Source organism: Lissotriton vulgaris, chromosome 5, assembly GCF_964263255.1.
Source record: "Lissotriton vulgaris chromosome 5, aLisVul1.2, whole genome shotgun sequence".
In the NCBI taxonomy this organism is placed as follows: Eukaryota; Metazoa; Chordata; class Amphibia; order Caudata; family Salamandridae; genus Lissotriton; species Lissotriton vulgaris.
In genome coordinates, this window is record NC_141693.1 from 542,390,216 (window position 1) to 542,534,394 (window position 144,179).

Genomic DNA, 144,179 nt, shown 5'->3' on the forward strand with positions numbered 1-144,179 from the left:
GAGGCATTTAATGTTCAATCAAAAACAGCTGATTTTTGACAAAAGAGATAACACCCCCCCATTACGTCATGCTTCAGAAATGTGGAAAATGGTCCGTTTTCAAATGTTTTATTTTTGAACGTCAGTTCACATTTGTAGGTGGATCATCAGTGTTAGAGCTAAAATTAGCATGTTTAAAGTGATTTTCATGCTTCCAGGAGCTCGGGAAGTGAATTAAATACTATTTGGAGGCATTTAATGTTCAATCAAAAACAGCTGATTTTTGACAAAAGAGATAACACCCCTCCATTACGTCATGCTTCAGAAATGTGGAAAATGGTCCGTTTTCAAATGTTTTATTTTTGAACGTCAGTTCACATTTGTAGGTGGATCATCAGTGTTGGAGCTAAAATTAGCATGTTTAAAGTGATTTTCATGCTTCCAGGGGCCCTAAACACAAGATTTATGGAATGGTTAAAAGTGCATGAAAATGGCCAATTTACTCACTCTGAGTTCTCAAAAAGGGTTTCTTCACCCCGGGAGTTAATTAAATACCATTTGGAGGCATTTAATGTTCGAGCAAAAACGGCTGATTTTCGACAAAAGAGATAACACCCCCCCATTACGTCATGCTTCAGAAATGTGGAAAATGGTCCGTTTTCAAATGTTTTATTTTTGAACGTCAGTTCACATTTGTAGGTGGATCATCAGTGTTAGAGCTAAAATTAGCATGTTTAAAGTGAATTTCATGCTTCCAGGGGCCCTAAACACAAGATTTATGAAATGGTTAAAAGTGCATGAAAATGGCCAATTTACTCACTCTGAGTTCTCAAAAAGGGTTTCTTCACCCCGGGAGTTAATTAAATACCATTTGGAGGCATTTAATGTTCGAGCAAAAACGGCTGATTTTCGACAAAAGAGATAACACCCCCCCATTACGTCATGCTTCAGAAATGTGGAAAATGGTCCGTTTTCAAATGTTTTATTTTTTAACGTCAGTTCACATTTGTAGGTGGATCATCAGTGTTAGAGCTAAAATTAGCATGTTTAAAGTGATTTTCATGCTTCCAGGGGCCCTAAACACAAGATTTATGGAATGGTTAAAAGTGCATGAAAATGGCCAATTTACTCACTCTGAGTTCTCAAAAAGGATTTCTTCACCCCGGGAAGTTAATTAAATACCATTTGGAGGCATTTAATGTTCGAGCAAAAACGGCTGATTTTCGACAAAAGAGATAACACCCCGCCATAACGTCATGCTTCAGAAATGTGGAAAATGGTCAGTTTTCAAATGTTTTATTTTTGAACGTCAGTTCACATTTGTAGGTGGATCATCAGTGTTAGAGCTATAATTAGCATGTTTAAAGTGATTTTCATGCTTCCAGGGGCTCGGGAAGTGAATTAAATACTATTTGGAGGCATTTAATGTTCAACCAAAAACAGCTGATTTTTGACAAAAGAGATAACACCCCCCATTCCATCATGCTTCAGAAATGTGGAAAATGGTCCGTTTTCAAATGTTTTATTTTTGAACGTCAGTTCACATTTGTAGGTGGATCATCAGTGTTAGAGCTAAAATTAGCATGTTTAAAGTGATTTTCATGCTTCCAGGGGCCCTAAACACAAGATTTATGGAATGGTTAAAAGTGCATGAAAATGGCCAATTTACTCACTCTGAGTTCTCAAAAAGGGTTTCTTCACCCCTGGAAGTTAATTAAATACCATTTGGAGGCATTTAATGTTCGAGCAAAAACAGCTGATTTTCGACAAAAGAGATAACACCCCCCCATTACGTCATGCTTCAGAATTTTTGAACGTCAGTTCACATTTGTAGGTGGATCATCAGTGTTAGAGCTAAAATTAGCATGTTTAAAGTGATTTTCATGCTTCCAGGGGCTCGGGAAGTGAATTAAATACTATTTGGAGGCATTTATTGTTCAATCAAAAACAGCTGATTTTTGACAAAAGAGATAACACCCCCCATTACGTCATGCTTCAGAAATGTGGAAAGTTGTCCGTTTTCAAATGTTTTATTTTTGAACGTCGGTTCACATTTGTAGGTGGATCATCAGTGTTAGAGCTAAAATTAGCATGTTTAAAGTGATTTTCATGCTTCCAGGGGCCCTAAACACAAGATTTATGGAATGGTTAAAAGTGCATGACAATGGCCAATTTACTCACTCTGAGTTCTCAAAAAGGGTTTCTTCACCCCGGGAAGTTAATTAAATACCATTTGGAGGCATTTAATGTTCGAGCAAAAACGGCTGATTTTCGACAAAAGAGATAACACCCCCCCATTATGTCATGCTTCAGAAATGTGGAAAAAGGTCCGTTTTCAAATGTTTTATTTTTGAACGTCAGTTCACATTTGTAGGTGGATCATCAGTGTTAGAGCTAAAATTAGCATGTTTAAAGTGATTTTCATGCTTCCAGGGGCTCGGGAAGTGAATTAAATACTATTTGGAGGCATTTAATGTTCAATCAAAAACAGCTGATTTTTGACAAAAGAGATAACACCCCCCCATTACGTCATGCTTCAGAAATGTGGAAAATGGTCCGTTTTCAAATGTTTTATTTTTGAACGTCAGTTCACATTTGTAGGTGGATCATCAGTGTTAGAGCTAAAATTAGCATGTTTAAAGTGATTTTCATGCTTCCAGGAGCCCTAAACACAAGATTTATGGAATGGTTAAAAGTGCATGAAAATGGCCAATTTACTCACTCTGAGTTCTCAATAAGGGTTTCTTCACCCCGGGAAGTTAATTAAATACCATTTGGAGGCATTTAATGTTCGAGCAAAAACGGCTGGCTTTCGACAAAAGAGATAACACCCCCCATTACGTCATGCTTCAGAAATGTGGAAAATGGTCCGTTTTCAAATGTTTTATTTTTGAACGTCAGTTCACATTTGTAGGTGGATCATCAGTGTTAGAGCTAAAATTAGCATGTTTAAAGTGATTTTAATGCGTCCAGGGGCTCGGGAAGTGAATTAAATACTATTTGGAGGCATTTAATGTTCAATCAAAAACAGCAGATTTTTGACAAAAGAGATAACACCCCCCCATTACGTCATGCTTCAGAAATGTGGAAAATGGTCTGTTTTCAAATGTTTTATTTTTTAACGTCAGTTCACATTTGTAGGTGGATCATCAGTGTTAGAGCTAAAATTAGCATGTTTAAAGTGATTTTCATGCTTCCAGGGGCCCTAAACACAAGATTTATGGAAGGGTTAAAAGTGCATGAAAATGGCCAATTTACTCACTCTGAGTTCTCAAAAAGGGTTTCTTCACCCCGGGAAGTTAATTAAATACCATTTGGAGGCATTTAATGTTCGAGCAAAAACGGCTGATTTTCGACAAGAGAGATAACACCCCCCCATTACGTCATGCTTCAGAAATGTGGAAAATGGTCCGTTTTCAAATGTTTTATTTTTGAACGTCAGTTCACATTTGTAGGTGGATCATCAGTGTTAGAGCTAAAATTAGCATGTTTAAAGTGATTTTCATGCTTCCAGGGGCTCGGGAAGTGAATTAAATACTATTTGGAGGCATTTAATGTTCAATCAAAAACAGCTGATTTTTGACAAAAGAGATAACACCCCCCCATTACGTCATGCTTCAGAAATGTGGAAAATGGTCCGTTTTCAAATGTTTTATTTTTGAACGTCAGTTCACATTTGTAGGTGGATCATCAGTGTTAGAGCTAAAATTAGCATGTTTAAAGTGATTTTCATGCTTCCAGGAGCTCGGGAAGTGAATTAAATACTATTTGGAGGCATTTAATGTTCAATCAAAAACAGCTGATTTTTGACAAAAGAGATAACACCCCTCCATTACGTCATGCTTCAGAAATGTGGAAAATGGTCCGTTTTCAAATGTTTTATTTTTGAACGTCAGTTCACATTTGTAGGTGGATCATCAGTGTTGGAGCTAAAATTAGCATGTTTAAAGTGATTTTCATGCTTCCAGGGGCCCTAAACACAAGATTTATGGAATGGTTAAAAGTGCATGAAAATGGCCAATTTACTCACTCTGAGTTCTCAAAAAGGGTTTCTTCACCCCGGGAGTTAATTAAATACCATTTGGAGGCATTTAATGTTCGAGCAAAAACGGCTGATTTTCGACAAAAGAGATAACACCCCCCCATTACGTCATGCTTCAGAAATGTGGAAAATGGTCCGTTTTCAAATGTTTTATTTTTGAACGTCAGTTCACATTTGTAGGTGGATCATCAGTGTTAGAGCTAAAATTAGCATGTTTAAAGTGATTTTCATGCTTCCAGAGGCCCTAAACACAAGTTTTATGGAATGGTTAAAAGTGCATGAAAATGGCCAATTTACTCACTCTGAGTTCTCAAAAAGCATTTCTTCACCCCGGGAAGTTAATTGAATACCATTTGGAGGCATTTAATGTTCGAGCAAAAACGGCTGATTTTCGACAAAAGAGATAACACCCCCCCATTACGTCATGCTTCAGAAATGTGGAAAATGGTCCGTTTTCAAATGTTTTATTTTTGAACGTCTGTTCACATTTGTAGGTGGATCATCAGTGTTAGAGCTAAAATTAGCATGTTTAAAGTGATTTTCATGCTTCCGGGGCTCGGGAAGTGAATTAAATACTATTTGGAGGCATTTAATGTTCAAGCAAAAACAGCTGATTTTTGACAAAAGAGATAACACCCCCCCATTACGTCATGCTTCAGAAATGTGGAAAATGGTCCGTTTTCAAATGTTTTATTTTTGAACGTCAGTTCACATTTGTAGGTGGATCATCAGTGTTAGAGCTAAAATTAGCATGTTTAAAGTGATTTTCATGCTTCCAGGGGCCCTAAACACAAGATTTATGGAATGGTTAAAAGTGCATGAAAATGGCCAATTTACTCACTCTGAGTTCTCAAAAAGGGTTTCTTCACCCCGGGAAGTTAATTAAATACCATTTGGAGGCATTTAATGTTCGAGCAAAAACGGCTGATTTTCGACAAAAGAGATAACACCCCCCCATTACGTCATGCTTCAGAAATGTGGAAAATGGTCCGTTTTCAAATGTTTTATTTTTGAACGTCAGTTCACATTTGTAGGTGGATCGTCAGTGTTAGAGCTAAAATTAGCATGTTTAAAGTGATTTTCATGCTTCCAGGGGCCCTAAACACAAGATTTATGGAATGGTTAAAAGTGCATGAAAATGGCCAATTTACTCACTCTGAGTTCTCAAAAAGTGTTTCTTCACCCCGGGAAGTTAATTAAATACCATTTGGAGGCATTTAATGTTTGAGCAAAAACGGCTGATTTTCGACAAAAGAGATAACACCCCCCCCATTACGTCATGCTTCAGAAATGTGAAAAATGGTCCGTTTTCAAATGTTTTATTTTTGAACGTCAGTTCACATTTGTAGGTGGATCATCAGTGTTAGAGCTAAAATTAGCATGTTTAAAGTGATTTTCATGCTTCCAGGAGCTCGGGAAGTGCATTAAATACTATTTGGAGGCATTTAATGTTCAAGCAAAAACAGCTGATTTTTGATAAAAGAGATAACACCCCCCCATTACGTCATGCTTCAGAAATGTGGAAAATGGTCCGTTTTCAAATGTTTTATTTTTGAACGTCAGTTCACATTTGTAGGTGGATTATCAGTGTTAGAGCTAAAATTAGCATGTTTAAAGTGATTTTCATGCTTCCAGGGGCCCTAAACACAAGATTTATGGAATGGTTAAAAGTGCATGAAAATGGCCAATTTACTCACTGTGAGTTCTCAAAAAGGGTTTCTTCACCCCGGGAAGTTAATTAAATACCATTTGGAGGCATTTAATGTTCGAGCAAAAACGGCTGATTTTCGACAAAAGAGATAACACCCCCCCATTACGTCATGCTTCAGAAATGTGGAAAATGGTCCGTTTTCAAATGTTTTATTTTTGAACGTCAGTTCACATTTGTAGGTGGATCATCAGTGTTAGAGCTAAAATTAGCATGTTTAAAGTGATTTTCATGCTTCCAGGGGCTCGGGAAGTGAATTAAATACTATTTGGAGGCATTTAATGTTCAATCAAAACAGCTGATTTTTGACAAAAGAGATAACACCCCCCCATTACGTCATGCTTCAGAAATTTGGAAAATGGTCCGTTTTCAAATGTTTTATTTTTGAACGTCAGTTCACATTTGTAGGTGGATCATCAGTGTTAGAGCTAAAATTAGCATGTTTAAAGTGATTTTCATGCTTCCAGGGGCCCTAAACACAAGATTTATGGAATGGTTAAAAGTGCATGAAAATGGCCAATTTACTCACTCTGAGTTCTCAAAAAGGGTTTCTTCACCCCTGGAAGTTAATTAAATACCATTTGGAGGCATTTAATGTTCGAGCAAAAACGGCTGATTTTCGACAAAAGAGATAACACCCCCCCATTACGTCATGCTTCAGAATTTTTGAACGTCAGTTCACATTTGTAGGTGGATCATCAGTGTTAGAGCTAAAATTAGCATGTTTAAAGTGATTTTCATGCTTCCAGGGGCTCGGGAAGTGAATTAAGTACTATTTGGAGGCATTTAATGTTCAATCAAAAACAGCTGATTTTTGACAAAAGAGATAACACCCCCCCATTACGTCATGCTTCAGAAATGTGGAAAATTGTCCGTTTTCAAATGTTTTATTTTTGAACGTCAGTTCACATTTGTAGGTGGATCATCAGTGTTAGAGCTAAAATTAGTATGTTTAAAGTGATTTTCATGCTTCCAGGGGCCCTAAACACGAGATTTATGGAATGGTTAAAAGTGCATGACAATGGCCAATTTACTCACTCTGAGTTCTCAAAAAGGGTTTCTTCACCCCGGGAAGTTAATTAAATACCATTTGGAGGCATTTAATGTTCGAGCAAAAACGGCTGATTTTCGACAAAAGAGATAACACCCCCCCATTACGTCATGCTTCAGAAATGTGAAAAATGGTCCGTTTTCAAATGTTTTATTTTTGAACGTCAGTTCACATTTGTAGGTGGATCATCAGTGTTAGAGCTAAAATTAGCATGTTTAAAGTGATTTTCATGCTTCCAGGGGCTCGGGAAGTGCATTAAATACTATTTGGAGGCATTTAATGTTCAAGCAAAAACAGCTGATTTTTGATAAAAGAGATAACACCCCCCCATTACGTCATGCTTCAGAAATGTGGAAAATGGTCCGTTTTCAAATGTTTTATTTTTGAACGTCAGTTCACATTTGTAGGTGGATTATCAGTGTTAGAGCTAAAATTAGCATGTTTAAAGTGATTTTCATGCTTCCAGGGGCCCTAAACACAAGATTTATGGAATGGTTAAAAGTGCATGAAAATGGCCAATTTACTCACTGTGAGTTCTCAAAAAGGGTTTCTTCACCCCGGGAAGTTAATTAAATACCATTTGGAGGCATTTAATGTTCGAGCAAAAACGGCTGATTTTCGACAAAAGAGATAACACCCCCCCATTACGTCATGCTTCAGAAATGTGGAAAATGGTCCGTTTTCAAATGTTTTATTTTTGAACGTCAGTTCACATTTGTAGGTGGATCATCAGTGTTAGAGCTAAAATTAGCATGTTTAAAGTGATTTTCATGCTTCCAGGGGCTCGGGAAGTGAATTAAATACTATTTGGAGGCATTTAATGTTCAATCAAAACAGCTGATTTTTGACAAAAGAGATAACACCCCCCCATTACGTCATGCTTCAGAAATGTGGAAAATGGTCCGTTTTCAAATGTTTTATTTTTGAACGTCAGTTCACATTTGTAGGTGGATCATCAGTGTTAGAGCTAAAATTAGCATGTTTAAAGTGATTTTCATGCTTCCAGGGGCCCTAAACACAAGATTTATGGAATGGTTAAAAGTGCATGAAAATGGCCAATTTACTCACTCTGAGTTCTCAAAAAGGGTTTCTTCACCCCTGGAAGTTAATTAAATACCATTTGGAGGCATTTAATGTTCGAGCAAAAACGGCTGATTTTCGACAAAAGAGATAACACCCCCCCATTACGTCATGCTTCAGAATTTTTGAACGTCAGTTCACATTTGTAGGTGGATCATCAGTGTTAGAGCTAAAATTAGCATGTTTAAAGTGATTTTCATGCTTCCAGGGGCTCAGGAAGTGAATTAAATACTATTTGGAGGCATTTAATGTTCAATCAAAAACAGCTGATTTTTGACAAAAGAGATAACACCCCCCCATTACGTCATGCTTCAGAAATGTGGAAAATTGTCCGTTTTCAAATGTTTTATTTTTGAACGTCAGTTCACATTTGTAGGTGGATCATCAGTGTTAGAGCTAAAATTAGCATGTTTAAAGTGATTTTCATGCTTCCAGGGGCCCTAAACACGAGATTTATGGAATGGTTAAAAGTGCATGACAATGGCCAATTTACTCACTCTGAGTTCTCAAAAAGGGTTTCTTCACCCCGGGAAGTTAATTAAATACCATTTGGAGGCATTTAATGTTCGAGCAAAAACGGCTGATTTTCGACAAAAGAGATAACACCCCCCCATTACGTCATGCTTCAGAAATGTGAAAAATGGTCCGTTTTCAAATGTTTTATTTTTGAACGTCAGTTCACATTTGTAGGTGGATCATCAGTGTTAGAGCTAAAATTAGCATGTTTAAAGTGATTTTCATGCTTCCAGGGGCTCGGGAAGTGCATTAAATACTATTTGGAGGCATTTAATGTTCAAGCAAAAACAGCTGATTTTTGATAAAAGAGATAACACCCCCCCATTACGTCATGCTTCAGAAATGTGGAAAATGGTCCGTTTTCAAATGTTTTATTTTTGAACGTCAGTTCACATTTGTAGGTGGATTATCAGTGTTAGAGCTAAAATTAGCATGTTTAAAGTGATTTTCATGCTTCCAGGGGCCCTAAACACAAGATTTATGGAATGGTTAAAAGTGCATGAAAATGGCCAATTTACTCACTGTGAGTTCTCAAAAAGGGTTTCTTCACCCCGGGAAGTTAATTAAATACCATTTGGAGGCATTTAATGTTCGAGCAAAAACGGCTGATTTTCGACAAAAGAGATAACACCCCCCCATTACGTCATGCTTCAGAAATGTGGAAAATGGTCCGTTTTCAAATGTTTTATTTTTGAACGTCAGTTCACATTTGTAGGTGGATCATCAGTGTTAGAGCTAAAATTAGCATGTTTAAAGTGATTTTCATGCTTCCAGGGGCTCGGGAAGTGAATTAAATACTATTTGGAGGCATTTAATGTTCAATCAAAACAGCTGATTTTTGACAAAAGAGATAACACCCCCCCATTACGTCATGCTTCAGAAATGTGGAAAATGGTCCGTTTTCAAATGTTTTATTTTTGAACGTCAGTTCACATTTGTAGGTGGATCATCAGTGTTAGAGCTAAAATTAGCATGTTTAAAGTGATTTTCATGCTTCCAGGGGCCCTAAACACAAGATTTATGGAATGGTTAAAAGTGCATGAAAATGGCCAATTTACTCACTCTGAGTTCTCAAAAAGGGTTTCTTCACCCCGGAAGTTAATGAAATACCATTTGGAGGCATTTAATGTTCGAGCAAAAACTGCTGATTTTCGACAAAAGAGATAACACCCCGCCATTACGTCATGCTTCAGAAATGTGGAAAATGGTCAGTTTTCAAATGTTTTATTTTTGAACGTCAGTTCACATTTGTAGGTAGATCATCAGTGTTAGAGCTAAAATTAGCATGTTTAAAGTGATTTTCATGCTTCCAGGGGCCCTAAACACAAGATTTATGGAATGGTTAAAAGTGCATGAAAATGGCCAATTTACTCACTCTGAGTTCTCAAAAAGGGTTTCTTCACCCCGGGAAGTTAATTAAATACCATTTGGAGGCATTTAATGTTCGAGCAAAAACGGCTGATTTTCGACAAAAGAGATAACACCCCCCCATTACGTCATGCTTCAGAAATGTGGAAAAAGGTCCGTTTTCAAATGTTTTATTTTTGAACGTCAGTTCACATTTGTAGGTGGATCATAAGTGTTAGAGCTAAAATTAGCATGTTTAAAGTGATTTTCATGCTTCCAGGGGCTCGGGAAGTGAATTAAATACTATTTGGAGGCATTTAATGTTCAAGCAAAAACAGCTGATTTTTGACAAAAGAGATAACACCCCCCCCCCATTACGTCATGCTTCAGAAATGTGGAAAATGGTCCGTTTTCAAATGTTTTATTTTTGAACGTCAGTTCACATTTGTAGGTGGATCATCAGTGTTAGAGCTAAAATTAGCATGTTTAAAGTGATTTTCATGCTTCCAGGGGCCCTAAACACAAGATTTATGGAATGGTTAAAAGTGCATGAAAATGGCCAATTTACTCACTCTGAGTTCTCAAAAAGGGTTTCTTTACCCCGGGAAGTTAATTAAATACCATTTGGAGGCATTTAATGTTCGAGCAAAAACGGCTGATTTTCGACAAAAGAGATAACACCCCCCCATTACGTCATGCTTCAGAAATGTGGAAAATGGTCCGTTTTCAAATGTTTTATTTTTGAACATCAGTTCACATTTGTAGGTGGATCATCAGTGTTAGAGCTAAAATTAGCATGTTTAAAGTGATTTTCATGCTTCCAGGGGCTCGGGAAGTGAATTAAATACTATTTGGAGGCATTTAATGTTCAACCAAAAACAGCTGATTTTTGACAAAAGAGATAACACCCCCCATTCCATCATGCTTCAGAAATTTGGAAAATGGTCCGTTTTCAAATGTTTTATTTTTGAACGTCAGTTCACATTTGTAGGTGGATCATCAGTGTTAGAGCTAAAATTAGCATGTTTAAAGTGATTTTCATGCTTCCAGGGGCCCTAAACACAAGATTTATGGAATGGTTAAAAGTGCATGAAAATGGCCAATTTACTCACTCTGAGTTCTCAAAAAGGGTTTCTTCACCCCTGGAAGTTAATTAAATACCATTTGGAGGCATTTAATGTTTGAGCAAAAACGGCTGATTTTCGACAAAAGAGATAACACCCCCCCATTACGTCATGCTTCAGAAATGTGGAAAATGGTCCGTTTTCAAATGTTTTATTTTTGAACGTCAGTTCACATTTGTAGGTGGATCATCAGTGTTAGAGCTAAAATTAGCATGTTTAAAGTGATTTTCATGCTTCCAGGGGCTCGGGAAGTGAATTAAATACTATTTGGAGGCATTTAATGTTCAAGCAAAAACAGCTGATTTTCACAAAAGAGATAACACCCCCCCATTACGTCATGCTTCAGAAATGTGGAAAATGGTCCGTTTTCAAATGTTTTATTTTTGAACGTCAGTTCACATTTGTAGGTGGATCATCAGTGTTAGAGCTAAAATTAGCATGTTTAAAGTGATTTTCATGCTTCCAGGGGCTCGGGAAGTGAATTAAATACTATTTGGAGGCATTTAATGTTCAATCAAAACAGCTGATTTTTGACAAAAGAGATAACACCCCCCCATTACGTCATGCTTCAGAAATGTGGAAAATGGTCCGTTTTCAAATGTTTTATTTTTGAACGTCAGTTCACATTTGTAGGTGGATCATCAGTGTTAGAGCTAAAATTAGCATGTTTAAAGTGATTTTCATGCTTCCAGGGGCCCTAAACACAAGATTTATGGAATGGTTAAAAGTGCATGAAAATGGCCAATTTACTCACTCTGAGTTCTCAAAAAGGGTTTCTTCACCCCGGAAGTTAATGAAATACCATTTGGAGGCATTTAATGTTCGAGCAAAAACTGCTGATTTTCGACAAAAGAGATAACACCCCGCCATTACGTCATGCTTCAGAAATGTGGAAAATGGTCAGTTTTCAAATGTTTTATTTTTGAACGTCAGTTCACATTTGTAGGTAGATCATCAGTGTTAGAGCTAAAATTAGCATGTTTAAAGTGATTTTCATGCTTCCAGGAGCCCTAAACACAAGATTTATGGAATGGTTAAAAGTGCATGAAAATGGCCAATTTACTCACTCTGAGTTCTCAAAAAGGGTTTCTTCACCCCGGGAAGTTAATTAAATACCATTTGGAGGCATTTAATGTTCGAGCAAAAACGGCTGATTTTCGACAAAAGAGATAACACCCCCCCATTACGTCATGCTTCAGAAATGTGGAAAAAGGTCCGTTTTCAAATGTTTTATTTTTGAACGTCAGTTCACATTTGTAGGTGGATCATCAGTGTTAGAGCTAAAATTAGCATGTTTAAAGTGATTTTCATGCTTCCAGGGGCTCGGGAAGTGAATTAAATACTATTTGGAGGCATTTAATGTTCAAGCAAAAACAGCTGATTTTTGACAAAAGAGATAACACCCCCCCCCATTACGTCATGCTTCAGAAATGTGGAAAATGGTCCGTTTTCAAATGTTTTATTTTTGAACGTCAGTTCACATTTGTAGGTGGATCATCAGTGTTAGAGCTAAAATTAGCATGTTTAAAGTGATTTTCATGCTTCCAGGGGCCCTAAACACAAGATTTATGGAATGGTTAAAAGTGCATGAAAATGGCCAATTTACTCACTCTGAGTTCTCAAAAAGGGTTTCTTTACCCCGGGAAGTTAATTAAATACCATTTGGAGGCATTTAATGTTCGAGCAAAAACGGCTGATTTTCGACAAAAGAGATAACACCCCCCCATTACGTCATGCTTCAGAAATGTGGAAAATGGTCCGTTTTCAAATGTTTTATTTTTGAACATCAGTTCACATTTGTAGGTGGATCATCAGTGTTAGAGCTAAAATTAGCATGTTTAAAGTGATTTTCATGCTTCCAGGGGCTCGGGAAGTGAATTAAATACTATTTGGAGGCATTTAATGTTCAACCGAAAACAGCTGATTTTTGACAAAAGAGATAACACCCCCCATTCCATCATGCTTCAGAAATTTGGAAAATGGTCCGTTTTCAAATGTTTTATTTTTGAACGTCAGTTCACATTTGTAGGTGGATCATCAGTGTTAGAGCTAAAATTAGCATGTTTAAAGTGATTTTCATGCTTCCAGGGGCCCTAAACACAAGATTTATGGAATGGTTAAAAGTGCATGAAAATGGCCAATTTACTCACTCTGAGTTCTCAAAAAGGGTTTCTTCACCCCTGGAAGTTAATTAAATACCATTTGGAGGCATTTAATGTTTGAGCAAAAACGGCTGATTTTCGACAAAAGAGATAACACCCCCCCATTACGTCATGCTTCAGAAATGTGGAAAATGGTCCGTTTTCAAATGTTTTATTTTTGAACGTCAGTTCACATTTGTAGGTGGATCATCAGTGTTAGAGCTAAAATTAGCATGTTTAAAGTGATTTTCATGCTTCCAGGGGCTCGGGAAGTGAATTAAATACTATTTGGAGGCATTTAATGTTCAAGCAAAAACAGCTGATTTTTGACAAAAGAGATAACACCCCCCCATTACGTCATGCTTCAGAAATGTGGAAAATGGTCCGTTTTCAAATGTTTTATTTTTGAACGTCAGTTCACATTTGTAGGTGGATCATCAGTGTTAGAGCTAAAATTAGCATGTTTAAAGTGATTTTCATGCTTCCAGGGGCCCTAAACACAAGATTTATGGAATGGTTAAAAGTGCACGAAAATGGCCAATTTACTCACTCTGAGTTCTCTAAAAGGGTTTCTTCACCCCGGAAGTTAATTAAATACCATTTGGAGGCATTTAATGTTCGAGCAAAAACGGCTGATTTTCGACAAAAGAGATAACACCCCCCCATTACGTCATGCTTCAGAAATGTGGAAAATGGTCCGTTTTCAAATGTTTTATTTTTGAACATCAGTTCACATTTGTAGGTGGATCATCAGTGTTAGAGCTAAAATTAGCATGTTTAAAGTGATTTTCATGCTTCCAGGGGCTCGGGAAGTGAATTAAATACTATTTGGAGGCATTTAATGTTCAACCAAAAACAGCTGATTTTTGACAAAAGAGATAACACCCCCCATTCCATCATGCTTCAGAAATTTGGAAAATGGTCCGTTTTCAAATGTTTTATTTTTGAACGTCAGTTCACATTTGTAGGTGGATCATCAGTGTTAGAGCTAAAATTAGCATGTTTAAAGTGATTTTCATGCTTCCAGGGGCCCTAAACACAAGATTTATGGAATGGTTAAAAGTGCATGAAAATGGCCAATTTACTCACTCTGAGTTCTCAAAAAGGGTTTCTTCACCCCTGGAAGTTAATTAAATACCATTTGGAGGCATTTAATGTTCGAGCAAAAACGGCTGATTTTCGACAAAAGAGATAACACCCCCCCATTACGTCATGCTTCAGAATTTTTGAACGTCAGTTCACATTTGTAGGTGGATCATCAGTGTTAGAGCTAAAATTAGCATGTTTAAAGTGATTTTCATGCTTCCAGGGGCTCGGGAAGTGAATTAAATACTATTTGGAGGCATTTAATGTTCAATCAAAAACAGCTGATTTTTGACAAAAGAGATAACACCCCGCCATTACGTCATGCTTCAGAAATGTGGAAAATGGTCAGTTTTCAAATGTTTTATTTTTGAACATCAGTTCACATTTGTAGGTGGATCATCAGTGTTAGAGCTAAAATTAGCATGTTTAAAGTGATTTTCATGCTTCCAGGGGCCCTAAACACAAGATTTATGGAATGGTTAAAAGTGCACGAAAATGGCCAATTTACTCACTCTGAGTTCTCTAAAAGGGTTTCTTCACCCCGGAAGTTAATTAAATACCATTTGGAGGCATTTAATGTTCGAGCAAAAACGGCTGATTTTCGACAAAAGAGATAACACCCCCCCATTACGTCATGCTTCAGAAATGTGGAAAATGGTCCGTTTTCAAATGTTTTATTTTTGAACATCAGTTCACATTTGTAGGTGGATCATCAGTGTTAGAGCTAAAATTAGCATGTTTAAAGTGATTTTCATGCTTCCAGGGGCTCGGGAAGTGAATTAAATACTATTTGGAGGCATTTAATGTTCAACCAAAAACAGCTGATTTTTGACAAAAGAGATAACACCCCCCATTCCATCATGCTTCAGAAATTTGGAAAATGGTCCGTTTTCAAATGTTTTATTTTTGAACGTCAGTTCACATTTGTAGGTGGATCATCAGTGTTAGAGCTAAAATTAGCATGTTTAAAGTGATTTTCATGCTTCCAGGGGCCCTAAACACAAGATTTATGGAATGGTTAAAAGTGCATGAAAATGGCCAATTTACTCACTCTGAGTTCTCAAAAAGGGTTTCTTCACCCCTGGAAGTTAATTAAATACCATTTGGAGGCATTTAATGTTCGAGCAAAAACGGCTGATTTTCGACAAAAGAGATAACACCCCCCCATTACGTCATGCTTCAGAATTTTTGAACGTCAGTTCACATTTGTAGGTGGATCATCAGTGTTAGAGCTAAAATTAGCATGTTTAAAGTGATTTTCATGCTTCCAGGGGCTCGGGAAGTGAATTAAATACTATTTGGAGGCATTTAATGTTCAATCAAAAACAGCTGATTTTTGACAAAAGAGATAACACCCCCCCATTACGTCATGCTTCAGAAATGTGGAAAATTGTCCGTTTTCAAATGTTTTATTTTTGAACGTCAGTTCACATTTGTAGGTGGATCATCAGTGTTAGAGCTAAAATTAGCATGTTTAAAGTGATTTTCATGCTTCCAGGGGCCCTAAACACAAGATTTATGGAATGGTTAAAAGTGCATGACAATGGCCAATTTACTCACTCTGAGTTCTCAAAAAGGGTTTCTTCACCCCGGGAAGTTAATTAAATACCATTTGGAGGCATTTAATGTTCGAGCAAAAACGGCTGATTTTCGACAAAAGAGATAACACCCCCCCATTATGTCATGCTTCAGAAATGTGGAAAAAGGTCCGTTTTCAAATGTTTTATTTTTGAACGTCAGTTCACATTTGTAGGTGGATCACATCAGTGTTAGAGCTAAAATTAGCATGTTTAAAGTAATTTTCATGCTTCCAGGGGCTCAGGAAGTGAATTAAATACTATTTGGAGGCATTTAATGTTCAAGCAAAAACAGCTGATTTTTGACAAAAGAGATAACACCCCCCCATTACGTCATGCTTCAGAAATGTGGAAAATGGTCCGTTTTCAAATGTTTTATTTTTGAACGTCAGTTCACATTTGTAGGTGGATCATCAGTGTTAGAGCTAAAATTAGCATGTTTAAAGTGATTTTCATGCTTCCAGGGGCCCTAAACACAAGATTTATGGAATGGTTAAAAGTGCATGAAAATGGCCAATTTACTCACTCTGAGTTCTCAAAAAGGGTTTCTTTACCCCGGGAAGTTAATTAAATACCATTTGGAGGCATTTAATGTTCGAGCAAAAACGGCTGATTTTCGACAAAAGAGATAACACCCCGCCATTACGTCATGCTTCAGAAATGTGGAAAATGGTCAGTTTTCAAATGTTTTATTTTTGAACGTCAGTTCACATTTGTAGGTGGATCATCAGTGTTAGAGCTATAATTAGCATGTTTAAAGTGATTTTCATGCTTCCAGGGGCTCGGGAAGTGAATTAAATACTATTTGGAGGCATTTAATGTTCAACCAAAAACAGCTGATTTTTGACAAAAGAGATAACACCCCCCATTACATCATGCTTCAGAAATGTGGAAAATGGTCCGTTTTCAAATGTTTTATTTTTGAACGTCAGTTCACATTTGTAGGTGGATCATCAGTGTTAGAGCTAAAATTAGCATGTTTAAAGTGATTTTCATGCTTCCAGGGGCCCTAAACACAAGATTTATGGAATGGTTAAAAGTGCATGAAAATGGCCAATTTACTCACTCTGAGTTCTCAAAAAGGATTTCTTCACCCCGGGAAGTTAAATAAATACCATTTGGAGGCATTTAATGTTCGAGCAAAAACGGCTGATTTTCGACAAAAGAGATAACACCCCCCATTACGTCATGCTTCAGAAATGTGGAAAATGGTCCGTTTTCAAATGTTTTATTTTTGAACGTCAGTTCACATTTGTAGGTAGATCATCAGTGTTAGAGCTAAAATTAGCATGTTTAAAGTGATTTTCATGCTTCCAGGGGCTCGCGAAGTGAATTAAATACTATTTGGAGGCATTTAATGTTCAATCAAAAACAGCTGATTTTTGACAAAAGAGATAACACCCCCCCATTACGTCATGCTTCAGAAATGTGGAAAATGGTCCGTTTTCAAATGTTTTATTTTTGAACGTCAGTTCACATTTGTAGGTGGATCATCAGTGTTAGAGCTAAAATTAGCATGTTTAAAGTGATTTTCATGCTTCCAGGGGCCCTAAACACAAGATTTATGGAATGGTTAAAAGTGCATGAAAATGGCCAATTTACTCACTCTGAGTTCTCAAAAAGTGTTTCTTCACCCCGGGAAAATAATTAAATACCATTTGGAGGCATTCAATGTTCGAGCAGAAATGGCTGATTTTCGACAAAAGAGATAACACCCCCCCCATTAAGTCATGCTTCAGAAATGTGGAAAATGGTCCGTTTTCAAATGTTTTATTTTGGAACGTCAGTTCACATTTGTAGGTGGATCATCAGTGTTGGAGCTAAAATTAGCATGTTTAAAGTGATTTTCATGCTTCCAGGGGCCCTAAACACAAGATTTATGGAATGGTTAAAAGTGCATGAAAATGGCCAATTTACTCACTCTGAGTTCTCAAAAAGGGTTTCTTCACCCCGGGAAGTTAATTAAATACCATTTGGAGGCATTTAATGTTCGAGCAAAAACGGCTGATTTTCGACAAAAGAGATAACACCCCCCATTACGTCATGCTTCAGAAATGTGGAAAATGGTCCGTTTTCAAATGTTTTATTTTTGAACGTCAGTTCACATTTGTAGGTGGATCATCAGTGTTAGAGCTAAAATTAGCATGTTTAAAGTGATTTTCATGCTTCCAGGGGCTCGGGAAGTGAATTAAATACTATTTGGAGGCATTTAATGTTCAATCAAAAACAGCTGATTTTTGACAAAAGAGATAACACCCCGCCATTACGTCATGCTTCAGAAATGTGGAAAATGGTCCGTTTTCAAATGTTTTATTTTTGAACGTCAGTTCACATTTGTAGGTGGATCATCAGTGTTAGAGCTAAAATTAGCATGTTTAAAGTGATTTTCATGCTTCCAGGGGCCCTAAACACAAGATTTATGGAGTGGTTAAAAGTGCATGAAAATGGCCAATTTACTCACTCTGAGTTGTCTAAAAGGGTTTCTTCACCCCGGAAGTTAATTAAATACCATTTGGAGGCATTTAATGTTCGAGCAAAAACGGCTGATTTTCGACAAAAGAGATAACACCCCGCCATTACGTCATGCTTCAGAAATGTGGAAAATGGTCAGTTTTCAAATGTTTTATTTTTGAACGTCAGTTCACATTTGTAGGTGGATCATCAGTGTTAGAGCAATAATTAGCATGTTTAAAGTGATTTTCATGCTTCCAGGGGCTCGGGAAGTGAATTAAATACTATTTGGAGGCATTTAATGTTCAACCAAAAACAGCTGATTTTTGACAAAAGAGATAACACCTCCCATTACGTCATGCTTCAGAAATGTGGAAAATGGTCCGTTTTCAAATGTTTTATTTTTGAACGTCAGTTCACATTTGTAGGTGGATCATCAGTGTTAGAGCTAAAATTAGCATGTTTAAAGTGATTTTCATGCTTCCAGGGGCCCTAAACACAAGATTTATGGAGTGGTTAAAAGTGCATGAAAATGGCCAATTTACTCACTCTGAGTTGTCTAAAAGGGTTTCTTCACCCCGGAAGTTAATTAAATACCATTTGGAGGCATTTAATGTTCGAGCAAAAACGGCTGATTTTCGACAAAAGAGATAACACCCCCCCATTACGTCATGCTTCAGAAATGTGGAAAATGGTCCGTTTTCAAATGTTTTATTTTTGAACATCAGTTCACATTTGTAGGTGGATCATCAGTGTTAGAGCTAAAACTAGCATGTTTAAAGTGATTTTCATGCTTCCAGGGGCTCGGGAAGTGAATTAAATACTATTTGGAGGCATTTAATGTTCAAGCAAAAATAGCTGATTTTTGACAAAAGAGATAACACCCCCCCATTACGTCATGCTTCAGAAATGTGGAAAATGGTCCGTTTTCAAATGTTTTATTTTTGAACGTCAGTTCACATTTGTAGGTGGATCATCAGTGTTAGAGCGAAAATTAGCATGTTTAAAGTGATTTTCATGCTTCCAGGGGCCCTAAACACAAGATTTATGGAATGGTTAAAAGTGCATGAAAATGGCCAATTTACTCACTCTGAGTTCTCAAAAAGGGTTTCTTCACCCCGGGAAGTTAATTAAATACCATTTGGAGGCATTTAATGTTCGAGCAAAAACGGCTGATTTTCGACAAAAGAGATAACACCCCCCCCCCATTACGTCATGAATCAGAAATGTGGAAAATGGTCCGTTTTCAAATGTTTTATTGTTGAACGTCAGTTCACATTTGTAGGTGGATCATCAGTGTTAGAGCTAAAATTAGCATGTTTAAAGTGATTTTCATGCTTCCAGGGGCTCGGGAAGTGAATTAAATACTATTTGGAGGCATTTAATGTTCAAGCAAAAACAGCTGATTTTTGACAAAAGAGATAACACCCCATTACGTCATGCTTCAGAAATGTGGAAAATGGTCCGTTTTCAAATGTTTTATTTTTGAACGTCAGTTCACATTTGTAGGTGGATCATCAGTGTTAGAGCTAAAATTTGCATGTTTAAAGTGATTTTCATGCTTCCAGGGGCCCTAAACACAAGATTTATGGAATGGTTAAAAGTGCATGAAAATGGCCAATTTACTCACTCTGAGTTCTCAAAAAGGGTTTCTTCACCCCGGGAAGTTAATTAAATACCATTTGGAGGCATTTAATGTTCGAGCAAAAACGGCTGATTTTCGACAAAAGAGATAACACCCCCCCAATACGTCATGCTTCAGAAATGTGGAAAATGGTCCGTTTTCAAATGTTTTATTTTTGAACGTCAGTTCACATTTGTAGGTGGATCATCAGTGTTAGAGCTAAAATTAGCATGTTTAAAGTGATTTTCATGCTTCCAGGGGCTCGGGAAGTGAATTAAATAATATTTGGAGGCATTTAATGTTCAAGCAAAAACAGCTGATTTTTGACAAAAGAGATAACACCCCCCCATTACGTCATGCTTCAGAAATGTGGAAAATGGTCCGTTTTCAAATGTTTTATTTTTGAACGTCAGTTCACATTTGTAGGTGGATCATCAGTGTTAGAGCTAAAATTAGCATGTTTAAAGTGATTTTCATGCTTCCAGGGGCCCTAAACACAAGATTTATGGAATGGTTAAAAGTGTATGAAAATGGCCAATTTACTCACTCTGAGTTCTCAAAAAGGGTTTCTTCACCCCGGGAAGTTAATTAAATACCATTTGGAGGCATTTAATGTTCGAGCAAAAACGGCTGATTTTCGACAAAAGAGATAACACCCCCCCCCATTACGTCATGCTTCAGAAATGTGGAAAATGGTCCATTTTCAAATGTTTTATTTTTGAACGTCAGTTCACATTTGTAGGTGGATCATCAGTGTTAGAGCTAAAATTAGCATGTTTAAAGTGATTTTCATGCTTCCAGGGGCTCGGGAAGTGAATTAAATACTATTTGGAGGCATTTAATGTTCAAGCAAATACAGCTGATTTTTGACAAAAGAGATAACACCCCATTACGTCATGCTTCAGAAATGTGGAAAATGGTCCGTTTTCAAATGTTTTATTTTTGAACGTCAGTTCACATTTGTAGGTGGATCATCAGTGTTAGAGCTAAAATTTGCATGTTTAAAGTGATTTTCATGCTTCCAGGGGCCCTAAACACAAGATTTATGGAATGGTTAAAAGTGCATGAAAATGGCCAATTTACTCACTCTGAGTTCTCAAAAAGGGTTTCTTCACCCCGGAAGTTAATTAAATACCATTTGGAGGCATTTAATGTTCGAGCAAAAACGGCTGATTTTCGACAAAAGAGATAACACCCCCCATTACGTCATGCTTCAGAAATGTGGAAAATGGTCCGTTTTCAAATGTTTTATTTTTGAATGTCATTTCACATTTGTAGGTGGATCATCAGTGTTAGAGCTAAAATTAGCATGTTTAAAGTGATTTTCATGCTTCCAGGGGCTCGGTAAGTGAATTAAATACTATTTGGAGGCATTTAATGTTCAATCAAAAACAGCTGATTTTTGACAAAAGAGATAACACCCCCCCATTACGTCATGCTTCAGAAATGTGGAAAATGGTCCGTATTCAAATGTCTTATTTTTGAACGTCAGTTCACATTTGTAGGTGGATCATCAGTGTTAGAGCTAAAATTAACATGTTTAAAGTGATTTTCATGCTTCCAGGGGCCCTAAACACAAGATTTATGGAATGGTTAAAAGTGCATGAAAATGGCCAATTTACTCACTCTGAGTTCTCAAAAAGGGTTTCTTCACCCCGGGAAGTTAATTAAATACTATTTGGAGGCATTTAATGTTCGAGCAAAAACGGCTGATTTTCGACAAAAGAGATAACACCCCCCCAATACGTCATGCTTTAGAAATGTGGAAAATGGTCCGTTTTCAAATGTTTTATTTTTGAACGTCAGTTCACATTTGTAGGTGGATCATCAGTGTTAGAGCTAAAATTAGCATGTTTAAAGTGATTTTCATGCTTCCAGGGGCTCGGGAAGTGAATTAAATACTATTTGGAGGCATTTAATGTTCAAGCAAAAACAGCTGATTTTTGACAAAAGAGATAACACCCCCCCATTACGTCATGCTTCAGAAATGTGGAAAATGGTCCGTTTTCAAATGTTTTATTTTTGAACGTCAGTTCACATTTGTAGGTGGATCATCAGTGTTAGAGCTAAAATTAGCATGTTTAAAGTGATTTTCATGCTTCCAGGGGCCCTAAACACAAGATTTATGGAATGGTTAAAAGTGCATGAAAATGGCCAATTTACTCACTCTGAGTTCTCAAAAAGGGTTTCTTCACCCCGGGAAGTTAATCAAATACCATTTGGAGGCATTTAATGTTCGAGCAAAAACGGCTGATTTTCGACAAAAGAGATAACACCCCCCCATTACGTCATGCTTCAGAAATGTGGAAAATGGTCCGTTTTCAAATGTTTTATTTTTGAACGTCAGTTCACATTTGTAGGTGGATCATCAGTGTTAGAGCTAAAATTAGCATGTTTAAAGTGATTTTCATGCTTCCAGGGGCTCGGGAAGTGAATTAAATACTATTTGGAGGCATTTAATGTTCAAGCAAAAACAGCTGATTTTTGACAAAAGAGATAACACCCCATTACGTCATGCTTCAGAAATGTGGAAAATGGTCCGTTTTCAAATGTTTTATTTTTGAACGTCAGTTCACATTTGTAGGTGGATCATCAGTGTTATAGCTAAAATGTGCATGTTTAAAGTGATTTTCATGCTTCCAGGGGCCCTAAACACAAGATTTATGGAATGGTTAAAAGTGCATGAAAATGGCCAATTTACTCACTCAGTTCTCAAAAAGGGTTTCTTCACCCCGGAAGTTAATTAAATACCATTTGGAGGCATTTAATGTTCGAGCAAAAACAGCTGATTTTCGACAAAAGAGATAACACCCCCCCATTACGTCATGCTTCAGAAATGTGGAAAATGGTCCGTTTTCAAATGTTTTATTTTTGAATGTCATTTCACATTTGTAGGTGGATCATCAGTGTTAGAGCTAAAATTAGCATGTTTAAAGTGATTTTCATGCTTCCAGGGGCTCGGGAAGTGAATTAAATACTATTTGGAGGCATTTAATGTTCAATCAAAAACAGCTGATTTTTGACAAAAGAGATAACACCCCCCCATTACGTCATGCTTCAGAAATGTGGAAAATGGTCCGTATTCAAATGTCTTATTTTTGAACGTCAGTTCACATTTGTAGGTGGATCATCAGTGTTAGAGCTAAAATTAACATGTTTAAAGTGATTTTCATGCTTCCAGGGGCCCTAAACACAAGATTTATGGAATGGTTAAAAGTGCATGAAAATGGCCAATTTACTCACTCTGAGTTCTCAAAAAGGGTTTCTTCACCCCGGGAAGTTAATTAAATACCATTTGGAGGCATTTAATGTTCGAGCAAAAACGGCTGATTTTCGACAAAAGAGATAACACCCCCCCCCATTACGTCATGAATCAGAAATGTGGAAAATGGTCCGTTTTCAAATGTTTTATTGTTGAACGTCAGTTCACATTTGTAGGTGGATCATCAGTGTTAGAGCTAAAATTAGCATGTTTAACGTGATTTTCATGCTTCCAGGGGCTCGGGAAGTGAATTAAATACTATTTGGAGGCATTTAATGTTCAAGCAAAAACAGCTGATTTTTGACAAAAGAGATACACCCCATTACGTCATGCTTCAGAAATGTGGAAAATGGTCCGTTTTCAAATGTTTTATTTTTGAACGTCAGTTCACATTTGTAGGTGGATCATCAGTGTTAGAGCTAAAATTTGCATGTTTAAAGTGATTTTCATGCTTCCAGGGGCCCTAAACACAAGATTTATGGAATGGTTAAAAGTGCATGAAAATGGCCAATTTACTCACTCTGAGTTCTCAAAAAGGGTTTCTTCACCCCGGGAAGTTAATTAAATACCATTTGGAGGCATTTAATGTTCGAGCAAAAACGGCTGATTTTCGACAAAAGAGATAACACCCCCCCAATACGTCATGCTTCAGAAATGTGGAAAATTGTCCGTTTTCAAATGTTTTATTTTTGAACGTCAGTTCACATTTGTAGGTGGATCATCAGTGTTAGAGCTAAAATTAGCATGTTTAAAGTGATTTTCATGCTTCCAGGGGCTCGGGAAGTGAATTAAATACTATTTGGAGGCATTTAATGTTCAAGCAAAAACAGCTGATTTTTGACAAAAGAGATAACACCCCCCCATTACGTCATGCTTCAGAAATGTGGAAAATGGTCCGTTTTCAAATGTTTTATTTTTGAACGTCAGTTCACATTTGTAGGTGGATCATCAGTGTTAGAGCTAAAATTAGCATGTTTAAAGTGATTTTCATGCTTCCAGGGGCCCTAAACACAAGATTTATGGAATGGTTAAAAGTGCATGAAAATGGCCAATTTACTCACTCTGAGTTCTCAAAAAGGGTTTCTTCACCCCGGGAAGTTAATTAAATACCATTTGGAGGCATTTAATGTTCGAGCAGAAACGGCTGATTTTCGACAAAAGAGATAACACCCCCCCCATTAAGTCATGCTTCAGAAATGTGGAAAATGGTCAGTTTTCAAATGTTTTATTTTGGAACGTCAGTTCACATTTGTAGGTGGATCATCAGTGTTAGAGCTAAAATTAGCATGTTTATAGTGATTTTCATGCTTCCAGGGGCTCGGGAAGTGAATTAAATACTATTTGGAGGCATTTAATGTTCAATCAAAAACAGCTGATTTTTGACATAAGAGATAACACCCCCCCAGTACGTCATGCTTAAGAAATGTGGAAAATGGTCCGTTTTCAAATGTTTTATTTTTGAACGTCAGTTCACATTTGTAGGTGGATCATCAGTGTTAGAGCTAAAATTAGCATGTTTAAAGTGATTTTCATGCTTCCAGGGGCTGGGGAAGTGAATTAAATAATATTTGGAGGCATTTAATGTTCAAGCAAAAACAGCTGATTTTTGACAAAAGAGATAACACCCCCCCATTACGTCATGCTTCAGAAATGTGGAAAATGGTCCGTTTTCAAATGTTTTATTTTTGAACGTCAGTTCACATTTGTAGGTGGATCATCAGTGTTAGAGCTAAAATTAGCATGTTTAAAGTGATTTTCATGCTTCCAGGGGCCCTAAACACAAGATTTATGGAATGGTTAAAAGTGTATGAAAATGGCCAATTTACTCACTCTGAGTTCTCAAAAAGGGTTTCTTCACCCCGGGAAGTTAATTAAATACCATTTGGAGGCATTTAATGTTCGAGCAAAAACGGCTGATTTTCGACAAAAGAGATAACACCCCCCCATTACGTCATGCTTCAGAAATGTGGAAAATGGTCCGTTTTCAAATGTTTTATTTTTGAACGTCAGTTCACATTTGTAGGTGGATCATCAGTGTTAGAGCTAAAATTAGCATGTTTAAAGTGATTTTCATGCTTCCAGGGGCTCGGGAAGTGAATTAAATACTATTTGGAGGCATTTAATGTTCAAGCAAAAACAGCTGATTTTTGACAAAAGAGATAACACCCCATTACGTCATGCTTCAGAAATGTGGAAAATGGTCCGTTTTCAAATGTTTTATTTTTGAACGTCAGTTCACATTTGTAGGTGGATCATCAGTGTTAGAGCTAAAATTTGCATGTTTAAAGTGATTTTCATGCTTCCAGGGGCCCTAAACACAAGATTTATGGAATGGTTAAAAGTGCATGAAAATGGCCAATTTACTCACTCTGAGTTCTCAAAAAGGGTTTCTTCACCCCGGAAGTTAATTAAATACCATTTGGAGGCATTTAATGTTCGAGCAAAAACGGCTGATTTTCGACAAAAGAGATAACACCCCCCCATTACGTCATGCTTCAGAAATGTGGAAAATGGTCCGTTTTCAAATGTTTTATTTTTGAATGTCATTTCACATTTGTAGGTGGATCATCAGTGTTAGAGCTAAAATTAGCATGTTTAAAGTGATTTTCATGCTTCCAGGGGCTCGGTAAGTGAATTAAATACTATTTGGAGGCATTTAATGTTCAATCAAATACAGCTGATTTTTGACAAAAGAGATAACACCCCCCCATTACGTCATGCTTCAGAAATGTGGAAAATGGTCCGTATTCAAATGTCTTATTTTTGAACGTCAGTTCACATTTGTAGGTGGATCATCAGTGTTAGAGCTAAAATTAACATGTTTAAAGTGATTTTCATGCTTCCAGGGGCCCTAAACACAAGATTTATGGAATGGTTAAAAGTGCATGAAAATGGCCAATTTACTCACTCTGAGTTCTCAAAAAGGGTTTCTTCACCCCGGGAAGTTAATTAAATACCATTTGGAGGCATTTAATGTTCGAGCAAAAACGGCTGATTTTCGACAAAAGAGATAACACCCCCCCAATACGTCATGCTTTAGAAATGTGGAAAATGGTCCGTTTTCAAATGTTTTATTTTTGAACGTCAGTTCACATTTGTAGGTGGATCATCAGTGTTAGAGCTAAAATTAGCATGTTTAAAGTGATTTTCATGCTTCCAGGGGCTCGGGAAGTGAATTAAATACTATTTGGAGGCATTTAATGTTCAAGCAAAAACAGCTGATTTTTGACAAAAGAGATAACACCCCCCCATTACGTCATGCTTCAGAAATGTGGAAAATGGTCCGTTTTCAAATGTTTTATTTTTGAACGTCAGTTCACATTTGTAGGTGGATCATCAGTGTTAGAGCTAAAATTAGCATGTTTAAAGTGATTTTCATGCTTCCAGGGGCCCTAAACACAAGATTTATGGAATGGTTAAAAGTGCATGAAAATGGCCAATTTACTCACTCTGAGTTCTCAAAAAGGGTTTCTTCACCCCGGGAAGTTAATTAAATACCATTTGGAGGCATTTAATGTTCGAGCAAAAACGGCTGATTTTCGACAAAAGAGATAACACCCCCCATTACGTCATGCTTCAGAAATGTGGAAAATGGTCCGTTTTCAAATGTTTTATTTTTGAACGTCAGTTCACATTTGTAGGTGGATCATCAGTGTTAGAGCTAAAATTAGCATGTTTAAAGTGATTTTCATGCTTCCAGGGGCTCGGGAAGTGAATTAAATACTATTTGGAGGCATTTAATGTTCAATCAAAAACAGCTGATTTTTGACAAAAGAGATAACACCCCGCCATTACGTCATGCTTCAGAAATGTGGAAAATGGTCCGTTTTCAAATGTTTTATTTTTGAACGTCAGTTCACATTTGTAGGTGGATCATCAGTGTTAGAGCTAAAATTAGCATGTTTAAAGTGATTTTCATGCTTCCAGGGGCCCTAAACACAAGATTTATGGAGTGGTTAAAAGTGCATGAAAATGGCCAATTTACTCACTCTGAGTTGTCTAAAAGGGTTTCTTCACCCCGGAAGTTAATTAAATACCATTTGGAGGCATTTAATGTTCGAGCAAAAACGGCTGATTTTCGACAAAAGAGATAACACCCCGCCATTACGTCATGCTTCAGAAATGTGGAAAATGGTCAGTTTTCAAATGTTTTATTTTTGAACGTCAGTTCACATTTGTAGGTGGATCATCAGTGTTAGAGCTATAATTAGCATGTTTAAAGTGATTTTCATGCTTCCAGGGGCTCGGGAAGTGAATTAAATACTATTTGGAGGCATTTAATGTTCAACCAAAAACAGCTGATTTTTGACAAAAGAGATAACACCTCCCATTACATCATGCTTCAGAAATGTGGAAAATGGTCCGTTTTCAAATGTTTTATTTTTGAACGTCAGTTCACATTTGTAGGTGGATCATCAGTGTTAGAGCTAAAATTAGCATGGTTAAAGTGATTTTCATGCTTCCAGGGCCCCTAAACACAAGATTTATGGAATGGTTAAAAGTGCATGAAAATGGCCAATTTACTCACTCTGAGTTCTCAAAAAGGGTTTCTTCACCCCTGGAAGTTAATTAAATACCATTTGGAGGCATTTAATGTTCGAGCAAAAACGGCTGATTTTCGACAAAAGAGATAACACCCCCCCATTACGTCATGCTTCAGAAATGTGGAAAATGGTCCGTTTTCAAATGTTTTATTTTTGAACGTCAGTTCACATTTGTAGGTGGATCATCAGTGTTAGAGCTAAAACTAGCATGTTTAAAGTGATTTTCATGCTTCCAGGGGCTCGGGAAGTGAATTAAATACTATTTGGAGGCATTTAATGTTCAAGCAAAAATAGCTGATTTTTGACAAAAGAGATAACACCCCCCCATTACGTCATGCTTCAGAAATGTGGAAAATGGTCCGTTTTCAAATGTTTTATTTTTGAACGTCAGTTCACATTTGTAGGTGGATCATCAGTGTTAGAGCGAAAATTAGCATGTTTAAAGTGATTTTCATGCTTCCAGGGGCCCTAAACACAAGATTTATGGAATGGTTAAAAGTGCATGAAAATGGCCAATTTACTCACTCTGAGTTCTCAAAAAGGGTTTCTTCACCCCGGGAAGTTAATTAAATACCATTTGGAGGCATTTAATGTTCGAGCAAAAACGGCTGATTTTCGACAAAAGAGATAACACCCCCCCCATTACGTCATGAATCAGAAATGTGGAAAATGGTCCGTTTTCAAATGTTTTATTGTTGAACGTCAGTTCACATTTGTAGGTGGATCATCAGTGTTAGAGCTAAAATTAGCATGTTTAAAGTGATTTTCATGCTTCCAGGGGCTCGGGAAGTGAATTAAATACTATTTGGAGGCATTTAATGTTCAAGCAAAAACAGCTGATTTTTGACAAAAGAGATAACACCCCATTACGTCATGCTTCAGAAATGTGGAAAATGGTCCGTTTTCAAATGTTTTATTTTTGAACGTCAGTTCACATTTGTAGGTGGATCATCAGTGTTAGAGCTAAAATTTGCATGTTTAAAGTGATTTTCATGCTTCCAGGGGCCCTAAACACAAGATTTATGGAATGGTTAAAAGTGCATGAAAATGGCCAATTTACTCACTCTGAGTTCTCAAAAAGGGTTTCTTCACCCCGGGAAGTTAATTAAATACCATTTGGAGGCATTTAATGTTCGAGCAAAAACGGCTGATTTTCGACAAAAGAGATAACACCCCCCCAATACGTCATGCTTCAGAAATGTGGAAAATGGTCCGTTTTCAAATGTTTTATTTTTGAACGTCAGTTCACATTTGTAGGTGGATCATCAGTGTTAGAGCTAAAATTAGCATGTTTAAAGTGATTTTCATGCTTCCAGGGGCTCGGGAAGTGAATTAAATACTATTTGGAGGCATTTAATGTTCAAGCAAAAACAGCTGATTTTTGACAAAAGAGATAACACCCCCCCATTACGTCATGCTTCAGAAATGTGGAAAATGGTCCGTTTTCAAATGTTTTATTTTTGAACGTCAGTTCACATTTGTAGGTGGATCATCAGTGTTAGAGCTAAAATTAGCATGTTTAAAGTGATTTTCATGCTTCCAGGGGCCCTAAACACAAGATTTATGGAATGGTTAAAAGTGCATGAAAATGGCCAATTTACTCACTCTGAGTTCTCAAAAAGGGTTTCTTCACCCCGGGAAGTTAATTAAATACCATTTGGAGGCATTTAATGTTCGAGCAGGAACGGCTGATTTTCGACAAAAGAGATAACACCCCCCCCCATTAAGTCATGCTTCAGAAATGTGGAAAATGGTCAGTTTTCAAATGTTTTATTTTTGAACGTCAGTTCACATTTGTAGGTGGATCATCAGTGTTAGAGCTAAAATTAGCATGTTTATAGTGATTTTCATGCTTCCAGGGGCTCGGGAAGTGAATTAAATACTATTTGGAGGCATTTAATGTTCAATCAAAAACAGCTGATTTTTGACAAAAGAGATAACACCCCCCCATTACGTCATGCTTCAGAAATGTGGAAAATGGTCCGTTTTCAAATGTTTTATTTTTGAACGTCAGTTCACATTTGTAGGTGGATCATCAGTGTTAGAGCTAAAATTAGCATGTTTAAAGTGATTTTCATGCTTCCAGGGGCTCGGGAAGTGAATTAAATAATATTTGGAGGCATTTAATGTTCAAGCAAAAACAGCTGATTTTTGACAAAAGAGATAACACCCCCCCATTACGTCATGCTTCAGAAATGTGGAAAATGGTCCGTTTTCAAATGTTTTATTTTTGAACGTCAGTTCACATTTGTAGGTGGATCATCAGTGTTAGAGCTAAAATTAGCATGTTTAAAGTGATTTTCATGCTTCCAGGGGCCCTAAACACAAGATTTATGGAATGGTTAAAAGTGTATGAAAATGGCCAATTTACTCACTCTGAGTTCTCAAAAAGGGTTTCTTCACCCCGGGAAGTTAATTAAATACCATTTGGAGGCATTTAATGTTCGAGCAAAAACGGCTGATTTTCGACAAAAGAGATAACACCCCCCCCATTACGTCATGCTTCAGAAATGTGGAAAATGGTCCGTTTTCAAATGTTTTATTTTTGAACGTCAGTTCACATTTGTAGGTGGATCATCAGTGTTAGAGCTAAAATTAGCATGTTTAAAGTGATTTTCATGCTTCCAGGGGCTCGGGAAGTGAATTAAATACTATTTGGAGGCATTTAATGTTCAAGCAAATACAGCTGATTTTTGACAAAAGAGATAACACCCCATTACGTCATGCTTCAGAAATGTGGAAAATGGTCCGTTTTCAAATGTTTTATTTTTGAACGTCAGTTCACATTTGTAGGTGGATCATCAGTGTTAGAGCTAAAATTTGCATGTTTAAAGTGATTTTCATGCTTCCAGGGGCCCTAAACACAAGATTTATGGAATGGTTAAAAGTGCATGAAAATGGCCAATTTACTCACTCTGAGTTCTCAAAAAGGGTTTCTTCACCCCGGAAGTTAATTAAATACCATTTGGAGGCATTTAATGTTCGAGCAAAAACGGCTGATTTTCGACAAAAGAGATAACACCCCCCATTACGTCATGCTTCAGAAATGTGGAAAATGGTCCGTTTTCAAATGTTTTATTTTTGAATGTCATTTCACATTTGTAGGTGGATCATCAGTGTTAGAGCTAAAATTAGCATGTTTAAAGTGATTTTCATGCTTCCAGGGGCTCGGTAAGTGAATTAAATACTATTTGGAGGCATTTAATGTTCAATCAAAAACAGCTGATTTTTGACAAAAGAGATAACACCCCCCCATTACGTCATGCTTCAGAAATGTGGAAAATGGTCCGTATTCAAATGTCTTATTTTTGAACGTCAGTTCACATTTGTAGGTGGATCATCAGTGTTAGAGCTAAAATTAACATGTTTAAAGTGATTTTCATGCTTCCAGGGGCCCTAAACACAAGATTTATGGAATGGTTAAAAGTGCATGAAAATGGCCAATTTACTCACTCTGAGTTCTCAAAAAGGGTTTCTTCACCCCGGGAAGTTAATTAAATACTATTTGGAGGCATTTAATGTTCGAGCAAAAACGGCTGATTTTCGACAAAAGAGATAACACCCCCCCAATACGTCATGCTTTAGAAATGTGGAAAATGGTCCGTTTTCAAATGTTTTATTTTTGAACGTCAGTTCACATTTGTAGGTGGATCATCAGTGTTAGAGCTAAAATTAGCATGTTTAAAGTGATTTTCATGCTTCCAGGGGCTCGGGAAGTGAATTAAATACTATTTGGAGGCATTTAATGTTCAAGCAAAAACAGCTGATTTTTGACAAAAGAGATAACACCCCCCCATTACGTCATGCTTCAGAAATGTGGAAAATGGTCCGTTTTCAAATGTTTTATTTTTGAACGTCAGTTCACATTTGTAGGTGGATCATCAGTGTTAGAGCTAAAATTAGCATGTTTAAAGTGATTTTCATGCTTCCAGGGGCCCTAAACACAAGATTTATGGAATGGTTAAAAGTGCATGAAAATGGCCAATTTACTCACTCTGAGTTCTCAAAAAGGGTTTCTTCACCCCGGGAAGTTAATCAAATACCATTTGGAGGCATTTAATGTTCGAGCAAAAACGGCTGATTTTCGACAAAAGAGATAACACCCCCCCATTACGTCATGCTTCAGAAATGTGGAAAATGGTCCGTTTTCAAATGTTTTATTTTTGAACGTCAGTTCACATTTGTAGGTGGATCATCAGTGTTAGAGCTAAAATTAGCATGTTTAAAGTGATTTTCATGCTTCCAGGGGCTCGGGAAGTGAATTAAATACTATTTGGAGGCATTTAATGTTCAAGCAAAAACAGCTGATTTTTGACAAAAGAGATAACACCCCATTACGTCATGCTTCAGAAATGTGGAAAATGGTCCGTTTTCAAATGTTTTATTTTTGAACGTCAGTTCACATTTGTAGGTGGATCATCAGTGTTAGAGCTAAAATTAGCATGTTTAAAGTGATTTTCATGCTTCCAGGGGCCCTAAACACAAGATTTATGGAATGGTTAAAAGTGTATGAAAATGGCCAATTTACTCACTCTGAGTTCTCAAAAAGGGTTTCTTCACCCCGGGAAGTTAATTAAATACCATTTGGAGGCATTTAATGTTCGAGCAAAAACGGCTGATTTTCGACAAAAGAGATAACACCCCCCCATTACGTCATGCTTCAGAAATGTGGAAAATGGTCCGTTTTCAAATGTTTTATTTTTGAACGTCAGTTCACATTTGTAGGTGGATCATCAGTGTTAGAGCTAAAATTAGCATGTTTAAAGTGATTTTCATGCTTCCAGGGGCTCGGGAAGTGAATTAAATACTATTTGGAGGCATTTAATGTTCAAGCAAAAACAGCTGATTTTTGACAAAAGAGATAACACCCCATTACGTCATGCTTCAGAAATGTGGAAAATGGTCCGTTTTCAAATGTTTTATTTTTGAACGTCAGTTCACATTTGTAGGTGGATCATCAGTGTTAGAGCTAAAATTTGCATGTTTAAAGTGATTTTCATGCTTCCAGGGGCCCTAAACACAAGATTTATGGAATGGTTAAAAGTGCATGAAAATGGCCAATTTACTCACTCTGAGTTCTCAAAAAGGGTTTCTTCACCCCGGAAGTTAATTAAATACCATTTGGAGGCATTTAATGTTCGAGCAAAAACGGCTGATTTTCGACAAAAGAGATAACACCCCCCCATTACGTCATGCTTCAGAAATGTGGAAAATGGTCCGTTTTCAAATGTTTTATTTTTGAATGTCATTTCACATTTGTAGGTGGATCATCAGTGTTAGAGCTAAAATTAGCATGTTTAAAGTGATTTTCATGCTTCCAGGGGCTCGGTAAGTGAATTAAATACTATTTGGAGGCATTTAATGTTCAATCAAATACAGCTGATTTTTGACAAAAGAGATAACACCCCCCCATTACGTCATGCTTCAGAAATGTGGAAAATGGTCCGTATTCAAATGTCTTATTTTTGAACGTCAGTTCACATTTGTAGGTGGATCATCAGTGTTAGAGCTAAAATTAACATGTTTAAAGTGATTTTCATGCTTCCAGGGGCCCTAAACACAAGATTTATGGAATGGTTAAAAGTGCATGAAAATGGCCAATTTACTCACTCTGAGTTCTCAAAAAGGGTTTCTTCACCCCGGGAAGTTAATTAAATACCATTTGGAGGCATTTAATGTTCGAGCAAAAACGGCTGATTTTCGACAAAAGAGATAACACCCCCCCAATACGTCATGCTTTAGAAATGTGGAAAATGGTCCGTTTTCAAATGTTTTATTTTTGAACGTCAGTTCACATTTGTAGGTGGATCATCAGTGTTAGAGCTAAAATTAGCATGTTTAAAGTGATTTTCATGCTTCCAGGGGCTCGGGAAGTGAATTAAATACTATTTGGAGGCATTTAATGTTCAAGCAAAAACAGCTGATTTTTGACAAAAGAGATAACACCCCCCCATTACGTCATGCTTCAGAAATGTGGAAAATGGTCCGTTTTCAAATGTTTTATTTTTGAACGTCAGTTCACATTTGTAGGTGGATCATCAGTGTTAGAGCTAAAATTAGCATGTTTAAAGTGATTTTCATGCTTCCAGGGGCCCTAAACACAAGATTTATGGAATGGTTAAAAGTGCATGAAAATGGCCAATTTACTCACTCTGAGTTCTCAAAAAGGGTTTCTTCACCCCGGGAAGTTAATTAAATACCATTTGGAGGCATTTAATGTTCGAGCAAAAACGGCTGATTTTCGACAAAAGAGATAACACCCCCCATTACGTCATGCTTCAGAAATGTGGAAAATGGTCCGTTTTCAAATGTTTTATTTTTGAACGTCAGTTCACATTTGTAGGTGGATCATCAGTGTTAGAGCTAAAATTAGCATGTTTAAAGTGATTTTCATGCTTCCAGGGGCTCGGGAAGTGAATTAAATACTATTTGGAGGCATTTAATGTTCAATCAAAAACAGCTGATTTTTGACAAAAGAGATAACACCCCGCCATTACGTCATGCTTCAGAAATGTGGAAAATGGTCCGTTTTCAAATGTTTTATTTTTGAACGTCAGTTCACATTTGTAGGTGGATCATCAGTGTTAGAGCTAAAATTAGCATGTTTAAAGTGATTTTCATGCTTCCAGGGGCCCTAAACACAAGATTTATGGAGTGGTTAAAAGTGCATGAAAATGGCCAATTTACTCACTCTGAGTTGTCTAAAAGGGTTTCTTCACCCCGGAAGTTAATTAAATACCATTTGGAGGCATTTAATGTTCGAGCAAAAACGGCTGATTTTCGACAAAAGAGATAACACCCCGCCATTACGTCATGCTTCAGAAATGTGGAAAATGGTCAGTTTTCAAATGTTTTATTTTTGAACGTCAGTTCACATTTGTAGGTGGATCATCAGTGTTAGAGCTATAATTAGCATGTTTAAAGTGATTTTCATGCTTCCAGGGGCTCGGGAAGTGAATTAAATACTATTTGGAGGCATTTAATGTTCAACCAAAAACAGCTGATTTTTGACAAAAGAGATAACACCTCCCATTACATCATGCTTCAGAAATGTGGAAAATGGTCCGTTTTCAAATGTTTTATTTTTGAACGTCAGTTCACATTTGTAGGTGGATCATCAGTGTTAGAGCTAAAATTAGCATGGTTAAAGTGATTTTCATGCTTCCAGGGCCCCTAAACACAAGATTTATGGAATGGTTAAAAGTGCATGAAAATGGCCAATTTACTCACTCTGAGTTCTCAAAAAGGGTTTCTTCACCCCTGGAAGTTAATTAAATACCATTTGGAGGCATTTAATGTTCGAGCAAAAACGGCTGATTTTCGACAAAAGAGATAACACCCCCCCATTACGTCATGCTTCAGAAATGTGGAAAATGGTCCGTTTTCAAATGTTTTATTTTTGAACGTCAGTTCACATTTGTAGGTGGATCATCAGTGTTAGAGCTAAAACTAGCATGTTTAAAGTGATTTTCATGCTTCCAGGGGCTCGGGAAGTGAATTAAATACTATTTGGAGGCATTTAATGTTCAAGCAAAAATAGCTGATTTTTGACAAAAGAGATAACACCCCCCCATTACGTCATGCTTCAGAAATGTGGAAAATGGTCCGTTTTCAAATGTTTTATTTTTGAACGTCAGTTCACATTTGTAGGTGGATCATCAGTGTTAGAGCGAAAATTAGCATGTTTAAAGTGATTTTCATGCTTCCAGGGGCCCTAAACACAAGATTTATGGAATGGTTAAAAGTGCATGAAAATGGCCAATTTACTCACTCTGAGTTCTCAAAAAGGGTTTCTTCACCCCGGGAAGTTAATTAAATACCATTTGGAGGCATTTAATGTTCGAGCAAAAACGGCTGATTTTCGACAAAAGAGATAACACCCCCCCCATTACGTCATGAATCAGAAATGTGGAAAATGGTCCGTTTTCAAATGTTTTATTGTTGAACGTCAGTTCACATTTGTAGGTGGATCATCAGTGTTAGAGCTAAAATTAGCATGTTTAAAGTGATTTTCATGCTTCCAGGGGCTCGGGAAGTGAATTAAATACTATTTGGAGGCATTTAATGTTCAAGCAAAAACAGCTGATTTTTGACAAAAGAGATAACACCCCATTACGTCATGCTTCAGAAATGTGGAAAATGGTCCGTTTTCAAATGTTTTATTTTTGAACGTCAGTTCACATTTGTAGGTGGATCATCAGTGTTAGAGCTAAAATTTGCATGTTTAAAGTGATTTTCATGCTTCCAGGGGCCCTAAACACAAGATTTATGGAATGGTTAAAAGTGCATGAAAATGGCCAATTTACTCACTCTGAGTTCTCAAAAAGGGTTTCTTCACCCCGGGAAGTTAATTAAATACCATTTGGAGGCATTTAATGTTCGAGCAAAAACGGCTGATTTTCGACAAAAGAGATAACACCCCCCCAATACGTCATGCTTCAGAAATGTGGAAAATGGTCCGTTTTCAAATGTTTTATTTTTGAACGTCAGTTCACATTTGTAGGTGGATCATCAGTGTTAGAGCTAAAATTAGCATGTTTAAAGTGATTTTCATGCTTCCAGGGGCTCGGGAAGTGAATTAAATACTATTTGGAGGCATTTAATGTTCAAGCAAAAACAGCTGATTTTTGACAAAAGAGATAACACCCCCCCATTACGTCATGCTTCAGAAATGTGGAAAATGGTCCGTTTTCAAATGTTTTATTTTTGAACGTCAGTTCACATTTGTAGGTGGATCATCAGTGTTAGAGCTAAAATTAGCATGTTTAAAGTGATTTTCATGCTTCCAGGGGCCCTAAACACAAGATTTATGGAATGGTTAAAAGTGCATGAAAATGGCCAATTTACTCACTCTGAGTTCTCAAAAAGGGTTTCTTCACCCCGGGAAGTTAATTAAATACCATTTGGAGGCATTTAATGTTCGAGCAGGAACGGCTGATTTTCGACAAAAGAGATAACACCCCCCCCCATTAAGTCATGCTTCAGAAATGTGGAAAATGGTCAGTTTTCAAATGTTTTATTTTTGAACGTCAGTTCACATTTGTAGGTGGATCATCAGTGTTAGAGCTAAAATTAGCATGTTTATAGTGATTTTCATGCTTCCAGGGGCTCGGGAAGTGAATTAAATACTATTTGGAGGCATTTAATGTTCAATCAAAAACAGCTGATTTTTGACAAAAGAGATAACACCCCCCCATTACGTCATGCTTCAGAAATGTGGAAAATGGTCCGTTTTCAAATGTTTTATTTTTGAACGTCAGTTCACATTTGTAGGTGGATCATCAGTGTTAGAGCTAAAATTAGCATGTTTAAAGTGATTTTCATGCTTCCAGGGGCTCGGGAAGTGAATTAAATAATATTTGGAGGCATTTAATGTTCAAGCAAAAACAGCTGATTTTTGACAAAAGAGATAACACCCCCCCATTACGTCATGCTTCAGAAATGTGGAAAATGGTCCGTTTTCAAATGTTTTATTTTTGAACGTCAGTTCACATTTGTAGGTGGATCATCAGTGTTAGAGCTAAAATTAGCATGTTTAAAGTGATTTTCATGCTTCCAGGGGCCCTAAACACAAGATTTATGGAATGGTTAAAAGTGTATGAAAATGGCCAATTTACTCACTCTGAGTTCTCAAAAAGGGTTTCTTCACCCCGGGAAGTTAATTAAATACCATTTGGAGGCATTTAATGTTCGAGCAAAAACGGCTGATTTTCGACAAAAGAGATAACACCCCCCCCATTACGTCATGCTTCAGAAATGTGGAAAATGGTCCGTTTTCAAATGTTTTATTTTTGAACGTCAGTTCACATTTGTAGGTGGATCATCAGTGTTAGAGCTAAAATTAGCATGTTTAAAGTGATTTTCATGCTTCCAGGGGCTCGGGAAGTGAATTAAATACTATTTGGAGGCATTTAATGTTCAAGCAAATACAGCTGATTTTTGACAAAAGAGATAACACCCCATTACGTCATGCTTCAGAAATGTGGAAAATGGTCCGTTTTCAAATGTTTTATTTTTGAACGTCAGTTCACATTTGTAGGTGGATCATCAGTGTTAGAGCTAAAATTTGCATGTTTAAAGTGATTTTCATGCTTCCAGGGGCCCTAAACACAAGATTTATGGAATGGTTAAAAGTGCATGAAAATGGCCAATTTACTCACTCTGAGTTCTCAAAAAGGGTTTCTTCACCCCGGAAGTTAATTAAATACCATTTGGAGGCATTTAATGTTCGAGCAAAAACGGCTGATTTTCGACAAAAGAGATAACACCCCCCATTACGTCATGCTTCAGAAATGTGGAAAATGGTCCGTTTTCAAATGTTTTATTTTTGAATGTCATTTCACATTTGTAGGTGGATCATCAGTGTTAGAGCTAAAATTAGCATGTTTAAAGTGATTTTCATGCTTCCAGGGGCTCGGTAAGTGAATTAAATACTATTTGGAGGCATTTAATGTTCAATCAAAAACAGCTGATTTTTGACAAAAGAGATAACACCCCCCCATTACGTCATGCTTCAGAAATGTGGAAAATGGTCCGTATTCAAATGTCTTATTTTTGAACGTCAGTTCACATTTGTAGGTGGATCATCAGTGTTAGAGCTAAAATTAACATGTTTAAAGTGATTTTCATGCTTCCAGGGGCCCTAAACACAAGATTTATGGAATGGTTAAAAGTGCATGAAAATGGCCAATTTACTCACTCTGAGTTCTCAAAAAGGGTTTCTTCACCCCGGGAAGTTAATTAAATACTATTTGGAGGCATTTAATGTTCGAGCAAAAACGGCTGATTTTCGACAAAAGAGATAACACCCCCCCAATACGTCATGCTTTAGAAATGTGGAAAATGGTCCGTTTTCAAATGTTTTATTTTTGAACGTCAGTTCACATTTGTAGGTGGATCATCAGTGTTAGAGCTAAAATTAGCATGTTTAAAGTGATTTTCATGCTTCCAGGGGCTCGGGAAGTGAATTAAATACTATTTGGAGGCATTTAATGTTCAAGCAAAAACAGCTGATTTTTGACAAAAGAGATAACACCCCCCCATTACGTCATGCTTCAGAAATGTGGAAAATGGTCCGTTTTCAAATGTTTTATTTTTGAACGTCAGTTCACATTTGTAGGTGGATCATCAGTGTTAGAGCTAAAATTAGCATGTTTAAAGTGATTTTCATGCTTCCAGGGGCCCTAAACACAAGATTTATGGAATGGTTAAAAGTGCATGAAAATGGCCAATTTACTCACTCTGAGTTCTCAAAAAGGGTTTCTTCACCCCGGGAAGTTAATCAAATACCATTTGGAGGCATTTAATGTTCGAGCAAAAACGGCTGATTTTCGACAAAAGAGATAACACCCCCCCATTACGTCATGCTTCAGAAATGTGGAAAATGGTCCGTTTTCAAATGTTTTATTTTTGAACGTCAGTTCACATTTGTAGGTGGATCATCAGTGTTAGAGCTAAAATTAGCATGTTTAAAGTGATTTTCATGCTTCCAGGGGCTCGGGAAGTGAATTAAATACTATTTGGAGGCATTTAATGTTCAAGCAAAAACAGCTGATTTTTGACAAAAGAGATAACACCCCATTACGTCATGCTTCAGAAATGTGGAAAATGGTCCGTTTTCAAATGTTTTATTTTTGAACGTCAGTTCACATTTGTAGGTGGATCATCAGTGTTATAGCTAAAATGTGCATGTTTAAAGTGATTTTCATGCTTCCAGGGGCCCTAAACACAAGATTTATGGAATGGTTAAAAGTGCATGAAAATGGCCAATTTACTCACTCAGTTCTCAAAAAGGGTTTCTTCACCCCGGAAGTTAATTAAATACCATTTGGAGGCATTTAATGTTCGAGCAAAAACAGCTGATTTTCGACAAAAGAGATAACACCCCCCCATTACGTCATGCTTCAGAAATGTGGAAAATGGTCCGTTTTCAAATGTTTTATTTTTGAATGTCATTTCACATTTGTAGGTGGATCATCAGTGTTAGAGCTAAAATTAGCATGTTTAACGTGATTTTCATGCTTCCAGGGGCTCGGGAAGTGAATTAAATACTATTTGGAGGCATTTAATGTTCAAGCAAAAACAGCTGATTTTTGACAAAAGAGATAACACCCCATTACGTCATGCTTCAGAAATGTGGAAAATGGTCCGTTTTCAAATGTTTTATTTTTGAACGTCAGTTCACATTTGTAGGTGGATCATCAGTGTTAGAGCTAAAATTTGCATGTTTAAAGTGATTTTCATGCTTCCAGGGGCCCTAAACACAAGATTTATGGAATGGTTAAAAGTGCATGAAAATGGCCAATTTACTCACTCTGAGTTCTCAAAAAGGGTTTCTTCACCCCGGGAAGTTAATTAAATACCATTTGGAGGCATTTAATGTTCGAGCAAAAACGGCTGATTTTCGACAAAAGAGATAACACCCCCCCCCATTACGTCATGAATCAGAAATGTGGAAAATGGTCCGTTTTCAAATGTTTTATTGTTGAACGTCAGTTCACATTTGTAGGTGGATCATCAGTGTTAGAGCTAAAATTAGCATGTTTAACGTGATTTTCATGCTTCCAGGGGCTCGGGAAGTGAATTAAATACTATTTGGAGGCATTTAATGTTCAAGCAAAAACAGCTGATTTTTGACAAAAGAGATACACCCCATTACGTCATGCTTCAGAAATGTGGAAAATGGTCCGTTTTCAAATGTTTTATTTTTGAACGTCAGTTCACATTTGTAGGTGGATCATCAGTGTTAGAGCTAAAATTTGCATGTTTAAAGTGATTTTCATGCTTCCAGGGGCCCTAAACACAAGATTTATGGAATGGTTAAAAGTGCATGAAAATGGCCAATTTACTCACTCTGAGTTCTCAAAAAGGGTTTCTTCACCCCGGGAAGTTAATTAAATACCATTTGGAGGCATTTAATGTTCGAGCAAAAACGGCTGATTTTCGACAAAAGAGATAACACCCCCCCAATACGTCATGCTTCAGAAATGTGGAAAATTGTCCGTTTTCAAATGTTTTATTTTTGAACGTCAGTTCACATTTGTAGGTGGATCATCAGTGTTAGAGCTAAAATTAGCATGTTTAAAGTGATTTTCATGCTTCCAGGGGCTCGGGAAGTGAATTAAATACTATTTGGAGGCATTTAATGTTCAAGCAAAAACAGCTGATTTTTGACAAAAGAGATAACACCCCCCCATTACGTCATGCTTCAGAAATGTGGAAAATGGTCCGTTTTCAAATGTTTTATTTTTGAACGTCAGTTCACATTTGTAGGTGGATCATCAGTGTTAGAGCTAAAATTAGCATGTTTAAAGTGATTTTCATGCTTCCAGGGGCCCTAAACACAAGATTTATGGAATGGTTAAAAGTGCATGAAAATGGCCAATTTACTCACTCTGAGTTCTCAAAAAGGGTTTCTTCACCCCGGGAAGTTAATTAAATACCATTTGGAGGCATTTAATGTTCGAGCAGAAACGGCTGATTTTCGACAAAAGAGATAACACCCCCCCCATTAAGTCATGCTTCAGAAATGTGGAAAATGGTCAGTTTTCAAATGTTTTATTTTGGAACGTCAGTTCACATTTGTAGGTGGATCATCAGTGTTAGAGCTAAAATTAGCATGTTTATAGTGATTTTCATGCTTCCAGGGGCTCGGGAAGTGAATTAAATACTATTTGGAGGCATTTAATGTTCAATCAAAAACAGCTGATTTTTGACAAAAGAGATAACACCCCCCCATTACGTCATGCTTAAGAAATGTGGAAAATGGTCCGTTTTCAAATGTTTTATTTTTGAACGTCAGTTCACATTTGTAGGTGGATCATCAGTGTTAGAGCTAAAATTAGCATGTTTAAAGTGATTTTCATGCTTCCAGGGGCTCGGGAAGTGAATTAAATAATATTTGGAGGCATTTAATGTTCAAGCAAAAACAGCTGATTTTTGACAAAAGAGATAACACCCCCCCATTACGTCATGCTTCAGAAATGTGGAAAATGGTCCGTTTTCAAATGTTTTATTTTTGAACGTCAGTTCACATTTGTAGGTGGATCATCAGTGTTAGAGCTAAAATTAGCATGTTTAAAGTGATTTTCATGCTTCCAGGGGCCCTAAACACAAGATTTATGGAATGGTTAAAAGTGTATGAAAATGGCCAATTTACTCACTCTGAGTTCTCAAAAAGGGTTTCTTCACCCCGGGAAGTTAATTAAATACCATTTGGAGGCATTTAATGTTCGAGCAAAAACGGCTGATTTTCGACAAAAGAGATAACACCCCCCCATTACGTCATGCTTCAGAAATGTGGAAAATGGTCCGTTTTCAAATGTTTTATTTTTGAACGTCAGTTCACATTTGTAGGTGGATCATCAGTGTTAGAGCTAAAATTAGCATGTTTAAAGTGATTTTCATGCTTCCAGGGGCTCGGGAAGTGAATTAAATACTATTTGGAGGCATTTAATGTTCAAGCAAAAACAGCTGATTTTTGACAAAAGAGATAACACCCCATTACGTCATGCTTCAGAAATGTGGAAAATGGTCCGTTTTCAAATGTTTTATTTTTGAACGTCAGTTCACATTTGTAGGTGGATCATCAGTGTTAGAGCTAAAATTTGCATGTTTAAAGTGATTTTCATGCTTCCAGGGGCCCTAAACACAAGATTTATGGAACGGTTAAAAGTGCATGAAAATGGCCAATTTACTCACTCTGAGTTCTCAAAAAGGGTTTCTTCACCCCGGAAGTTAATTAAATACCATTTGGAGGCATTTAATGTTCGAGCAAAAACGGCTGATTTTCGACAAAAGAGATAACACCCCCCCATTACGTCATGCTTCAGAAATGTGGAAAATGGTCCGTTTTCAAATGTTTTATTTTTGAATGTCATTTCACATTTGTAGGTGGATCATCAGTGTTAGAGCTAAAATTAGCATGTTTAAAGTGATTTTCATGCTTCCAGGGGCTCGGTAAGTGAATTAAATACTATTTGGAGGCATTTAATGTTCAATCAAAAACAGCTGATTTTTGACAAAAGAGATAACACCCCCCCATTACGTCATGCTTCAGAAATGTGGAAAATGGTCCGTATTCAAATGTCTTATTTTTGAACGTCAGTTCACATTTGTAGGTGGATCATCAGTGTTAGAGCTAAAATTAACATGTTTAAAGTGATTTTCATGCTTCCAGGGGCCCTAAACACAAGATTTATGGAATGGTTAAAAGTGCATGAAAATGGCCAATTTACTCACTCTGAGTTCTCAAAAAGGGTTTCTTCACCCCGGGAAGTTAATTAAATACCATTTGGAGGCATTTAATGTTCGAGCAAAAACGGCTGATTTTCGACAAAAGAGATAACACCCCCCCAATACGTCATGCTTTAGAAATGTGGAAAATGGTCCGTTTTCAAATGTTTTATTTTTGAACGTCAGTTCACATTTGTAGGTGGATCATCAGTGTTAGAGCTAAAATTAGCATGTTTAAAGTGATTTTCATGCTTCCAGGGGCTCGGGAAGTGAATTAAATACTATTTGGAGGCATTTAATGTTCAAGCAAAAACAGCTGATTTTTGACAAAAGAGATAACACCCCCCCATTACGTCATGCTTCAGAAATGTGGAAAATGGTCCGTTTTCAAATGTTTTATTTTTGAACGTCAGTTCACATTTGTAGGTGGATCATCAGTGTTAGAGCTAAAATTAGCATGTTTAAAGTGATTTTCATGCTTCCAGGGGCCCTAAACACAAGATTTATGGAATGGTTAAAAGTGCATGAAAATGGCCAATTTACTCACTCTGAGTTCTCAAAAAGGGTTTCTTCACCCCGGGAAGTTAATTAAATACCATTTGGAGGCATTTAATGTTCGAACAAAAACGGCAGATTTTCGACAAAAGAGATAACACCCCCCCCATTACGTCATGCTTCAGAAATGTGGAAAATGGTCCGTTTTCAAATGTTTTATTTTTGAACGTCAGTTCACATTTGTAGGTGGATCATCAGTGTTAGAGCTAAAATTAGCATGTTTAAAGTGATTTTCATGCTTCCAGGGGCTCGGGAAGTGAATTAAATACTATTTGGAGGCATTTAATGTTCAAGCAAAAACAGCTGATTTTTGACAAAAGAGATAACACCCCATTACGTCATGCTTCAGAAATGTGGAAAATGGTCAGTTTTCAAATGTTTTATTTTTGAACGTCAGTTCACATTTGTAGGTGGATCATCAGTGTTAGAGCTAAAATTTGCATGTTTAAAGTGATTTTCATGCTTCCAGGGGCCCTAAACACAAGATTTATGGAATGGTTAAAAGTGCATGAAAATGGCCAATTTACTCACTCTGAGTTCTCAAAAAGGGTTTCTTCGCCCCGGAAGTTAATTAAATACCATTTGGAGGCATTTAATGTTCGAGCAAAAACGGCTGATTTTCGACAAAAGAGATAACACCCCCCCATTACGTCATGCTTCAGAAATGTGGAAAATGGTCCGTTTTCAAATGTTTTATTTTTGAATGTCATTTCACATTTGTAGGTGGATCATCAGTGTTAGAGCTAAAATTAGCATGTTTAAAGTGATTTTCATGCTTCCAGGGGCTCGGGAAGTGAATTAAATACTATTTGGAGGCATTTAATGTTCAATCAAAAACAGCTGATTTTTGACAAAAGAGATAACACCCCCCCATTACGTCATGCTTCAGAAATGTGGAAAATGGTCCGTATTCAAATGTCTTATTTTTGAACGTCAGTTCACATTTGTAGGTGGATCATCAGTGTTAGAGCTAAAATTAACATGTTTAAAGTGATTTTCATGCTTCCAGGGGCCCTAAACACAAGATTTATGGAATGGTTAAAAGTGCATGAAAATGGCCAATTTACTCACTCTGAGTTCTCAAAAAGGGTTTCTTCACCCCGGGAAGTTAATTAAATACCATTTGGAGGCATTTAATGTTCGAGCAAAAACGGCTGATTTTCGACAAAAGAGATAACACCCCCCCAATACGTCATGCTTCAGAAATGTGGAAAATGGTCCGTTTTCAAATGTTTTATTTTTGAACGTCAGTTCACATTTGTAGGTGGATCATCAGTGTTAGAGCTAAAATTAGCATGTTTAAAGTGATTTTCATGCTTCCAGGGGCTCTGGAATTGAATTAAATACTATTTGGAGGCATTTAATGTTCAATCAAAAACAGCTGATTTTTGACAAAAGAGATAACACCCCCCCATTACGTCATGCTTCAGAAATGTGGAAAATGGTCTGTTTTCAAATGTTTTATTTTTGAACGTCAGTTCACATTTGTAGGTGGATCATCAGTGTTAGAGCTAAAATTAGCATGTTTAAAGTGATTTTCACGCTTCCAGGGGCCCTAAACACAAGATTTATGGAATGGTTAAAAGTGCATGAAAATGGCCAATTTACTCACTCTGAGTTCTCAAAAAGTGTTTCTTTACCCCGGGAAGTTAATTAAATACCATTTGGAGGCATTTAATGTTCGAGCAGAAACGGCTGATTTTCGACAAAAGAGATAACACCCCCCCCATTAAGTCATGCTTCAGAAATGTGGAAAATGGTCAGTTTTCAAATGTTTTATTTTGGAATGTCAGTTCACATTTGTAGGTGGATCATCAGTGTTAGAGCTAAAATTAGCATGTTTATAGTGATTTTCATGCTTCCAGGGGCTCGGGAAGTGAATTAAATACTATTTGGAGGCATTTAATGTTCAATCAAAAACAGCTGATTTTTGACAAAAGAGATAACACCCCCCCATTACGTCATGCTTCAGAAATGTGGAAAATGGTCCGTTTTAAAATGTTTTATTTTTGAATGTCAGTTCACATTTGTAGGTGGATCATCAGTGTTGGAGCTAAAATTAGCATGTTTAAAGTGATTTTCATGCTTCCAGGGGCCCTAAACACAAGATTTATGGAATGGTTAAAAGTGCATGAAAATGGCCAATTTACTCACTCTGAGTTCTCAAAAAGGGTTTCTTCACCCCGGGAAGTTAATTAAATACCATTTGGAGGCATTTAATGTTCGAACAAAAACGGCTGATTTTCGACAAAAGAGATAACACCCCCCCATTACGTCATGCTTCAGAAATGTGGAAAATGGTCCGTTTTCAAATGTTTTATTTTTGAACGTCAGTTCACATTTGTAGGTGGATCATCAGTGTTAGAGCTAAAATTAGCATGTTTAAAGTGATTTTCATGCTTCCAGGGGCTCGGGAAGTGAATTAAATACTATTTGGAGGCATTTAATGTTCAAGCAAAAACAGCTGATTTTTGACAAAAGAGATAACACCCCCCCATTACGTCATGCTTCAGAAATGTGGAAAATGGTCCGTTTTCAAATGTTTTATTTTTGAACGTCAGTTCACATTTGTATGTGGATCATCAGTGTTAGAGCTAAAATTAGCATGTTTAAAGTGATTTTCATACTTCCAGGGGCCCTAAACACAAGATTTATGGAATGGTTAAAAGTGCATGAAAATGGCCAATTTACTCACTCTGAGTTCTCAAAAAGGGTTTCTTCACCCCGGGAAGTTAATTAAATACCATTTGGAGGCATTTATTGTTCGAGCAAAAACGGCTGATTTTCGACAAAAGAGATAACACCCCCCATTACGTCATGCTTCAGAAATGTGGAAAATGGTCCGTTTTCAAATGTTTTATTTTTGAATGTCAATTCACATTTGTAGGTGGATCATCAGTGTTAGAGATAAAATTAGCATGTTTAAAGTGATTTTCATGCTTCCAGGGGCTCGGGAAGTGAATTAAATACTATTTGGAGGCATTTAATGTTCAAGCAAAAACAGCTGATTTTTGACAAAAGAGATAACACCCCCCCATTACGTCATGCTTCAGAAATGTGGAAAATGGTCCGTTTTCAAATGTTTTATTTTTGAACGTCAGTTCACATTTGTAGGTGGATTATCAGTGTTAGAGCTAAAATTAGCATGTTTAAAGTGATTTTCATGCTTCCAGGGGCCCTAAACACAAGATTTATGGAATGGTTAAAAGTGCATGAAAATGGCCAATTTACTCACTCTGAGTTCTCAAAAAGGGTTTCTTCACCCCGGGAAGTTAATTAAATACCATTTGGAGGCATTTAATGTTCGAGCAAAAACGGCTGATTTTCGACAAAAGAGATAACACCCCCCATTACGTCATGCTTCAAAAATGTGGAAAATGGTCCGTTTTCAAATGTTTTATTTTTGAACGTCAGTTCACATTTGTAGGTGGATCATCAGTGTTAGAGCTAAAATTAGCATGTTTAAAGTGATTTTCATGCTTCCAGGGGCTCGGTAAGTGAATTAAATACTATTTGGAGGCATTTAATGTTCAATCAAAAACAGCTGATTTTTGACAAAAGAGATAACACCCCCCCATTACGTCATGCTTCAAAAATGTGGAAAATGGTCCGTTTTCAAATGTTTTATTTTTGAACGTCAGTTCACATTTGTAGGTGGATCATCAGTTTTAGAGCTAAAATTTGCATGTTTAAAGTGATTTTCATGCTTCCAGGGGCCCGGGAAGTGAATTAAATACTATTTGGAGGCATTTAATGTTCAAGCAAAAACAGCTGATTTTTGACAAAAGAAACAACACCCCCCCATTACGTCATGCTTCAGAAATGTGGAAAATGGTCCGTTTTCAAATGTTTTATTTTTGATCGTCAGTTCACATTTGTAGGTGGATCATCAGTGTTAGAGCTAAAATTAGCATGTTTAAAGTGATTTTCATGCTTCCAGGGGCCCTAAACACAAGATTTATGGAATGGTTAAAAGTGCATGAAAATGGCCAATTTACTCACTCTGAGTTCTCAAAAAGGGTTTCTTCACCCCGGGAAGTTAATTAAATACCATTTGGAGGCATTTAATGTTCGAGCAAAAACGGCTGATTTTCGACAAAAGAGATAACACCCCCCCATTACGTCATGCTTCAGAAATGTGGAAAATGGTCCGTTTTCAAATGTTTTATTTTTGAACGTCAGTTCACATTTGTAGGTGGATCATCAGTGTTAGAGCTAAAATTAGCATGTTTAAAGTGATTTTCATGCTTCCAGGGGCTCGGGAAGTGAATTAAATACTATTTGGAGGCATTTAATGTTCAAGCAAAAACAGCTGATTTTTGACAAAAGAGATAACACCCCCCCATTACGTCATGCTTCAGAAATGTGGAAAATGGTCCGTTTTCAAATGTTTTATTTTTGAACGTCAGTTCACATTTGTAGGTGGATCATCAGTGTTAGAGCTAAAATTAGCATGTTTAAAGTGATTTTCATGCTTCCAGGGGCCCTAAACACAAGATTTATGGAATGGTTAAAAGTGCATGAAAATGGCCAATTTACTCACTCTGAGTTCTCAAAAAGGGTTTCTTCACCTCGGGAAGTTAATTAAATACCATTTGGAGGCATTTAATGTTCGAGCAAAAACGGCTGATTTTCGACAAAAGAGATAACACCCCCCATTACGTCATGCTTCAGAAATGTGGAAAATGGTCCGTTTTCAAATGTTTTATTTTTGAACGTCAGTTCACATTTGTAGGTGGATCATCAGTGTTAGAGCTAAAATTAGCATGTTTAAAGTGATTTTCATGCTTCCAGGGGCTCGGTAAGTGAATTAAATACTATTTGGAGGCATTTAATGTTCAATCAAAAACAGCTGATTTTTGACAAAAGAGATAACACCCCCCCCATCACGTCATGCTTCAGAAATGTGGAAAATGGTCCATTTTCAAATGTTTTATTTTTGAACGTCAGTTCACATTTGTAGGTGGATCATCAGTGTTAGAGCTAAAATTAGCATGTTTAAAGTGATTTTCATGCTTCCAGGGGCCCTAAACACAAGATTTATGGAATGGTTAAAGGTGCATGAAAATGGCCAATTTACTCACTCTGAGTTCTCAAAAAGGGTTTCTTCACCCCGGAAGTTAATTAAATACCATTTGGAGGCATTTAATGTTCGAGCAAAAACGGCTGATTTTCGACCAAAGAGATAACACCCCCCCATTACGTCATGCTTCAGAAATGTGGAAAATGGTCCGTTTTCAAATGTTTTATTTTTGAACGTCAGTTCACATTTGTAGGTGGATCATCAGTGTTAGAGCTAAAATTAGCATGTTTAAAGTGATTTTCATGCTTCCAGGGGCTCGGGAAGTGAATTAAATACTATTTGGAGGCATTTAATGTTCAATCAAAAACAGCTGATTTTTGACAAAAGAGACAACACCCCCCCATTACGTCATGCTTCAGAAATGTGGAAAATGGTCCGTTTTCAAATGTTTTATTTTTTAACGTCAGTTCACATTTGTAGGTGGATCATCAGTGTTAGAGCTAAAATTAGCATGTTTAAAGTGATTTTCATGCTTCCAGGGGCCCTAAACACAAGATTTATGGAATGGTTAAAAGTGCATGAAAATGGCCAATTTACGCACTCTGAGTTCTCAAAAAGGGTTTCTTCACCCCGGGAAGTTAATTAAATACCATTTGGAGGCATTTAATGTTCGAGCAAAAACGGCTGATTTTCGACAAAAGAGATAACACCCCCCCATTACGTCATGCTTCAGAAATGTGGAAAATGGTCCGTTTTCAAATGTTTTATTTTTGAACGTCAGTTCACATTTGTAGGTGGATCATCAGTGTTAGAGCTAAAATTAGCATGTTTAAAGTGATTTTCATGCTTCCAGGGGCTCGGGAAGTGAATTAAATACTATTTGGAGGCATTTAATGTTCAATCAAAAACAGCTGATTTTTGACAAAAGAGATAACACCCCCCATTACGTCATGCTTCAGAAATGTAGAAAATGGTCCGTTTTCAAATGTTTTATTTTTGAACGTCAGTTCACATTTGTAGGTGGATCATCAGTGTTAGAGCTAAAATTAGCATGTTTAAAGTGATTTTCATGCTTCCAGGGGCTCCGGAAGTGAATTAAATACTATTTGGAGGCATTTAATGTTCAATCAAAAACAGCTGATTTTTGACAAAAGAGATAACACCCCCCATTACGTCATGCTTCAGAAATGTGGAAAATGGTCCGTTTTCAAATGTTTTATTTTTGAACGTCAGTTCACATTTGTAGGTGGATCATCAGTGTTAGAGCTAAAATTAGCATGTTTAAAGTGATTTTCATGCTTCCAGGGGCCCTAAACACAAGATTTATGGAATGGTTAAAAGTGCATGAAAATGGCCAATTTACTCACTCTGAGTTCTCAAAAAGGGTTTCTTCACCCCGGGAAGTTAATCAAATACCATTTGGAGGCATTTAATGTTCGAGCAAAAACGGCTGATTTTCGACAAAAGAGATAACACCCCCCCCATTACGTCATGCTTCAGAAATGTGGAAAATGGTCTGTTTTCAAATGAATTATTTTTGAACGTCAGTTCACATTTGTAGGTGGATCATCAGTGTTAGAGCTAAAATTAGCATGTTTAAAGTGATTTTCATGCTTCCAGGGGCTCGGGAAGTGAATTAAATACTATTTGGAGGCATTTAATGTTCAAGCAAAAACAGCTGATTTTTGACAAAAGAGATAACACCCCATTACGTCATGCTTCAGAAATGTGGAAAATGGTCCGTTTTCAAATGTTTTATTTTTGAACGTCAGTTCACATTTGTAGGTGGATCATCAGTGTTATAGCTAAAATTTGCATGTTTAAAGTGATTTTCATGCTTCCAGGGGCCCTAAACACAAGATTTATGGAATGGTTAAAAGTGCATGAAAATGGCCAATTTACTCACTCAGTTCTCAAAAAGGGTTTCTTCACCCCGGAAGTTAATTAAATACCATTTGGAGGCATTTAATGTTCGAGCAAAAACAGCTGATTTTCGACAAAAGAGATAACACCCCCCCATTACGTCATGCTTCAGAAATGTGGAAAATGGTCCGTTTTCAAATGTTTTATTTTTGAATGTCATTTCACATTTGTAGGTGGATCATCAGTGTTAGAGCTAAAATTAGCATGTTTAAAGTGATTTTCATGCTTCCAGGGGCTCGGGAAGTGAATTAAATACTATTTGGAGGCATTTCATGTTCAATCAAAAACAGCTGATTTTTGTCAAAAGAGATAACACCCCCCCATTACGTCATGCTTCAGAAATGTGGAAAATGGTCCGTATTCAAATGTCTTATTTTTGAACGTCAGTTCACATTTGTAGGTGGATCATCAGTGTTAGAGCTAAAATTAACATGTTTAAAGTGATTTTCATGCTTCCAGGGGCCCAAAACACAAGATTTATGGAATGGTTAAAAGTGCATGAAAATGGCCAATTTACTCACTCTGAGTTGTCAAAAAGGGTTTCTTCACCCCGGGAAGTTAATTAAATACCATTTGGAGGCATTTAATGTTTGAGCAAAAACGGCTGATTTTCGACAAAAGAGATATCACCCCCCCAATACGTCATGCTTCAGAAATGTGGAAAATGGTCCGTTTTCAAATGTTTTATTTTTGAACGTCAGTTCACATTTGTAGGTGGATTATCAGTGTTAGAGCTAAAATTAGCATGTTTAAAGTGATTTTCATGCTTCCAGGGGCCCTAAACATAAGATTTATGGAATGGTTAAAAGTGCATGAAAATGGCCAATTTACTCACTCTGAGTTCTCAAAAAGGGTTTCTTCACCCCGGGAAGTTAATTAAATACCATTTGGAGGCATTTAATGTTCGAGCAAAAACGGCTGATTTTCGACAAAAGAGATAACACCCCCCCATTACGTCATGCTTCAGAAATGTGGAAAATGGTCCGTTTTCAAATGTTTTATTTTTGAACGTCAGTTCACATTTGTAGGTGGATCATCAGTGTTAGAGCTAAAATTAGCATGTTTAAAGTGATTTTCATGCTTCCAGGGGCTCGGGAAGTGAATTAAATACTATTTGGAGGCATTTAATGTTCAATCAAAAACAGCTGATTTTTGACAAAAGAGACAACACCCCCCATTACGTCATGCTTCAGAAATGTGGAAAATGGTCCGTTTTCAAATGTTTTATTTTTTAACTTCAGTTCACATTTGTAGGTGGATCATCAGTGTTAGAGCTAAAATTAGCATGTTTAAAGTGATTTTCATGCTTCCAGGGGCCCTAAACACAAGATTTATGGAATGGTTAAAAGTGCATGAAAATGGCCAATTTACTCACTCTGAGTTCTCAAAAAGGGTTTCTTCACCCCGGGAAGTTAATTAAATACCATTTGGAGGCATTTAATGTTCGAGCAAAAACGGCTGATTTTCGACAAAAGAGATAACACCCCCCATTACGTCATGCTTCAGAAATGTGGAAAATGGTCCGTTTTCAAATGTTTTATTTTTGAACATCAGTTCACATTTGTAGGTGGATCATCAGTGTTAGAGCTAAAATTAGCATGTTTAAAGTGATTTTCATGCTTCCAGGGGCTCGGGAAGTGAATTAAATACTATTTGGAGGCATTTAATGTTCAATCAAAAACAGCTGATTTTTGACAAAAGAGATAACACCCCCCCATTACGTCATGCTTCAGAAATGTGGAAAATGGTCCGTTTTCAAATGTTTTATTTTTGAACGTCAGTTCACATTTGTAGGTGGATCATCAGTGTTAGAGCTAAAATTAGCATGTTTAAAGTGATTTTCATGCTTCCAGGGGCTCGGGAAGTGAATTAAATACTATTTGGAGGCATTTAATGTTCAATCAAAAACAGCTGATTTTTGACAAAAGAGATAACACCCCCCCATTACGTCATGCTTCAGAAATGTGGAAAATGGTCCGTTTTCAAATGTTTTATTTTTGAACGTGAGTTCACATTTGTAGGTGGATCATCAGTGTTAGAGCTAAAATTAGCATGTTTAAAGTGATTTTCATGCTTCCAGGGGCCCTAATCACAAGATTTATGGAATGGTTATGTCATATGGATACTTCATTACATATATTGCGTTAAGTTAGCATGAGTGTATTACATGTTTAAACAGCCGCTTTGCCTTCGGCTTCAGTTTTGCACACGACACGTACTTGTTGTTGTAGCTTTCACCCTAGAAGCGGTGAGGTGTTTTATTTGAGAATAATATGTTATTCCTATGCTATCAGCTTTGCCTCGTACACTTGGTACAACTGTCTGCACACTGAGAGCTGCACACTCTAAGATTAACCTAACACAAGGTTGCTGGGAAGTCTGATCCTCGCACCACATTAGACATTAGACATAACACATATAATGTTGATGCCAACATTTTGGGCTCTACGCGGGTTTAAGATAGAGTTACACGGAATGAACGTAGACACTTGGTGCTGCGCATGGAGAGAGCTGGTAGCTGTTGATGTGAACTGCTCCTACTGACATTGAGAGGTATGGGGCCGCCCTGCTAAAGCCCGAATGAGACCTTCTTAGATATAAAATAATATACTAGATAGGGTGCGCGAAATATAGGTGATATCGATTCTATAGGTTTTGCATTATAACATGCTAGCACCTTTTGCTTACTATGGATTAGTGACTATGCTGCTAACTCTGATTTTTATAATCTGCATTTTGGTATTATACAAGATACTGCGTTTGAGAACTTTGCATTGAATAATAAATATTTCAAACTTGCATTTGTGTTCTTTGACTCCCAGTTTTGGTTTGAAATGATTATATAACGAAAGAGTGTTCATGTGTTCCACGATTCCTGAGGTATTCTAAAGATCATGTTCTGGTTTGTCTAAGACATGGTTCATTACATAATGATCCATGAGACACTGTAGCTAGCTAGGTAAGGAGATTTCTGACACTGAGATGAGTTTTGGATCATCCTAACTCACTGAGGTTCTAGATCTCTATGCACAGTTCTGTGGGAGAACGGAAACCCTGCTACATGGCGCCCAACGGATTGGTTGGCCGTATTTCATGACACTCGAGTAGTATATCATTCAAACCTTAACACCTTCATTCCCGTTTCCGGTAAACGGTGGTGTCGGAAAAACCTACCTATTTTTGAAATAGGTCTTTTCAAGCTTGAATTCTACTTTAATTGGTTTCTTTGAATTACTACCCAGTTGTGCTACAAAGTGTTCTTTGTCCTTTTTTAACTTCCGGTGCTACCATGGCCCTGGAAATTGCGCAGCATAGCCGCGTCGCGGTTCGCGACCACTTGAGGGCATATAATGTCCCTGTGGAAGGTTTGGCTGTGGTTCTAGTGGTGAGTGCGGAACATGCGTACCCGTACGAATTGTTTTATTCCTGGGTGACGTTTCCGGAAGTAAACGCTAATTCGGGCGTCTACCACTCGTACACTGCCTCGGCTGTTCCGGCGGCTTATGCTCCGTACAGAGCACTGGAAGTACCAATCGATGCTTGGCAGCACGGAGTTTGGTTTGGTGGCGTCCTACCCCACTATTTAACGGCTCCGAGGTTAGGTCCGTTGTCCATTCCGGGCACAGCCTGGCCCGCCTTGGGCGGATTTACTCCTCATCCTAATCGCGCCACTTGTAATGTGGTTGATTTGCGACGTCTGCATGATGTCGCGGTTGACGTGATTAGAGCGCTTGTTCATTACATTGGTCGTAATATACATGGCGCTGCCCCAGCAGGTGCGCAGCTTCGAGCGGAACAGGCTGGTTTGAAAATCAGTCCTGTCATGGTGAATTCCGTAATGGGCAGAAAGCCAGAAAATAAGGATGATTTTCCTTACTGGCTTGCCGAGAAATTCGACCAGCTGGAGGCTGTGTTTCCTAATACGACTCCGGGTGAAAAACACCGGATTCTTACGCTTAGTTTACCGAAGGATTTAGCCCCTGAACTTGCTGACTGCGAAACATGGGGTAAGACTTTTGCAGCGGTTTACTCGAGGTGCTTTGGCACGCCGACAGTGTCGAACCTGTCTGCGATCCTCAAACGGGTTCAAGAATGATCACGGACCTGAGTCGGCGGTTGAGTTGGGTATGCGCCTAAACGGTTCATTTGAGACAGTTTGCGGTATTATCCTTGCCAATGTAAAAGGGGATGCTGTGAACTTTCAGGTGGCCAATGGTCTGGCGTTAATTCCCGATGCCGAGAAACCCCGTCAGCTGGCAAAAATTATTGTGGCGGCTTATAAAACGGTTGGCCGCAATTCTAAGGGTGCAAAGGTTTTTCTTGAAAAAGAAAGGAAGCAGCCCCAGGGACAGTCTTCGGAAACAGGTGGACAGCCCAAGTCCAAAAACCAAAATTGGCCTAAAAAGCAGAATCAGGGTAAGCAACAACAACAGCAGACACAGGTTTCGAGTCCAGCGCCTTCACAACCTGCGCAGTCAGAGCGAGTTTATGAATTGCGCGATCGCGCTACGATTAAATCGCCTGAGAGATATCAGGCATCTGACCAACGCTCTCCTCGTTCCTTTCAGGACTCATCGGCTCCGTCAACCGGTGGTGTAGGGGGCGGCAGCGGCAGGGGCAGGGGTGGCCAGCAAGGACGTGGCCAGCCCCGCACACGAAGTGAAGGGGATCAGCGGGACGACTCTACGCCAAAGAGACCGCAGTTTGCCAAGAAGAAAGTCGCTGCCTTAACGGCGCATCGATATGCCCCAGATAGTGAGAACGCGGCTTCGGAATCTGACGTGGGCTCTGACCTTGCTGGACAGCGCGGCGGAGATTACCATAGTGAGAGAGGCCCTCCGTCCACTGTTGAAGGTGACAGCGACTGAGACTTTTATTGTGATTGAAACGGCTGATACACATGTTGCTCCCCCTGAAAGACTTTTTGAAATTGTCCTGTTAATTGAAGGTGACATGCAGCGAACTGTAAAAGGGGTATTTTGGGAAAATCTTTCGGATACGTATGACATTTTGCTTTCGGAGGCTGACTGGCCCCCACCTTTTGTTCTCGCAGCTCCGCGAGGGGAGGAGGTAATCCTCCCCAGTTTCGCGCACACTGTGCCAAGAGTGGAAGCGCTGCATTTTGCAGAAGAGTGGGCTCTGGCGCTTGCGCCGGCTGTGTACCGGAATCAGTGTGGCTGGGATAAATTGTCCCCGAGCCATGAGATTCCGTTACGGTCACAGCCGCAGCCACAACCCCAATATCCCATACGGCGTGAAGCTAAGGCTTCGGTCGCGGCTATCCTTGAACAATTGGAATATCAAGGTGTAATTGAAACGTGTGTGTCACCGATGAATAATCCCCTTTTTACTGTTAACAAGCCGGACGGATCATATCGTCTGGTTTTGGATTACCGGCATTTGAACTCGCATTGCCGTAACTGTGCAGTACAGAATACTCACGGCTCTGCCCTAGTGAATAGTCTTGAGCGTAAACGGTTCAAAACCACGCTTGACATTTCCAATGGTTTTTATGCACATAGATTAGATGGTCTGAGTTCCCAATGGACCAGTTTTACATGCGGAGGCGTACAAAAAAAGTTTAATAGACTCCCAATGGGATATAAAAATAGTCCTGGAGTGTTTTCCGCCCGCATAGTCTCTCTTTTAGAGAGTTTCGATCCAGTTGCATGTTCATATGTGGATGATATTTATCTCACAGACGACGAGCTTTGGGTGCATCTGTGTCGAGTAAACAGCATAATTTGTAACTTTGCAGACATGGGTTACAAGTTTAACTTTGCAAATCGCACATTGCAGAGTACACAGTGTTGTTTCTAGGTTATGAACTTAACCATGAAGGAAAGGGATTGGCTCCTCAGTTCCTGGAGAAGTGCGCGCAGTTGCGCTCTCCGACAACGCTGAAAAAATTACAGTCTTTGCTGGGTTTTTTAAATTTCGGGAGGACATACATTCCGGAATATGCCCAGCGTATCAAGCCTTTATATGCCTTGGTACAACCATCTTTTTCCAAATCATGCTGGCTGCCTGAGCATTCAGCCATTCTGCAGTCCTTGCAGGCTGATATGCTAGCTTCTGACTACTTACAGACTCGTGATAACCAGACCAACCTGGTGATAAGAATTATCCCTGGGACGGTGGGTTTCACGTACCTGACTTTTAATGAAGGGGATACTGTACCTATTGCTTACAAGTCACACTTGTACACTTCGGCTGAACTGCGTTTTTCCACTGTGGAGAAAGTTTTAACGGCTGTGCAGATGGCAATTCTTAAGGAACGTGCCCTGTCGCAGGGAAAGCGCATGTTGGTTGTAACCCCGTGTCCAGCCTTGGAGGCGGTCACGAAAGCCAGTGTACCAAATTCTAAAGCTTTGCACCCTCGGTGGATTCAGTGGGCTACATCCTTGACATCTCAGGATGTCACGTTTATTTTTGACGCCGCTTTACGGTCGCAGGAGTATTTACAGTATGAATTTGTTCATCCTGCTCCTTTAGCAATGAGACCGTTGGAGGATTTCCACTGTATAATTTACACGGATGGTTCGGCGCAGGTTGCGCATGGCTCTAAACATGCCTACGTTTCCGCTTGCGCCATTGTGGTAGGTGCCATGGTGAACGATGAGTTCAAGTCCAGTGTTGTGCACACGCAAACGCTAGGGGACTGCACCGCACAGTTGGCAGAGCTTCGTGCTCTTATGCTTGCATTGGAGTACGCTGATCCTTGTGTGACGACTTTAATCGTAAGTGATTCTTACTACTGTGTCCAGTCTTACAATGAGAACTTGTTATTTTGGATTCAGAATGATTTTCGTGATTCCAAGGGTAGCACAATAAAACATAAAATGATCTGGGTCCGAGTGGCGGAACTTAAAGAGAAACTGCCGCTCGTGTTTGTGATTCATACTCTCGGCCACCAGCGCGTGGGAGTCCACGCTGTTGGCAACTCGCTTGCTGATGAAGCAGCGAAGTCAGCGGTATCAAAATACTTAGTTGCAGCGGTCACGAGGTCCAAAAGCAAAATAGATGATGACATCTTGGCGGCTGTTGCTGCCACAGCGAAGGGAGGTAAATATCCTGCGGGGTTCCCTTCGAAGTACACATACCACTTAAGTCCCGATAAGGTTCCTTATGTGAAAATTCCTGAAGTTGGAGAGCGTTTAGTTCCCAACTCGGATCGCAGAGCTTCTCTGATTACAGCGGCTCATGAAGGTGTGGCGTCTGCGCATGCGGGCGTCTCGGCCACTGTATCTCAGCTACAACAGAGGTTCTGGTGGCGGGGACTGTACAAACAGACGCGCGATTATGTCCTTATGTGTGACATTTGTCAGCAGATTAAGCCTTCTACTGCTGCGCGTCCGCCTCAGACACAGTTGTGCATCTCTAATAAACCGCTTGGTTGCGTTTATTTGGATCACTGCGGTCCTTTTTCTTCTGATACTGCTTGTAAATACATCTTAGTAGCAGTTGACTCATGCACACGCTTTGTATGGGTATGGCCGCATCGAAGCGCTGATTCGCGAACTGTCATTAAGGATTTGCGTGTCTTTGTGGGAATCTTTGCTTGTGGTACTTTCCATTCGGACCAGGGTCCGGCTTTCGCCTCTAAGGCGTATAAGGATGCTATGGTTTCGTTGGGAGTACAGGTGAAGTTTTCAAGCCCCTACAGGCCTGAGGGCAATTCTGTAGTAGAAAGAATGAACCGCGACTTAAAGCAATCTTTGACAGCCCGTGTTATAGGCACTGGTAGAAACTGGCTGACCCACCTCTATGGCGTGCAGCGTGCGCTTAATAATCTCCCTAGAAGGTCTCTGGGTGGGCGGACCCCATACGAAATGCTCTTTGGTATCAAGATGTACGTCCCTGACCTTGATGGTGCAGACTGCCAGGCCCAGGCCGCGGCCTTTGACGTAGATGAACATTGCAATGTTTTACAGGATCTACAAAAGACCAGAGACAGTCTTGCAAAGGAACACTTGCCCTCCACATCGGATGATGCGTTGCAGATCCCGGTAGTTGGCTGGCTACCCCAAGTTGGAGAACTGGTTCGAGAGAAGATCGATAACAAGAAAGAGTTTGGTCCCTCATATCGACCGCCGGTTCGAGTCCTTGGAGTGAAGGGCACAAGAACAGTCATTTTACCACCACTTCCAGGTCGTAAAGAAAACAGATTTATTTCTATTAACAATGTCAAGACACACAGGGTGGCCGATTCTTCATAGCATGACACCGGCTGCATCCTGTCCTTCCATGGTGAGGAACTCTGTGCTGGCTATTACATCTGGTACAGATCAGGAGGTGTCCCTCGAGATGCCTGCTTTATCCAATCCTTTATTAAATACTATTCCTCTTGCTAACATTGATGAGCTGACCTATGCAGATCCTGCTGATTTATCTATGTCCGACCTACATGCCCGTTTGGCTAACCAGTCCAGATTCTCTTTTGACTCTGATTCGGAACTTTCAAAGAAACCATCGACTATTGCAAAATATGCCACGTTGTTTAAAAAACATTTTCTAATTCCACCTTGGACATACGTTTGGCTGATGCTATTTTCATTTTATCTTTTTATGTCAATTGGTTTTGTGTTTTATTTTTTCCGCATGATCGATGGCCATTATGTGATAGAAAGAACAGGAATTCGGTACCTTAATGGAACATTGGCCCCTCTGTCCTCCTCACATTCGGTACACAGACTAAAGAGAGACTTACATTCAGTACAGATTACTGCTTGGCCAGTCCTTGATGGGATTGTGTGGGATGCGGTTAGGTTTCAGATACATGGCCCCACAGAAGTTATTAATGTTCCTAATGTGCTTAGAGTAAACATGGGAGATGTGATTAAGCAAAATATTCATTCTGATGACTGGGATCTTCAGGCTGTAGAAGCATTATTCTCTGATTTGAAATATTATGCGGCCTTTGATGCTGAGGATTTGTACTTAGATTCTGTCAATTATGGTGATTTGTTTTGCTTTCAACATTATGGGAATCATTTCTTACACAAGACAAGTTCCAGGAGGGTTCCTGTGAATTACACTCAGTGGGAACATTGCCCTGCTCCTTTACAGGGGAGCTCAAGTACGTTTCTGGGAAAATACTCTTATTTTACAGACTTTAATCAATCAAATCCTGAGTCGTTTTATTTTAAAGTAAACCAGAAATTCATGCCCAAAGTCAGACTTACTGATACAAAATTGCTGTATTCAAAGTCCTTTCTAGAAAGGTTATCTGTAGATGGCTATGAGTTATGGAAGGATACTATTGACCTTAAATCGGTTTGGGGTACCAAAGATTGGCAGGTACAAGGCACTGAGGCTTTGCATCGTGCATGTCTCATCCCGAATCACATGTTGTTTTTAAATTCATCTATTTCCCAAACAACATGTTTTGGATTGGCTACATCTAAAAAGTTAAATACCCCTGCTATCCCTGATTTGGAAGAATATTCAGGTTGGAGTAATTTCAGTACATTGTCCATCAGTGAGATACAAGCACTTTTGCAGAACTCCTCCTTTAATGTTTCCCATTTCGACCCGGAGGGGTGGCTCTTGTGGCAGAGGAGCTCTGATGCTTGCCAACGTCGTTTTTTGGGTTTGTCTGAAGGGTTTACACACGTCAGGCCAGATCCCAGGTTTGAAACAGATCACACTGTTACTACTTATTCAGTAGGAAAATTGTGTCAGAACTGGTTACAACATTCCACTTTGGCTGCAGTTAAACTGCATCTGTCCCAGTTGAATGAAAATATAGACCTAAATGATTTTATAAAAGGCCCAGCTAGGGGTAGATCTAAACGCTTTCTTTATGCTATATACAATGAGATTTGGAAATTTTCACAAGTTGAGGCAGCAAAGCGCCTGAGAGCTATTGATCAAGCAAATTTGGAAAAAGTGCTTGCAGTGGTCGATAACAGTATTAACATGCTTTCTTCCAGAATTTACACATTGGATAATATTGTTTCTTCTGTTGTTGATATTGTACATGATGAAGTGTCCACGTTATACCATGGTCAAAATCAATTGCGTTCTGTGATGCAGTTTGCATGGACGCTACAGACTCTTAAGGCTGGTCGAGTTCCCTGGACCTCATTGAACGTTTCATCCCTTTTTGCTCCTTTTAATCTTACTGAGAAACAGCGCATGCTTTCAATGCGTGATGCTTCATTTTCTATGCTACATATTGAAAAGCTAGAGTCCTTGCCTTTCTCTGTTGCTGAAACCACTACTGCCACGTGGCTTATTCATGGATTAATTACATTACCATTCCCTTTATATAAATTTACTAACTGTATGCGTTATATTGCTATAGGACGATATGAACCGCTAGGCAATGCATTCCTACATGAGGCATGGTCATTACCATACACATACAGATGTCTGAAAGATGGAAAAGAGGTTAATCTTAATGGTGAGGAATGCACACAGTCACCTGACCATTCATTAATATGCAGACACATTCAGTTACACGGTTCTTGTAATCAGGACCGCCCAAATTTAGCATGTGTTTTAAAAGGCACGCCAGTTCCAGCAGTAGTGCCCACATTTACATTATTAGCTAATGGGAGTTATTTGCTTTTAAACAACGAATTATGTTGTGGTTTATTAATTGGTGTGGCTTATATAGTTACTGTATCAGAGCGTGTAGTGTGCTGCAAGAACGTGCTATACCCACCCACGCATGGCTCTTCAGATGTCTCCATCTGGCCACGGATCCCAACCTTGGAAGCGAAATTCAATGGTTTAAGCAGAATAAGGGCCCTTTTGTCTCAAAAACAAGTGACCCTGAGTTCGGCCCGGGAAACTTATGTCCTTCACATAGCCAACACCCGCACAGAGGTGCAGGCGCTCTTAAACACTGATTTGCCATTTCATTTCTGCGAGCTGGTACACCAGATTTTTAATGCTTCTTCAACGACTGGCCTTGCACATTTTTTTAAACTAGTAAGCAGTGGCCTCGTGACTACGTTTGAAAAAGTTTTTGGTATCATTCCCACGTTTTTCCACACTATTTTTTCGAGTTTGTTTGGTGGACTACCTGTTTTGATGGCTGTGGCCGCAGGCTTTCTGTTGGTGTTTTTCTTCATAAAACATGGATGCCCATCCTGCGCAAGACGACGTTCAACGCCTCCTGACCCTGTGTCGTAATCGGATGCTCAATTACTATGGAACATTGCCGCTTGCAGCATTAAGCACGGCCTATAGATTGTCATTTCGGTTCACCGACTTCACGTGTGTCCAACCTGTCTTTCACTGCCTGAGCTGCGAGTTCGATTGGGCCATTGATTTATGCCTATGCTTGAGGACTGCTCCTGACGTCGATTTTGATCAGCTAATGCGTCCCGTTGTGGCTCACGAGCTGATCTGTTCTGGCGAGAGAGTTATGGCCTTGGCAGCAATAAATGGAGTTCTGGGCCAATGGGAGATCTCTGCAGCGGCGAATGCCTTTCTGACACACAGCGAGCTGGTGAACCCACCGAGTTGTCCTCTGACGTTGCAGGAGGATCCGATGCTGGAGGAGCACGTATGTTCTTTCCCATTGCTAAATTGGATGGCTGAACTATTTTCGGATGATGGCAGTGATTTCATACTGGAGGCTGTTGCAACTTTCTTTGCATATACTTTCCAATCGTGAGATGCCTGGAGGGAATGCTTTGTGGAGATATATAACTTTCCCCTCGCTGAAGTGGAGGGATGGACTATGTTCAGCTGATGGAAAGTTCACTCACGTGATGTCGCTGGAGATAACGTCTAGGTGGCACATGACTTTGGATATCGGATAAGTGCCTTGGTTTTTTCTCTTACAAACATTTGAAAGGATGCGACCTGGTCATACATTTCATAATTTTTGGACCTGGCGGTGGACTTTTGGTTCAAGACTTTTGTTCTTTTTTTTGATTTGAGGCCACTGTAGGCATTCATACATATTCATTCATACATATTCATTCATACATATTTTTAGCTTATTTTAGCTCAAGATTATTGAATTTTGCTTTCAATTTTTGTATCTGATTTAGTATTGCCTTTTCCCTTATGATTGGCGGTGCTCGGACCAATGGGGGGGTGTCATATGGATACTTCATTACATATATTGCGTTAAGTTAGCATGAGTGTATTATATGTTTAAACAGCCGCTTTGCCTTCGGCTTCAGTTTTGCACACGACACGTACTTGTTGTTGTAGCTTTCACCCTAGAAGCGGTGAGGTGTTTTATTTGAGAATAATATGTTATTCCTATGCTATCAGCTTTGCCTCGTACACTTGGTACAACTGTCTGCACACTGAGAGCTGCACACTCTAAGATTAACCTAACACAAGGTTGCTGGGAAGTCTGATCCTCGCACCACATTAGACATTAGACATAACACATATAATGTTGATGCCAACATTTTGGGCTCTACGCGGGTTTAAGATAGAGTTACACGGAATGAACGTAGACACTTGGTGCTGCGCATGGAGAGAGCTGGTAGCTGTTGATGTGAACTGCTCCTACTGACATTGAGAGGTATGGGGCCGCCCTGCTAAAGCCCGAATGAGACCTTCTTAGATATAAAATAATATACTAGATAGGGTGCGCGAAATATAGGTGATATCGATTCTATAGGTTTTGCATTATAACATGCTAGCACCTTTTGCTTACTATGGATTAGTGACTATGCTGCTAACTCTGATTTTTATAATCTGCATTTTGGTATTATACAAGATACTGCGTTTGAGAACTTTGCATTGAATAATAAATATTTCAAACTTGCATTTGTGTTCTTTGACTCCCAGTTTTGGTTTGAAATGATTATATAACGAAAGAGTGTTCATGTGTTCCACGATTCCTGAGGTATTCTAAAGATCATGTTCTGGTTTGTCTAAGACATGGTTCATTACATAATGATCCATGAGACACTGTAGCTAGCTAGGTAAGGAGATTTCTGACACTGAGATGAGTTTTGGATCATCCTAACTCCCTGAGGTTCTAGATCTCTATGCACAGTTCTGTGGGAGAACGGAAACCCTGCTACAGTTAAAAGTGCATGAAAATGGCCAATTTACTCACTCTGAGTTCTCAAAAAGGGTTTCTTCACCCCGGGAAGTTAATTAAATACCATTTGGAGGCATTTAATGTTCGAGCAAAAACGGCTGATTTTCGACAAAAGAGATAACACCCCGCCATTACGTCATGCTTCAGAAATGTGGAAAATGGTCCGTTTTCAAATGTTTTATTTTTGAACGTCAGTTCACATTTGTAGGTGGATCATCAGTGTTCGAGCTAAAATTAGCATGTTTAAAGTGATTTTCATGCTTCCAGGGGCTCGGGAAGTGAATTAAATACTATTTGGAGGCATTTAATGTTCAAGCAAAAACAGCTGATTTTTGACAAAAGATATAACACCCCATTACGTCATGCTTCAGAAATGTGGAAAATGGTCCGTTTTTAAATGTTTTATTTTTGAACGTCAGTTCACATTTGTAGGTGGATCATCAGTGTTAGAGCTAAAATGTGCATGTTTAAAGTGATTTTCATGCTTCCAGGGGCCCTAAACACAAGATTTATGGAATGGTTAAAAGTGCATGAAAATGGCCAATTTACTCACTCAGTTCTCAAAAAGGGTTTCTTCACCCCGGAAGTTAATTAAATACCATTTGGAGGCATTTAATGTTCGAGCAAAAACGGCTGATTTTCGACAAAAGAGATAACACCCCCCCATTACGTCATGCTTCAGAAATGTGGAAAATGGTCAGTTTTCAAATGTTTTATTTTTGAATGTCATTTCACATTTGTAGGTGGATCATCAGTGTTAGAGCTAAAATTAGCATGTTTAAAGTGATTTTCATGCTTCCAGGGGCTCGGGAAGTGAATTAAATACTATTTGGAGGCATTTAATATTCAATCAAAAACAGCTGATTTTTGACAAAAGAGATAACACCCCCCCATTACGTCATGCTTCAGAAATGTGGAAAATGGTCCGTTTTCAAATGTTTTATTTTTGAACGTCAGTTCACATTTGTAGGTGGATCATCAGTGCTAGAGCTAAAATTAGCATGTTTAAAGTGATTTTCATGCTTCCAGGGGCCCTAAACACAAGATTTATGGAATGGTTAAAAGTGCATGAAAATGGCCAATTTACTCACTCTGAGTTCTCAAAAAGGGTTTCTTCACCCCGGGAAGTTAATTAAATACCTTTTGGAGGCATTTATTGTTCAAGCAAAAACGGCTGATTTTCGACAAAAGAGATAACACCCCCCCCATTACGTCATGCTTCAGAAATGTGGAAAATGGTCCGTTTTCAAATGTTTTATTTTTGAACGTCAGTTCACATTTGTAGGTGGATCATCAGTGTTAGAGCTAAAATTAGCATGTTTAAAGTGATTTTCATGCTTCCAGGGGCTCGGGAAGTGAATTAAATACTATTTGGAGGCATTTAATGTTCAAGCAAAAACAGCTGATTTTTGACAAAAGAGATAACACCCCCCCATTACGTCATGCTTCAGAAATGTGGAAAATGGTCCGTTTTCAAATGTTTTATTTTTGAACGTCAGTTCACATTTGTAGGTGGATCATCAGTGTTAGAGCTAAAATTAGCATGTTTAAAGTGATTTTCATGCTTCCAGGGGCCCTAAACACAAGATTTATGGAATGGTTAAAAGTGCATGAAAATGGCCAATTTACTCACTCTGAGTTCTCAAAAAGTGTTTCTTCACCCCGGGAAGTTAATTAAATACCATTTGGAGGCATTTAATGTTCGAGCAGAAACGGCTGATTTTCGACAAAAGAGATAACACCCCCCCCATTAAGTCATGCTTCAGAAATGTGGAAAATGGTCAGTTTTCAAATGTTTTATTTTGGAACGTCAGTTCACATTTGTAGGTGGATCATCAGTGTTAGAGCTAAAATTAGCATGTTTAAAGTGATTTTCATGCTTCCAGGGGCTCGGGAAGTGAATTAAATACTATTTGGATGTATTTAGTGTTCAAGCAAAAACAGCTGATTTTTGACAAAAGAGATAACACCCCCCCATTACGTCATGCTTCAGAAATGTGGAAAATGGTCCGTTTTCAAATGTTTTATTTTTGAACGTCAGTTCACATTTGTAGGTGGATCATCAGTGTTAGAGCTAAAATTAGCATGTTTAAAGTGATTTTCATGCTTCCAGGGGCCCTAAACACAAGATTTATGGAATGGTTAAAAGTGCATGAAAATGGCCAATTTACTCACTCTGAGTTCTCAAAAAGGGTTTCTTCACCCCGGGAAGTTAATTAAATACCATTTGGAGGCATTTAATGTTCGAGCAAAAACGGCTGATTTTCGACAAAAGAGATAACACCCCCCCATTACGTCATGCTTCAGAAATGTGGAAAATGGTCAGTTTTCAAATGTTTTATTTTTGAACGTCAGTTCACATTTGTAGGTGGATCATCAGTGTTAGAGCTAAAATTAGCATGTTTAAAGTGATTTTCGTGCTTCCAGGGGCTCGGGAAGTGAATTAAATACTATTTGGATGCATTTAGTGTTCAAGCAAAAACAGCTGATTTTTGACAAAAGAGATAACACCCCCCCATTACGTCATGCTTCAGAAATGTGGAAAATGGTCCGTTTTCAAATGTTTTATTTTTGATCGTCAGTTCACATTTGTAGGTGGATCATCAGTGTTAGAGCTAAAATTAGCATGTTTAAAGTGATTTTCATGCTTCCAGGGGCCCTAAACACAAGATTTATGGAATGGTTAAAAGTGCATGGAAATGGCCAATTTACTCACTCTGAGTTCTCAAAAAGGGTTTCTTCACCCCGGGAAGTTAATTAAATACCATTTGGAGGCATTTAATGTTCAAGCAAAAACGGCTGATTTTCGACAAAAGAGATAACACCCCCCCATTACGTCATGCTTCAGAAATGTGGAAAATGGTCCGTTTTCAAATGTTTTATTTTTGAACGTCAGTTCACATTTGTAGGTGGATCATCAGTGTTAGAGCTAAAATTAGCATGTTTAAAGTGATGTTCATGCTTCCAGGGGCCCTAAACACAAGATTTATGGAATGGTTAAAAGTGCATGAAAATGGCCAATTTACTCACTCTGAGTTCTCAAAAAGTGTTTCTTCACCCCGGGAAGTTAATTAAATACCATTTGGAGGCATTTAATGTTCGAGCAAAAACGGCTGATTTTCGACAAAAGAGATAACACCCCCCCATTACGTCATGCTTCAGAAATGTGGAAAATGGTCCGTTTTCAAATGTTTTATTTTTGAACGTCAGTTCACATTTGTAGGTGGATCATCAGTGTTAGAGATAAAATTAGCATGTTTAAAGTGATTTTCATGCTTCCAGGGGCTCGGGAAGTGAATTAAATACTATTTGGAGGCATTTAATGTTCAAGCAAAAACAGCTGATTTTTGACAAAAGAGATAACATCCCATTACGTCATGCTTCAGAAATGTGGAAAATGGTCCGTTTTCAAATGTTTTATTTTTGAACGTCAGTTCACATTTGTAGGTGGATTATCAGTGTTAGAGCTAAAATTAGCATGTTTAAAGTGATTTTCATGCTTCCAGGGGCCCTAAACACAAGATTTATGGAATGGTTAAAAGTGCATGAAAATGGCCAATTTACTCACTCTGAGTTCTCAAAAAGGGTTTCTTCACCCCGGGAAGTTAATTAAATACCATTTGGAGGCATTTAATGTTCGAGCAAAAACGGCTGATTTTCGACAAAAGAGATAACACCCCCCCATTACGTCATGCTTCAGAAATGTGGAAAATGGTCCGTTTTCAAATGTTTTATTTTTGAACGTCAGTTCACATTTGTAGGTGGATCATCAGTGTTAGAGCTAAAATTAGCATGTTTAAAGTGATTTTCATGCTTCCAGGGGCTCGGGAAGTGAATTAAATACTATTTGGAGGCATTTAATGTTCAAGCAAAAACAGCTGATTTTTGACAAAAGAGATAACACCCCCCCATTACGTCATGCTTCAGAAATGTGGAAAATGGTCCGTTTTCAAATGTTTTATTTTTGAACGTCAGTTCACATTTGTAGGTGGATCATCAGTGTTAGAGCTAAAATTAGCATGTTTAAAGTGATTTTCATGCTTCCAGGGGCCCTAAACACAAGATTTATGGAATGGTTAAAAGTGCATGAAAATGGCCAATTTACTCACTCTGAGTTCTCAAAAAGGGTTTCTTCACCTCGGGAAGTTAATTAAATACCATTTGGAGGCATTTAATGTTCGAGCAAAAACGGCTGATTTTCGACAAAAGAGATAACACCCCCCCATTACGTCATGCTTCAAAAATGTGGAAAATGGTCCGTTTACAAATGTTTTATTTTTGAACGTCAGTTCACATTTGTAGGTGGATCATCAGTGTTAGAGCTAAAATTAGCATGTTTAAAGTGATTTTCATGCTTCCAGGGGCCCTAAACACAAGATTTATGGAATGGTTAAAAGTGCATGAAAATGGCCAATTTACTCACTCTGAGTTCTCAAAAAGGGTTTCTTCACCCCGGGAAGTTAATTAAATACCATTTGGAGGCATTTAATGTTCGAGCAAAAACGGCTGATTTTCGACAAAAGAGATAACACCCCCCCATTACGTCATGCTTCAGAAATGTGGAAAATGGTCAGTTTTCAAATGTTTTATTTTTGAACGTCAGTTCACATTTGTAGGTGGATCATCAGTGTTAGAGCTAAAATTAGCATGTTTAAAGTGATTTTCGTGCTTCCAGGGGCTCGGGAAGTGAATTAAATACTATTTGGATGCATTTAGTGTTCAAGCAAAAACAGCTGATTTTTGACAAAAGAGATAACACCCCCCCATTACGTCATGCTTCAGAAATGTGGAAAATGGTCCGTTTTCAAATGTTTTATTTTTGAACGTCAGTTCACATTTGTAGGTGGATCATCAGTGTTAGAGCTAAAATTAGCATGTTTAAAGTGATTTTCATGCTTCCAGGGGCCCTAAACACAAGATTTATGGAATGGTTAAAAGTGCATGAAAATGGCCAATTTACTCACTCTGAGTTCTCAAAAAGGGTTTCTTCACCCCTGGAAGTTAATTAAATACCATTTGGAGGCATTTAATGTTCGAGCAAAAACGGCTGATTTTCGACAAAAGAGATAACACCCCCCCCATTACGTCATGCTTCAGAAATGTGGAAAATGGTCCGTTTTCAAATGTTTTATTTTTGAACGTCAGTTCACATTTGTAGGTGGATCATCAGTGTTAGAGCTAAAATTAGCATGTTTAAAGTGATTTTCATGCTTCCAGGGGCTCGGGAAGTGAATTAAATACTATTTGGAGGCATTTAATGTTCAAGCAAAAACAGCTGATTTTTGACAAAAGAAACAACACCCCCCCATTACGTCATGCTTCAGAAATGTGGAAAATGGTCCGTTTTCAAATGTTTTTTTTTTGATCGTCAGTTCACATTTGTAGGTGGATCATCAGTGTTAGAGCTAAAATTAGCATGTTTAAAGTGATTTTCATGCTTCCAGGGGCCCTAAACACAAGATTTATGGAATGGTTAAAAGTGCATGAAAATGGCCAATTTACTCACTCTGAGTTCTCAAAAAGGGTTTCTTCACCCCGGGAAGTTAATTAAATACCATTTGGAGGCATTTAATGTTCAAGCAAAAACGGCTGATTTTCGACAAAAGAGATAACACCCCCCCCATTACGTCATGCTTCAGAAATGTGGAAAATGGTCCGTTTTCAAATGTTTTATTTTTGAACGTCAGTTCACATTTGTAGGTGGATCATCAGTGTTAGAGCTAAAATTAGCATGTTTAAAGTGATGTTCATGCTTCCAGGGGCCCTAAACACAAGATTTATGGAATGGTTAAAAGTGCATGAAAATGGCCAATTTACTCACTCTGAGTTCTCAAAAAGTGTTTCTTCACCCCGGGAAGTTAATTAAATACCATTTGGAGGCATTTAATGTTCGAGCAAAAACGGCTGATTTTCGACAAAAGAGATAACACCCCCCCATTATGTCATGCTTCAGAAATGTGGAAAATGGTCCGTTTTCAAATGTTTTATTTTTTGAACGTCAGTTCACATTTGTAGGTGGATCATCAGTGTTAGAGCTAAAATTAGCATGTTTAAAGTGATTTTCATGCTTCCAGGGGCTCGGTAAGTGAATTAAATACTATTTGGAGGCATTTAATGTTCAATCAAAAACAGCTGATTTTTGACAAAAGAGATAACACCCCCCCATTACGTCATGCTTCAGAAATGTGGAAAATGGTCCGTTTTCAAATGTTTTATTTTTGAACGTCAGTTCACATTTGTAGGTGGATCATCAGTGTTAGAGCTAAAATTTGCATGTTTAAAGTGATTTTCATGCTTCCAGGGGCTCGGGAAGTGAATTAAATACTATTTGGAGGCATTTAATGTTCAAGCAAAAACAGCAGATTTTTGACAAAAGAAACAACACCCCCCCATTATGTCATGCTTCAGAAATGTGGAAAATGGTCCGTTTTCAAATGTTTTATTTTTGATCGTCAGTTCACATTTGTAGGTGGATCATCAGTGTTAGAGCTAAAATTAGCATGTTTAAAGTGATTTTCATGCTTCTAGGGGCCCTAAACACAAGATTTATGGAATGGTTAAAAGTGCATGAAAATGGCCAATTTACTCACTCTGAGTTCTCAAAAAGGGTTTCTTCACCCCGGGAAGTTAATTAAATACCATTTGGAGGCATTTAATGTTCGAGCAAAAACGGCTGATTTTCGACAAAAGAGATAACACCCCCCCATTACGTCATGCTTCAGAAATGTGGAAAATGGTCCGTTTTCAAATGTTTTATTTTTGAACGTCAGTTCACATTTGTAGGTGGATCATCAGTGTTAGAGCTAAAATTAGCATGTTTAAAGTGATTTTCATGCTTTCAGGGGTCCTAAACACAAGATTTATGGAATGGTTAAAAGTGCATGAAAATGGCCAATTTACTCACTCTGAGTTCTCAAAAAGTGTTTCTTCACCCCGGGAAGTTAATTAAATACCATTTGGAGGCATTTAATGTTCGAGCAAAAACGGCTGATTTTCGACAAAAGAGATAACACCCCCCCATTACGTCATGCTTCAAAAATGTGGAAAATGGTCCGTTTTCAAATGTTTTATTTTTGAACGTCAGTTCACATTTGTAGGTGGATCATCAGTGTTAGAGCTAAAATTAGCATGTTTAAAGTGATTTTCATGCTTCCAGGGGCTCGGTAAGTGAATTAAATACTATTTGGAGGCATTTAATGTTCAATCAAAAACAGCTGATTTTTGACAAAAGAGATAACACCCCCCCATTACGTCATGCTTCAGAAATGTGGAAAATGGTCCGTTTTCAAATGTTTTATTTTTGAACGTCAGTTCACATTTGTAGGTGGATCATCAGTGTTAGAGCTAAAATTTGCATGTTTAAAGTGATTTTCATGCTTCCAGGGGCTCGGGAAGTGAATTAAATACTATTTGGAGGCATTTAATGTTCAAGCAAAAACAGCAGATTTTTGACAAAAGAAACAACACCCCCCCCCATTACGTCATGCTTCAGAAATGTGGGAAATGGTCCGTTTTCAAATGTTTTATTTTTGATCGTCAGTTCACATTTGTAGGTGGATCATCAGTGTTAGAGCTAAAATTAGCATGTTTAAAGTGATTTTCATGCTTCTAGGGGCCCTAAACACAAGATTTATGGAATGGTTAAAAGTGCATGAAAATGGCCAATTTACTCACTCTGAGTTCTCAAAAAGGGTTTCTTCACCCCGGGAAGTTAATTAAATACCATTTGGAGGCATTTAATGTTCGAGCAAAAACGGCTGATTTTCGACAAAAGAGATAACACCCCCCCATTACGTCATGCTTCAGAAATGTGGAAAATGGTCCGTTTTCAAATGTTTTATTTTTGAACGTCAGTTCACATTTGTAGGTGGATCATCAGTGTTAGAGCTAAAATTAGCATGTTTAAAGTGATTTTCATGCTTTCAGGGGTCCTAAACACAAGATTTATGGAATGGTTAAAAGTGCATGAAAATGGCCAATTTACTCACTCTGAGTTCTCAAAAAGTGTTTCTTCACCCCGGGAAGTTAATTAAATACCATTTGGAGGCATTTAATGTTCGAGCAAAAACGGCTGATTTTCGACAAAAGAGATAACACCCACCCATTACGTCATGCTTCAGAAATGTGGAAAATGGTCCGTTTTCAAATGTTTTATTTTTGAACGTCAGTTCACATTTGTAGGTGGATCATCAGTGTTAGAGATAAAATTAGCATGTTTAAAGTGATTTTCATGCTTCCAGGGGCTCGGGAAGTGAATGAAATACTATTTGGAGGCATTTAATGTTCAAGCAAAAACAGCAGATTTTTGACAAAAGAAACAACACCCCCCCCATTACGTCATGCTTCAGAAATGTGGAAAATGGTCCGTTTTCAAATGTTTTATTTTTGATCGTCAGTTCACATTTGTAGGTGGATCATCAGTGTTAGAGCTAAAATTAGCATGTTTAAAGTGATTTTCATGCTTCTAGGGGCCCTAAACACAAGATTTATGGAATGGTTAAAAGTGCATGAAAATGGCCAATTTACTCACTCTGAGTTCTCAAAAAGGGTTTCTTCACCCCGGGAAGTTAATTAAATACCATTTGGAGGCATTTAATGTTCGAGCAAAAACGGCTGATTTTCGACAAAAGAGATAACACCCCCCCATTACGTCATGCTTCAGAAATGTGGAAAATGGTCCGTTTTCAAATGTTTTATTTTTGAACGTCAGTTCACATTTGTAGGTGGATCATCAGTGTTAGAGCTAAAATTAGCATGTTTAAAGTGATTTTCATGCTTCCAGGGGCTCGGGAAGTGAATTAAATACTATTTGGAGGCATTTAATGTTCAATCAAAAACAGCTGATTTTTGACAAAAGAGATAACACCCCCCCATTACTTCATGCTTCAGAAATGTGGAAAAATGGTCCGTTTTCAAATGTTTTATTTTTGAACGTCAGTTCACATTTGTAGGTGGATCATCAGTGTTAGAGCTAAAATTAGCATGTTTAAAGTGATTTTCATGCTTCCATGGCCTCGGGAAGTGAGTTAAATACTATTTGGAGGCATTTAATGTTCAATCAAAAACAGCTGATTTTTGACAAAAGAGATAACACCCCCCCATTACGTCATGCTTCAGAAATGTGGAAAATGGTCCGTTTTCAAATGTTTTATTTTTGAACGTCAGTTCACATTTGTAGGTGGATCATCAGTGTTGGAGCTAAAATTAGCATGTTTAAAGTGATTTTCATGCTTCCAGGGGCCCTAAACACAAGATTTATGGAATGGTTAAAAGTGCATGAAAATGGCCAATTTACTCACTCTGAGTTCTCAAAAAGGGTTTCTTCACCCCGGGAGTTAAATAAATACCATTTGGAGGCATTTAATGTTCGAGCAAAAACGGCTGATTTTCGACAAAAGAGATAACACCCCCCATTACGTCATGCTTCAGGAATGTGGAAAATGGTCCGTTTTCAAATGTTTTATTTTTGAACGTCAGTTCACATTTGTAGGTGGATCATCAGTGTAAGAGCTAAAATTAGCATGTTTAAAGTGATTTTCATGCTTCCAGGGGCCCTAAACACAAGATTTATGGAATGGTTAAAAGTGCATGAAAATGGCTAATTTACTCACTCTGAGTTCTCAAAAAGGGTTTCTTCACCCCGGGAAGTTAATTAAATACCATTTGGAGGCATTTAATGTTCGAGCAAAAACGGCTGATTTTCGACAAAAGAGATAACACCCCCCCATTACGTCATTCTTCAGAAATGTGGAAAATGGTCCGTTTTCAAATGTTTTATTTTTGAACGTCAGTTCACATTTGTAGGTGGATCATCAGTGTAAGAGCTAAAATTAGCATGTTTAAAGTGATTTTCATGCTTCCAGGGGCCCTAAACACAAGATTTATGGAATGGTTAAAAGTGCATGAAAATGGCTAATTTACTCACTCTGAGTTCTCAAAAAGGGTTTTTTCACCTCGGGAAGTTAATTAAATACCATTTGGAGGCATTTAATGTTCGAGCAAAAACGGCTGATTTTCGACAAAAGAGATAACACCCCCCCATTACGTCATGCTTCAGAAATGTGGAAAATGGTCCGTTTTCAAATGTTTTATTTTTGAACGTCAGTTCACATTTGTAGGTGGATCATCAGTGTTAGAGCTAAAATTAGCATGTTTAAAGTGATTTTCATGCTTCCAGGGGCTCGGGAAGTGAATTAAATACTATTTGGAGGCATTTAATGTTCAATCAAAAACAGCTGATTTTTGACAAAAGAGATAACACCCCCCCATTACGTCATGCTTCAGAAATGTGGAAAATGGTCCGTTTTCAAATGTTTTATTTTTGAACGTCAGTTCACATTTGTAGGTGGATCATCAGTGTTAGAGATAAAATTAGCATGTTTAAAGTGATTTTCATGCTTCCAGGGGCTCGGGAAGTGAATGAAATACTATTTGGAGGCATTTAATGTTCAAGCAAAAACAGCTGATTTTTGACAAAAGAGATAACATCCCATTACGTCATGCTTCAGAAATGTGGAAAATGGTCCGTTTTCAAATGTTTTATTTTTGAATGTCAGTTCACATTTGTAGGTGGATTATCAGTGTTAGAGCTAAAATTAGCATGTTTAAAGTGATTTTCATGCTTCCAGGGGCCCTAAACACAAGATTTATGGAATGGTTAAAAGTGCATGAAAATGGCCAATTTACTCACTCTGAGTTCTCAAAAAGGGTTTCTTCACCCCGGGAAGTTAATTAAATACCATTTGGAGGCATTTAATGTTCGAGCAAAAACGGCTGATTTTCGACAAAAGAGATAACACCCCCCCATTACGTCATGCTTCAGAAATGTGGAAAATGGTCCGTTTTCAAATGTTTTATTTTTGAACGTCAGTTCACATTTGTAGGTGGATCATCAGTGTTAGAGCTAAAATTAGCATGTTTAAAGTGATTTTCATGCTTCCAGGGGCTCGGGAAGTGAATGAAATACTATTTGGAGGCATTTAATGTTCAAGCAAAAACAGCTGATTTTTGACAAAAGAGATAACACCCCCCCATTACGTCATGCTTCAGAAATGTGGAAAATGGTCCGTTTTCAAATGTTTTATTTTTGAACGTCAGTTCACATTTGTAGGTGGATCATCAGTGTTAGAGCTAAAATTAGCATGTTTAAAGTGATTTTCATGCTTCCAGGGGCCCTAAACACAAGATTTATGGAATGGTTAAAAGTGCATGAAAATGGCCAATTTACTCACTCTGAGTTCTCAAAAAGGGTTTCTTCACCCCGGAAGTTAATTAAATACCATTTGGAGGCATTTAATGTTCGAGCAAAAACGGCTGATTTTCGACCAAAGAGATAACACCCCCCCATTACGTCATGCTTCAGAAATGTGGAAAATGGTCCGTTTTCAAATGTTTTATTTTTGAATGTCAGTTCACATTTGTAGGTGGATCATCAGTGTTAGAGCTAAAATTAGCATGTTTAAAGTGATGTTCATGCTTCCAGGGGCTCGGGAAGTGAATTAAATACTATTTGGAGGCATTTAATGTTCAAGCAAAAACAGCTGATTTTTGACAAAAGAGATAACACCCCCCCATTACGTCATGCTTCAGAAATGTGGAAAATGGTCCGTTTTCAAATGTTTTATTTTTGAACGTCAGTTCACATTTGTAGGTGGATCATCAGTGTTAGAGCTAAAATTAGCATGTTTAAAGTGATTTTCATGCTTCCAGGGGCCCTAAACACAAGATTTATGGAATGGTTAAAAGTGCATGAAAATGGCCAATTTACTCACTCTGAGTTCTCAAAAAGGGTTTCTTCACCCCGGGAAGTTAATTAAATACCATTTGGAGGCATTTAATGTTCGAGCAAAAACGGCTGATTTTCTACAAAGGAGATAACACCCCCCCATTACGTCATGCTTCAGAAATGTGGAAAATGGTCCGTTTTCAAATGTTTTATTTTTGAACGTCAGTTCACATTTGTAGGTGGATCATCAGTGTAAGAGCTAAAATTAGCATGTTTAAAGTGATTTTCATGCTTCCAGGGGCCCTAAACACAAGATTTATGGAATGGTTAAAAGTGCATGAAAATGGCTAATTTACTCACTCTGAGTTCTCAAAAAGGGTTTCTTCACCCCGGGAAGTTAATTAAATACCATTTGGAGGCATTTAATGTTCGAGCAAAAACGGCTGATTTTCGACAAAAGAGATAACACCCCCCCATTACGTCATTCTTCAGAAATGTGGAAAATGGTCTGTTTTCAAATGTTTTATTTTTGAACGTCAGTTCACATTTGTAGGTGGATCATCAGTGTAAGAGCTAAAATTAGCATGTTTAAAGTGATTTTCATGCTTCCAGGGGCCCTAAACACAAGATTTATGGAATGGTTAAAAGTGCATGAAAATGGCTAATTTACTCACTCTGAGTTCTCAAAAAGGGTTTTTTCACCTCGGGAAGTTAATTAAATACCATTTGGAGGCATTTAATGTTCGAGCAAAAACGGCTGATTTTCGACAAAAGAGATAACACCCCCCCATTACGTCATGCTTCAGAAATGTGGAAAATGGTCCGTTTTCAAATGTTTTATTTTTGAACGTCAGTTCACATTTGTAGGTGGATCATCAGTGTTAGAGCTAAAATTAGCATGTTTAAAGTGATTTTCATGCTTCCAGGGGCTCGGGAAGTGAATTAAATACTATTTGGAGGCATTTAATGTTCAATCAAAAACAGCTGATTTTTGACAAAAGAGATAACACCCCCCCATTACGTCATGCTTCAGAAATGTGGAAAATGGTCCGTTTTCAAATGTTTTATTTTTGAACGTCAGTTCACATTTGTAGGTGGATCATCAGTGTTAGAGATAAAATTAGCATGTTTAAAGTGATTTTCATGCTTCCAGGGGCTCGGGAAGTGAATGAAATACTATTTGGAGGCATTTAATGTTCAAGCAAAAACAGCTGATTTTTGACAAAAGAGATAACATCCCATTACGTCATGCTTCAGAAATGTGGAAAATGGTCCGTTTTCAAATGTTTTATTTTTGAATGTCAGTTCACATTTGTAGGTGGATTATCAGTGTTAGAGCTAAAATTAGCATGTTTAAAGTGATTTTCATGCTTCCAGGGGCCCTAAACACAAGATTTATGGAATGGTTAAAAGTGCATGAAAATGGCCAATTTACTCACTCTGAGTTCTCAAAAAGGGTTTCTTCACCCCGGGAAGTTAATTAAATACCATTTGGAGGCATTTAATGTTCGAGCAAAAACGGCTGATTTTCGACAAAAGAGATAACACCCCCCCATTACGTCATGCTTCAGAAATGTGGAAAATGGTCCGTTTTCAAATGTTTTATTTTTGAACGTCAGTTCACATTTGTAGGTGGATCATCAGTGTTAGAGCTAAAATTAGCATGTTTAAAGTGATTTTCATGCTTCCAGGGGCTCGGGAAGTGAATGAAATACTATTTGGAGGCATTTAATGTTCAAGCAAAAACAGCTGATTTTTGACAAAAGAGATAACACCCCCCCATTACGTCATGCTTCAGAAATGTGGAAAATGGTCCGTTTTCAAATGTTTTATTTTTGAACGTCAGTTCACATTTGTAGGTGGATCATCAGTGTTAGAGCTAAAATTAGCATGTTTAAATTGATTTTCATGCTTCCAGGGGCCCTAAACACAAGATTTATGGAATGGTTAAAAGTGCATGAAAATGGCCAATTTACTCACTCTGAGTTCTCAAAAAGGGTTTCTTCACCCCGGAAGTTAATTAAATACCATTTGGAGGCATTTAATGTTCGAGCAAAAACGGCTGATTTTCGACCAAAGAGATAACACCCCCCCATTACGTCATGCTTCAGAAATGTGGAAAATGGTCCGTTTTCAAATGTTTTATTTTTGAATGTCAGTTCACATTTGTAGGTGGATCATCAGTGTTAGAGCTAAAATTAGCATGTTTAAAGTGATGTTCATGCTTCCAGGGGCTCGGGAAGTGAATTAAATACTATTTGGAGGCATTTAATGTTCAAGCAAAAACAGCTGATTTTTGACAAAAGAGATAACACCCCCCCATTACGTCATGCTTCAGAAATGTGGAAAATGGTCCGTTTTCAAATGTTTTATTTTTGAACGTCAGTTCACATTTGTAGGTGGATCATCAGTGTTAGAGCTAAAATTAGCATGTTTAAAGTGATTTTCATGCTTCCAGGGGCCCTAAACACAAGATTTATGGAATGGTTAAAAGTGCATGAAAATGGCCAATTTACTCACTCTGAGTTCTCAAAAAGGGTTTCTTCACCCCGGGAAGTTAATTAAATACCATTTGGAGGCAAATAATGTTCGAGCAAAAACGGCTGATTTTCTACAAAGGAGATAACACCCCCCCATTACGTCATGCTTCAGAAATGTGGAAAATGGTCCGTTTTCAAATGTTTTATTTTTGAACGTCAGTTCACATTTGTAGGTGGATCATCAGTGTTAGAGCTAAAATTAGCATGTTTAAAGTGATTTTCATGCTTCCAGGGGCTCGGGAAGTGAATTAAATACTATTTGGAGGCATTTAATGTTCAATCAAAAACAGCTGATTTTTGACAACACCCCCCCCATTACGTCATGCTTCAGAAATGTGGAAAATGGTCCGTTTTCAAATGTTTTATTTTTTAACGTCAGTTCACATTTGTAGGTGGATCATCAGTGTTAGAGCTAAAATTAGCATGTTTAAAGTGATTTTCATGCTTCCAGGGGCACTAAACACAAGATTTATGGAATGGTTAAAAGTGCATGAAAATGGCCAATTTACTCACTCTGAGTTCTCAAAAAGGGTTTCTTCACCCCGGAAAGTTAATTAAATACCATTTGGAGGCATTTAATGTTCGAGCAAAAACGGCTGATTTTCGACAAAAGAGATAACACCCCCCCATTACGTCATGCTTCAGAAATGTGGAAAATGGTCCGTTTTCAAATGTTTTATTTTTGAACGTCAGTTCACATTTGTAGGTGGATCATCAGTGTTAGAGCTAAAATTTGCATGTTTAAAGTGATTTTCATGCTTCCAGGGGCTCGGGAAGTGAATTAAATACTATTTGGAGGCATTTAATGTTCAATCAAAAACAGCTGATTTTTGACAAAAGAGATAACACCCCCCCATTACGTCATGCTTCAGAAATGTGGAAAATGGTCCGTTTTCAAATGTTTTATTTTTGAACGTCAGTTCACATTTGTAGGTGGATCATCAGTGTTAGAGCTAAAATTAGCATGTTTAAAGTGATTTTCATGCTTCCAGGGGCTCGGGAAGTGAATTAAATACTATTTGGAGGCATTTAATGTTCAATCAAAAACAGCTGATTTTTGACAAAAAAGATAACACCCCCCCATTACGTCATGCTTCAGAAATGTGGAAAATGGTCTGTTTTAAAATGTTTTATTTTTGAATGTCAGTTCACATTTGTAGGTGGATCATCAGTGTTGGAGCTAAAATTAGCATGTTTAAAGTGATTTTCATGCTTCCAGGGGCCCTAAACACAAGATTTATGGAATGGTTAAAAGTGCATGAAAATGGCCAATTTACTAACTCTGAGTTCTCAAAAAGGGTTTCTTCACCCCGGGAAGTTAATTAAATACCATTTGGAGGCATTTAATGTTCGAGCAAAAACGGCTGATTTTCGACAAAAGAGATAACACCCCCCATTACGTCATGCTTCAGAAATGTGGAAAATGGTCCGTTTTCAAATGTTTTATTTTTGAACGTCAGTTCACATTTGTAGGTGGATCATCAGTGTTAGAGCTAAAATTAGCATGTTTAAAGTGATTTTCATGCTTCCAGGGGCCCTAAACACAAGATTTATGGAATGGTTAAAAGTGCATGAAAATGGCCAATTTACTCACTCTGAGTTCTCAAAAAGGGTTTCTTCACCCCGGGAAGTTAATTAAATATCATTTGGAGGCATTTAATGTTCGAGCAAAAAACGGCTGATTTTAGACAAAAGAGATAACACCCCCCATTACGTCATGCTTCAGAAATGTGGAAAATGGTCCGTTTTCAAATGTTTTATTTTTGAACGTCAGTTCACATTTGTAGGTGGATCATCAGTGTTAGAGCTAAAATTAGCATGTTTAAAGTGATTTTCATGCTTCCAGGGGCTCGGGAAGTGAATTAAATACTATTTGGAGGCATTTAATGTTCAATCAAAAACAGCTGATTTTTGACAAAAGAGATAACACCCCCCCATTACGTCATGCTTCAGAAATGTGGAAAATGGTCCGTTTTCAAATGTTTTATTTTTGAACGTCAGTTCACATTTGTAGGTGGATCATCAGTGTTAGAGCTAAAATTAGCATGTTTAAAGTGATTTTCATGCTTCCAGGGGCACTAAACACAAGATTTATGGAATGGTTAAAAGTGCATGAAAATGGCCAATATACTCACTCTGAGTTCTCAAAAAGGGTTTCTTCACCCCGGGAAGTTAATTAAATATCATTTGGAGGCATTTAATGTTCGAGCAAAAAACGGCTGATTTTAGACAAAAGAGATAACACCCCCCATTACGTCATGCTTCAGAAATGTGGAAAATGGTCCGTTTTCAAATGTTTTATTTTTGAACGTCAGTTCACATTTGTAGGTGGATCATCAGTGTTAGAGCTAAAATTAGCATGTTTAAAGTGATTTTCATGCTTCCAGGGGCTCGGGAAGTGAATTAAATACTATTTGGAGGCATTTAATGTTCAATCAAAAACAGCTGATTTTTGACAAAAGAGATAACACCCCCCCATTACGTCATGCTTCAGAAATGTGGAAAAATGGTCCGTTTTCAAATGTTTTATTTTTGAACGTCAGTTCACATTTGTAGGTGGATCATCAGTGTTAGAGCTAAAATTAGCATGTTTAAAGTGATTTTCATGCTTCCATGGCCTCGGGAAGTGAGTTAAATACTATTTGGAGGCATTTAATGTTCAATCAAAAACAGCTGATTTTTGACAAAAGAGATAACACCCCCCCATTACGTCATGCTTCAGAAATGTGGAAAATGGTCCGTTTTCAAATGTTTTATTTTTGAACGTCAGTTCACATTTGTAGGTGGATCATCAGTGTTGGAGCTAAAATTAGCATGTTTAAAGTGATTTTCATGCTTCCAGGGGCCCTAAACACAAGATTTATGGAATGGTTAAAAGTGCATGAAAATGGCCAATTTACTCACTCTGAGTTCTCAAAAAGGGTTTCTTCACCCCGGGAGTTAAATAAATACCATTTGGAGGCATTTAATGTTCGAGCAAAAACGGCTGATTTTCGACAAAAGAGATAACACCCCCCATTACGTCATGCTTCAGGAATGTGGAAAATGGTCCGTTTTCAAATGTTTTATTTTTGAACGTCAGTTCACATTTGTAGGTGGATCATCAGTGTTAGAGCTAAAATTAGCATGTTTAAAGTGATTTTCATGCTTCCAGAGGCCCTAAACACAAGATTTATGGAATGGTTAAAAGTGCATGAAAATGGCCAATTTACTCACTCTGAGTTCTCAAAAAGGGTTTCTTCACCCCGGGAAGTTAATTGAATGCCATTTGGAGGCATTTAATGTTCGAGCAAAAACGGCTGATTTTCGACAAAAGAGATAACACCCCCCCATTACGTCATGCTTCAGAAATGTGGAAAATGGTCCGTTTTCAAATGTTTTATTTTTGAACGTCAGTTCACATTTGTAGGTGGATCAACAGTGTTAGAGCTAAAATTAGCATTTTTAAAGTGATTTTCATGCTTCCAGGGGCTCGGGAAGTGAATTAAATACTATTTGGAGGCATTTAATGTTCAAGCAAAAACAGCTGATTTTTGACAAAAGAGATAACAGCCCCCCATTACGTCATGCTTCAGAAATGTGGAAAATGGTCCGTTTTCAAATGTTTTAGTTTTTGAACGTCAGTTCACATTTGTAGGTGGATCATCAGTGTTAGAGCTAAAATTAGCATGTTTAAAGTGATTTTCATGCTTCCAGGGGCCCTAAACACAAGATTTATGGAATGGTTAAAAGTGCATGAAAATGGCCAATTTACTCACTCTGAGTTCTCAAAAAGGGTTTCTTCACCCCGGGAAGTTAATTAAATACCATTTGGAGGCATTTAATGTTCGAGCTAAAACTGCTGATTTTCGACAAAAGAGATAACACCCCCCCATTACGTCATGCTTCAGAAATGTGGAAAATGGTCCGTTTTCAAATGTTTTATTTTTGAACGTCAGTTCACATTTGTAGGTGGATCATCAGTGTTAGGGCTAAAATTAGCATGTTTAAAGTGATTTTCATGCTTCCAGGGGCTCGGGAAGTGAATTAAATACTATTTGGAGGCATTTAATGTTCAAGCAAAAACAGCTGATTTTTGACAAAAGAGATAACACCCCCCCATTACGTCATGCTTCAGAAATGTGGAAAATGGTCCGTTTTCAAATGTTTTATTTTTGAACGTCAGTTCACATTTGTAGGTGGATCATCAGTGTTAGAGCTAAAATTTGCATGTTTAAAGTGATTTTCATGCTTCCAGGGGCCCTAAACACAAGATTTATGGAATGGTTAAAAGTGCATGAAAATGGACAATTTACTCACTCTGAGTTCTCAAAAAGGGTTTCTTCACCCCGGGAAGTTAATTAAATACCATTTGGAGGCATTTAATGTTCGAGCAAAAACGGCTGATTTTCGACAAAAGAGATAACACCCCCCCCATTACGTCATGCTTCAGAAATGTGGAAAATGGTCCGGTTTCAAATGTTTTATTTTTGAACATCAGTTCACATTTGTAGGTGGATCATCAGTGTTAGAGCTAAAATTAGCATGTTTAAAGTGATTTTCATGCTTCCAGGGGCTCGGGAAGTGAATTAAATACTATTTGGAGGCATTTAATGTTCAATCAAAAAACAGCTGATTTTTGACAAAAGAGATAACACCCCCCGAATAAGTCATGCTTCAGAAATGTGGAAAATGGTCCGTTTTCAAATGTTTTATTTTTGAACGTCAGTTCACATTTGTAGGTGGATCATCAGTGTTAGAGCTAAAATTAGCATGTTTAAAGTGATTTTCATGCTTCCAGGGGCCCTAAACACAAGATTTATGGAATGGTTAAAAGTGCATGAAAATGGCTAATTTACTCACTCTGAGTTCTCAAAAAGGGTTTCTTCACCCCGGGAAGTTAATTAAATACCATTTGGAGGCATTTAATGTTCGAGCAAAAACGGCTGATTTTCGACAAAAGAGATAACACCCCCCCATTACGTCATTCTTCAGAAATGTGGAAAATGGTCCGTTTTCAAATGTTTTATTTTTGAACGTCAGTTCACATTTGTAGGTGGATCATCAGTGTAAGAGCTAAAATTAGCATGTTTAAAGTGATTTTCATGCTTCCAGGGGCCCTAAACACTAGATTTATGGAATGGTTAAAAGTGCATGAAAATGGCTAATTTACTCACTCTGAGTTCTCAAAAAGGGTTTTTTCACCTCGGGAAGTTAATTAAATACCATTTGGAGGCATTTAATGTTCGAGCAAAAACGGCTGATTTTCGACAAAAGAGATAACACCCCCCCATTACGTCATGCTTCAGAAATGTGGAAAATGGTCCGTTTTCAAATGTTTTATTTTTGAACGTCAGTTCACATTTGTAGGTGGATCATCAGTGTTAGAGCTAAAATTAGCATGTTTAAAGTGATTTTCATGCTTCCAGGGGCTCGGGAAGTGAATTAAATACTATTTGGAGGCATTTAATGTTCAATCAAAAACAGCTGATTTTTGACAAAAGAGATAACACCCCCCCATTACGTCATGCTTCAGAAATGTGGAAAATGGTCCGTTTTAAAATGTTTTATTTTTGAACGTCAGTTCACATTTGTAGGTGGATCATCAGTGTTAGAGCTAAAATTAGCATGTTTAAAGTGATTTTCATGCTTCCAGGGGCCCTAAACACAAGATTTATGGAATGGTTAAAAGTGCATGAAAATGGCCAATTTACTCACTCTGAGTTCTCAAAAAGGGTTTCTTCACCCCGGAAGTTAATTAAATACCATTTGGAGGCATTTAATGTTCGAGCAAAAACGGCTGATTTTCGACAAAAGAGATAACACCCCCCCATTACGTCATGCTTCAGAAATGTGGAAAATGGTCCGTTTTCAAATGTTTTATTTTTGAATGTCAGTTCACATTTGTAGGATGATCATCAGTGTTAGAGCTAAAATTAGCATGTTTAAAGTGATTTTCATGCTTCCAGGGGCTCGGGAAGTGAATTAAATACTATTTGGAGGCATTTAATGTTCAATCAAAAACAGCTGATTTTTGACAAAAGAGATAAACCCCCCCATTACGTCATGCTTCAGAAATGTGGAAAATGGTCCGTATTCAAATGTCTTATTTTTGAACGTCAGTTCACATTTGTAGGTGGATCATCAGTGTTAGAGCTAAAATTAGCATGTTTAAAGTGATTTTCATGCTTCCAGGGGCCCTAAACACAAGATTTATGGAATGGTTAAAAGTGCATGAAAATGGCCAATTTACTCACTCTGAGTTCTCAAAAAGGGTTTCTTCACCCCGGGAAGTTAATTAAATACCATTTGGAGGCATTTAATGTTCGAGCAAAAACTGCTGATTTTCGACAAAAGAGATAACACCCCCCCATTACGTCATGCTTCAGAAATGTGGAAAATGGTCCGTTTTCAAATGTTTTATTTTTGAACGTCAGTTCACATTTGTAGGTGGATCATCAGTGTTAGAGCTAAAATTTGCATGTTTAAAGTGATTTTCATGCTTCCAGGGGCTCGGGAAGTGAATTAAATACTATTTGGAGGCATTTAATGTTCAAGCAAAAACAGCAGATTTTTGACAAAAGAAACAACACCCCCCCCCATTACGTCATGCTTCAGAAATGTGGGAAATGGTCCGTTTTCAAATGTTTTATTTTTGATCGTCAGTTCACATTTGTAGGTGGATCATCAGTGTTAGAGCTAAAATTAGCATGTTTAAAGTGATTTTCATGCTTCTAGGGGCCCTAAACACAAGATTTATGGAATGGTTAAAAGTGCATGAAAATGGCCAATTTACTCACTCTGAGTTCTCAAAAAGGGTTTCTTCACCCCGGGAAGTTAATTAAATACCATTTGGAGGCATTTAATGTTCGAGCAAAAACGGCTGATTTTCGACAAAAGAGATAACACCCCCCCATTACGTCATGCTTCAGAAATGTGGAAAATGGTCCGTTTTCAAATGTTTTATTTTTGAACGTCAGTTCACATTTGTAGGTGGATCATCAGTGTTAGAGCTAAAATTAGCATGTTTAAAGTGATTTTCATGCTTTCAGGGGTCCTAAACACAAGATTTATGGAATGGTTAAAAGTGCATGAAAATGGCCAATTTACTCACTCTGAGTTCTCAAAAAGTGTTTCTTCACCCCGGGAAGTTAATTAAATACCATTTGGAGGCATTTAATGTTCGAGCAAAAACGGCTGATTTTCGACAAAAGAGATAACACCCACCCATTACGTCATGCTTCAGAAATGTGGAAAATGGTCCGTTTTCAAATGTTTTATTTTTGAACGTCAGTTCACATTTGTAGGTGGATCATCAGTGTTAGAGATAAAATTAGCATGTTTAAAGTGATTTTCATGCTTCCAGGGGCTCGGGAAGTGAATGAAATACTATTTGGAGGCATTTAATGTTCAAGCAAAAACAGCAGATTTTTGACAAAAGAAACAACACCCCCCCCATTACGTCATGCTTCAGAAATGTGGAAAATGGTCCGTTTTCAAATGTTTTATTTTTGATCGTCAGTTCACATTTGTAGGTGGATCATCAGTGTTAGAGCTAAAATTAGCATGTTTAAAGTGATTTTCATGCTTCTAGGGGCCCTAAACACAAGATTTATGGAATGGTTAAAAGTGCATGAAAATGGCCAATTTACTCACTCTGAGTTCTCAAAAAGGGTTTCTTCACCCCGGGAAGTTAATTAAATACCATTTGGAGGCATTTAATGTTCGAGCAAAAACGGCTGATTTTCGACAAAAGAGATAACACCCCCCCATTACGTCATGCTTCAGAAATGTGGAAAATGGTCCGTTTTCAAATGTTTTATTTTTGAACGTCAGTTCACATTTGTAGGTGGATCATCAGTGTTAGAGCTAAAATTAGCATGTTTAAAGTGATTTTCATGCTTCCAGGGGCTCGGGAAGTGAATTAAATACTATTTGGAGGCATTTAATGTTCAATCAAAAACAGCTGATTTTTGACAAAAGAGATAACACCCCCCCATTACTTCATGCTTCAGAAATGTGGAAAAATGGTCCGTTTTCAAATGTTTTATTTTTGAACGTCAGTTCACATTTGTAGGTGGATCATCAGTGTTAGAGCTAAAATTAGCATGTTTAAAGTGATTTTCATGCTTCCATGGCCTCGGGAAGTGAGTTAAATACTATTTGGAGGCATTTAATGTTCAATCAAAAACAGCTGATTTTTGACAAAAGAGATAACACCCCCCCATTACGTCATGCTTCAGAAATGTGGAAAATGGTCCGTTTTCAAATGTTTTATTTTTGAACGTCAGTTCACATTTGTAGGTGGATCATCAGTGTTGGAGCTAAAATTAGCATGTTTAAAGTGATTTTCATGCTTCCAGGGGCCCTAAACACAAGATTTATGGAATGGTTAAAAGTGCATGAAAATGGCCAATTTACTCACTCTGAGTTCTCAAAAAGGGTTTCTTCACCCCGGGAGTTAAATAAATACCATTTGGAGGCATTTAATGTTCGAGCAAAAACGGCTGATTTTCGACAAAAGAGATAACACCCCCCATTACGTCATGCTTCAGGAATGTGGAAAATGGTCCGTTTTCAAATGTTTTATTTTTGAACGTCAGTTCACATTTGTAGGTGGATCATCAGTGTAAGAGCTAAAATTAGCATGTTTAAAGTGATTTTCATGCTTCCAGGGGCCCTAAACACAAGATTTATGGAATGGTTAAAAGTGCATGAAAATGGCTAATTTACTCACTCTGAGTTCTCAAAAAGGGTTTCTTCACCCCGGGAAGTTAATTAAATACCATTTGGAGGCATTTAATGTTCGAGCAAAAACGGCTGATTTTCGACAAAAGAGATAACACCCCCCCATTACGTCATTCTTCAGAAATGTGGAAAATGGTCCGTTTTCAAATGTTTTATTTTTGAACGTCAGTTCACATTTGTAGGTGGATCATCAGTGTAAGAGCTAAAATTAGCATGTTTAAAGTGATTTTCATGCTTCCAGGGGCCCTAAACACAAGATTTATGGAATGGTTAAAAGTGCATGAAAATGGCTAATTTACTCACTCTGAGTTCTCAAAAAGGGTTTTTTCACCTCGGGAAGTTAATTAAATACCATTTGGAGGCATTTAATGTTCGAGCAAAAACGGCTGATTTTCGACAAAAGAGATAACACCCCCCCATTACGTCATGCTTCAGAAATGTGGAAAATGGTCCGTTTTCAAATGTTTTATTTTTGAACGTCAGTTCACATTTGTAGGTGGATCATCAGTGTTAGAGCTAAAATTAGCATGTTTAAAGTGATTTTCATGCTTCCAGGGGCTCGGGAAGTGAATTAAATACTATTTGGAGGCATTTAATGTTCAATCAAAAACAGCTGATTTTTGACAAAAGAGATAACACCCCCCCATTACGTCATGCTTCAGAAATGTGGAAAATGGTCCGTTTTCAAATGTTTTATTTTTGAACGTCAGTTCACATTTGTAGGTGGATCATCAGTGTTAGAGATAAAATTAGCATGTTTAAAGTGATTTTCATGCTTCCAGGGGCTCGGGAAGTGAATGAAATACTATTTGGAGGCATTTAATGTTCAAGCAAAAACAGCTGATTTTTGACAAAAGAGATAACATCCCATTACGTCATGCTTCAGAAATGTGGAAAATGGTCCGTTTTCAAATGTTTTATTTTTGAATGTCAGTTCACATTTGTAGGTGGATTATCAGTGTTAGAGCTAAAATTAGCATGTTTAAAGTGATTTTCATGCTTCCAGGGGCCCTAAACACAAGATTTATGGAATGGTTAAAAGTGCATGAAAATGGCCAATTTACTCACTCTGAGTTCTCAAAAAGGGTTTCTTCACCCCGGGAAGTTAATTAAATACCATTTGGAGGCATTTAATGTTCGAGCAAAAACGGCTGATTTTCGACAAAAGAGATAACACCCCCCCATTACGTCATGCTTCAGAAATGTGGAAAATGGTCCGTTTTCAAATGTTTTATTTTTGAACGTCAGTTCACATTTGTAGGTGGATCATCAGTGTTAGAGCTAAAATTAGCATGTTTAAAGTGATTTTCATGCTTCCAGGGGCTCGGGAAGTGAATGAAATACTATTTGGAGGCATTTAATGTTCAAGCAAAAACAGCTGATTTTTGACAAAAGAGATAACACCCCCCCATTACGTCATGCTTCAGAAATGTGGAAAATGGTCCGTTTTCAAATGTTTTATTTTTGAACGTCAGTTCACATTTGTAGGTGGATCATCAGTGTTAGAGCTAAAATTAGCATGTTTAAAGTGATTTTCATGCTTCCAGGGGCCCTAAACACAAGATTTATGGAATGGTTAAAAGTGCATGAAAATGGCCAATTTACTCACTCTGAGTTCTCAAAAAGGGTTTCTTCACCCCGGAAGTTAATTAAATACCATTTGGAGGCATTTAATGTTCGAGCAAAAACGGCTGATTTTCGACCAAAGAGATAACACCCCCCCATTACGTCATGCTTCAGAAATGTGGAAAATGGTCCGTTTTCAAATGTTTTATTTTTGAATGTCAGTTCACATTTGTAGGTGGATCATCAGTGTTAGAGCTAAAATTAGCATGTTTAAAGTGATGTTCATGCTTCCAGGGGCTCGGGAAGTGAATTAAATACTATTTGGAGGCATTTAATGTTCAAGCAAAAACAGCTGATTTTTGACAAAAGAGATAACACCCCCCCATTACGTCATGCTTCAGAAATGTGGAAAATGGTCCGTTTTCAAATGTTTTATTTTTGAACGTCAGTTCACATTTGTAGGTGGATCATCAGTGTTAGAGCTAAAATTAGCATGTTTAAAGTGATTTTCATGCTTCCAGGGGCCCTAAACACAAGATTTATGGAATGGTTAAAAGTGCATGAAAATGGCCAATTTACTCACTCTGAGTTCTCAAAAAGGGTTTCTTCACCCCGGGAAGTTAATTAAATACCATTTGGAGGCATTTAATGTTCGAGCAAAAACGGCTGATTTTCTACAAAGGAGATAACACCCCCCCATTACGTCATGCTTCAGAAATGTGGAAAATGGTCCGTTTTCAAATGTTTTATTTTTGAACGTCAGTTCACATTTGTAGGTGGATCATCAGTGTAAGAGCTAAAATTAGCATGTTTAAAGTGATTTTCATGCTTCCAGGGGCCCTAAACACAAGATTTATGGAATGGTTAAAAGTGCATGAAAATGGCTAATTTACTCACTCTGAGTTCTCAAAAAGGGTTTCTTCACCCCGGGAAGTTAATTAAATACCATTTGGAGGCATTTAATGTTCGAGCAAAAACGGCTGATTTTCGACAAAAGAGATAACACCCCCCCATTACGTCATTCTTCAGAAATGTGGAAAATGGTCTGTTTTCAAATGTTTTATTTTTGAACGTCAGTTCACATTTGTAGGTGGATCATCAGTGTAAGAGCTAAAATTAGCATGTTTAAAGTGATTTTCATGCTTCCAGGGGCCCTAAACACAAGATTTATGGAATGGTTAAAAGTGCATGAAAATGGCTAATTTACTCACTCTGAGTTCTCAAAAAGGGTTTTTTCACCTCGGGAAGTTAATTAAATACCATTTGGAGGCATTTAATGTTCGAGCAAAAACGGCTGATTTTCGACAAAAGAGATAACACCCCCCCATTACGTCATGCTTCAGAAATGTGGAAAATGGTCCGTTTTCAAATGTTTTATTTTTGAACGTCAGTTCACATTTGTAGGTGGATCATCAGTGTTAGAGCTAAAATTAGCATGTTTAAAGTGATTTTCATGCTTCCAGGGGCTCGGGAAGTGAATTAAATACTATTTGGAGGCATTTAATGTTCAATCAAAAACAGCTGATTTTTGACAAAAGAGATAACACCCCCCCATTACGTCATGCTTCAGAAATGTGGAAAATGGTCCGTTTTCAAATGTTTTATTTTTGAACGTCAGTTCACATTTGTAGGTGGATCATCAGTGTTAGAGATAAAATTAGCATGTTTAAAGTGATTTTCATGCTTCCAGGGGCTCGGGAAGTGAATGAAATACTATTTGGAGGCATTTAATGTTCAAGCAAAAACAGCTGATTTTTGACAAAAGAGATAACATCCCATTACGTCATGCTTCAGAAATGTGGAAAATGGTCCGTTTTCAAATGTTTTATTTTTGAATGTCAGTTCACATTTGTAGGTGGATTATCAGTGTTAGAGCTAAAATTAGCATGTTTAAAGTGATTTTCATGCTTCCAGGGGCCCTAAACACAAGATTTATGGAATGGTTAAAAGTGCATGAAAATGGCCAATTTACTCACTCTGAGTTCTCAAAAAGGGTTTCTTCACCCCGGGAAGTTAATTAAATACCATTTGGAGGCATTTAATGTTCGAGCAAAAACGGCTGATTTTCGACAAAAGAGATAACACCCCCCCATTACGTCATGCTTCAGAAATGTGGAAAATGGTCCGTTTTCAAATGTTTTATTTTTGAACGTCAGTTCACATTTGTAGGTGGATCATCAGTGTTAGAGCTAAAATTAGCATGTTTAAAGTGATTTTCATGCTTCCAGGGGCTCGGGAAGTGAATGAAATACTATTTGGAGGCATTTAATGTTCAAGCAAAAACAGCTGATTTTTGACAAAAGAGATAACACCCCCCCATTACGTCATGCTTCAGAAATGTGGAAAATGGTCCGTTTTCAAATGTTTTATTTTTGAACGTCAGTTCACATTTGTAGGTGGATCATCAGTGTTAGAGCTAAAATTAGCATGTTTAAATTGATTTTCATGCTTCCAGGGGCCCTAAACACAAGATTTATGGAATGGTTAAAAGTGCATGAAAATGGCCAATTTACTCACTCTGAGTTCTCAAAAAGGGTTTCTTCACCCCGGAAGTTAATTAAATACCATTTGGAGGCATTTAATGTTCGAGCAAAAACGGCTGATTTTCGACCAAAGAGATAACACCCCCCCATTACGTCATGCTTCAGAAATGTGGAAAATGGTCCGTTTTCAAATGTTTTATTTTTGAATGTCAGTTCACATTTGTAGGTGGATCATCAGTGTTAGAGCTAAAATTAGCATGTTTAAAGTGATGTTCATGCTTCCAGGGGCTCGGGAAGTGAATTAAATACTATTTGGAGGCATTTAATGTTCAAGCAAAAACATCTGATTTTTGACAAAAGAGATAACACCCCCCCATTACGTCATGCTTCAGAAATGTGGAAAATGGTCCGTTTTCAAATGTTTTATTTTTGAACGTCAGTTCACATTTGTAGGTGGATCATCAGTGTTAGAGCTAAAATTAGCATGTTTAAAGTGATTTTCATGCTTCCAGGGGCCCTAAACACAAGATTTATGGAATGGTTAAAAGTGCATGAAAATGGCCAATTTACTCACTCTGAGTTCTCAAAAAGGGTTTCTTCACCCCGGGAAGTTAATTAAATACCATTTGGAGGCAAATAATGTTCGAGCAAAAACGGCTGATTTTCTACAAAGGAGATAACACCCCCCCATTACGTCATGCTTCAGAAATGTGGAAAATGGTCCGTTTTCAAATGTTTTATTTTTGAACGTCAGTTCACATTTGTAGGTGGATCATCAGTGTTAGAGCTAAAATTAGCATGTTTAAAGTGATTTTCATGCTTCCAGGGGCTCGGGAAGTGAATTAAATACTATTTGGAGGCATTTAATGTTCAATCAAAAACAGCTGATTTTTGACAACACCCCCCCATTACGTCATGCTTCAGAAATGTGGAAAATGGTCCGTTTTCAAATGTTTTATTTTTTAACGTCAGTTCACATTTGTAGGTGGATCATCAGTGTTAGAGCTAAAATTAGCATGTTTAAAGTGATTTTCATGCTTCCAGGGGCACTAAACACAAGATTTATGGAATGGTTAAAAGTGCATGAAAATGGCCAATTTACTCACTCTGAGTTCTCAAAAAGGGTTTCTTCACCCCGGAAAGTTAATTAAATACCATTTGGAGGCATTTAATGTTCGAGCAGAAACGGCTGATTTTCGACAAAAGAGATAACACCCCCCCATTACGTCATGCTTCAGAAATGTGGAAAATGGTCCGTTTTCAAATGTTTTATTTTTGAACGTCAGTTCACATTTGTAGGTGGATCATCAGTGTTAGAGCTAAAATTTGCATGTTTAAAGTGATTTTCATGCTTCCAGGGGCTCGGGAAGTGAATTAAATACTATTTGGAGGCATTTAATGTTCAATCAAAAACAGCTGATTTTTGACAAAAGAGATAACACCCCCCCATTACGTCATGCTTCAGAAATGTGGAAAATGGTCTGTTTTAAAATGTTTTATTTTTGAATGTCAGTTCACATTTGTAGGTGGATCATCAGTGTTGGAGCTAAAATTAGCATGTTTAAAGTGATTTTCATGCTTCCAGGGGCCCTAAACACAAGATTTATGGAATGGTTAAAAGTGCATGAAAATGGCCAATTTACTAACTCTGAGTTCTCAAAAAGGGTTTCTTCACCCCGGGAAGTTAATTAAATACCATTTGGAGGCATTTAATGTTCGAGCAAAAACGGCTGATTTTCGACAAAAGAGATAACACCCCCCATTACGTCATGCTTCAGAAATGTGGAAAATGGTCCGTTTTCAAATGTTTTATTTTTGAACGTCAGTTCACATTTGTAGGTGGATCATCAGTGTTAGAGCTAAAATTAGCATGTTTAAAGTGATTTTCATGCTTCCAGGGGCCCTAAACACAAGATTTATGGAATGGTTAAAAGTGCATGAAAATGGCCAATTTACTCACTCTGAGTTCTCAAAAAGGGTTTCTTCACCCCGGGAAGTTAATTAAATATCATTTGGAGGCATTTAATGTTCGAGCAAAAAACGGCTGATTTTAGACAAAAGAGATAACACCCCCCATTACGTCATGCTTCAGAAATGTGGAAAATGGTCCGTTTTCAAATGTTTTATTTTTGAACGTCAGTTCACATTTGTAGGTGGATCATCAGTGTTAGAGCTAAAATTAGCATGTTTAAAGTGATTTTCATGCTTCCAGGGGCTCGGGAAGTGAATTAAATACTATTTGGAGGCATTTAATGTTCAATCAAAAACAGCTGATTTTTGACAAAAGAGATAACACCCCCCCATTACGTCATGCTTCAGAAATGTGGAAAATGGTCCGTTTTCAAATGTTTTATTTTTGAACGTCAGTTCACATTTGTAGGTGGATCATCAGTGTTAGAGCTAAAATTAGCATGTTTAAAGTGATTTTCATGCTTCCAGGGGCACTAAACACAAGATTTATGGAATGGTTAAAAGTGCATGAAAATGGCCAATATACTCACTCTGAGTTCTCAAAAAGGGTTTCTTCACCCCGGGAAGTTAATTAAATATCATTTGGAGGCATTTAATGTTCGAGCAAAAAACGGCTGATTTTAGACAAAAGAGATAACACCCCCCATTACGTCATGCTTCAGAAATGTGGAAAATGGTCCGTTTTCAAATGTTTTATTTTTGAACGTCAGTTCACATTTGTAGGTGGATCATCAGTGTTAGAGCTAAAATTAGCATGTTTAAAGTGATTTTCATGCTTCCAGGGGCTCGGGAAGTGAATTAAATACTATTTGGAGGCATTTAATGTTCAATCAAAAACAGCTGATTTTTGACAAAAGAGATAACACCCCCCCATTACGTCATGCTTCAGAAATGTGGAAAAATGGTCCGTTTTCAAATGTTTTATTTTTGAACGTCAGTTCACATTTGTAGGTGGATCATCAGTGTTAGAGCTAAAATTAGCATGTTTAAAGTGATTTTCATGCTTCCATGGCCTCGGGAAGTGAGTTAAATACTATTTGGAGGCATTTAATGTTCAATCAAAAACAGCTGATTTTTGACAAAAGAGATAACACCCCCCCATTACGTCATGCTTCAGAAATGTGGAAAATGGTCCGTTTTCAAATGTTTTATTTTTGAACGTCAGTTCACATTTGTAGGTGGATCATCAGTGTTGGAGCTAAAATTAGCATGTTTAAAGTGATTTTCATGCTTCCAGGGGCCCTAAACACAAGATTTATGGAATGGTTAAAAGTGCATGAAAATGGCCAATTTACTCACTCTGAGTTCTCAAAAAGGGTTTCTTCACCCCGGGAGTTAAATAAATACCATTTGGAGGCATTTAATGTTCGAGCAAAAACGGCTGATTTTCGACAAAAGAGATAACACCCCCCATTACGTCATGCTTCAGGAATGTGGAAAATGGTCCGTTTTCAAATGTTTTATTTTTGAACGTCAGTTCACATTTGTAGGTGGATCATCAGTGTTAGAGCTAAAATTAGCATGTTTAAAGTGATTTTCATGCTTCCAGAGGCCCTAAACACAAGATTTATGGAATGGTTAAAAGTGCATGAAAATGGCCAATTTACTCACTCTGAGTTCTCAAAAAGGGTTTCTTCACCCCGGGAAGTTAATTGAATGCCATTTGGAGGCATTTAATGTTCGAGCAAAAACGGCTGATTTTCGACAAAAGAGATAACACCCCCCCATTACGTCATGCTTCAGAAATGTGGAAAATGGTCCGTTTTCAAATGTTTTATTTTTGAACGTCAGTTCACATTTGTAGGTGGATCAACAGTGTTAGAGCTAAAATTAGCATTTTTAAAGTGATTTTCATGCTTCCAGGGGCTCGGGAAGTGAATTAAATACTATTTGGAGGCATTTAATGTTCAAGCAAAAACAGCTGATTTTTGACAAAAGAGATAACAGCCCCCCATTACGTCATGCTTCAGAAATGTGGAAAATGGTCCGTTTTCAAATGTTTTAGTTTTTGAACGTCAGTTCACATTTGTAGGTGGATCATCAGTGTTAGAGCTAAAATTAGCATGTTTAAAGTGATTTTCATGCTTCCAGGGGCCCTAAACACAAGATTTATGGAATGGTTAAAAGTGCATGAAAATGGCCAATTTACTCACTCTGAGTTCTCAAAAAGGGTTTCTTCACCCCGGGAAGTTAATTAAATACCATTTGGAGGCATTTAATGTTCGAGCTAAAACTGCTGATTTTCGACAAAAGAGATAACACCCCCCCATTACGTCATGCTTCAGAAATGTGGAAAATGGTCCGTTTTCAAATGTTTTATTTTTGAACGTCAGTTCACATTTGTAGGTGGATCATCAGTGTTAGGGCTAAAATTAGCATGTTTAAAGTGATTTTCATGCTTCCAGGGGCTCGGGAAGTGAATTAAATACTATTTGGAGGCATTTAATGTTCAAGCAAAAACAGCTGATTTTTGACAAAAGAGATAACACCCCCCCATTACGTCATGCTTCAGAAATGTGGAAAATGGTCCGTTTTCAAATGTTTTATTTTTGAACGTCAGTTCACATTTGTAGGTGGATCATCAGTGTTAGAGCTAAAATTTGCATGTTTAAAGTGATTTTCATGCTTCCAGGGGCCCTAAACACAAGATTTATGGAATGGTTAAAAGTGCATGAAAATGGACAATTTACTCACTCTGAGTTCTCAAAAAGGGTTTCTTCACCCCGGGAAGTTAATTAAATACCATTTGGAGGCATTTAATGTTCGAGCAAAAACGGCTGATTTTCGACAAAAGAGATAACACCCCCCCCATTACGTCATGCTTCAGAAATGTGGAAAATGGTCCGGTTTCAAATGTTTTATTTTTGAACATCAGTTCACATTTGTAGGTGGATCATCAGTGTTAGAGCTAAAATTAGCATGTTTAAAGTGATTTTCATGCTTCCAGGGGCTCGGGAAGTGAATTAAATACTATTTGGAGGCATTTAATGTTCAATCAAAAAACAGCTGATTTTTGACAAAAGAGATAACACCCCCCGAATAAGTCATGCTTCAGAAATGTGGAAAATGGTCCGTTTTCAAATGTTTTATTTTTGAACGTCAGTTCACATTTGTAGGTGGATCATCAGTGTTAGAGCTAAAATTAGCATGTTTAAAGTGATTTTCATGCTTCCAGGGGCCCTAAACACAAGATTTATGGAATGGTTAAAAGTGCATGAAAATGGCTAATTTACTCACTCTGAGTTCTCAAAAAGGGTTTCTTCACCCCGGGAAGTTAATTAAATACCATTTGGAGGCATTTAATGTTCGAGCAAAAACGGCTGATTTTCGACAAAAGAGATAACACCCCCCCATTACGTCATTCTTCAGAAATGTGGAAAATGGTCCGTTTTCAAATGTTTTATTTTTGAACGTCAGTTCACATTTGTAGGTGGATCATCAGTGTAAGAGCTAAAATTAGCATGTTTAAAGTGATTTTCATGCTTCCAGGGGCCCTAAACACTAGATTTATGGAATGGTTAAAAGTGCATGAAAATGGCTAATTTACTCACTCTGAGTTCTCAAAAAGGGTTTTTTCACCTCGGGAAGTTAATTAAATACCATTTGGAGGCATTTAATGTTCGAGCAAAAACGGCTGATTTTCGACAAAAGAGATAACACCCCCCCATTACGTCATGCTTCAGAAATGTGGAAAATGGTCCGTTTTCAAATGTTTTATTTTTGAACGTCAGTTCACATTTGTAGGTGGATCATCAGTGTTAGAGCTAAAATTAGCATGTTTAAAGTGATTTTCATGCTTCCAGGGGCTCGGGAAGTGAATTAAATACTATTTGGAGGCATTTAATGTTCAATCAAAAACAGCTGATTTTTGACAAAAGAGATAACACCCCCCCATTACGTCATGCTTCAGAAATGTGGAAAATGGTCCGTTTTAAAATGTTTTATTTTTGAACGTCAGTTCACATTTGTAGGTGGATCATCAGTGTTAGAGCTAAAATTAGCATGTTTAAAGTGATTTTCATGCTTCCAGGGGCCCTAAACACAAGATTTATGGAATGGTTAAAAGTGCATGAAAATGGCCAATTTACTCACTCTGAGTTCTCAAAAAGGGTTTCTTCACCCCGGAAGTTAATTAAATACCATTTGGAGGCATTTAATGTTCGAGCAAAAACGGCTGATTTTCGACAAAAGAGATAACACCCCCCCATTACGTCATGCTTCAGAAATGTGGAAAATGGTCCGTTTTCAAATGTTTTATTTTTGAATGTCAGTTCACATTTGTAGGATGATCATCAGTGTTAGAGCTAAAATTAGCATGTTTAAAGTGATTTTCATGCTTCCAGGGGCTCGGGAAGTGAATTAAATACTATTTGGAGGCATTTAATGTTCAATCAAAAACAGCTGATTTTTGACAAAAGAGATAAACCCCCCCATTACGTCATGCTTCAGAAATGTGGAAAATGGTCCGTATTCAAATGTCTTATTTTTGAACGTCAGTTCACATTTGTAGGTGGATCATCAGTGTTAGAGCTAAAATTAGCATGTTTAAAGTGATTTTCATGCTTCCAGGGGCCCTAAACACAAGATTTATGGAATGGTTAAAAGTGCATGAAAATGGCCAATTTACTCACTCTGAGTTCTCAAAAAGGGTTTCTTCACCCCGGGAAGTTAATTAAATACCATTTGGAGGCATTTAATGTTCGAGCAAAAACTGCTGATTTTCGACAAAAGAGATAACACCCCCCCATTACGTCATGCTTCAGAAATGTGGAAAATGGTCCGTTTTCAAATGTTTTATTTTTGAACGTCAGTTCACATTTGTAGGTGGATCATCAGTGTTAGAGCTAAAATTAGCATGTTTAAAGTGATTTTCATGCTTCCAGGGGCTCGGGAAGTGAATTAAATACTATTTGGAGGCATTTAATGTTCAATCAAAAACAGCTGATTTTTGACAAAAGAGACAACACCCCCCCATTACGTCATGCTTCAGAAATGTGGAAAATGGTCCGTTTTCAAATGTTTTATTTTTTAACGTCAGTTCACATTTGTAGGTGGATCATCAGTGTTAGAGCTAAAATTAGCATGTTTAAAGTGATTTTCATGCTTCCAGGGGCCCTAAACACAAGATTTATGGAATGGTTAAAAGTGCATGAAAATGGCCAATTTACTCACTCTGAGTTCTCAAAAAAGGTTTCTTCACCCCGGGAAGTTAATTAAATACCATTTGGAGGCATTTAATGTTCGAGCAAAAACGGCTGATTTTCGACAAAAGAGATAACACCCCCCCATTACGTCATGCTTCAGAAATGTGGAAAATGGTCCGTTTTCAAATGTTTTATTTTTGAACGTCAGTTCACATTTGTAGGTGGATCATCAGTGTTAGAGCTAAAATTAGCATGTTTAAAGTGATTTTCATGCTTCCAGGGGCTCGGGAAGTGAATTAAATACTATTTGGAGGCATTTAATGTTCAATCAAAAACAGCTGATTTTTGACAAAAGAGATAACACCCCCCATCACGTCATGCTTCAGAAATGTGGAAAATGGTCCATTTTCAAATGTTTTATTTTTGAACGTCAGTTCACATTTGTAGGTGGATCATCAGTGTTAGAGCTAAAATTAGCATGTTTAAAGTGATTTTCATGCTTCCAGGGGCCCTAAACACAAGATTTATGGAATGGTTAAAAGTGCATGAAAATGGCCAATTTACTCACTCTGAGTTCTCAAAAAGGGTTTCTTCACCCCGGAAGTTAATTAAATACCATTTGGAGGCATTTAATGTTCGAGCAAAAACGGCTGATTTTCGACCAAAGAGATAACACCCCCCCATTACGTCATGCTTCAGAAATGTGGAAAATGGTCCGTTTTCAAATGTTTTATTTTTGAATGTCAGTTCACATTTGTAGGTGGATCATCAGTGTTAGAGCTAAAATTAGCATGTTTAAAGTGATGTTCATGCTTCCAGGGGCTCGGGAAGTGAATTAAATACTATTTGGAGGCATTTAATGTTCAAGCAAAAACAGCTGATTTTTGACAAAAGAGATAACACCCCCCCATTACGTCATGCTTCAGAAATGTGGAAAATGGTCCGTTTTCAAATGTTTTATTTTTGAACGTCAGTTCACATTTGTAGGTGGATCATCAGTGTTAGAGCTAAAATTAGCATGTTTAAAGTGATTTTCATGCTTCCAGGGGCCCTAAACACAAGATTTATGGAATGGTTAAAAGTGCATGAAAATGGCCAATTTACTCACTCTGAGTTCTCAAAAAGGGTTTCTTCACCCCGGGAAGTTAATTAAATACCATTTGGAGGCATTTAATGTTCGAGCAAAAACGGCTGATTTTCTACAAAGGAGATAACACCCCCCCATTACGTCATGCTTCAGAAATGTGGAAAATGGTCCGTTTTCAAATGTTTTATTTTTGAACGTCAGTTCACATTTGTAGGTGGATCATCAGTGTTAGAGCTAAAATTAGCATGTTTAAAGTGATTTTCATGCTTCCAGGGGCTCGGGAAGTGAATTAAATACTATTTGGAGGCATTTAATGTTCAATCAAAAACAGCTGATTTTTGACAACACCCCCCCATTACGTCATGCTTCAGAAATGTGGAAAATGGTCCGTTTTCAAATGTTTTATTTTTTAACGTCAGTTCACATTTGTAGGTGGATCATCAGTGTTAGAGCTAAAATTAGCATGTTTAAAGTGATTTTCATGCTTCCAGGGGCACTAAACACAAGATTTATGGAATGGTTAAAAGTGCATGAAAATGGCCAATTTACTCACTCTGAGTTCTCAAAAAGGGTTTCTTCACCCCGGGAAGTTAATTAAATACCATTTGGAGGCATTTAATGTTCGAGCAAAAACGGCTGATTTTCGACAAAAGAGATAACACCCCCCCATTACGTCATGCTTCAGAAATGTGGAAAATGGTCCGTTTTCAAATGTTTTATTTTTGAACGTCAGTTCACATTTGTAGGTGGATCATCAGTGTTAGAGCTAAAATTAGCATGTTTAAAGTGATTTTCATGCTTCCAGGGGCTCGGGAAGTGAATTAAATACTATTTGGAGGCATTTAATGTTCAATCAAAAACAGCTGATTTTTGACAAAAGAGATAACACCCCCCCATTACGTCATGCTTCAGAAATGTGGAAAATGGTCCGTTTTCAAATGTTTTATTTTTGAACGTCAGTTCACATTTGTAGGTGGATCATCAGTGTTAGAGCTAAAATTAGCATGTTTAAAGTGATTTTCATGCTTCCAGGGGCTCGGGAAGTGAATTAAATACTATTTGGAGGCATTTAATGTTCAATCAAAAACAGCTGATTTTTGACAAAAAAGATAACACCCCCCCATTACGTCATGCTTCAGAAATGTGGAAAATGGTCTGTTTTAAAATGTTTTATTTTTGAATGTCAGTTCACATTTGTAGGTGGATCATCAGTGTTGGAGCTAAAATTAGCATGTTTAAAGTGATTTTCATGCTTCCAGGGGCCCTAAACACAAGATTTATGGAATGGTTAAAAGTGCATGAAAATGGCCAATTTACTAACTCTGAGTTCTCAAAAAGGGTTTCTTCACCCCGGGAAGTTAATTAAATACCATTTGGAGGCATTTAATGTTCGAGCAAAAACGGCTGATTTTCGACAAAAGAGATAACACCCCCCATTACGTCATGCTTCAGAAATGTGGAAAATGGTCCGTTTTCAAATGTTTTATTTTTGAACGTCAGTTCACATTTGTAGGTGGATCATCAGTGTTAGAGCTAAAATTAGCATGTTTAAAGTGATTTTCATGCTTCCAGGGGCTCGGGAAGTGAATTAAATACTATTTGGAGGCATTTAATGTTCAAGCAAAAACAGCTGATTTTTGACAAAAGAGATAACACCCCCCCATTACGTCATGCTTCAGAAATGTGGAAAATGGTCCGTTTTCAAATGTTTTATTTTTGAACGTCAGTTCACATTTGTAGGTGGATCATCAGTGTTAGAGCTAAAATTAGCATGTTTAAAGTGATTTTCATGCTTCCAGGGGCCCTAAACACAAGATTTATGGAATGGTTAAAAGTGCATGAAAATGGCCAATTTACTCACTCTGAGTTCTCAAAAAGGGTTTCTTCACCCCGGGAAGTTAATTAAATATCATTTGGAGGCATTTAATGTTCGAGCAAAAACGGCTGATTTTAGACAAAAGAGATAACACCCCCCATTACGTCATGCTTCAGAAATGTGGAAAATGGTCCGTTTTCAAATGTTTTATTTTTGAACGTCAGTTCACATTTGTAGGTGGATCATCAGTGTTAGAGCTAAAATTAGCATGTTTAAAGTGATTTTCATGCTTCCAGGGGCTCGGGAAGTGAATTAAATACTATTTGGAGGCATTTAATGTTCAATCAAAAACAGCTGATTTTTGACAAAAGAGATAACACCCCCCCATTACGTCATGCTTCAGAAATGTGGAAAATGGTCCGTTTTCAAATGTTTTATTTTTGAACGTCAGTTCACATTTGTAGGTGGATCATCAGTGTTAGAGCTAAAATTAGCATGTTTAAAGTGATTTTCATGCTTCCAGGGGCACTAAACACAAGATTTATGGAATGGTTAAAAGTGCATGAAAATGGCCACTATACTCACTCTGAGTTCTCAAAAAGGGTTTCTTCACCCCGGGAAGTTAATTAAATACCATTTGGAGGCATTTAATGTTCGAGCAAAAACGGCTGATTTTCGACAAAAGAGATAACACCCCCCCATTACGTCATGCTTCAGAAATGTGGAAAATGGTCCGTTTTCAAATGTTTTATTTTTGAACGTCAGTTCACATTTGTAGGTGGATCATCAGTGTTAGAGCTAAAATTAGCATGTTTAAAGTGATTTTCATGCTTCCAGGGGCTCGGGAAGTGAATTAAATACTATTTGGAGGCATTTAATGTTCAATCAAAAACAGCTGATTTTTGACAAAAGAGATAACACCCCCCCATTACGTCATGCTTCAGAAATGTGGAAAAATGGTCCGTTTTCAAATGTTTTATTTTTGAACGTCAGTTCACATTTGTAGGTGGATCATCAGTGTTAGAGCTAAAATTAGCATGTTTAAAGTGATTTTCATGCTTCCATGGGCTCGGGAAGTGAGTTAAATACTATTTGGAGGCATTTAATGTTCAATCAAAAACAGCTGATTTTTGACAAAAGAGATAACACCCCCCCATTACGTCATGCTTCAGAAATGTGGAAAATGGTCCGTTTTCAAATGTTTTATTTTTGAACGTCAGTTCACATTTGTAGGTGGATCATCAGTGTTGGAGCTAAAATTAGCATGTTTAAAGTGATTTTCATGCTTCCAGGGGCCCTAAACACAAGATTTATGGAATGGTTAAAAGTGCATGAAAATGGCCAATTTACTCACTCTGAGTTCTCAAAAAGGGTTTCTTCACCCCGGGAGTTAAATAAATACCATTTGGAGGCATTTAATGTTCGAGCAAAAACGGCTGATTTTCGACAAAAGAGATAACACCCCCCATTACGTCATGCTTCAGGAATGTGGAAAATGGTCCGTTTTCAAATGTTTTATTTTTGAACGTCAGTTCACATTTGTAGGTGGATCATCAGTGTTAGAGCTAAAATTAGCATGTTTAAAGTGATTTTCATGCTTCCAGAGGCCCTAAACACAAGATTTATGGAATGGTTAAAAGTGCATGAAAATGGCCAATTTACTCACTCTGAGTTCTCAAAAAGGGTTTCTTCACCCCGGGAAGTTAATTGAATGCCATTTGGAGGCATTTAATGTTCGAGCAAAAACGGCTGATTTTCGACAAAAGAGATAACACCCCCCCATTACGTCATGCTTCAGAAATGTGGAAAATGGTCCGTTTTCAAATGTTTTATTTTTGAACGTCAGTTCACATTTGTAGGTGGATCAACAGTGTTAGAGCTAAAATTAGCATGTTTAAAGTGATTTTCATGCTTCCAGGGGCTCGGGAAGTGAATTAAATACTATTTGGAGGCATTTAATGTTCAAGCAAAAACAGCTGATTTTTGACAAAAGAGATAACAGCCCCCCATTACGTCATGCTTCAGAAATGTGGAAAATGGTCCGTTTTCAAATGTTTTAGTTTTTGAACGTCAGTTCACATTTGTAGGTGGATCATCAGTGTTAGAGCTAAAATTAGCATGTTTAAAGTGATTTTCATGCTTCCAGGGGCCCTAAACACAAGATTTATGGAATGGTTAAAAGTGCATGAAAATGGCCAATTTACTCACTCTGAGTTCTCAAAAAGGGTTTCTTCACCCCGGGAAGTTAATTAAATACCATTTGGAGGCATTTAATGTTCGAGCTAAAACTGCTGATTTTCGACAAAAGAGATAACACCCCCCCATTACGTCATGCTTCAGAAATGTGGAAAATGGTCCGTTTTCAAATGTTTTATTTTTGAACGTCAGTTCACATTTGTAGGTGGATCATCAGTGTTAGAGCTAAAATTAGCATGTTTAAAGTGATTTTCATGCTTCCAGGGGCTCGGGAAGTGAATTAAATACTATTTGGAGGCATTTAATGTTCAAGCAAAAACAGCTGATTTTTGACAAAAGAGATAACACCCCCCCATTACGTCATGCTTCAGAAATGTGGAAAATGGTCCGTTTTCAAATGTTTTATTTTTGAACGTCAGTTCACATTTGTAGGTGGATCATCAGTGTTAGAGCTAAAATTAGCATGTTTAAAGTGATTTTCATGCTTCCAGGGGCCCTAAACACAAGATTTATGGAATGGTTAAAAGTGCATGAAAATGGACAATTTACTCACTCTGAGTTCTCAAAAAGGGTTTCTTCACCCCGGGAAGTTAATTAAATACCATTTGGAGGCATTTAATGTTCGAGCAAAAACGGCTGATTTTCGACAAAAGAGATAACACCCCCCCATTACGTCATGCTTCAGAAATGTGGAAAATGGTCCGGTTTCAAATGTTTTATTTTTGAACATCAGTTCACATTTGTAGGTGGATCATCAGTGTTAGAGCTAAAATTAGCATGTTTAAAGTGATTTTCATGCTTCCAGGGGCTCGGGAAGTGAATTAAATACTATTTGGAGGCATTTAATGTTCAATCAAAAAACAGCTGATTTTTGACAAAAGAGATAACACCCCCCCATTACGTCATGCTTCAGAAATGTGGAAAATGGTCCGTTTTCAAATGTTTTATTTTTGAACGTCAGTTCACATTTGTAGGTGGATCATCAGTGTTAGAGCTAAAATTAGCATGTTTAAAGTGATTTTCATGCTTCCAGGGGCCCTAAACACAAGATTTATGGAATGGTTAAAAGTGCATGAAAATGGCTAATTTACTCACTCTGAGTTCTCAAAAAGGGTTTCTTCACCCCGGGAAGTTAATTAAATACCATTTGGAGGCATTTAATGTTCGAGCAAAAACGGCTGATTTTCGACAAAAGAGATAACACCCCCCCATTACGTCATTCTTCAGAAATGTGGAAAATGGTCCGTTTTCAAATGTTTTATTTTTGAACGTCAGTTCACATTTGTAGGTGGATCATCAGTGTAAGAGCTAAAATTAGCATGTTTAAAGTGATTTTCATGCTTCCAGGGGCCCTAAACACAAGATTTATGGAATGGTTAAAAGTGCATGAAAATGGCTAATTTACTCACTCTGAGTTCTCAAAAAGGGTTTTTTCACCTCGGGAAGTTAATTAAATACCATTTGGAGGCATTTAATGTTCGAGCAAAAACGGCTGATTTTCGACAAAAGAGATAACACCCCCCCATTACATCATGCTTCAGAAATGTGGAAAATGGTCCGTTTTCAAATGTTTTATTTTTGAACGTCAGTTCACATTTGTAGGTGGATCATCAGTGTTAGAGCTAAAATTAGCATGTTTAAAGTGATTTTCATGCTTCCAGGGGCTCGGGAAGTGAATTAAATACTATTTGGAGGCATTTAATGTTCAATCAAAAACAGCTGATTTTTGACAAAAGAGATAACACCCCCCCATTACGTCATGCTTCAGAAATGTGGAAAATGGTCCGTTTTAAAATGTTTTATTTTTGAACGTCAGTTCACATTTGTAGGTGGATCATCAGTGTTAGAGCTAAAATTAGCATGTTTAAAGTGATTTTCATGCTTCCAGGGGCCCTAAACACAAGATTTATGGAATGGTTAAAAGTGCATGAAAATGGCCAATTTACTCACTCTGAGTTCTCAAAAAGGGTTTCTTCACCCCGGAAGTTAATTAAATACCATTTGGAGGCATTTAATGTTCGAGCAAAAACGGCTGATTTTCGACAAAAGAGATAACACCCCCCCATTACGTCATGCTTCAGAAATGTGGAAAATGGTCCGTTTTCAAATGTTTTATTTTTGAATGTCAGTTCACATTTGTAGGTGGATCATCAGTGTTAGAGCTAAAATTAGCATGTTTAAAGTGATTTTCATGCTTCCAGGGGCTCGGGAAGTGAATTAAATACTATTTGGAGGCATTTAATGTTCAATCAAAAACAGCTGATTTTTGACAAAAGAGATAAACCCCCCCATTACGTCATGCTTCAGAAATGTGGAAAATGGTCCGTATTCAAATGTCTTATTTTTGAACGTCAGTTCACATTTGTAGGTGGATCATCAGTGTTAGAGCTAAAATTAGCATGTTTAAAGTGATTTTCATGCTTCCAGGGGCCCTAAACACAAGATTTATGGAATGGTTAAAAGTGCATGGAAATGGCCAATTTACTCACTCTGAGTTCTCAAAAAGGGTTTCTTCACCCCGGGAAGTTAATTAAATACCATTTGGAGGCATTTAATGTTCGAGCAAAAACTGCTGATTTTCGACAAAAGAGATAACACCCCCCCATTACGTCATGCTTCAGAAATGTGGAAAATGGTCCGTTTTCAAATGTTTTATTTTTGAACGTCAGTTCACATTTGTAGGTGGATCATCAGTGTTAGAGCTAAAATTAGCATGTTTAAAGTGATTTTCATGCTTCCAGGGGCTCGGGAAGTGAATTAAATACTATTTGGAGGCATTTAATGTTCAATCAAAAACAGCTGATTTTTGACAAAAGAGACAACACCCCCCCATTACGTCATGCTTCAGAAATGTGGAAAATGGTCCGTTTTCAAATGTTTTATTTTTTAACGTCAGTTCACATTTGTAGGTGGATCATCAGTGTTAGAGCTAAAATTAGCATGTTTAAAGTGATTTTCATGCTTCCAGGGGCCCTAAACACAAGATTTATGGAATGGTTAAAAGTGCATGAAAATGGCCAATTTACTCACTCTGAGTTCTCAAAAAAGGTTTCTTCACCCCGGGAAGTTAATTAAATACCATTTGGAGGCATTTAATGTTCGAGCAAAAACGGCTGATTTTCGACAAAAGAGATAACACCCCCCCATTACGTCATGCTTCAGAAATGTGGAAAATGGTCCGTTTTCAAATGTTTTATTTTTGAACGTCAGTTCACATTTGTAGGTGGATCATCAGTGTTAGAGCTAAAATTAGCATGTTTAAAGTGATTTTCATGCTTCCAGGGGCTCGGGAAGTGAATTAAATACTATTTGGAGGCATTTAATGTTCAATCAAAAACAGCTGATTTTTGACAAAAGAGATAACACCCCCCATCACGTCATGCTTCAGAAATGTGGAAAATGGTCCATTTTCAAATGTTTTATTTTTGAACGTCAGTTCACATTTGTAGGTGGATCATCAGTGTTAGAGCTAAAATTAGCATGTTTAAAGTGATTTTCATGCTTCCAGGGGCCCTAAACACAAGATTTATGGAATGGTTAAAAGTGCATGAAAATGGCCAATTTACTCACTCTGAGTTCTCAAAAAGGGTTTCTTCACCCCGGAAGTTAATTAAATACCATTTGGAGGCATTTAATGTTCGAGCAAAAACGGCTGATTTTCGACCAAAGAGATAACACCCCCCCATTACGTCATGCTTCAGAAATGTGGAAAATGGTCCGTTTTCAAATGTTTTATTTTTGAATGTCAGTTCACATTTGTAGGTGGATCATCAGTGTTAGAGCTAAAATTAGCATGTTTAAAGTGATGTTCATGCTTCCAGGGGCTCGGGAAGTGAATTAAATACTATTTGGAGGCATTTAATGTTCAAGCAAAAACAGCTGATTTTTGACAAAAGAGATAACACCCCCCCATTACGTCATGCTTCAGAAATGTGGAAAATGGTCCGTTTTCAAATGTTTTATTTTTGAACGTCAGTTCACATTTGTAGGTGGATCATCAGTGTTAGAGCTAAAATTAGCATGTTTAAAGTGATTTTCATGCTTCCAGGGGCTCGGGAAGTGAATTAAATACTATTTGGAGGCATTTAATGTTCAATCAAAAACAGCTGATTTTTGACAACACCCCCCCATTACGTCATGCTTCAGAAATGTGGAAAATGGTCCGTTTTCAAATGTTTTATTTTTTAACGTCAGTTCACATTTGTAGGTGGATCATCAGTGTTAGAGCTAAAATTAGCATGTTTAAAGTGATTTTCATGCTTCCAGGGGCACTAAACACAAGATTTATGGAATGGTTAAAAGTGCATGAAAATGGCCAATTTACTCACTCTGAGTTCTCAAAAAGGGTTTCTTCACCCCGGGAAGTTAATTAAATACCATTTGGAGGCATTTAATGTTCGAGCAAAAACGGCTGATTTTCGACAAAAGAGATAACACCCCCCCATTACGTCATGCTTCAGAAATGTGGAAAATGGTCCGTTTTCAAATGTTTTATTTTTGAACGTCAGTTCACATTTGTAGGTGGATCATCAGTGTTAGAGCTAAAATTAGCATGTTTAAAGTGATTTTCATGCTTCCAGGGGCTCGGGAAGTGAATTAAATACTATTTGGAGGCATTTAATGTTCAATCAAAAACAGCTGATTTTTGACAAAAGAGATAACACCCCCCCATTACGTCATGCTTCAGAAATGTGGAAAATGGTCCGTTTTCAAATGTTTTATTTTTGAACGTCAGTTCACATTTGTAGGTGGATCATCAGTGTTAGAGCTAAAATTAGCATGTTTAAAGTGATTTTCATGCTTCCAGGGGCTCGGGAAGTGAATTAAATACTATTTGGAGGCATTTAATGTTCAATCAAAAACAGCTGATTTTTGACAAAAAAGATAACACCCCCCCATTACGTCATGCTTCAGAAATGTGGAAAATGGTCTGTTTTAAAATGTTTTATTTTTGAATGTCAGTTCACATTTGTAGGTGGATCATCAGTGTTGGAGCTAAAATTAGCATGTTTAAAGTGATTTTCATGCTTCCAGGGGCCCTAAACACAAGATTTATGGAATGGTTAAAAGTGCATGAAAATGGCCAATTTACTAACTCTGAGTTCTCAAAAAGGGTTTCTTCACCCCGGGAAGTTAATTAAATACCATTTGGAGGCATTTAATGTTCGAGCAAAAACGGCTGATTTTCGACAAAAGAGATAACACCCCCCATTACGTCATGCTTCAGAAATGTGGAAAATGGTCCGTTTTCAAATGTTTTATTTTTGAACGTCAGTTCACATTTGTAGGTGGATCATCAGTGTTAGAGCTAAAATTAGCATGTTTAAAGTGATTTTCATGCTTCCAGGGGCCCTAAACACAAGATTTATGGAATGGTTAAAAGTGCATGAAAATGGCCAATTTACTCACTCTGAGTTCTCAAAAAGGGTTTCTTCACCCCGGGAAGTTAATTAAATATCATTTGGAGGCATTTAATGTTCGAGCAAAAACGGCTGATTTTAGACAAAAGAGATAACACCCCCCATTACGTCATGCTTCAGAAATGTGGAAAATGGTCCGTTTTCAAATGTTTTATTTTTGAACGTCAGTTCACATTTGTAGGTGGATCATCAGTGTTAGAGCTAAAATTAGCATGTTTAAAGTGATTTTCATGCTTCCAGGGGCTCGGGAAGTGAATTAAATACTATTTGGAGGCATTTAATGTTCAATCAAAAACAGCTGATTTTTGACAAAAGAGATAACACCCCCCCATTACGTCATGCTTCAGAAATGTGGAAAATGGTCCGTTTTCAAATGTTTTATTTTTGAACGTCAGTTCACATTTGTAGGTGGATCATCAGTGTTAGAGCTAAAATTAGCATGTTTAAAGTGATTTTCATGCTTCCAGGGGCACTAAACACAAGATTTATGGAATGGTTAAAAGTGCATGAAAATGGCCACTATACTCACTCTGAGTTCTCAAAAAGGGTTTCTTCACCCCGGGAAGTTAATTAAATACCATTTGGAGGCATTTAATGTTCGAGCAAAAACGGCTGATTTTCGACAAAAGAGATAACACCCCCCCATTACGTCATGCTTCAGAAATGTGGAAAATGGTCCGTTTTCAAATGTTTTATTTTTGAACGTCAGTTCACATTTGTAGGTGGATCATCAGCGTTAGAGCTAAAATTAGCATGTTTAAAGTGATTTTCATGCTTCCAGGGGCTCGGGAAGTGAATTAAATACTATTTGGAGGCATTTAATGTTCAATCAAAAACAGCTGATTTTTGACAAAAGAGATAACACCCCCCCATTACGTCATGCTTCAGAAATGTGGAAAAATGGTCCGTTTTCAAATGTTTTATTTTTGAACGTCAGTTCACATTTGTAGGTGGATCATCAGTGTTAGAGCTAAAATTAGCATGTTTAAAGTGATTTTCATGCTTCCATGGGCTCGGGAAGTGAGTTAAATACTATTTGGAGGCATTTAATGTTCAATCAAAAACAGCTGATTTTTGACAAAAGAGATAACACCCCCCCATTACGTCATGCTTCAGAAATGTGGAAAATGGTCCGTTTTCAAATGTTTTATTTTTGAACGTCAGTTCACATTTGTAGGTGGATCATCAGTGTTGGAGCTAAAATTAGCATGTTTAAAGTGATTTTCATGCTTCCAGGGGCCCTAAACACAAGATTTATGGAATGGTTAAAAGTGCATGAAAATGGCCAATTTACTCACTCTGAGTTCTCAAAAAGGGTTTCTTCACCCCGGGAGTTAAATAAATACCATTTGGAGGCATTTAATGTTCGAGCAAAAACGGCTGATTTTCGACAAAAGAGATAACACCCCCCATTACGTCATGCTTCAGGAATGTGGAAAATGGTCCGTTTTCAAATGTTTTATTTTTGAACGTCAGTTCACATTTGTAGGTGGATCATCAGTGTTAGAGCTAAAATTAGCATGTTTAAAGTGATTTTCATGCTTCCAGAGGCCCTAAACACAAGATTTATGGAATGGTTAAAAGTGCATGAAAATGGCCAATTTACTCACTCTGAGTTCTCAAAAAGGGTTTCTTCACCCCGGGAAGTTAATTGAATGCCATTTGGAGGCATTTAATGTTCGAGCAAAAACGGCTGATTTTCGACAAAAGAGATAACACCCCCCCATTACGTCATGCTTCAGAAATGTGGAAAATGGTCCGTTTTCAAATGTTTTATTTTTTAACGTCAGTTCACATTTGTAGGTGGATCAACAGTGTTAGAGCTAAAATTAGCATGTTTAAAGTGATTTTCATGCTTCCAGGGGCTCGGGAAGTGAATTAAATACTATTTGGAGGCATTTAATGTTCAAGCAAAAACAGCTGATTTTTGACAAAAGAGATAACAGCCCCCCATTACGTCATGCTTCAGAAATGTGGAAAATGGTCCGTTTTCAAATGTTTTAGTTTTTGAACGTCAGTTCACATTTGTAGGTGGATCATCAGTGTTAGAGCTAAAATTAGCATGTTTAAAGTGATTTTCATGCTTCCAGGGGCCCTAAACACAAGATTTATGGAATGGTTAAAAGTGCATGAAAATGGCCAATTTACTCACTCTGAGTTCTCAAAAAGGGTTTCTTCACCCCGGGAAGTTAATTAAATACCATTTGGAGGCATTTAATGTTCGAGCTAAAACTGCTGATTTTCGACAAAAGAGATAACACCCCCCCATTACGTCATGCTTCAGAAATGTGGAAAATGGTCCGTTTTCAAATGTTTTATTTTTGAACGTCAGTTCACATTTGTAGGTGGATCATCAGTGTTAGAGCTAAAATTAGCATGTTTAAAGTGATTTTCATGCTTCCAGGGGCTCGGGAAGTGAATTAAATACTATTTGGAGGCATTTAATGTTCAAGCAAAAACAGCTGATTTTTGACAAAAGAGATAACACCCCCCCATTACGTCATGCTTCAGAAATGTGGAAAATGGTCCGTTTTCAAATGTTTTATTTTTGAACGTCAGTTCACATTTGTAGGTGGATCATCAGTGTTAGAGCTAAAATTAGCATGTTTAAAGTGATTTTCATGCTTCCAGGGGCCCTAAACACAAGATTTATGGAATGGTTAAAAGTGCATGAAAATGGACAATTTACTCACTCTGAGTTCTCAAAAAGGGTTTCTTCACCCCGGGAAGTTAATTAAATACCATTTGGAGGCATTTAATGTTCGAGCAAAAACGGCTGATTTTCGACAAAAGAGATAACACCCCCCCATTACGTCATGCTTCAGAAATGTGGAAAATGGTCCGGTTTCAAATGTTTTATTTTTGAACATCAGTTCACATTTGTAGGTGGATCATCAGTGTTAGAGCTAAAATTAGCATGTTTAAAGTGATTTTCATGCTTCCAGGGGCTCGGGAAGTGAATTAAATACTATTTGGAGGCATTTAATGTTCAATCAAAAAACAGCTGATTTTTGACAAAAGAGATAACACCCCCCCATTACGTCATGCTTCAGAAATGTGGAAAATGGTCCGTTTTCAAATGTTTTATTTTTGAACGTCAGTTCACATTTGTAGGTGGATCATCAGTGTTAGAGCTAAAATTAGCATGTTTAAAGTGATTTTCATGCTTCCAGGGGCCCTAAACACAAGATTTATGGAATGGTTAAAAGTGCATGAAAATGGCTAATTTACTCACTCTGAGTTCTCAAAAAGGGTTTCTTCACCCCGGGAAGTTAATTAAATACCATTTGGAGGCATTTAATGTTCGAGCAAAAACGGCTGATTTTCGACAAAAGAGATAACACCCCCCCATTACGTCATTCTTCAGAAATGTGGAAAATGGTCCGTTTTCAAATGTTTTATTTTTGAACGTCAGTTCACATTTGTAGGTGGATCATCAGTGTAAGAGCTAAAATTAGCATGTTTAAAGTGATTTTCATGCTTCCAGGGGCCCTAAACACAAGATTTATGGAATGGTTAAAAGTGCATGAAAATGGCTAATTTACTCACTCTGAGTTCTCAAAAAGGGTTTTTTCACCTCGGGAAGTTAATTAAATACCATTTGGAGGCATTTAATGTTCGAGCAAAAACGGCTGATTTTCGACAAAAGAGATAACACCCCCCCATTACATCATGCTTCAGAAATGTGGAAAATGGTCCGTTTTCAAATGTTTTATTTTTGAACGTCAGTTCACATTTGTAGGTGGATCATCAGTGTTAGAGCTAAAATTAGCATGTTTAAAGTGATTTTCATGCTTCCAGGGGCTCGGGAAGTGAATTAAATACTATTTGGAGGCATTTAATGTTCAATCAAAAACAGCTGATTTTTGACAAAAGAGATAACACCCCCCCATTACGTCATGCTTCAGAAATGTGGAAAATGGTCCGTTTTAAAATGTTTTATTTTTGAACGTCAGTTCACATTTGTAGGTGGATCATCAGTGTTAGAGCTAAAATTAGCATGTTTAAAGTGATTTTCATGCTTCCAGGGGCCCTAAACACAAGATTTATGGAATGGTTAAAAGTGCATGAAAATGGCCAATTTACTCACTCTGAGTTCTCAAAAAGGGTTTCTTCACCCCGGAAGTTAATTAAATACCATTTGGAGGCATTTAATGTTCGAGCAAAAACGGCTGATTTTCGACAAAAGAGATAACACCCCCCCATTACGTCATGCTTCAGAAATGTGGAAAATGGTCCGTTTTCAAATGTTTTATTTTTGAATGTCAGTTCACATTTGTAGGTGGATCATCAGTGTTAGAGCTAAAATTAGCATGTTTAAAGTGATTTTCATGCTTCCAGGGGCTCGGGAAGTGAATTAAATACTATTTGGAGGCATTTAATGTTCAATCAAAAACAGCTGATTTTTGACAAAAGAGATAAACCCCCCCATTACGTCATGCTTCAGAAATGTGGAAAATGGTCCGTATTCAAATGTCTTATTTTTGAACGTCAGTTCACATTTGTAGGTGGATCATCAGTGTTAGAGCTAAAATTAGCATGTTTAAAGTGATTTTCATGCTTCCAGGGGCCCTAAACACAAGATTTATGGAATGGTTAAAAGTGCATGAAAATGGAAAGGGGCGACCACTCGGTCCCCCCGAACGTATGGCGGAGTGCCTCGATCCCCCCGGGAAGCCATTTTGTGGCGGGAGGCGCGTCTCGGCTGGTATGCCCGAAGCGGCGTAGCCGGGGCGCGCCTTTTCCCGCCCTAGAGTGGGCTGGCCTAGACACCGACGTAGCCAGCCCCGCCTCCGGGACGGGCAGGGGCGGGTTTACGCCCGCCCTGAAGACGGATAAAAGGAGACGCAAGGCCTGAAGACGTCCTCTTGTTCTTGTGCTCCGAAGCTGCACCTCCTCGCTACACGTGAGCTCGGGACAGAACGAAGAGCCAATTTTGAGCGTTTTGATCTTTTTCTTTGTCTTCTAGATACTTCGTCGGAGAGATGCCCAGGAAAGGCGAAAAAAGAATGACGACGGAGCAGATGGTTCGGGCACTCTTTAAAGATATGTCCGACATAAAGAAACGGTTGGCGGAGCGAGATGGGGAGGAGGGTTCGGGCCCTTCGCCGGCTGGAGGGAGACCTAAGAGGCCGAGAAAGGTTCCAGCCGGTGGGGACGTCCCGGTTCCCTCTGCCCCTCTCGAGGCGCCGACCCCAGTACCGATAGAGGGGAACCCAATCCCGGGGGTCGTCACCCCGACATCCAAGGAAGACATGCCCCCCGAGCTGGCAGCACAGCTAGCAGCATGGTTGGGGGATAGTGGTGATGACGCCACGGCTGCCGAGGCACAGGCGCTGATAAAAGGGCTTCGTGAGAAGAAAGAGGCAGCTAGAGTGGCGGGGATAGACAAGCCGCAAGCGGCAGAAGCTGCGTCCGGGTCAGGTAAGCGGCCATTGCCGATTGCAAGGGACGAGTCAGCACCCTCTCGTAGAGAGAGATTGGGACAACATGTGCCTTTAGCTATAAAAGAAAAGATCTGGGCGGGAGAGTACGTGAATATTTTTTCCCTGCTTGTTGATCATTATGATGTGGAGCATGTGAAAAGTCAGAAGGACTTAATGCATCCGAGTGTGTGGCGCGCAAAGATGGCCGCCTTTAAGGTAAATGAGAACATTGGCAACTGGGGCAATGCATGGGGTATTTTCACATCGATTTTGGGGGAACGTAGGCCCGAGTTGCTCCCTGAGTTTCCCGTTTACCAATCACGAATTATGGGTTACTCGACAACGTATCAAGGTAACCATTGGTTTTGTTATGACAATCTGTTCAGGAAGGAAAAGGAACATAACAAGAGTTTGAGTTGGGATTGTTACGATTCGTTAACTTGGGACAAAATGAAAGAATCAGGAATGTTAAGAATGCCATTGGTCGGGAGCAATGTTGTTGATTACTCCCGCCAAAATGTGGGGACGCCCTTTCGACCGAGTACGAGCACCGACGACCAGTCGAGGCCCGCAGGCAATACAGGGAAAAAGGGTTTCTGTTTTAATTTCAACAAGGGGAAATGTACCAGGCCTCCGGGATCGTGTAAGTTCAAACATGAGTGTAGTACGTGTGGGTCGTCCCATCCTGAGTCATCGTGCAGAGCCAGAACGGGTGAGAATGGGGGTAAGGGGGGCGCCAAACAGGTCTAAGCTAGGCCGAGGGGCGCCTTTACCAACCCCGATTGATACCTTGGCAATGATTCCCTGGCTCAGCGAATACCCGGATCGTACTTCTGCCGGGGTGCTACGGAACGGTTTCACACATGGTTTCCGCATCCCGGTAGGGGACTTTCAGGGTGTAGGGACGTGCAAAAATCAACTTTCCGTTTTACAACATACATCGGTAGTGCAAGAGAAAGTTCAGAAAGAGGTTAGCCGGGGACGGGTCGCCGGCCCGTTTAGTGAACCCCCAGTACCAGGTTTCGTTTGTTCTCCGTTAGGGGTGGTCCCCAAGAAGGACCCGGGTGAGTTCCGTTTGATCCATAATCTGTCTGCTCCACAAGGTCTTTCGGTGAACGACGCAATTGATCCAGAAGTTTGTTCGGTGCGATACGCATCGTTTGATGAGGCAGTCGCCATCTTGAATCGCCTGGGGCCCGGGACGCTGATGGCAAAATCAGACATCGAGTCAGCGTTCCGGTTGCTCCCGGTACACCCAGACGATCAACGTCTGCTGGGATTCGGGTTCCAGGGGTCATTCTACATGGATAGGTGTATGCCAATGGGTTGCTCTATATCATGTGCTTACTTTGAGCAATTCAGTACTTTTTTGCAATGGGTGTTCACTAAGAAAACGGGTTTCCGAAATGTAATGCATTACCTTGACGACTTTTTGTTCCTTGGCCCCGCCGGTAAACCCGAATGTGCCCAGGCTTTAGACGAATTCTGTGTGTTAATGGGTCATCTCGGCGTGCCGTTGGCACCGGGTAAAACTATGGGTCCCACGACTTGCCTCGAGTTTCTGGGGATTGAGTTGGACTCAAGGGAGGGGTGCTTCCGTTTACCAGCTAGCAAGGTGTCGAAATTCAGGGCAGCCCTCCAAGTATGTTTAACTGCATCCAAGGTTACACTGCATCAGTTGCAACAGTTAGTGGGAAAATTGAACTTTGCCTTGAGAGTGATACCAATGGCTCGCCCCTTTTCCCGCTCAATTGCCCAAGCAATGGTTGGCCTGAAGGAGGGTCATCATCGCACAAGGTTATCGACTGAGGTCCGCCAGGACATGCGGATTTGGTTAGCATTCTTGGCGGACTTCAATGGTCGAGTCGTCTGGAACAAGCCAGCCATGTCCTCCGATGAGCTTGGGCTATGGACAGATTCAGCAGGAAGCGTAGGTTTTGGCGCCATCTTCGGCACAAAATGGTCGGCACAGAAGTGGCCCCTATGGTGGCACGAGAAGGGACTGACAAGTAACATCGCTTTCCTCGAATTATTTCCCATTCTGGTGGCCCTTAGAACCTGGCCAGAAGGGTTCAGAGATCATTCTGTTGTGTTCTGGTCCGACAATATGACCGTGGTAGAATGCATCAATAGTCAGGCAGCCCGTTGTAAATTGATTTTGAGGCTGCTCAAAGAAATTGTCTTACTGTGTATGCAACTGAACGTGGTATTCAGAGCAAAACATGTCCCTGGGGTGATGAATCAGGCCGCTGATGCACTGTCTCGTTTTCACATGCAGGCTTTCTCGGGTTTCCTTCCTTCAGCGGACCCGGAGCCGGCACCCTTCCCCGAAGCTCTCTGGTCTCTCGGTGCCCCGAACTTCGTCACCTCGTGGGAGAGAGTCTAGCACCCAGGACAAGGAAGGCATATGAAGGGGCGTTCCAGGCCTATTTAGCCTTTTTGGGGGCAGAGAGAGGGGGACTTTGGGGGCAGGAGGAGTTGGTAGTACTTTTCCTGATGTCTTTACGTAGGGCTGGGAAATCGGTGGCTACGGCCCAAAGGCATCGTGCCGCCATTTCCTTTGTTGCCAGGGCCCATGGCATCCTGGACCCAACAGCGTCTTTTACGGTACAGAAAGCGCTGCGTGGGTGGCAACGTCTAGAGGGTCGCAGAGTAGACGTGAGACGACCGATAGGTCTAGACAGGTTGTCCCAGTTGCTGGCCACACTCCCTAGCACATGCTCGTCCCCGTTCGAGACCTGTTTGTTCCGGACTGCATTTATGCTGGCATTTCACGGGGCTATGAGAGTTAGTGAGCTAGTTGCAAGGAACAAACGGGATGTGACGGGGGGCTTGTGCAGGGAGCAGGTTCAGATCAGGGGTGATGCGATGATTGTCTCCTTTCTCAGGTCCAAGACTGACCAAGATGGGAGGGGGGACTGCACGATCATTCGCAGGATCCCCGAGTCATCCATGTGTCCGGTTCAGTGCTTAGAAGATTACCTAGCACGAAGGGTGGCATCATGGGGGGGGACATTGTTGAGGCATGTAGACGCCACCCCGCTGACGAGGTTTCAGTTTCAGCGGGTGCTTGCAATGGCCATTGCCGCAGCGGGCTTGGACCCGGGTGAATTTGGGACCCATTCCTTTCGTATAGGGGCTGCCACAGAAGCTACAGCCAGGGGTCTTAATGTAGAACAAGTGAAACGTGTGGGGCGTTGGTCCTCCAATTGTTATAAGAGGTATGTGCGATTGCACATGTTGTGAAGCTGTAATCATGTACTCACGCTTCTTGTCTTTTGTTTGTTTTCAGTTGCGCAAGCCTACGCGGCAGGGCGGACTGTGCAGTTGACCCAACACCAGGCCAGCGGTCACACGTCACCGGCTGAGAGAAAGGAGGTGTGGGTCGTAGGCCACTCATACGTGAGACGGGCCGCAGACGTATTCAAAGCAGGTGATATGATTCACGTACCTGGGGAATACGGGTACAGAGTGTCCTTCTACGGAAGGGGCGGTCTCTGTATTGACCAGTTTCAGGCATTCTTTGAGGGTTTGTTAGGGCGGATGAGGTCACCGCCGTCCATAGTCATAGTACATTTGGGGGACAATGACTTAGTTACCACCGGTAGACGACTTCTCCTGGAGGCTATGCTTTCCACGGTAAGTTGGTTAGCAAGGAGAGTTCCGGGGTGTATAATTGCGTGGTCTCATATGATCCCACGAAAAGTGTGGCGGGGGGCTATCTCGATCCCTGCTTTGAATCATTCCGTTAAAAAATTAAATAACAAAGTGAGTAGGTTGTTCCGTTCCAAGACATTGCATTCGATCTCGCATAGTTGCATTAATGATGACAGTATGTATTTGGGGGATGGTGTGCATTTGTCCAGGGTGGGCAATGAGTTACTCATAGGTGACTTCCTAGCTTGGTTAAAATCGTTAAAGCATGACCTTTAGGTAGGAGTTTGGTGGGGGGTCCGGATAGCCGGTCAACTATCCGGACCTGTGGCGGTAAGGTCATGATCGGTGAGCACTAATTGGTAGATCCCTATGAGTGGGCGTCACCCAACATGGATGGGAGCGCTCGGGGGAGGTGGCCATTGGCCCCTCAATGGGGAGGCGGCCCCGTCTAAGGGCGGGTCGCCGGAAGTTAAGGAAAGGCGGTCAAGGCCCCTTCCTGTGTAGGAGGGGTTACAGCCCCCTCCTGAGGAATTTCCCGGGGCCAGGGTCATCTGCGACGGCAGATGCGGTAAGTTGTGTGGGGTGGGGGGAGGTCCACGATACCTTCTAGATACCACACACAAGTATTCGAACGACCTTTAAATGGCGTCGAGTCTTAAGTGCCCCCGACAAGTCAAGGGAAATTGTTAGTAGTTGCACTTGAGGTAAGCCTCTGTGCTGTCGCCCTTCCCAAGTGGGAGGGGTAAGTCTGGTTAGGGATCTTGACACCGGTTATGACCTTGCCGTTGGCCCTTAAACGTTAGGATGTACAATTTCAGTGTTTATAGAGAATGTTCTTGTAGGATGCTAGTTCGGCTAGGAGAACCTCTGTATTAGAGAATATGTTAAGATTAGCCAAACATCGCCATGTGATAATGAAATTGTACATAATATGAAACGTTTAATGTTTAATTTTTTGTTTTAATAAATACGGCCGCGGGAGGGTCACTCCCTCCCACATCCAAAAACTTAAAGAACTGTTTCCGGTTTCCCTCCTTTTGGGATTGTGTTGAGAGGGGGTGGCGGGTATCTCAGCCATATGGAAAGGGGCGACCACTCGGTCCCCCCGAACGTATGGCGGAGTGCCTCGATCCCCCCGGGAAGCCATTTTGTGGCGGGAGGCGCGTCTCGGCTGGTATGCCCGAAGCGGCGTAGCCGGGGCGCGCCTTTTCCCGCCCTAGAGTGGGCTGGCCTAGACACCGACGTAGCCAGCCCCGCCTCCGGGACGGGCAGGGGCGGGTTTACGCCCGCCCTGAAGACGGATAAAAGGAGACGCAAGGCCTGAAGACGTCCTCTTGTTCTTGTGCTCCGAAGCTGCACCTCCTCGCTACACGTGAGCTCGGGACAGAACGAAGAGCCAATTTTGACCCACCCACCAGCCCCTGAGGACAGCAAGTTGTTGTGCAATAAAGTGAATTTTTAAGTATGTTCTTTCTTTTTCGTTTACAGGTTGTGAAAGTATCAGTTTTGTTGTTTATCATAATAAAGTATGGTGAATATCGATTAGGTTGTTACGATTAAAAGGACTTGATGTAGTGTTGCTTTTGAGCATGCTCTTTCGGTCGTAGCGACCAATGTTTTCATAAGTTCGAATTGTCGTATTTATTTTTTGGTAGGCGGTAAGGTCATGATCGGTGAGCACTAATTGGTAGATCCCTATGAGTGGGCGTCACCCAACACGGATGGGAGCGCTCGGGGGAGGTGGCCATTGGCCCCTCAATGGGGAGGCGGCCCCGTCTAAGGGCGGGTCGCCGGAAGTTAAGGAAAGGCGGTCAAGGCCCCTTCCTGTGTAGGAGGGGTTACAGCCCCCTCCTGAGGAATTTCCCGGGGCCAGGGTCATCTGCGACGGCAGATGCGGTAAGTTGTGTGGGGTGGGGGGAGGTCCACGATACCTTCTAGATACCACACACAAGTATTCGAACGACCTTTAAATGGCGTCGAGTCTTAAGTGCCCCCGACAAGTCAAGGGAAATTGTTAGTAGTTGCACTTGAGGTAAGCCTCTGTGCTGTCGCCCTTCCCAAGTGGGAGGGGTAAGTCTGGTTAGGGATCTTGACACCGGTTATGACCTTGCCGTTGGCCCTTAAACGTTAGGATGTACAATTTCAGTGTTTATAGAGAATGTTCTTGTAGGATGCTAGTTCGGCTAGGAGAACCTCTGTATTAGAGAATATGTTAAGATTAGCCAAACATCGCCATGTGATAATGAAATTGTACATAATATGAAACGTTTAATGTTTAATTTTTTGTTTTAATAAATACGGCCGCGGGAGGGTCACTCCCTCCCACATCCAAAAACTTAAAGAACTGTTTCCGGTTTCCCTCCTTTTGGGATTGTGTTGAGAGGGGGTGGCGGGTATCTTAGCCATATGGCCAATTTACTCACTCTGAGTTCTCAAAAAGGGTTTCTTCACCCCGGGAAGTTAATTAAATACCATTTGGAGGCATTTAATGTTCGAGCAAAAACTGCTGATTTTCGACAAAAGAGATAACACCCCCCCATTACGTCATGCTTCAGAAATGTGGAAAATGGTCCGTTTTCAAATGTTTTATTTTTGAACGTCAGTTCACATTTGTAGGTGGATCATCAGTGTTAGAGCTAAAATTAGCATGTTTAAAGTGATTTTCATGCTTCCAGGGGCTCGGGAAGTGAATTAAATACTATTTGGAGGCATTTAATGTTCAATCAAAAACAGCTGATTTTTGACAAAAGAGACAACACCCCCCCATTACGTCATGCTTCAGAAATGTGGAAAATGGTCCGTTTTCAAATGTTTTATTTTTTAACGTCAGTTCACATTTGTAGGTGGATCATCAGTGTTAGAGCTAAAATTAGCATGTTTAAAGTGATTTTCATGCTTCCAGGGGCCCTAAACACAAGATTTATGGAATGGTTAAAAGTGCATGAAAATGGCCAATTTACTCACTCTGAGTTCTCAAAAAAGGTTTCTTCACCCCGGGAAGTTAATTAAATACCATTTGGAGGCATTTAATGTTCGAGCAAAAACGGCTGATTTTCGACAAAAGAGATAACACCCCCCCATTACGTCATGCTTCAGAAATGTGGAAAATGGTCCGTTTTCAAATGTTTTATTTTTGAACGTCAGTTCACATTTGTAGGTGGATCATCAGTGTTAGAGCTAAAATTAGCATGTTTAAAGTGATTTTCATGCTTCCAGGGGCTCGGGAAGTGAATTAAATACTATTTGGAGGCATTTAATGTTCAATCAAAAACAGCTGATTTTTGACAAAAGAGATAACACCCCCCCATTACGACATGCATCAGAAATGTGGAAAATGGTCCGTTTTCAAATGTTTTATTTTTGAACGTCAGTTCACATTTGTAGGTGGATCATCAGTGTTAGAGCTAAAATTAGCATGTTTAAAGTGATTTTCATGCTTCCAGGGGCTCGGGAAGTGAATTAAATACTATTTGGAGGCATTTAATGTTCAATCAAAAACAGCTGATTTTTGACAAAAGAGATAACACCCCCCCATTACGTCATGCTTCAGAAATGTGGAAAATGGTCCGTTTTAAAATGTTTTATTTTTGAACGTCAGTTCACATTTGTAGGTGGATCATCAGTGTTGGAGCTAAAATTAGCATGTTTAAAGTGATTTTCATGCTTCCAGGGGCCCTAAACACAAGATTTATGGAATGGTTAAAAGTGCATGAAAATGGCCAATTTACTCACTCTGAGTTCTCAAAAAGGGTTTCTTCACCCCGGGAGTTAATTAAATACCATTTGGAGGCATTTAATGTTCGAGCAAAAACGGCTGATTTTCGACAAAAGAGATAACACCACCCCATTACGTCATGCTTCAGGAATATGGAAAATGGTCCGTTTTCAAATGTTTTATTTTTGAACGTCAGTTCACATTTGTAGGTGGATCATCAGTGTTAGAGCTAAAATTAGCATGTTTAAAGTGATTTTCATGCTTCCAGAGGCCCTAAACACAAGATTTATGGCATGGTTAAAAGTGCATGAAAATGGCCAATTTACTCACTCTGAGTTCTCAAAAAGGGTTTCTTCACCCCGGGAAGTTAATTAAATACCATTTGGAGGCATTTAATGTTCGAGCAAAAACTGCTGATTTTCGACAAAAGAGATAACACCCCCCCCATTACGTCATGCTTCAGAAATGTGGAAAATGGTCCGTTTTCAAATGTTTTATTTTTGAATGTCAGTTCACATTTGTAGGATGATCATCAGTGTTAGAGCTAAAATTAGCATGTTTAAAGTGATTTTCATGCTTCCAGGGGCTCGGGAAGTGAATTAAATACTATTTGGAGGCATTTAATGTTCAATCAAAAACAGCTGATTTTTGACAAAAGAGATAAACCCCCCCATTACGTAATGCTTCAGAAATGTGGAAAATGGTCCGTATTCAAATGTCTTATTTTTGAACGTCAGTTCACATTTGTAGGTGGATCATCAGTGTTAGAGCTAAAATTAGCATGTTTAAAGTGATTTTCATGCTTCCAGGGGCCCTAAACACAAGATTTATGGAATGGTTAAAAGTGCATGAAAATGGCCAATTTACTCACTCTGAGTTCTCAAAAAGGGTTTCTTCACCCCGGGAAGTTAATTAAATACCATTTGGAGGCATTTAATGTTCGAGCAAAAACTGCTGATTTTCGACAAAAGAGATAACACCCCCCCATTACGTCATGCTTCAGAAATGTGGAAAATGGTCCGTTTTCAAATGTTTTATTTTTGAACGTCAGTTCACATTTGTAGGTGGATCATCAGTGTTAGAGCTAAAATTAGCATGTTTAAAGTGATTTTCATGCTTCCAGGGGCTCGGGAAGTGAATTAAATACTATTTGGAGGCATTTAATGTTCAATCAAAAACAGCTGATTTTTGACAAAAGAGATAACACCCCCCATCACCTCATGCTTCAGAAATGTGGAAAATGGTCCATTTTCAAATGTTTTATTTTTGAACGTCAGTTCACATTTGTAGGTGGATCATCAGTGTTAGAGCTAAAATTAGCATGTTTAAAGTGATTTTCATGCTTCCAGGGGCCCTAAACACAAGATTTATGGAATGGTTAAAAGTGCATGAAAATGGCCAATTTACTCACTCTGAGTTCTCAAAAAGGGTTTCTTCACCCCGGGAAGTTAATTAAATACCATTTGGAGGCATTTAATGTTCGAGCAAAAACGGCTGATTTTCTACAAAGGAGATAACACCCCCCCATTACGTCATGCTTCAGAAATGTGGAAAATGGTCCGTTTTCAAATGTTTTATTTTTGAACGTCAGTTCACATTTGTAGGTGGATCATCAGTGTTAGAGCTAAAATTAGCATGTTTAAAGTGATTTTCATGCTTCCAGGGGCTCGGGAAGTGAATTAAATACTATTTGGAGGCATTTAATGTTCAATCAAAAACAGCTGATTTTTGACAACACCCCCCCATTACGTCATGCTTCAGAAATGTGGAAAATGGTCCGTTTTCAAATGTTTTATTTTTTAACGTCAGTTCACATTTGTAGGTGGATCATCAGTGTTAGAGCTAAAATTAGCATGTTTAAAGTGATTTTCATGCTTCCAGGGGCACTAAACACAAGATTTATGGAATGGTTAAAAGTGCATGAAAATTGCCAATTTACTCACTCTGAGTTCTCAAAAAGGGTTTCTTCACCCCGGGAAGTTAATTAAATACCATTTGGAGGCATTTAATGTTCGAGCAAAAACGGCTGATTTTCGACAAAAGAGATAACACCCCCCCATTACGTCATGCTTCAGAAATGTGGAAAATGGTCCGTTTTCAAATGTTTTATTTTTGAACGTCAGTTCACATTTGTAGGTGGATCATCAGTGTTAGAGCTAAAATTAGCATGTTTAAAGTGATTTTCATGCTTCCAGGGGCTCGGGAAGTGAATTAAATACTATTTGGAGGCATTTAATGTTCAATCAAAAACAGCTGATTTTTGACAAAAGAGATAACACCCCCCCATTACGTCATGCTTCAGAAATGTGGAAAATGGTCCGTTTTCAAATGTTTTATTTTTGAACGTCAGTTCACATTTGTAGGTGGATCATCAGTGTTAGAGCTAAAATTAGCATGTTTAAAGTGATTTTCATGCTTCCAGGGGCTCGGGAAGTGAATTAAATACTATTTGGAGGCATTTAATGTTCAATCAAAAACAGCTGATTTTTGACAAAAAAGATAACATCCCCCCATTACGTCATGCTTCAGAAATGTGGAAAATGGTCTGTTTTAAAATGTTTTATTTTTGAATGTCAGTTCACATTTGTAGGTGGATCATCAGTGTTGGAGCTAAAATTAGCATGTTTAAAGTGATTTTCATGCTTCCAGGGGCCCTAAACACAAGATTTATGGAATGGTTAAAAGTGCATGAAAATGGCCAATTTACTAACTCTGAGTTCTCAAAAAGGGTTTCTTCACCCCGGGAAGTTAATTAAATACCATTTGGAGGCATTTAATGTTCGAGCAAAAACGGCTGATTTTCGACAAAAGAGATAACACCCCCATTACGTCATGCTTCAGAAATGTGGAAAATGGTCCGTTTTCAAATGTTTTATTTTTGAACGTCAGTTCACATTTGTAGGTGGATCATCAGTGTTAGAGCTAAAATTAGCATGTTTAAAGTGATTTTCATGCTTCCAGGGGCTCGGGAAGTGAATTAAATACTATTTGGAGGCATTTAATGTTCAAGCAAAAACAGCTGATTTTTGACAAAAGAGATAACACCCCCCCATTACGTCATGCTTCAGAAATGTGGAAAATGGTCCGTTTTCAAATGTTTTATTTTTGAACGTCAGTTCACATTTGTAGGTGGATCATCAGTGTTAGAGCTAAAATTAGCATGTTTAAAGTGATTTTCATGCTTCCAGGGGCCCTAAACACAAGATTTATGGAATGGTTAAAAGTGCATGAAAATGGCCAATTTACTCACTCTGAGTTCTCAAAAAGGGTTTCTTCACCCCGGGAAGTTAATTAAATATCATTTGGAGGCATTTAATGTTCGAGCAAAAACGGCTGATTTTAGACAAAAGAGATAACACCCCCCATTACGTCATGCTTCAGAAATGTGGAAAATGGTCCGTTTTCAAATGTTTTATTTTTGAACGTCAGTTCACATTTGTAGGTGGATCATCAGTGTTAGAGCTAAAATTAGCATGTTTAAAGTGATTTTCATGCTTCCAGGGGCTCGGGAAGTGAATTAAATACTATTTGGAGGCATTTAATGTTCAATCAAAAACAGCTGATTTTTGACAAAAGAGATAACACCCCCCCATTACGTCATGCTTCAGAAATGTGGAAAATGGTCCGTTTTCAAATGTTTTATTTTTGAACGTCAGTTCACATTTGTAGGTGGATCATCAGTGTTAGAGCTAAAATTAGCATGTTTAAAGTGATTTTCATGCTTCCAGGGGCTCGGGAAGTGAATTAAATACTATTTGGAGGCATTTAATGTTCAAGCAAAAACAGCTGATTTTTGACAAAAGAGATAACACCCCCCCATTACGTCATGCTTCAGAAATGTGGAAAATGGTCCGTTTTCAAATGTTTTATTTTTGAACGTCAGTTCACATTTGTAGGTGGATCATCAGTGTTAGAGCTAAAATTAGCATGTTTATAGTGATTTTCATGCTTCCAGGGGCTCGGGAAGTGAATTAAATACTATTTGGAGGCATTTAATGTTCAATCAAAAACAGTGGATTTTTGACAAAAGAGATAACACCCCCCCATTACGTCATGCTTCAGAAATGTGGAAAATGGTCCGTTTTAAAATGTTTTATTTTTGAATGTCAGTTCACATTTGTAGGTGGATCATCAGTGTTGGAGCTAAAATTAGCATGTTTAAAGTGATTTTCATGCTTCCAGGGGCCCTAAACACAAGATTTATGGAATGGTTAAAAGTGCATGAAAATGGCCAATTTACTCACTCTGAGTTCTCAAAAAGGGTTTCTTCACCCCGGGAAGTTAATTAAATACCATTTGGAGGCATTTAATGTTCGAGCAAAAACGGCTGATTTTGGACAAAAGAGATAACACCCCCCATTACGTCATGCTTCAGAAATGTGGAAAATGGTCCGTTTTCAAATGTTTTATTTTTGAACGTCAGTTCACATTTGTAGGTGGATCATCAGTGTTAGAGCTAAAATTAGCATGTTTAAAGTGATTTTCATGCTTCCAGGGGCTCGGGAAGTGAATTAAATACTATTTGGAGGCATTTAATGTTCAAGCAAAAACAGCTGATTTTTGACAAAAGAGATAACACCCCCCCATTACGTCATGCTTCAGAAATGTGGAAAATGGTCCGTTTTCAAATGTTTTATTTTTGAACGTCAGTTCACATTTGTAGGTGGATCATCAGTGTTAGAGCTAAAATTAGCATGTTTAAAGTGATTTTCATGCTTCCAGGGGCCCTAAACACAAGATTTATGGAATGGTTAAAAGTGCATGAAAATGGCCAATTTACTCACTCTGAGTTCTCAAAAAGGGTTTCTTCACCCCGGGAAGTTAATTAAATACCATTTGGAGGCATTTAATGTTCGAGCAAAAACGGCTGATTTTCGACAAAAGAGATAACACCCCCCATTACGTCATGCTTCAGAAATGTGGAAAATGGTCCGTTTTCAAATGTTTTATTTTTGAACGTCAGTTCACATTTGTAGGTGGATCATCAGTGTTAGAGCTAAAATTAGCATGTTTAAAGTGATTTTCAAGCTTCCAGGGGCTCGGGAAGTGAATTAAATACTATTTGGAGGCATTTAATGTTCAATCAAAAACAGCTGATTTTTTACAAAAGAGATAACACCCCCCCATTACGTCATGCTTCAGAAATGTGGAAAATGGTCCGTTTTCAAATGTTTTATTTTTGAACGTCAGTTCACATTTGTAGGTGGATCATCAGTGTTAGAGCTAAAATTAGCATGTTTAAAGTGATTTTCATGCTTCCAGGGGCACTAAACACAAGATTTATGGAATGGTTAAAAGTGCATGAAAATGGCCAATTTACTCACTCTGAGTTCTCTAAAAGGGTTTCTTCACCCCGGAAGTTAAATAAATACCATTTGGAGGCATTTAATGTTCGAGCAAAAACGGCTGATTTTCGACAAAAGAGATAACACCCCCCCATTACGTCATGCTTCAGAAATGTGGAAAATGGTCCGTTTTCAAATGTTTTATTTTTGAACGTCAGTTCACATTTGTAGGTGGATCATCAGTGTTAGAGATAAAATTAGCATGTTTAAAGTGATTTTCATGCTTCCAGGGGCTCGGGAAGTGAATTAAATACTATTTGGAGGCATTTAATGTTCAAGCAAAAACAGCTGATTTTTGACAAAAGAAACAACATCCCCCCATTACGTCATGCTTCAGAAATGTGGAAAATGGTCCGTTTTCAAATGTTTTATTTTTGATCGTCAGTTCACATTTGTAGGTGGATCATCAGTGTTAGAGCTAAAATTAGCATGTTTAAAGTGATTTTCATGCTTCCAGGGGCCCTAAACACAAGATTTATGGAATGGTTAAAAGTGCATGAAAATGGCCAATTTACTCACTCTGAGTTCTCAAAAAGGGTTTCTTCACCCCGGGAAGTTAATTAAATACCATTTGGAGGCGTTTAATGTTCAAGCAAAAACGGCTGATTTTCGACAAAAGAGATAACACCCCCCCCATTACGTCATGCTTCAGAAATGTGGAAAATGGTCCGTTTTCAAATGTTTTATTTTTGAACGTCAGTTCACATTTGTAGGTGGATCATCAGTGTTAGAGCTAAAATTAGCATGTTTAAAGTGATTTTCATGCTTCCAGGGGCTCGGGAAGTGAATTAAATACTATTTGGAGGCATTTAATGTTCAATCAAAAACAGCTGATTTTTGACAAAAGAGACAACACCCCCCCATTACGTCATGCTTCAGAAATGTGGAAAATGGTCCGTTTTCAAATGTTTTATTTTTTAACGTCAGTTCACATTTGTAGGTGGATCATCAGTGTTAGAGCTAAAATTAGCATGTTTAAAGTGATTTTCATGCTTCCAGGGGCCCTAAACACAAGATTTATGGAATGGTTAAAAGTGCATGAAAATGGCCAATTTACTCACTCTGAGTTCTCAAAAAGGGTTTCTTCACCCCGGGAAGTTAATTAAATACCATTTGGAGGCATTTAATGTTCGAGCAAAAACGGCTGATTTTCGACAAAAGAGATAACACCCCCCCATTACGTCATGCTTCAGAAATGTGGAAAATGGTCCGTTTTCAAATGTTTTATTTTTGAACGTCAGTTCACATTTGTAGGTGGATCATCAGTGTTAGAGCTAAAATTAGCATGTTTAAAGTGATTTTCATGCTTCCGGGGCTCGGGAAGTGAATTAAATACTATTTGGAGGCATTTAATGTTCAATCAAAAACAGCTGATTTTTGACAAAAGAGATAACACCCCCCCATTACGTCATGCTTCAGAAATGTGGAAAATGGTCCGTTTTCAAATGTTTTATTTTTGAACGTCAGTTCACATTTGTAGGTGGATCATCAGTGTTAGAGCTAAAATTAGCATGTTTAAAGTGATTTTCATGCTTCCAGGGGCTCGGGAAGTGAATTAAATACTATTTGGAGGCATTTAATGTTCAAGCAAAAACAGCTGATTTTTGACAAAAGAGATAACATCCCATTACGTCATGCTTCAGAAATGTGGAAAATGGTCCGTTTTCAAATGTTTTATTTTTGAACGTCAGTTCACATTTGTAGGTGGATTATCAGTGTTAGAGCTAAAATTAGCATGTTTAAAGTGATTTTCATGCTTCCAGGGGCCCTAAACACAAGATTTATGGAATGGTTAAAAGTGCATGAAAATGGCCAATTTACTCACTCTGAGTTCTCAAAAAGGGTTTCTTCACCCCGGGAAGTTAATTAAATACCATTTGGAGGCATTTAATGTTCGAGCTAAAACTGCTGATTTTCGACAAAAGAGATAACACCCCCCCATTACGTCATGCTTCAGAAATGTGGAAAATGGTCCGTTTTCAAATGTTTTATTTTTGAACGTCAGTTCACATTTGTAGGTGGATCATCAGTGTTAGGGCTAAAATTAGCATGTTTAAAGTGATTTTCATGCTTCCAGGGGCTCGGGAAGTGAATTAAATACTATTTGGAGGCATTTAATGTTCAAGCAAAAACAGCTGATTTTTGACAAAAGAGATAACACCCCCCCATTACGTCATGCTTCAGAAATGTGGAAAATGGTCCGTTTTCAAATGTTTTATTTTTGAACGTCAGTTCACATTTGTAGGTGGATCATCAGTGTTAGAGCTAAAATTAGCATGTTTAAAGTGATTTTCATGCTTCCAGGGGCTCGGGAAGTGAATTAAATACTATTTGGAGGCATTTAATGTTCAATCAAAAACAGCTGATTTTTGACAAAAGAGATAACACCCCCCATCACCTCATGCTTCAGAAATGTGGAAAATGGTCCATTTTCAAATGTTTTATTTTTGAACGTCAGTTCACATTTGTAGGTGGATCATCAGTGTTAGAGCTAAAATTAGCATGTTTAAAGTGATTTTCATGCTTCCAGGGGCCCTAAACACAAGATTTATGGAATGGTTAAAAGTGCATGAAAATGGCCAATTTACTCACTCTGAGTTCTCAAAAAGGGTTTCTTCACCCCGGGAAGTTAATTAAATACCATTTGGAGGCATTTAATGTTCGAGCAAAAACGGCTGATTTTCTACAAAGGAGATAACACCCCCCCATTACGTCATGCTTCAGAAATGTGGAAAATGGTCCGTTTTCAAATGTTTTATTTTTGAACGTCAGTTCACATTTGTAGGTGGATCATCAGTGTTAGAGCTAAAATTAGCATGTTTAAAGTGATTTTCATGCTTCCAGGGGCTCGGGAAGTGAATTAAATACTATTTGGAGGCATTTAATGTTCAATCAAAAACAGCTGATTTTTGACAACACCCCCCCATTACGTCATGCTTCAGAAATGTGGAAAATGGTCCGTTTTCAAATGTTTTATTTTTTAACGTCAGTTCACATTTGTAGGTGGATCATCAGTGTTAGAGCTAAAATTAGCATGTTTAAAGTGATTTTCATGCTTCCAGGGGCACTAAACACAAGATTTATGGAATGGTTAAAAGTGCATGAAAATTGCCAATTTACTCACTCTGAGTTCTCAAAAAGGGTTTCTTCACCCCGGGAAGTTAATTAAATACCATTTGGAGGCATTTAATGTTCGAGCAAAAACGGCTGATTTTCGACAAAAGAGATAACACCCCCCCATTACGTCATGCTTCAGAAATGTGGAAAATGGTCCGTTTTCAAATGTTTTATTTTTGAACGTCAGTTCACATTTGTAGGTGGATCATCAGTGTTAGAGCTAAAATTAGCATGTTTAAAGTGATTTTCATGCTTCCAGGGGCTCGGGAAGTGAATTAAATACTATTTGGAGGCATTTAATGTTCAATCAAAAACAGCTGATTTTTGACAAAAGAGATAACACCCCCCCATTACGTCATGCTTCAGAAATGTGGAAAATGGTCCGTTTTCAAATGTTTTATTTTTGAACGTCAGTTCACATTTGTAGGTGGATCATCAGTGTTAGAGCTAAAATTAGCATGTTTAAAGTGATTTTCATGCTTCCAGGGGCTCGGGAAGTGAATTAAATACTATTTGGAGGCATTTAATGTTCAATCAAAAACAGCTGATTTTTGACAAAAAAGATAACATCCCCCCATTACGTCATGCTTCAGAAATGTGGAAAATGGTCTGTTTTAAAATGTTTTATTTTTGAATGTCAGTTCACATTTGTAGGTGGATCATCAGTGTTGGAGCTAAAATTAGCATGTTTAAAGTGATTTTCATGCTTCCAGGGGCCCTAAACACAAGATTTATGGAATGGTCAAAAGTGCATGAAAATGGCCAATTTACTAACTCTGAGTTCTCAAAAAGGGTTTCTTCACCCCGGGAAGTTAATTAAATACCATTTGGAGGCATTTAATGTTCGAGCAAAAACGGCTGATTTTCGACAAAAGAGATAACACCCCCATTACGTCATGCTTCAGAAATGTGGAAAATGGTCCGTTTTCAAATGTTTTATTTTTGAACGTCAGTTCACATTTGTAGGTGGATCATCAGTGTTAGAGCTAAAATTAGCATGTTTAAAGTGATTTTCATGCTTCCAGGGGCTCGGGAAGTGAATTAAATACTATTTGGAGGCATTTAATGTTCAAGCAAAAACAGCTGATTTTTGACAAAAGAGATAACACCCCCCCATTACGTCATGCTTCAGAAATGTGGAAAATGGTCCGTTTTCAAATGTTTTATTTTTGAACGTCAGTTCACATTTGTAGGTGGATCATCAGTGTTAGAGCTAAAATTAGCATGTTTAAAGTGATTTTCATGCTTCCAGGGGCCCTAAACACAAGATTTATGGAATGGTTAAAAGTGCATGAAAATGGCCAATTTACTCACTCTGAGTTCTCAAAAAGGGTTTCTTCACCCCGGGAAGTTAATTAAATATCATTTGGAGGCATTTAATGTTCGAGCAAAAACGGCTGATTTTAGACAAAAGAGATAACACCCCCCATTACGTCATGCTTCAGAAATGTGGAAAATGGTCCGTTTTCAAATGTTTTATTTTTGAAGGTCAGTTCACATTTGTAGGTGGATCATCAGTGTTAGAGCTAAAATTAGCATGTTTAAAGTGATTTTCATGCTTCCAGGGGCTCGGGAAGTGAATTAAATACTATTTGGAGGCATTTAATGTTCAATCAAAAACAGCTGATTTTTGACAAAAGAGATAACACCCCCCCATTACGTCATGCTTCAGAAATGTGGAAAATGGTCCGTTTTCAAATGTTTTATTTTTGAACGTCAGTTCACATTTGTAGGTGGATCATCAGTGTTAGAGCTAAAATTAGCATGTTTAAAGTGATTTTCATGCTTCCAGGGGCTCGGGAAGTGAATTAAATACTATTTGGAGGCATTTAATGTTCAAGCAAAAACAGCTGATTTTTGACAAAAGAGATAACACCCCCCCATTACGTCATGCTTCAGAAATGTGGAAAATGGTCCGTTTTCAAATGTTTTATTTTTGAACGTCAGTTCACATTTGTAGGTGGATCATCAGTGTTAGAGCTAAAATTAGCATGTTTATAGTGATTTTCATGCTTCCAGGGGCTCGGGAAGTGAATTAAATACTATTTGGAGGCATTTAATGTTCAATCAAAAACAGTGGATTTTTGACAAAAGAGATAACACCCCCCCATTACGTCATGCTTCAGAAATGTGGAAAATGGTCCGTTTTAAAATGTTTTATTTTTGAATGTCAGTTCACATTTGTAGGTGGATCATCAGTGTTGGAGCTAAAATTAGCATGTTTAAAGTGATTTTCATGCTTCCAGGGGCCCTAAACACAAGATTTATGGAATGGTTAAAAGTGCATGAAAATGGCCAATTTACTCACTCTGAGTTCTCAAAAAGGGTTTCTTCACCCCGGGAAGTTAATTAAATACCATTTGGAGGCATTTAATGTTCGAGCAAAAACGGCTGATTTTGGACAAAAGAGATAACACCCCCCATTACGTCATGCTTCAGAAATGTGGAAAATGGTCCGTTTTCAAATGTTTTATTTTTGAACGTCAGTTCACATTTGTAGGTGGATCATCAGTGTTAGAGCTAAAATTAGCATGTTTAAAGTGATTTTCATGCTTCCAGGGGCTCGGGAAGTGAATTAAATACTATTTGGAGGCATTTAATGTTCAAGCAAAAACAGCTGATTTTTGACAAAAGAGATAACACCCCCCCATTACGTCATGCTTCAGAAATGTGGAAAATGGTCCGTTTTCAAATGTTTTATTTTTGAACGTCAGTTCACATTTGTAGGTGGATCATCAGTGTTAGAGCTAAAATTAGCATGTTTAAAGTGATTTTCATGCTTCCAGGGGCCCTAAACACAAGATTTATGGAATGGTTAAAAGTGCATGAAAATGGCCAATTTACTCACTCTGAGTTCTCAAAAAGGGTTTCTTCACCCCGGGAAGTTAATTAAATACCATTTGGAGGCATTTAATGTTCGAGCAAAAACGGCTGATTTTCGACAAAAGAGATAACACCCCCCATTACGTCATGCTTCAGAAATGTGGAAAATGGTCCGTTTTCAAATGTTTTATTTTTGAACGTCAGTTCACATTTGTAGGTGGATCATCAGTGTTAGAGCTAAAATTAGCATGTTTAAAGTGATTTTCAAGCTTCCAGGGGCTCGGGAAGTGAATTAAATACTATTTGGAGGCATTTAATGTTCAATCAAAAACAGCTGATTTTTTACAAAAGAGATAACACCCCCCCATTACGTCATGCTTCAGAAATGTGGAAAATGGTCCGTTTTCAAATGTTTTATTTTTGAACGTCAGTTCACATTTGTAGGTGGATCATCAGTGTTAGAGCTAAAATTAGCATGTTTAAAGTGATTTTCATGCTTCCAGGGGCACTAAACACAAGATTTATGGAATGGTTAAAAGTGCATGAAAATGGCCAATTTACTCACTCTGAGTTCTCTAAAAGGGTTTCTTCACCCCGGAAGTTAAATAAATACCATTTGGAGGCATTTAATGTTCGAGCAAAAACGGCTGATTTTCGACAAAAGAGATAACACCCCCCCATTACGTCATGCTTCAGAAATGTGGAAAATGGTCCGTTTTCAAATGTTTTATTTTTGAACGTCAGTTCACATTTGTAGGTGGATCATCAGTGTTAGAGATAAAATTAGCATGTTTAAAGTGATTTTCATGCTTCCAGGGGCTCGGGAAGTGAATTAAATACTATTTGGAGGCATTTAATGTTCAAGCAAAAACAGCTGATTTTTGACAAAAGAAACAACATCCCCCCATTACGTCATGCTTCAGAAATGTGGAAAATGGTCCGTTTTCAAATGTTTTATTTTTGATCGTCAGTTCACATTTGTAGGTGGATCATCAGTGTTAGAGCTAAAATTAGCATGTTTAAAGTGATTTTCATGCTTCCAGGGGCCCTAAACACAAGATTTATGGAATGGTTAAAAGTGCATGAAAATGGCCAATTTACTCACTCTGAGTTCTCAAAAAGGGTTTCTTCACCCCGGGAAGTTAATTAAATACCATTTGGAGGCGTTTAATGTTCAAGCAAAAACGGCTGATTTTCGACAAAAGAGATAACACCCCCCCCATTACGTCATGCTTCAGAAATGTGGAAAATGGTCCGTTTTCAAATGTTTTATTTTTGAACGTCAGTTCACATTTGTAGGTGGATCATCAGTGTTAGAGCTAAAATTAGCATGTTTAAAGTGATTTTCATGCTTCCAGGGGCTCGGGAAGTGAATTAAATACTATTTGGAGGCATTTAATGTTCAATCAAAAACAGCTGATTTTTGACAAAAGAGACAACACCCCCCCATTACGTCATGCTTCAGAAATGTGGAAAATGGTCCGTTTTCAAATGTTTTATTTTTTAACGTCAGTTCACATTTGTAGGTGGATCATCAGTGTTAGAGCTAAAATTAGCATGTTTAAAGTGATTTTCATGCTTCCAGGGGCTCGGGAAGTGAATTAAATACTATTTGGAGGCATTTAATGTTCAATCAAAAACAGCTGATTTTTGACAAAAGAGACAACACCCCCCCATTACGTCATGCTTCAGAAATGTGGAAAATGGTCCGTTTTCAAATGTTTTATTTTTTAACGTCAGTTCACATTTGTAGGTGGATCATCAGTGTTAGAGCTAAAATTAGCATGTTTAAAGTGATTTTCATGCTTCCAGGGGCCCTAAACACAAGATTTATGGAATGGTTAAAAGTGCATGAAAATGGCCAATTTACTCACTCTGAGTTCTCAAAAAGGGTTTCTTCACCCCGGGAAGTTAATTAAATACCATTTGGAGGCATTTAATGTTCGAGCAAAAACGGCTGATTTTCGACAAAAGAGATAACACCCCCCCATTACGTCATGCTTCAGAAATGTGGAAAATGGTCCGTTTTCAAATGTTTTATTTTTGAACGTCAGTTCACATTTGTAGGTGGATCATCAGTGTTAGAGCTAAAATTAGCATGTTTAAAGTGATTTTCATGCTTCCAGGGGCTCGGGAAGTGAATTAAATACTATTTGGAGGCATTTAATGTTCAATCAAAAACAGCTGATTTTTGACAAAAGAGACAACACCCCCCCATTACGTCATGCTTCAGAAATGTGGAAAATGGTCCGTTTTCAAATGTTTTATTTTTTAACGTCAGTTCACATTTGTAGGTGGATCATCAGTGTTAGAGCTAAAATTAGCATGTTTAAAGTGATTTTCATGCTTCCAGGGGCCCTAAACACAAGATTTATGGAATGGTTAAAAGTGCATGAAAATGGCCAATTTACTCACTCTGAGTTCTCAAAAAGGGTTTCTTCACCCCGGGAAGTTAATTAAATACCATTTGGAGGCATTTAATGTTCGAGCAAAAACGGCTGATTTTCGACAAAAGAGATAACACCCCCCCATTACGTCATGCTTCAGAAATGTGGAAAATGGTCCGTTTTCAAATGTTTTATTTTTGAACGTCAGTTCACATTTGTAGGTGGATCATCAGTGTTAGAGCTAAAATTAGCATGTTTAAAGTGATTTTCATGCTTCCGGGGCTCGGGAAGTGAATTAAATACTATTTGGAGGCATTTAATGTTCAATCAAAAACAGCTGATTTTTGACAAAAGAGATAACACCCCCCCATTACGTCATGCTTCAGAAATGTGGAAAATGGTCCGTTTTCAAATGTTTTATTTTTGAACGTCAGTTCACATTTGTAGGTGGATCATCAGTGTTAGAGCTAAAATTAGCATGTTTAAAGTGATTTTCATGCTTCCAGGGGCTCGGGAAGTGAATTAAATACTATTTGGAGGCATTTAATGTTCAAGCAAAAACAGCTGATTTTTGACAAAAGAGATAACATCCCATTACGTCATGCTTCAGAAATGTGGAAAATGGTCCGTTTTCAAATGTTTTATTTTTGAACGTCAGTTCACATTTGTAGGTGGATTATCAGTGTTAGAGCTAAAATTAGCATGTTTAAAGTGATTTTCATGCTTCCAGGGGCCCTAAACACAAGATTTATGGAATGGTTAAAAGTGCATGAAAATGGCCAATTTACTCACTCTGAGTTCTCAAAAAGGGTTTCTTCACCCCGGGAAGTTAATTAAATACCATTTGGAGGCATTTAATGTTCGAGCAAAAACGGCTGATTTTCGACAAAAGAGATAACACCCCCCCATTACGTCATGCTTCAGAAATGTGGAAAATGGTCCGTTTTCAAATGTTTTATTTTTGAACGTCAGTTCACATTTGTAGGTGGATCATCAGTGTTAGAGCTAAAATTAGCATGTTTAAAGTGATTTTCATGCTTCCAGGGGCTCGGGAAGTGAATTAAATACTATTTGGAGGCATTTAATGTTCAAGCAAAAACAGCTGATTTTTGACAAAAGAGATAACACCCCCCCATTACGTCATGCTTCAGAAATGTGGAAAATGGTCCGTTTTCAAATGTTTTATTTTTGAACGTCAGTTCACATTTGTAGGTGGATCATCAGTGTTAGAGCTAAAATTAGCATGTTTAAAGTGATTTTCATGCTTCCAGGGGCCCTAAACACAAGATTTATGGAATGGTTAAAAGTGCATGAAAATGGCCAATTTACTCACTCTGAGTTCTCAAAAAGGGTTTCTTCACCTCGGGAAGTTAATTAAATACCATTTGGAGGCATTTAATGTTCGAGCAAAAACGGCTGATTTTCGACAAAAGAGATAACACCCCCCCATTACGTCATGCTTCAGAAATGTGAAAAATGGTCAGTTTTCAAATGTTTTATTTTTGAACGTCAGTTCACATTTGTAGGTGGATCATCAGTGTTAGAGCTAAAATTAGCATGTTTAAAGTGATTTTCATGCTTCCAGGGGCCCTAAACACAAGATTTATGGAATGGTTAAAAGTGCATGAAAATGGCCAATTTACTCAATCTGAGTTCTCAAAAAGGGTTTCTTCACCCCGGAAGTTAATTAAATACCATTTGGAGGCATTTAATGTTTGAGCAAAAATGGCTGATTTTCGACAAAAGAGATAACACCCCCCCATTACGTCATGCTTCAGAAATGTGGAAAATGGTCCGTTTTCAAATGTTTTATTTTCGAATGTCAGTTCACATTTGTAGGTGGATCATCAGTGTTAGAGCTAAAATTAGCATGTTTAAAGTGATTTTCATGCTTCCAGGGGCTCGGGAAGTGAATTAAATACTATTTGGAGGCATTTAATGTTCAATCAAAAACAGCTGATTTTTGACAAAAGAGATAACACCCCCCCATTACGTCATGCTTCAGAAATGTGGAAAATGGTCCGTATTCAAATGTCTTATTTTTGAACGTCAGTTCACATTTGTAGGTGGATCATCAGTGTTAGAGCTAAAATTAGCATGTTTAAAGTGATTTTCATGCTTCCAGGGGCCCTAAACACAAGATTTATGGAATGGTTAAAAGTGCATGAAAATGGCCAATTTACTCACTCTGAGTTCTCAAAAAGGGTTTCTTCACCCCGGGAAGTTAATTAAATACCATTTGGAGGCATTTAATGTTCGAGCAAAAACGGCTGATTTTCGACAAAAGAGATAACACCCCCCCATTACGTCATGCTTCAGAAATGTGGAAAATGGTCCGTTTTCAAATGTTTTATTTTTGAACGTCAGTTCACATTTGTAGGTGGATCATCAGTGTTAGAGCTAAAATTAGCATGTTTAAAGTGATTTTCATGCTTCCAGGGGCTCGGGAAGTGAATTAAATACTATTTGGAGGCATTTAATGTTCAATCAAAAACAGCTGATTTTTGACAAAAGAGACAACACCCCCCTTTACGTCATGCTTCAGAAATGTGGAAAATGGTCCGTTTTCAAATGTTTTATTTTTTAACGTCAGTTCACATTTGTAGGTGGATCATCAGTGTTAGAGCTAAAATTAGCATGTTTAAAGTGATTTTCATGCTTCCAGGGGCCCTAAACACAAGATTTATGGAATGGTTAAAAGTGCATGAAAATGGCCAATTTACTCACTCTGAGTTCTCAAAAAAGGTTTCTTCACCCCGGGAAGTTAATTAAATACCATTTGGAGGCATTTAATGTTCGAGCAAAAACGGCTGATTTTCGACAAAAGAGATACCACCCCCCCATTACGTCATGCTTCAGAAATGTGGAAAATGGTCCGTTTTCAAATGTTTTATTTTTGAGCGTCAGTTCACATTTGTAGGTGGATCATCAGTGTTAGAGCTAAAATTAGCATGTTTAAAGTGATTTTCATGCTTCCAGGGGCTCGGGAAGTGAATTAAATACTATTTGGAGGCATTTAATGTTCAATCAAAAACAGCTGATTTTTGACAAAAGAGATAACACCCCCCCCATTACGTCATGCTTCAGAAATGTGGAAAATGGTCCGTTTTCAAATGTTTTATTTTTGAACGTCAGTTCACATTTGTAGGTGGATCATCAGTGTTAGAGCTAAAATTAGCATGTTTAAAGTGATTTTCATGCTTCCAGGGGCTCGGGAAGTGAATTAAATACTATTTGGAGGCATTTAATGTTCAATCAAAAACAGCTGATTTTTGACAAAAGAGATAACACCCCCCCATTACGTCATGCTTCAGAAATGTGGAAAATGGTCCGTTTTAAAATGTTTTATTTTTGAACGTCAGTTCACATTTGTAGGTGGATCATCAGTGTTGGAGCTAAAATTAGCATGTTTAAAGTGATTTTCATGCTTCCAGGGGCCCTAAACACAAGATTTATGGAATGGTTAAAAGTGCATGAAAATGGCCAATTTACTCACTCTGAGTTCTCAAAAAGGGTTTCTTCACCCCGGGAGTTAATTAAATACCATTTGGAGGCATTTAATGTTCGAGCAAAAACGGCTGATTTTCGACAAAAGAGATAACACCCCCCCATTACGTCATGCTTCAGGAATGTGGAAAATGGTCCGTTTTCAAATGTTTTATTTTTGAACGTCAGTTCACATTTGTAGGTGGATCATCAGTGTTAGAGCTAAAATTAGCATGTTTAAAGTGATTTTCATGCTTCCAGAGGCCCTAAACACAAGATTTATGGAATGGTTAAAAGTGCATGAAAATGGCCAATTTACTCACTCTGAGTTCTCAAAAAGGGTTTTTTCACCCCGGGAAGTTAATTGAATACCATTTGGAGGCATTTAATGTTCGAGCAAAAACGGCTGATTTTCGACAAAAGAGATAACACCCCCCCATTACGTCATGCTTCAGAAATGTGGAAAATGGTCAGTTTTCAAATGTTTTATTTTTGAACGTCAGTTCACATTTGTAGGTGGATCATCAGTGTTAGAGCTAAAATTAGCATGTTTATAGTGATTTTCATGCTTCCAGGGGCTCGGGAAGTGAATTAAATACTATTTGGAGGCATTTAATGTTCAATCAAAAACAGCTGATTTTTGACAAAAGAGATAACACCCCCCCCCATTACGTCATGCTTCAGAAATGTGGAAAATGGTCCGTTTTCAAATGTTTTATTTTTGAATGTCAGTTCACATTTGTAGGTGGATCATCAGTGTTGGAGCTAAAATTAGCATGTTTAAAGTGATTTTCATGCTTCCAGGGGCCCTAAACACAAGATTTATGGAATGGTTAAAAGTGCATGAAAATGGCCAATTTACTCACTCTGAGTTCTCTAAAAGGGTTTCTTCACCCCGGAAGTTAATTAAATACCATTTGGAGGCATTTAATGTTCGAGCAAAAACGGCTGATTTTCGACAAAAGAGATAACACCCCCCCATTACGTCATGCTTCAGAAATGTGGAAAATGGTCAGTTTTCAAATGTTTTATTTTTGAACGTCAGTTCACATTTGTAGGTGGATCATCAGTGTTAGAGCTAAAATTAGCATGTTTAAAGTGATTTTCATGCTTCCAGGGGCTCGGGAAGTGAATTAAATACTATTTGGAGGCATTTAATGTTCAAGCAAAAACAGCTGATTTTTGACAAAAGAAACAACACCCCCCCATTACGTCATGCTTCAGAAATGTGGAAAATGGTCCGTTTTCAAATGTTTTATTTTTGAACGTCAGTTCACATTTGTAGGTGGATTATCAGTGTTAGAGCTAAAATTAGCATGTTTAAAGTGATTTTCATGCTTCCAGGGGCCCTAAACACAAGATTTATGGAATGGTTAAAAGTGCATGAAAATGGCCAATTTACTCACTCTGAGTTCTCAAAAAGGGTTTCTTCACCCCGGGAAGTTAATTAAATACCATTTGGAGGCATTTAATGTTCGAGCAAAAACGGCTGATTTTCGACAAAAGAGATAACACCCCCCCCCATTACGTCATGCTTCAGAAATGTGGAAAATGGTCCGTTTTCAAATGTTTTATTTTTGAACGTCAGTTCACATTTGTAGGTGGATCATCAGTGTTAGAGCTAAAATTAGCATGTTTAAAGTGATTTTCATGCTTCCAGGGGCTCGGGAAGTGAATTAAATACTATTTGGAGGCATTTAATGTTCAAGCAAAAACAGCTGATTTTTGACAAAAGAGATAACACCCCCCCATTACGTCATGCTTCAGAAATGTGGAAAATGGTCCGTTTTCAAATGTTTTATTTTTGAACGTCAGTTCACATTTGTAGGTGGATCATCAGTGTTAGAGCTAAAATTAGCATGTTTAAAGTGATTTTCATGCTTCCAGGGGCCCTAAACACAAGATTTATGGAATGGTTAAAAGTGCATGAAAATGGCCAATTTACTCACTCTGAGTTCTCAAAAAGGGTTTCTTCACCTCGGGAAGTTAATTAAATACCATTTGGAGGCATTTAATGTTCGAGCAAAAACGGCTGATTTTCGACAAAAGAGATAACACCCCCCCATTACGTCATGCTTCAGAAATGTGGAAAATGGTCCGTTTTCAAATGTTTTATTTTTGAACGTCAGTTCACATTTGTAGGTGGATCATCAGTGTTAGAGCTAAAATTAGCATGTTTAAAGTGATTTTCATGCTTCCAGGGGCTCGGGAAGTGAATTAAATACTATTTGGAGGCATTTAATGTTCAATCAAAAACAGCTGATTTTTGACAAAAGAGATAACACCCCCCCATTACGTCATGCTTCAGAAATGTGGAAAATGGTCCGTTTTCAAATGTTTTATTTTTGAACGTCAGTTCACATTTGTAGGTGGATCATCAGTGTTAGAGCTAAAATTAGCATGTTTAAAGTGATTTTCATGCTTCCAGGGGCCCTAAACACAAGATTTATGGAATGGTTAAAAGTGCATGAAAATGGCCAATTTACTCACTCTGAGTTCTCAAAAAGGGTTTCTTCACCCCGGAAGTTAATTAAATACCATTTGGAGGCATTTAATGTTCGAGCAAAAACGGCTGATTTTCGACAAAAGAGATAACACCCCCCCATTACGTCATGCTTCAGAAATGTGGAAAATGGTCCATTTTCAAATGTTTTATTTTTGAATGTCAGTTCACATTTGTAGGTGGATCATCAGTGTTAGAGCTAAAATTAGCATGTTTAAAGTGATTTTCATGCTTCCAGGGGCTCGGGAAGTGAATTAAATACTATTTGGAGGCATTTAATGTTCAATCAAAAACAGCTGATTTTTGACAAAAGAGACAACACCCCCCCATTACGTCATGCTTCAGAAATGTGGAAAATGGTCCGTTTTCAAATGTTTTATTTTTTAACGTCAGTTCACATTTGTAGGTGGATCATCAGTGTTAGAGCTAAAATTAGCATGTTTAAAGTGATTTTCATGCTTCCAGGGGCCCTAAACACAAGATTTATGGAATGGTTAAAAGTGCATGAAAATGGCCAATTTACTCACTCTGAGTTCTCAAAAAGGGTTTCTTCACCCCGGGAAGTTAATTAAATACCATTTGGAGGCATTTAATGTTCGAGCAAAAACGGCTGATTTTCGACAAAAGAGATAACACCCCCCCATTACGTCATGCTTCAGAAATGTGGAAAATGGTCCGTTTTCAAATGTTTTATTTTTGAACGTCAGTTCACATTTGTAGGTGGATCATCAGTGTTAGAGCTAAAATTAGCATGTTTAAAGTGATTTTCATGCTTCCGGGGCTCAGGAAGTGAATTAAATACTATTTGGAGGCATTTAATGTTCAATCAAAAACAGCTGATTTTTGACAAAAGAGATAACACCCCCCCATTACGTCATGCTTCAGAAATGTGGAAAATGGTCCGTTTTCAAATGTTTTATTTTTGAACGTCAGTTCACATTTGTAGGTGGATCATCAGTGTTAGAGCTAAAATTAGCATGTTTAAAGTGATTTTCATGCTTCCAGGGGCTCGGGAAGTGAATTAAATACTATTTGGAGGCATTTAATGTTCAATCAAAAACAGCTGATTTTTGACAAAAGAGATAACACCCCCCCATTACGTCATGCTTCAGAAATGTGGAAAATGGTCCGTTTTCAAATGTTTTATTTTTGAACGTCAGTTCACATTTGTAGGTGGATCATCAGTGTTAGAGCTAAAATTAGCATGTTTAAAGTGATTTTCATGCTTCCAGGGGCCCTAAACACAAGATTTATGGAATGGGTAAAAGTGCATGAAAATGGCCAATTTACTCACTCTGAGTTCTCAAAAAGGGTTTCTTCACCCCGGGAAGTTAATTAAATACCATTTGGAGGCATTTAATGTTCGAGCAAAAACGGCTGATTTTCGACAAAAGAGATTACACCCCCATTACGTCATGCTTCAGAAATGTGGAAAATGGTCCGTTTTCAAATGTTTTATTTTTGAACGTCAGTTCACATTTGTAGGTGGATCATCAGTGTTAGAGCTAAAATTAGCATGTTTAAAGTGATTTTCATGCTTCCAGGGGCTCGGGAAGTGAATTAAATACTATTTGGAGGCATTTAATGTTCAATCAAAAACAGCTGATTTTTGACAAAAGAGACAACACCCCCCCATTACGTCATGCTTCAGAAATGTGGAAAATGGTCCGTTTTCAAATGTTTTATTTTTTAACGTCAGTTCACATTTGTAGGTGGATCATCAGTGTTAGAGCTAAAATTAGCATGTTTAAAGTGATTTTCATGCTTCCAGGGGCCCTAAACACAAGATTTATGGAATGGTTAAAAGTGCATGAAAATGGCCAATTTACTCACTCTGAGTTCTCAAAAAGGGTTTCTTCACCCCGGGAAGTTAATTAAATACCATTTGGAGGCATTTAATGTTCGAGCAAAAACGGCTGATTTTCGACAAAAGAGATAACACCCCCCCATTACGTCATGCTTCAGAAATGTGGAAAATGGTCCGTTTTCAAATGTTTTATTTTTGAACGTCAGTTCACATTTGTAGGTGGATCATCAGTGTTAGAGCTAAAATTAGCATGTTTAAAGTGATTTTCATGCTTCCGGGGCTCGGGAAGTGAATTAAATACTATTTGGAGGCATTTAATGTTCAATCAAAAACAGCTGATTTTTGACAAAAGAGATAACACCCCCCCATTACGTCATGCTTCAGAAATGTGGAAAATGGTCCGTTTTCAAATGTTTTATTTTTGAACGTCAGTTCACATTTGTAGGTGGATCATCAGTGTTAGAGCTAAAATTAGCATGTTTAAAGTGATTTTCATGCTTCCAGGGGCTCGGGAAGTGAATTAAATACTATTTGGAGGCATTTAATGTTCAATCAAAAACAGCTGATTTTTGACAAAAGAGATAACACCCCCCCATTACGTCATGCTTCAGAAATGTGGAAAATGGTCCGTTTTCAAATGTTTTATTTTTGAACGTCAGTTCACATTTGTAGGTGGATCATCAGTGTTAGAGCTAAAATTAGCATGTTTAAAGTGATTTTCATGCTTCCAGGGGCCCTAAACACAAGATTTATGGAATGGTTAAAAGTGCATGAAAATGGCCAATTTACTCACTCTGAGTTCTCAAAAAGGGTTTCTTCACCCCGGGAAGTTAATTAAATACCATTTGGAGTCATTTAATGTTCGAGCAAAAACGGCTGATTTTCGACAAAAGAGATTACACCCCCCATTACGTCATGCTTCAGAAATGTGGAAAATGGTCCGTTTTCAAATGTTTTATTTTTGAACGTCAGTTCACATTTGTAGGTGGATCATCAGTGTTAGAGCTAAAATTAGCATGTTTAAAGTGATTTTCATGCTTCCAGGGGCTCGGGAAGTGAATTAAATACTATTTGGAGGCATTTAATGTTCAATCAAAAACAGCTGATTTTTGACAAAAGAGATAACACCCCCCCATTACGTCATGCTTCAGAAATGTGGAAAATGGTCCGTTTTCAAATGTTTTATTTTTGAACGTCAGTTCACATTTGTAGGTGGATCATCAGTGTTAGAGCTAAAATTAGCATGTTTAAAGTGATTTTCATGCTTCCAGGGGCCCTAAACACAAGATTTATGGAATGGTTAAAAGTGCATGAAAATGGCCAATTTACTCACTCTGAGTTCTCAAAAAGGGTTTCTTCACCCCGGAAGTTAATTAAATACCATTTGGAGGCATTTAATGTTCGAGCAAAAACGGCTGATTTTCGACAAAAGAGATAACACCCCCCCCCATTACGTCATGCTTCAGAAATGTGGAAAATGGTCCGTTTTCAAATGTTTTATTTTTGAATGTCAGTTCACATTTGTAGGTGGATCATCAGTGTTAGAGCTAAAATTAGCATGTTTAAAGTGATTTTCATGCTTCCAGGGGCTCGGGAAGTGAATAAAATACTATTTGGAGGCATTTAATGTTCAATCAAAAACAGCTGATTTTTGACAAAAGAGATAACACCCCCCCATTACGTCATGCTTCAGAAATGTGGAAAATGGTCCGTATTCAAATGTCTTATTTTTGAACGTCAGTTCACATTTGTAGGTGGATCATCAGTGTTAGAGCTAAAATTAGCATGTTTAAAGTGATTTTCATGCTTCCAGGGGCCCTAAACACAAGATTTATGGAATGGTTAAAAGTGCATGAAAATGGCCAATTTACTCACTCTGAGTTCTCAAAAAGGGTTTCTTCACCCCGGGAAGTTAATTAAATACCATTTGGAGGCATTTAA